Source organism: Staurois parvus, unplaced genomic scaffold (genome assembly GCF_062004578.1).
Source record: "Staurois parvus isolate SC_StPar_1 unplaced genomic scaffold, SC_StPar_1.0 ptg000234l, whole genome shotgun sequence".
In the NCBI taxonomy this organism is placed as follows: domain Eukaryota; kingdom Metazoa; phylum Chordata; class Amphibia; order Anura; family Ranidae; genus Staurois; species Staurois parvus.
Genome location: NW_028318030.1, coordinates 3,360,339 through 3,504,517, shown reverse-complemented (window position 1 = coordinate 3,504,517; position 144,179 = coordinate 3,360,339). Strand labels below are relative to the sequence as shown.

General features: G+C 39.6%; 1 protein-coding gene across 2 annotated transcripts; it reads left to right on the top strand.

Annotated features, from left to right (window-relative positions):
* The first annotated feature begins 26,814 nt into the window (after window positions 1-26,814).
* Window positions 26,815-139,090, top strand: CXCL12 (C-X-C motif chemokine ligand 12). 2 transcript variants are annotated; one of them, XM_089680013.1, is made up of 4 exons: window positions 26,815-27,139; window positions 56,933-57,050; window positions 60,087-60,173; window positions 121,507-139,090. In XM_089680013.1, exons 1-4 carry the CDS (start codon window positions 27,079-27,081, stop codon window positions 121,520-121,522), a joined length of 282 nt encoding a protein of 93 aa, XP_089536139.1. In that variant the 5' UTR covers window positions 26,815-27,078; the 3' UTR covers window positions 121,523-139,090. The 2 variants fall into 2 exon arrangements, with proteins under 2 accessions (XP_089536139.1, XP_089536140.1); XM_089680014.1 differs by lacking the exon at window positions 121,507-139,090 and having other exon boundaries at window positions 26,829-27,139; window positions 60,087-65,622.
* The last annotated feature ends 5,089 nt before the right edge of the window (window positions 139,091-144,179 follow it).

Here is a 144,179-nt window from a genome sequence, read left to right as displayed (position 1 = left end):
CTAGCCCTTTGATCGCCCAGATGTTAACCCTTTCCTGCTCAGTGTCATTAGTGTCACTGGAGATATCAGTGGCAGTTAGTCAGATCCCACTCAGTGTCACTTAGTGTCAGAATGTCCACCGCACTCTATTCACCTCCATTACTAATGCTAGAAATATAAATACTAGAAAAATAAATAAATACAAATTCCAGTATATATACTGCCATTTGTAGACACTATAACTTTCAGGCAAACCAATTAATATACCCCTATTTGGATTTTTTTTAACAAAGACATGTAGCAGAATACATTTTGGTCAAAATTTTTTTATTTTCTGTCTTTTTTCATTTAGAACCTAGTGATGATCAAATACCAACAAAAGAAAGCACTATTTGTGTGAAAAAATTATATAAATTTCATTTGTGTACAGCGTTGCATGATCAAGCAATTGTCAGTTAAAGTAGTGCCGTATAACAAAATGTTGCCTGGTCATGAAGGGGGGTAAATCTTCCGGAGGTTAAGTGGTTAAAAAGTAAATATCCTTCATCTGTACCCTTTACACATGAAAATGGCAAAGCAGGCTGGATCTATACATAACTGAACATATGTACATTCTCTTTAATTTTTCCTATGGTCCTGTGAGCTGCTATGACGGTCTCTCCCATGTTAGCTCTGTTTCCAATTACCAGTCTTAAACAATCCCAACTTAATTGTCCAGAACACATATTGACAATTTTTCTGTATATTAATTAAAAAGTATGATTTTTTTCATGATTTAAAGAAACCTATATAAATAGTAACAGTAAAACCTTTGCAATTAACCACTTGCCCTCCTGAGGATTTACCCCCTTCCTGACCAGGCCATTTTTTGTGTTATGGCGCTGTGTTACTTTAACTGACAATTGCGTGGTCATGCAGTGCTGCACCCACATGAAATATATGTCCTTTTTTTCCCACAAATTGAGAATTCTTATTTGAGAATTAATTTTTCACTTTTTGCTATTGAACATGTCCAGTAAAAAAATTGAAAAAAATCTAATTTCGTCATCAATTTAGGCCAAAATGTATTCTGCTACATCTGCTAAAAAAAATTCCAATACATGTAAATTAAATGGTTTACATGAAAGTTTTAGTGTTTACAAATGGCGGTATAGATACTGGAAATTTTTTTTTACTAGTAATAGCGGCGATCAGTGACTTATAGCAGAACTGCAGGACTGCGGCGGGCATTCTGGGGGGAACTGACTTGGTGTCATTTGACTTCCCCAGTGACACCAATACAGTGATCAGTGCTAAAAAAAAGCACGGACACTGTCCTAATGGCACTGGGCAGGAAGAGGTTACCATGAAGGGCAATCAAATTGCTAACTGTGTGCTGTGTTCAGTTATACTTGCGTCTGTGTGTCTGTGCTTCACTGTAATCACACTGCTTTGGACAGCACAGCCATCTGAAGCAGTGTGCACGAGCTGACATGGAGGAGAACTGTATTGTTTACATACAGTTCTCCTTACCGTCGGAGATGCTCTGCAATCACCAGGGGCCAGTGAGTAATCACTGGCCGAGGAATAGTATTCCATCAATGGTGTCAGTGGAAGGAATAGTGTCTCATCCTTGGAGTCAGTGAGAGGAATAGTGCCCCATCATTGGTTTCAGTGGAAGAAATAGTGTCCCATCCTTGGTGTCAGTGGAAGAAATAGTGCCCCATCATTGGTGTCAGTGGAAGGAATAGTGTACCATCCTTGGTGTCAGTGGGAGGAGTAGTGCCCCATCATTGGTTTCAGTGGAAGGAATAGTGTGTCATCCTTTGAGTCATTGGAAGGAAGTGCCCCATCAACGCTGTCAGTGGGAGGAATTTTGCCTCATTTCAGTGAAAAGAATAGTGCCCCAGGGGCCAGATAAAGATGAGCAGAGGGCCACATCCAGCCGCAGCTTGGAGACCCCTGCTTTACAGCCAGGGGCAGACTGACCATTTGGAAACTCGGGCACTGCCCGAGGGACGGTGTCAGTAGGGGGCCCCATGAGATGCCCCTGGTACCTTTTTCATAGGCTTTTTTGAATTTGGGCAAGGACACAGGGGCCCCATGATCTCCTATTGCCCGGGGGCCCCATGAGTTGTCAGTCTGCCCGTGTATACGGCATATACAGACTGATTTTACTGTTGTGGGTTTAGTAACACTTTAAAATAACATGTTTGCTGTAAAACACACAAACATGGTTGTCATAAGTAGATGTAAAAGATTTCTCTTTGCTTTCACCTACAACCAAATGTATTGTACTTATGGCCACATACAGATATTATTATTCTACAAAAGAAAGCCGTCATCTGGAAACCAGATCTCCATTGTAAATAAAAGATGATAAAATGGGAATGGAAAAATGTATTTCTTCCTCACACAGACAAGCTACTTTTGGACAAAGGGCAGTATGTGGCATCTATCACGGAGTCTGTCACTTCGTACTTAATCTATACTCTTGTGGAATGCCAACATTTTAAGAAAAAAAGAGGAGATTCGAATGTGACATGAAGTTTCTCAGAAATCTATGCCAATTTATTTAGCTAATTTTAGCTCATTAGGATTGTGAATTGAAAAATACATATTGTGGGAAATACGAGGAACTATCGTGGGAAAAACAAGACACATAAGCTGACTTTTAAAGATATTTAAACCCAAGAAAAAATGTTTTCTGCAGATTACCAGTCATTAGATTTGATGGTTATGAACAGTTTCAACAAGTACAGAGCATACCTGTTGAGTTTGAGCCAGAAATCCAGTGTCCTTGTCACTTCCTGTGAATTGAACTGAGAATACTCCTTCCAAGCTATCTTCTGTAAACTAAAACTCTCCTGTTGTTTATGATGATGACAGGAAGACATATTTGGGAAAACAGCAGGTCTGGTGCTAAAATGATTTCCCTCGCTCTGACGTCTGCGGCGATACCGCATGTGTGTGGTGCGGTCACTGTTTACATATGTGTGCGGGACCAACGTGCACAAAGGAGCTTTGCATTTAAATATTTTTTTTTCTTAATTATTACTTATTTTATTTAAAAAAAAAATGCACTCTATCTTTAATTCTTTTTTATCTCTCATATTGCTATGGCAGGTTTTCTTTATGGATAGTGTGGGTCTTAAATGGTCCTCTTTATGTAGCAATCTGGGGTCTATTAGATCCCTTATCTCTCCTCTGGCCTCCAAAGCATCTGATCACAGCAAGATCTGTTTGATCAGATGCTTGCTCAAGCCGGTAAAGGCTTGTCTATATTAGACTGAAACCGGAAGTGACAAAACCTTTGTTGCTTCTGGTTTCTGATATTGCACAGTGGGAGGAACAAGATCGGTTCCTCTCATTGTGTCCCAGGGACCAGAAGCAGATTTGCATCCCACTATTTTCTCAGTTTCATTCAGAAATGCCACCAGATAAATAGATATGCGTGACAGTCTGGCCTGCTAATTGCATAGTACTGAGCTATCATTAGATATCTTGGTACACAGAGACAGTGTACCAAGCCAATCCAAGCGGCTCTGCACCTTGTGATCACTGCGATCAATCATTACTGTGATCAAATGCTTTTTTTTACTTGGTCGACCACTCCCCTTCTTCTTACAGTGGAGGAAGAATATAGATCATAGCAAAAGAATTGGGAAAGAATGAATGAATTAGCAGGAGGAGCTGCAGATCCCATTCATTCAATTTCACAGATTATGAGTTTTTTTTAACCCTTATACCACCCTCTCCCTCTATACATCTGTCCTAAATGCTGTTTCTGTATGTGAACTACATATTAACCCTTCACCTGGGGTGTATGGGGTGTTGTGCAGAGAGGGGTAGCACCTCTGGTGTAAGAGCAGGTCGTTTCCTTTTAGGGCAGCTCATCCACCTTTTGTCCCCACCTGTCACTCAGCTCTCACCTGTGGCTCCTAGTAGCTGTAGCTTGCGTAGCGACCACAACCCGAGCAACAGCTTTGACAGGCTGGCCAAACCAGGTTGAGAGTAGCAGTTGGGTCACCGACCTTCAGTGAGATAGGGTATTGTCTATTCTAAGCATGTGAAGACAGATTTCGGCAGATTAAGCGGATGAAACCTACTAGAATAGGACAATGTTCATGAAGGCGGTCTCCGCAAGCGATGTGGTACGCTAAGAGCACAACAAGAAAAGGCGCCATGGTCAACCACTGCACCCAGCCCATCTCAAACTCTCTCGGCTCTTGTCCTGCCATTGGAGCAAGATGGAATCTGGGAAGAGAGTGAGGCTGAATATGCGCACCTCTCCCTCACTTTAATCCAATTCACGTGCAAGTCTTGACATCCCCCAACTCCCAATAAAGTCCTGTGTCGATGGGCGAGCGACGAAGCAGCAGGTGTGGATACACTGGGAGCTGTAACCGCGGACCTGCACACAGGCGGCTCAGGTCTAATGGTCGTCTTCCTGCTGACTGAAGCACCTGGATTCGGCGTCTACCTGAGTGACTGAGAAGCCCTCTTTAGGACCACACTGCTCACCTCTGTAGTAAGAGGAAGGGGCTAGAAAAGGTGCCCTAAACAATGTTGTTTCACAGAACCCTGGCCAGCTTACCGCAGCCCATTTCATGCGGTCGACACTTCCGAGATATTATGCACTCTTCTGCACTAAAGGTTCTTGGACCCTCACACAGGAAACACCAGGACTGGTTTGATGAAAATTATGATGAGATCAAGGCCCTACTTGCTGAAAAGCACCGCAATCACCGTGCTTAGCAGAACAACCCATCATCAACAGCTAAGAAAAATGCCTTTAACAACCTACAGAGCAAGCTTCGCAAGATGCAGGACTCCTGGTTGAGTGCCAAAGCAGATGAAATTCAGAAGTTTGCTAATAGAAACGATGCCAAATGGTTCTATGAAGCCCTCAGATCCTTGTATGGACCTCAGCCCTCATGGAGCCCCTTCTACTAGACTCAGATGGTGCAACTCTCATTACTGAGAAGACTCTGATCCTACAGCGTTGGGCTGAGTACTTCCAATCTGTACTGAACCGCCCATCTTCCATTAACAACGAGGCAATTGACAGAATAGAAAAGAAGCAATGGATATACGAGCGCTGGGTAACAGAGTAGAAATATAAAATCAGCCGCCAGCAGAAAGGGAGGAAATACCTGAATCCTCTAATGAGAACGAGTATGTACTCGAAACGCGTCAGTGAGACCACCCTGTACAAGGATTATTGACCCACATGCTACCTCATTACCTCTGGATGTAAGTGTCAGTTCTCTTTTTTCATTTTATACCTGCTTACAATTGTAACTCCTTTCTGTTATAATAAATACTACACTATTGGAGTTTTCTTTTTCTCTGGGCTCATTCCTTGAAAATCGTGAGCCCCCCTCCCTTAAGGTGCTCCATGGTAGGAGACTTATACAAAAAGTACATGATCCCCCCGGTGGCTGAAATCCATACTGCAGGATGTATCCAATGTGATGATCATACATTATAATGGAATGAGGAAACCTGCGCTGGTCTGATGATATCTGGTGACTCAACCCCACCTGACGACTTCACCTGTTTGCAGAGTTCCGGTTCCCAGAGTACCATTGGAGTAGGTCTTATTTACTCCAACGCACATAACCATGTGCTATCTGGTTAGTACATTGTATACTCACTTCTCACGAACCACAGAAGTCACGATATTTTAACAGCCATCTAAGGAACCATGATTGCCACATTGCACTTTTAAGACTTTTACTCACCCTTTCACCTATGTCATTTTTATTTGCAATATCAAGCGCTGCATTTCTTATTTTGACTAATTGACAGAATACCCCAGGCGGATATCAACCACAGCCTGGATGCCCCTCCAGCAGAGACTGAAACCCTACAAGCTATCAGCTATCAGCCAGCTGTCCAGTGGCAAGGCCCCAGGATCTGATGCGATCCCAGCGGAAGTTTACAAGGATGGCGGTGCAGTGCTTGTCGACAAACTCACTCTGCTGTTCCAGTCCTTCTGGGATCAAGGATCCTTTCCGCAGGAACTGAAATATGCACCCATCGTACCTCTCTAAAAGAGGAAAGGGAATCGACAAGTCTGTGATAATCATAGAGGAATATCTGTAACGGACCCCCTGACAGCACCTCTATCAGTCCCCTGATAGAGCCTCCCCAGAGTGCGGAGTCTAAGTACCGGAACACTTGTTCACCAGGGCCCCTGATAATGGGGATCGACTTGGAGCATTCCAGGACCACATCGCAGCTACCGGGTATCTCTACCAGAGGTAGAAGAGTCTTCCAGAGGCTCCTGTGGGTTAAGAGTCTGATGTGAGGGATCCCGGGGATCCCTGAGGGATGGATGGATGAGCAAGATCAGAGTCAAACAGGCCGTGTCGATAACTAGCGGGTTGGTGCGGTACAAGACGTAGGCAAGGGATAGTCAGGCCACACGCAGGGTCAATACCAGAAGATCAGATCTATAAGGGAGCATCCAGGAGCAGAGTCAGGCAAGCCAAGGGGTCAGGACAGGAGAAGGCAACAAGGTCAGACAATCCAGATCAGAGTACTCACAACACAGGCAACAGGATACGCAAAGACCATTCGGCAACAAGTGTCTGTGCAGGACTGGTTTAAGTAGCCCGCCCTGCACCTGACAGGCGCAGCCTAGGTCCTAGTACCTGCCCAGTACTGTCATAGACGACGGGTGCGCCTGGGTCCTTATGCCCTGCGCCTGCATGTCTTGACAGACATCTAGGTATGTGTAGACCCATGCGTCGCGATGGTCCCTGACATTGCCCCCCCCATGGGCATCCTCCGGGTGCCCAACTGATCTCTCCTCCGTGGGTGGCTACGATGGAACTCCCGGATGAGTCTAGGGGCATGGACATTTTGGGCTGGTTCCCAAGAGTTCTCCTCTGGATCATAGCCTTTCCACTTAATCAAGAACTGGGTCTGGCCTCCCCTCCTTCGACAATTTAGAATTGCTTCCACTTCAAATTCCTTTTGGTCCTCAACAGTAATGGCTTCAGGGGGTCTGGATTCCCAGTCCGGAAATGGATCTGAGAACAATGGTTTCAGCAATGAAACATGGAACACCGAGTGAATCTTAAAGGTTTCTGGAAGGACAAGCTCATAAGCCACTTTGTTAACCATGCGTTTGACCTGAAAGGGTCCTAAAAATTTTGGTCCTAGCTTCTTTGAGGGACAAAGTAGTTTCAGGTTAGTTGTTGCTAGCCAGACCTTATCCCCTGGTTGCAGCACTAGTTCCCCCCTTCGCTTCTTGTCAAACATCTCTTTGTTATCTTCCTGGGCCTTAGCCATGGCCTCCTGCAGTAGTTTGTTGTTATCAGAAAAAAAAAAACTGACCAGAGAGGAGGAGCCTAACCAAGGCGGTAGGAGAGAGGGCGATGTGAGCGCTCTCCGTAGGATGGCCACCCTCCCTCCCCTAATGTTCCCCGACTAATGCTGCGAAGGCACCCGGCTGAGAACTTACGGGTGAGAGGGGTTCCCGAAGAGAATCTGAGAGGACGGAGCTGCAGGAGTCCGCGACTATGGGGCGGTTGAAACCTCCCTCCCGAGGCTGCTGGGCGTGCAGGTGACACGGGGCGGTCACGTGATCTCCCGCAAGGGAGCTCTGGGAGACAGTGAAGCCGGTTACCTTCCCGATTCAGGGGGAGACGCCGGCTCTCTCACGGATGAGACACGTGGACCTGGCTCAGCGTAGTGGCTCGGTGAGAGGAGAAGGGGAGAGAACTGACAGATCCCCAGAGGAGTTGGAGAAGACACCAGCTTGGGAGAGAGGAGAGTTTGTGTGCCGGATACCAGTGAGAGAGGTAGACGGAGGAGAAAGAAGGAGACCTGGAGAGAACCCCCCCCTCCTTCAATTGAGGGGAAGAGGAATGGTGCCAGAACAGAAGGCAGAGATCCCAAAGGACAATCTCCCAGGAAAAGCAACTAAGAGAGGGTGAGTGAGAGTGGCTGGACTATATATAAAATCTGTTATTATGGACAGTTTATTGATGCAGCAGGAGAAGTATACATAGAGGGGGAACACCAAGCACAGTGAATAAATTAGAACCTCTTCAAAAGACCCATTACAGCATATACCCTAAAGTTTTAAAGAAGAGGGTGTGGACACATATAGAAAACATGAAGAGTAAAAATAGCAAAGGGAGTGGTGCCAAGCATTCCCAATCTGGAACAATTAGAAAATTTACGTCTCAAGGTAATGTGACCCCAGAAAGAACTCAAGGGGTAGGTGAAAAAAGTATAATGGAAAATAGCATGGATAAGAGCGCCAGGTCTCCTGTGGAAATGGATAATAGTAGCCAACAAATAATTGGAGGAATAGATCTAAGAGAAAATGAAGGAGAACTACAATTCCCAAATAAAAAGGAGATGGCAGAAATGTTTGGAAACTTGGAAATATCAATTAAACAGGAGATGGGAATTATTCGGAAAGACTTGGGTCATCTTTTGTCAAGAGTAGAAAAAACAGAAGAAAAAATTAAAAAACATGCTCAAGCCATTCCTGAACTGAGAAATTATATAATGGAGATTAGGCAAGAACAGAAAAAGCCGGGATATAAGTTGGAGATACAAGGTAATATGCATAGGAAAAATAACCTCAGGATAAAGGGAATTCCGGAGCTTGCACAAGAAGAAGATTTAAGAGAGATAATACAAAAAATTCTAATCTCCATCATGGGTAGACCTAGAACTGAGACATTTGTATTGGACAATATATATAGGATGGGAAGGTTTCAGCGAGATCGGGTGGAAGAGAGACCGAGAGATGTAGTGGTACATTTTAATAAAAAAGGAGAGAGAGAAGAAGTATGGAAGAAGATAAAAGGAAGAGCTAGTATTGAGTATGAAGGAAAAAATTTACAAATTTTTGCAGATTTGACACCTGAGACATTATGGAGAAAAAGATCATTGAGACCACTAATAGAACAGATGAAAAAACAGAATATACAATATAGATGGAATAGTTCGATGTGTCTAATCGGATGGAAGAATGGAGTTACTGCATACCTGAGATTTCCTGAAGAATTAAGAGACTTTTTTGATAAACTTAATATTCAAAGAATAGAGATTCCAGGTTGGGAGGAAGAAGGAGGAGGGATGTATGCTGAGGGAAAAGAGGAGTGGCAACAAGTTAGAAGAAGGAATAGAGACCGAATAGATAGGGGAACATCAGGGGAAAGGGAGGGTAAGTGAACCGCACAAGGTTAGAGTTCTACCTCAGGATCAAGATCCAAACGTGGCATTAGGCCCACAAAAGGATTAGATGGCAAAAAATAGGCCTAAGGGGAGAGGGGGAGATGGGGGGGAGGGGGGGAGGTTGGGGGGGGGTTGGAGGGGGGAGGTGGATGTTGGGGAGGGGGGAGGAGAAAGGGGGGGGATATGGTAGGGTAGGGAGGGGAGGAAGGTATAGGGGAAAGTTTTTAAGAACACTCTGCATAGGGAGGAGATGTATACAAGAAATATGGAAGATATAAGATTTATAACATACAATGTAAAGGGGTTGAATAGTCCCGGGAAGAGATTTAAGCTATTTAAAGAATTACAACTTAGAGAAGCCTCGTAGTCTTGCTGCAGGAGACGCACTTGGAGATTAAGTCAAATATAAAATTGAACACCAGAAATTATCCAACATGGTACTATGCGGATTCCCCAATTAAGAGAGCTAAAGGGGTGGCAATTGGGTTTTATAAAAACATAAGGTGGGAGATGGAAGAGAGAGAGACAGATCCTGAGGGGAGATTCTTGTTTTTGAGAGGTAGATTGCAAGAAATGGAATGTACAATAGCAAATATCTATTGCCCAAACAAGAAACCAGAGATATACCTGAAAGGGATATTAATAAAACTGATGGATTTCAAAAAGGGAAGATTGATAGTGGCAGGGGATTTGAATTTAAGCTTGGACCCACAGATGGACACAACCTCTTGTGTGCGGAGAGAGGGAGGTAGGTCTCTGAGGATTTTAAAGAAGGAGATACACGAGTGTCAACTGGTGGACATATGGAGAATAATGCATGGAAAGGAAAGAGACTATACCTTCTTCTCTAATGCACACGAGATTTACTCGAGATTAGATTATATACTGGTAGATCACCAACTTATTGAGAAGGTGGCTAAAGTAGAAATAGAGTCAATGACGCTTTCAGACCACGCCCCGGTTATAATGAAGCTAAGATGGGGGAAAAAGTTAACAAGGGGGGTAGGATGGAGGTTAAATGAGGCTCTTCTACAAGACCAAGAGATTGATAAGAAGATTAGGAAGGAGATGGAAAGATTTTTTCAGGAGAATGAAACAGGTGATGTGTCAGTGGCCACAGTTTGGGAGTCCCATAAGGCATATATTAGAGGTATATTGATTGCGCTAGGGGCAAAAAAGAAAAGGGAGAGGAGTAAGAAATTAATGGGGCTTTTAAAAGAAATATATGACCTAGAACAGATCCATAAAAATAGAACAACAAGTGAGATAAGACAGAAGGTAATAAAAAAGAAGAGAGAGCTGGAGATATTAATGGAAGAAGAGAGGAAGAGAGTATTAAATAAAATAGCGGGAGAGAGGTATAGATGGGGAGATCGACCAGGAAAATATTTAATGAAAGCCCTAAGGAAAAAGAAAAATAGAAATTATATAGAAAAAATAAGAAATACTAAGGGAGAAATGGCGCACTCTACTAAAGAGATCGTAAAGGTGTTCAAGGAATATTATAGTAAGTTGTATAATATTAATTCCCAGGAGGCTGTGAATGAAGGTGAAAATGAGAATAGAGAAAAAAGAAGAATATACTTAAAAAATGCAGGACTACCAAAGGTAGATGAAGATCTATTGAAATCCCTGGAAGTAGAAATCACGCAGGAGGAAATAAAAATAGCATTAAAAAACACTAAGGTGGGGAAAAGTCCGGGCCCAGATGGATATACCGCGAGATATTATAAAAAATATAGTGAATTTCTTATACCCAAATTGAAAGACTATATGAATGCCCTAGGTGGAGAAATGGAGATTAGACAGGAATCCCTACAAGCCCATGTAACACTTATACATAAGGAAGGGAAAGACGCTACTCAATGTTCCAGTTATAGACCAATTGCACTGCTAAATATAGATACGAAGTTATATGCAAAGGTCCTAGCAAATAGAATGAAAGTTCTAATGCCAGAATGGATCCATGGAGATCAGGTGGGCTTTCTATCGGGGAGAGAGGGTAGAGATAATGGAATCAGAACTATGTTATTGATTCAGAAATCTAGGAAGGGGAAAGCCCCGGTGGTGTTGCTATCTATCGATGCTGAAAAGGCTTTCGATAGAGTAAACTGGAGCTTTATGATGGATACCCTAGAAATCATGGGAGTAGGTGGTAGAATGAGGGAGTGGGTAGGAAAATTGTATAGAGCGCCCTCCGCGGTTAGTTTGGTTAATGGGGAAAAATCTGACCCCATAGAAATGTCAAACGGGACAAGGCAGGGATGTCCATTGTCCCCATTGCTATATGTGTTATCATTGGAACCTTTACTGGAAACAATTAGGAAAAACGTAGACATAAAGGGAATACAGATAGGGGAAACTGAACACAAAGTGGCAGCTTTTGCGGATGACTTGTTGTTTTATGTGGGAAATCCTAGGATAACACTCCCGAACTTAATAAAAAGCTTAAAGGAGTATGGGAAATTATCAAATCTAAAAATCAACCCAACAAAAACTGAGATTTTAAATATAAATCTTCCGAATAGTGAGAAAGAAAAGATACAAAAAGAATTCCCTTTCATTTGGAGAGATAAAGAGATAAAATATTTAGGGGTTAAACTTACTGCTTCATATACAAAATTGTATAAATTAAATTATATTGCTCTTCTAAATGAGATCAAAGAGGAAATGAAGAAATTGGGAGGAGGAAACCCCTCTTGGTTAGGACGTATAAACTTGATAAAAATGATAATAGTACCCAAAATTCTGTACAAATTTCAGATGATTCCAATTAGACCCCCAGAGGCCTTTTTTAAAGAAATTAAAAGGATGATAACAAGATTCATATGGAGAAATAAAAAACCTAGAATATCTTATGACCTGATGACTAGAAGTAAAGAGAGAGGGGGATTGGGAGTGCCAGACCTTAAAAGATATTATAACGCTGTAATCTTAACAAGAATTTATGATTGGACACATAATGGTGAAGGGAAAAGATGAGTTAAGATAGAGGATGATTTGAGTGGAGTGGATTTGAGTAGAAGTATATGGGCACCTACACAATATAGAGGTTTAAAAGACACCACGAGTATATATACACTGAATGTATTAAAGGTTTGGGATAATTTACATAAAAGTATGAAATGGGATTTAACTCACAATTAATGTCACTAAGGAATATGGAGTATTTTCCACCAGGTATAGAGGGGAGAATGGGAAAATGGATTAAAAAGGAAGATATCCAACTGAGAGATATTATGGATGGACACAAATTGAAAACACTGAAGGATTTAAAGAAAGGTGGAGGGGAATTTTTTAGTAAGATAGATGAGTGGAAATATCACCAATTAAAACATTTTGTAGAAGGCCTTCCGAAACCTATGAGAGGAAAAAAGGAGTGGAATTTGTTTGAGAGATTGTTGGATTCACGAGGAGATGGGAGACGGGGCACGGCAAAAATTTATAAGATTCTCACTGAATTAGTCATGAAAGTAAAACCAATCTATATAGAGAAATGGGAAAAAGATTTGGGGATAGAAATAGATGAGGATAAACAGAGGAAAATATATAGACTTACACATGAAAATGTCAGTATGAGAGAGGTGGAGGTAAATTATAAATGTTTAGTTAGGTGGCACATCACACCGATTGTTGAACACAAAATAGAGGTAGAAAGAACACAGGAGTGTTGGAGGGGGTGTGGAGGGATTGGTACGTGGTTCCATATGTGGTGGGAGTGTCCAAAGATACAAAGGTACTGGGAGAAAATGGTCAATTTAATAAGGAAAATTTCAGGGATAAAGATAGGACTAGATCCAGAAGTGTGCTTGTTACATAGTACAGATATACCAATGAAAAAATATAAAGATTCGGGTATATGGTACTATATGAATGCAGCAAAGGGCCTAATACCTAAATTCTGGCATAGTCCAGAGGTGCCGGAAAAAAAGGATTGGGTAGAGAGAGTAAATCAGATCAGTAAGATGGAGAAGTTGTATTATAGCCAAGAAGATAAAATGGAGATCTACATTAGGAGATGGAGGCAATGGGAAGAATCTATACATCAAATGAATACATGTGAAGCAATGAAAAGTGATGAATGAAGTTTCTGTGTCTTTTTCTTTCTTTTGATCTTTAGGAAAGGATGATAGAGAGAAATGCAGAGTGGGAGGGTGGAGGCAGGGTGGGAAATAGGGGTAGAGGGAAGGGAAATAAGGGGGGGAAAATAGAAGGAGATAAGAATTTTATAAGATAGATGAGTGTTGAAGAAATGTATTATCTTCTTTATTTATTTTTCCCTGAAGACATCGTTAACAAAATGCTGGAAGGTGACCGGAGCGTTGCAGAGTCCAAAAGGCATAACCAGATACTCAAAGTGGCCGAACCGAGTGCGAAAAGCTGTCTTCCACTCGTCCCCTTCCCGGATGCGTACCAAATTGTATGCCCCACGGAGGTCCAACTTGGTAAAGCAAACCACCGCTCTCAGGCTTTGGAAGAGCTCTGGGACTAGCGGTAAAGGGTAGCGTTTCTTAATCGTAATTCGATTTAATTCCCGATAATCTACACAAGGCCTCAAGGTTTTATCTTTCTTTTCCACAAAGAAAATACCTGCCCCTGCCGGTGAAGTGGAAGGACGGATACATTTCTTCCGGAGGTTCTCCTCTATATATTCCTTCAACACCCCCAATTCCACCTCAGTTAACGGAAAAATGCGGCCAAAGGGAATCTCGGATCCTGGTAATAAATCAATAGGACAGTCATATGGGCGATGTGGGGGCAAGGTGTTGGCCCCACGTTTGCTAAAAACGTCAAGGTAGTCATGATATACTATTGGAACAACCTGTCTCAGACTGGAATCCTCCTCAGCACACAGGAGAAGTTGGGAGGCATGGCAATTTTCCCGACAATATGCCGAAGGAAAACTGAGGGAACCAGTCTCCCAGTTGATCTGGGGGTTGTGGGCTTGTAGCCACGGAAGCCCCAGGATCACTGGGAAAAGGGGTGACGCGATGGCGTCAAAACGTAACAACTCCCGGTGAAAACCCATTATGATGGTAAGCATAGGGGGAGTCTCTTGATCTACTAATCCCGATTTAATCTGGGAACCGTCAGCTAAAAAAAAATTAAGCCCCCATTTCCTGGCCTGTAAAGGAATTTTCTGCTGACGGGCAAAGTCAAGGTCCACAAAACAACTGCAGGCCCCCGAGTTTCTACGATCCTTCCTGGAAGCTGAAAAAAGAGGGGCACCGCTAAGTAACTGGATTGGTTTATATTTCCCATGGAACAAGAAGGAACTGAAGTTCTCGACTTATGTGCTTTCACCGGGCAAGTCCGCACGACATGTCCAGCTTCTCCACAGTAAAAACAGAGGTTCCTGGTATGTCTTCGCTGGCGTACCTCTGGGGTGAGGGTCTGCCGAGCCAACCCCAGCTGCATGGGTTCAGAAGTATCCACGGGAACGGATGGTAGATTATCGGTGGAGGTTACTTGACCTGTGCCCCTGGGAGGTGCCCATGTGACTCCTTGACCCTGGCCTGACCTCTCAGACCGGCGTTCCCGCAACCTGCAATCGATTTGGATTGCCAGGGCGATCAGATCTTCCAAGGACTCTGGGAGGCCAACTCGGGCTAGCTCATCCTTTAGCGCCTCCGAGAGTCCGACCCGGAATTGGTGACTCAGGGCAGCGTCATTCCAACGCGTGTCCCCCATCCATCGCCTGAACTCAGAGGCATATTCTTCTGCTGCTCAGCGACCCTGTCAGAGTGATTAAAGGGTGGATTCGGCCGAAGCCACCCGTTGGGGGTCGTCGTAAAGGATGGTCATAGCTTCAAAAAATGCGTCTACAGACTGTAGCTGGGAAGCCTGACTTTCCCTTAATCTATGGGCCCAGTCCTAGGGTTCATCTTGTAGTAGGGACATAATGAATCCTACTTTGACCGACTCAGTGGTGAATGTACGGGCTGCAGGTCAAAATATAGCAGACATGCGTTTTTAAAAGACCTGAATCCTGCACGATCTCCCCGAAAACGTTCAGGCATGGGAACACGAGGTTCGGCTGGTGAAGGTGCAGCCGCAGCCCTTGTGGGAGATCCAGAGGTTCCCCCAGAGCCGACGGCCGAAGCCTGGCTCTGGGAAGGAGTCTAAGACACAGTCATGGTATCAGTGCTGGTTTAAGTAGACCGCCCTGCACCTGACAGGTGCAGCCTAGGTCCTAGTGCCTGCCCAGTACTGTCATAGACGACGGGTGCGCCTGGGTCCTAGTGCCCTGCGCCTGCATGTCTTGACAGACACCTACGCATGTGTAGACCCATGCGTCTCGATGGTCCCTGACAATATCACTACTTTCCATTGCAGGCAAGATCCTTGCATGATTGTTGCTGAACCACCTGATTGACCACCTGAAAAAGGGGTTATTACCCAAGACACAGTGCGGTTTCCGCAAAGAGTGTAGCACTGTGAACATGATCTTCGACAGCTCCAAGAGAAGTGTCAAAAGTAGAACCATGAATTGTATACCACCTTTGTGGATCTCACCAAGGCTTTTGTCAATCGTGAAGGTCTGTGGCGCATCATTTCGAAGTTTGGATGCCCTGACAGATTCATCCTAATGGTACGTCAGTTCCACGACAGCATGATGGCTCATGTTTTGGACAACAGAGGAGTTTCAAAGGCCTTTCCCGTTACAAACGGTGTCAAGCAAGGTTGTTGCTGGTACCAACCCTGTTCAGCATAATGTTTTCAGCCATGCTGTCAGACTCCTTTCAGAACTACTCCCCTGGAGTTAGCCTGAGATACAGGACCGATGGGAAACTGTTCAACCTGAGAAGACTCCAGGCTGTCATTAAGGTAAAGGAGACTGTGCTACGAGACCTCCTTTTTGCTGATGACTGTGCCCTGAATGCTGGATCAGAGCAGGAAATGCAAGCCAGTGTGGACAAATTTGCAGCAGCATCGGACAACTTCGGCCTCCTCATCAACACAAATAAGACCAAAGTGATGCATCAGCCAGCACCAAAAGCCCAACACCAAGAGCTTACCATCACAGTGAAGAGACAAAAGCTGCAAGCAGTGGACCGATTTACATACCTTGGCAGCACCCTATCCCACGCAGTGACAATTGACATTGAGGTCACCTGCAGATTAGACAAGGCAAGCTCTGCATTTGGCAGACTACTGACCAATGTGTGGGACCGCCATGGAATAAGCCTTGCCACAAAGCTCAAAGTCTACCGAGTAATAGTACAGTAATACTAACTAACCTTGATGTATGCCATTGAGACTTGGACTTTATACAGGAGGCATGCTAGGCAATTTAACCACTTTCACATCACCTGCCTCCGCAGACTTCTGAGGATCTGTTGGCAGGGCAAGGTGCCAGACACAGAAGTCCTCTCTAGAGCAGGCCTGCCATCAGTTCACACCCTGCTGATGAAAGCCCAGACACGCTGGGCAGGCCATGTTGCAAGGATGCCAGACCACCGCATCCTTAAACAGCTCCTGTATGGTGAGCTGTCTCAAGGAAAGTGATCGCATAGGAGACAAAGGAAGCAATATAAAGACACATTAAAAGCTTCCTTCAAGTCCCTGGATATTGACATCACCTCCTGGGAAACCCTGGCACAAGATCGAAGATCGATCGACATGGTGCTCGTTGATCCACCAAGGCTGCCAGACATTTGAGGAGAAAATATAAACCATAGCACAAGAGAAGCGAGCACTCCGCAAAGGCAGAACTGCAAATGCTGCAACAGTGGTGTCAACATATGTTTGCCCAACATTTTGTGTCTGTATAGGCCTTACCAGCCACCTACGGACACACCGTGGACAGCCCATTACCTGTTAGATGTCAACGTCCTCTTCAAACATGGTGGACGAACATCAGTATTAACCCTTCCCCTGCCTTATCCTGTGCATCAGCAAATGGAGCAGCAAGTGGCTAAAGTTAGCACTTCCTCCTGGCAGTACTAGGGTCATTGGTTCGAATCCCAACCACGGCACCACCTGCCTGGAGTTTGCATATTCTCCCTGTGCCTGCATGGGTTTCCTCCAGGTACTCTGGATTCCACCCACACTCCAAAGACATGCTGGTAGGGTAAATGGATCCTGTCTAAATTGGCCCTACTATGTGTATGTATGAATGTAAGTTAGGGACTTTAGCTTGTACGTCACTTGAGGGTTTGGGACTTATGTGAATGTACAATATATATTGTGACAGTGTGACTATCTGTCACCCAGGATTCTCAACTAGGCAGGTTGAGGGGCTCCAGGGTAAAGGTTTGATATGGAGGAAAGTGGCTTTTCACTTTCCTCCTTTGTTTGTAAGGTCCTTTTTGGGAGCTGGAGCCTGGAGATTTCGAAGCGATTTGGGAGGGATGAAATCTCCAATCCTGGGACCAGGTTTTGGGATAGGCCAGGAGACTGATTGCACAGGTGTGTGCAGGCCTTTAGAGAGAGTCAGGACCAGGGTTCTGGGCTCCACCCCGGCAGCTAGGAGTCAGCAGGGCTCCACCCCGGCAGCTAGGAGTCAGGAGGGCTCCACTTGGAAGACAGGAGGTCACTGCTTGGAGTCAGGTGGAAGCCAGACTAGCTGTGTGCTAGTGGCTATAATTTGGGAAGAGTCTGCAGGAGACAGACATTGAACTGTGTACAAGCCAGGAGGCTGAATATTGTTTAATTTGTGTGATGGTGGAAACCCCTGCGTGGGAAACCTTTATGTTACGGGACTTTAATTTAAATAAAAGTGGGCTAAAAAGGCCCTGAAAAATAAGTGAGTTGCTGTGTGCGTTAACAAAGCTCTACCACTTTGAAGCGAGTTCCCACAATATGTAAAGAACTGCGAAAATTGACAGCACTATATAAGTACCTGTAATAAAAAAAACTCCTTCATCTCTACCCTGCCACTGTATGTGACCTGAATATCACTCTTTCACTTCCTCTTCCCTCTGTGTATGATGTGTACAGTAATGTATATTGTGCACCAATACCGTGCTCTGTCTATTTTCCAAAAAGTGATCATTTGAGGGGTTTTTGTACTATCCCGGCATTTTTATTTGCTATGTTTTAGAATAAAAAGTAAGAGAAACAAATTTCTCCTTCAAAATGTTTTATCTTTTTTTCCTTTTTATAGTAGTAAAAACCCCAGTGGTATTACATGCCACCAAAGGAAAGCTTTATCTGTTTAAAAAAAAGGTATAAAATGAATTTGGGTACAGTGTCGCCTAACTGAGAAATTGTCAGTCAAACTATCACAGCACAGAAAACTGAAAATTGGCCTGCCTGGTAATGAGACAGTATAACAGGTTATCAAACAAGTGGCTAATAAATTACGCCCCCCCCATCACTTCTGTGTGTAAATATTAGCTTTAGCAATTTTGCACTGTAAACCAGCTTCTTTTCATCAAAGCTTCTAGAGGAGCCCATAAAGGTGTGCAAATGAACCAATAAATGCATCCATTGTCTTAAAATATACAAAACATTAGTAGACAATATTTAATATTTACCTAGCTAAAAAAATGTGTTGCTTATTCTTGACCATAATAATTAAGAGCACATAACATCCCTTAAAAATTAAAGTATATTGATCTTTCAGAAGAATATCTCTCTTGTACTGTTCATAACTCACCAACCCAAACCTTAACCCCTTCCTGCCCAGCCAACTGGGCTATTATATCTGGGGGAGGCTAGAGGGAGGTTTGTCTTTTCAAGTGAATCCTGTGATTGGCTATCATTACCAGAGACCAGGAGTTGGGCAGTGAGCCTACTTTTAGCACAGAAATCTCTGCTGCCCGTGGATGCATATGTGCAGTGTGTGAGTGGTACAGTCCACCCTGTTTGCACTTAACATATGCATTGTGTGGGCAGCAAGAGGTTAAATAGGTGTGTTGGTCAAGAAAAGTTTACCTTTACCAGAATTTTGGAAGTTGCAGCCACGGGGAGTATGTGTAAATCTGAGCCAACTGTTAGCTGTCACAGGGAAGTGATCCGCTGGCTGGCTGCCACCAAATCACTTCCACACATTCCCATTACTGTGGCAAAGAACCTCACGTGGAATTCTTCATGCCCATTGATGGATTTTGAACAGGCAAGATGGCAAGGCTGCTGGATAAAGGGAAGAAAGACCAATGGAAGTCAGTTTGCTGATCTCCCCTTCCTGTTACTGACCCAAAGGTTCATGTAAAACAGTACTTTCAGGTCCTTGTGTCACATTCTGACATCCATCGTGGCTAGGGAAGAAACTAAAATAGTGCAATCGACACTGCATTAGTTTAATTGGAGGACAGGTATTGAGACCCCGACCCCTGATATCTCAATAAAAAGAATCTGTTATCTAAAATGCATCACATTTTGTCCACATGTGATTAAAAAAAACTTTAGTAAAAAAAACAAAAGTAAAAAAAGTGTAAAAAAGTAAGGGAAAGAAAGAAAGAAAGAAAGAAAGAAAGGGGGTAAAGAGAGAAAAAGGAAGAAAAAGAAAAAGAGAGAGAAAGAAAGAAAGAAGGAAAGAGAAAGAAAGAAGGAAAGAGAGAGAGAGAGAGAGAGAGAGAGAAAAGAGAGAGAGAAAGAGAGAGAATTAGAGAAGGAAGGAAAAAAAGAAAAAGATAGAAAAGATAGAGAAGACAGGGAGGGAGAGAAAAAAGGAAGGACGGAGAGAGAGAGAAAGAAGGAACTAAAGAGAGAAACAGAGAGAAAGAAGGAAGGAAAGGAAGGAGAGAAAGAAAGAGAGAGAGAAAGAGAAGACAGACAGAGAGAGAAAAAGAACAATAAAGAAAGGAGAAAGATATAAAGAGAGAGAGAAGGAAAGAAAGAGAGAAGACACGAGACTGGTGAGGTGTGTGGGCAGTACAGACACAGGAGGAGGGGGCAGGAGAAGGAGAGGCAGAACCAGCTTTCTCTCTCCTCTTCAGTCTGTGGTAGTGGGGGGGGGGGCAGCTGTCAGCACTGGGGACAGTCTATCCTGACAGATCCCTTTCAGCAACTGCAGGGAGGGGGGAACCCGACGGCAGTGCTGCATGAGATGAGGGGTGGCCAGCCACGAAGGGAGCATACAGGAGCCCACGGCAGCAGGAGATGATAGGAGGGGCAGGCGGGTGGCACATAGAGGAATCAGACCGTGCATTTCTTTCCTGCCATCAGCAGCCGACATGCAGGCATTCAGTTGCGGCAGAAGAAATGCACAGTCCGGTTCCTCTATGTGCTTCAAGGACGCCCCTCCTTTTCCATGCGGCACCGACTCACCGAGCAAATGTCCGGTGTGCCCTATGGCCAGTCTGGGACTGCACTGTACAATGCAATGTGTTATTAATTTTTATCACTTTAATTATTTTTCCCATTATGGGTGTGAGTGTGGCCTCATGTCTCAGTTTTGCCAGGGTGCATCACCCTGATGAAGTCACGTGACTAGCGTGACGTAACACACTGGGAGGAACTTCCGGTACGCAGCGACGTCATTTCCGGCATGGGCGCCATCTTGGTGCACCTTTACTACCCATGCAGTACACCCATAGAATGAGGTGAAAAGTGATTATCATATGCAATACATGAGAGTGGGCCTTTCTGGTATTTTGCTTTAATAAACATAATTACACTATGGAGGATCTCTTTGCTTTATTACCATGATCCTATATGGAGAGTGAGCAGTACTACTGATACCAGTGGCTGGAGGAGATCTTAAAGGAGAGGAGTAAGTGCCACCATTGATGATATCCAGTGAGGAGATTGGCCTGTGACGATTAATACCTGTGAGGATCGTGGTGTGATCCTATAAATGAGCTGGCCCGTGTGGTTACTGTAAGGAGGTGAGGGGGTATTTTGGCCACTTGAGGATTTACACCTGTGCTGTGACCATGTTTACACGTTATCACTTGCATGATTTTGAAGTTGGAGCACGATTCTATGTTTTCAGTTTTTGGACTTATTATTTTTTATTGTATATTATTTATTATTTAATATTTTGGTGTGTTTATGATGAACATATTACTTTTTCATTTAATGTGGACATTTATATGTGGTTAAGTGTGTGGCTCTTATCACTGTAATATAGCAATATATCCCTATTATAAGGGATTCACTTATTTGCACCATTGTATTTGTGAGCATTTGATCCCTCAATTGTGGATTGGGGGGACTGTGGATTCATATTTTCACTTATATATAGGATTATTTCCGTTGTCATTTTGTCACTATTTGATTCACTTATAGATCCTGGCAGGATCTGATCACCATATTGTGTATTTATATATTTCTATATATTATATAATGAATATTTATTTAATAGCACTACACTATATTGTATTTTATTTCGGTTACATACACCTTGGTTTTAGGTTTAAGTGTCAGCAGCCTAGGGTTAGGGAGAATCCATATAAGAGCAGGAGGACCTAATACAATCAACTTCATCCTTTATAATTTACAAAACAATAATTAATTGCATGTATGTGCCACAAAATTAACTTTAGCGTATTTTTTACTGAAATTTATGTTTTGTAAACTGTTGTGCTAATATTGTGTGACAAAATAATCAGGACTACCACTATTTTATTCTCTAGAATGTCTGCTTTCAGAAAATATAAAATTTTTTTTGGCTTTTACATAATCTTCAGGCCTAAAACGATATTTCAAATATGTGCAAAAATAGCCGTGGCAGTGAAAGGGTTAAATCCGTCTGGCACCAAATAGTCAGTAATGCCTGCGCACACTTTGTAAAGTATCTGTCTTATACCCCTGAATGAGCAATCTAAAGGATTGCTGGACAGGATTGTGAGAGATTCCCTAAAGGTGCTAAGCAGTTAATGCTTGTTGTATGTGCACTTAGGAGGAAAACAATCCTTAACAGCTGGACCTTATCTGACCCTACCTCTCATCACCAGCTTCAGGAGAAATGAGGCTATGTCTTCAAAATGAAATGCAAGGAGACCGCACTTAATAAAGGGACAAATGAAGACACATAAGAATTCCTTGAACTACAGGAAAGCTTTATGAACACTTTAAGGGCTCGTTCACACTTGCAGCAGCCCTTGTTGACCCTCTGAAAAGCGATTTGTGGAAGATTACTTTACAAAGGGTGGTTGACATGCATCTAGGAGGTGATATGCTGCCTCCACACTGCCTATTATAACTCTGAAAAGCCCATAACACCATGCTTCTACCACATGCATTGTACTCAGTTGCAGGGCAGGTATGGCGGAGTCCCATTCACTTGATTGGCTCATGTTCGGTGGCAGCAATGCCCACCAAATTTGGCAGGGTGTAACATTTTTGTTGTATCTAAGAAGAAAACCGCTCCAGCCACAGCATGTGTATAATCCTGTCTGGCTGCCTTTGCAGCTTAAAGTGTTACTAAACCCAGGACCCTGCATTCACTATATCTGGTCTCCCACAGTAAACATGGAGATGCAATTATTTTAGTAAATATAAACTGCTAAATCCCATTTCTCATCAGCAATGTATAACAGTCTTGTGACTTCTATCAGTGTCCACCAGAGTACATGTTAAAGCTTGTAGGAGGAGTTTTCATTCCGCTCTAGGAGTATGCAGAACCCCTGACCTCTGTCTGGACAGTGCTGATTGGCCTTGATCATATGAACTCTCCCAAAGAGAAAAAAAACTCTCTAGCAATATACACCAAACTGAACATGTGCAGAGTGCCTCCACACAATATGTCTTATTAAGAGATAAGAGAGGGACACTGGAAGAAGAAGAGGATCCTCCCCGATCAGGGAAAACAGGATCAATCAAACAGCGTCTTTACACAATGCAGAGGATTAACCCCTTAGGTTCCACAGTAAATATAACAAGCATGCTTTACTGCATATACAGACTGATTTTACTGTTGTGGGTTTAGTAACACTTTAAGGAAGGTGTTTGGGCAGCGGTATATTTGCAGCTCTATGACCCACCACCCATGTGCAGGGCTGCTGTTAGAAACCACGGGGTCCCATACAGCAAACCTGACAGGGCCCCCCCAAAAAAAGAATTTCAGGTACGAATGAACACAGTGAGTGATCACTACTGATCACTCATGGTCAATACTGATCGCTCATTGTGTTCATTCAGGAAAGGAAAGGAAGGGGCACGTAAATGTAACATATTTACTGGAACCTTCCCCCATTCTCCATCCACAAGGATCCTATTGTCCTAGTGCCTGCAGCTGCCAGCGAGAAGGAAAGGAGGGTAGCTGGCAGCACTGTGCAGGTGGGGGAGCCTGGGCAGCAGGGGGAAAGGTATGATGCACAAGGAGGGTGATAGGTGTGGCAAAGGGGCAATTACTGGAACTGATCCCTGTATGGCTCTCTCTGCAACAGCTGAAAGCTGATGGGAGGGAGAGAAGCCAGTGTTCAGCTGCTGCAGAAAGAGCCATACAGGGGATCAGTTCCATTAATCGCCCCAGCTGTCTGGCCCCCATGCTAGCCTGGGCCCTGTACAGGAGGACTGGTGGTACCCCTTTATCCACGGCCCTGCCCATGAGAACAAGCCCTGAAAGTCGAACTTTACGCAAAGTAAAAGTGCCACTTACTCAACTCTTACTCTGTGTCCTAATACTTTTAAACTTTTTTGTTTTGTTTTGTTTTTATTTGGAGCAGGTACTTTTTTTGATAGGTACCCACTCCCACTTCCTTAATTCTTGCCTGGGCAAGGATGACATGCACTAAGACTAGGTTTAGATCTATGCGACGCTGTCAGTTGCGTTTGCGAGGGCACAGCATCCCACCTCACTCCCAGTGACATGTCTAACTGTTGTTACTGGACAGCTTCACTATAACTACATGCATGGACTCTTCTCAGGGGCCCCTTTATATCTCAATCTCCAGTGACTCCCAGGCTAGGTCCCAATGTATGCTGTGCTGCAGATATGGTCCCAGAATGTGGGGAATGTGCTAATGAATGGGCCAAGCATAACATCCCTTCACTACCAGAATAACTGTCACCCTTGCCAGTCAACCATTCCCTGGCTGGTTGGCTGCCTTTAGCAAATGATGCAAATACAGTTGTCCATACCAAGAGCAAAATCGCTTACACTAGACAGCATCCTACATGCTGGACTCTCTGTACTGCATCTTCTCTAATGCTCTAGTCCCCTGATGTAAGTCCTGCTCTTCGATATGCCATGCATGCACCCCTTTAAGAAACTTCAGGCCAGACAAAGTAAATGTTAATAAGCAATTCCTTTACTGAGGTAGTCAAGGGTAACACAGGAACAGTTGCTTCTTCCAAGGAGCTTCATATACACTCCATTACAGAGTTCTCTATGTGTCATATCTTATTAGGAGCAGTTCACAATGCGGTTTATATTAACAAGAGTCCAAGAAGTGACAGCAATGACTATGGAACTCCAGCTGCATGAGGCCCACAATTGGGCTCCCACTTGGAGGCTTAGTCCAATGGAATAGCAACTACATCTTGCAGGTCCCCCAAGGTTTAAGAAGGCTCAGGCTCTTCAACACCTCAAGCTTTAGAACTCTCCTGGAGCAGCCCCTATTTATACCATATGACCTGCAGGGGGCAGTGAACCTTAGAGAAATGGTGGTAAAAATTGGCCAGCAGTGTTAACCCTTAGCTCTCTAGGTTCACTTATTCAGCAGGTCAACTTGAGACACACTGCAAAGAACATACATTGTAACATATGCTCACAGCAGGAATACACAGGAAAAACATTTAACCCTGTAAACCCCCCCCGTTTATACATATTTGGCTTTATATTTGGATTTAAACATAAAATTTATTCTTGAACCTCAAGAATGTCTCACCACCTCATTACCTGGTACCTGGAAAGATTGTGCTGTAGAGCCTGTCCTATAAAACAACCCCAAGCATATATCGGCATTATTCAAGGGATCAAAGGAAGAATCACCAGCACCTTTGTGACATTTTAACCACTTGCCACCCTGCTGCTGTGTGCCTGATTGCCCCTAGATGTTAACCCCTTCCCAGCCAGTGTCATTAGTACAGTCCCAGTGTACAGTATTAGCACTAATCACTGTATTAGTGTCACTTTCGATGTCAGTGTCAGTTAGTGTACCTCCCAGCCAGCGTCAGGTAGCGCCAGATTGCTTTCTACACTGTCACAGTCCCACTACAAAATTGCTGATCAGAGCCATTAACAGTATGGCATCACAGCTGTGTATATTCCGTTATATATACCATAATTTGTAGATGCTATAACTTACTGGGTTTTTTTTACATTTTAGCCTTTTTATTTGATATGTTTTATAACAGAAAATAGAAAATACTGTTTTTTTCCCCCAAAATGTTTGGTCTTTTTTGTTTATGTAATAAAACATACAAAAAAACTGCAGTGGTTATCAAATACCACGAAAAGTAAAATCTATTTCTGTGAAAAAAATGATATACATTTATTTTGCATTGAGTGTTCCATGACCGTGCAATTGCCAGTTAAAGTAGCACAATGCTGAATAGCAAAGTGGTTAACCAGACAGAAACATCTGTCCCTAGTCACAATGAGCACTCTGAGACAGTTTCACTTTTTTTCTATCCTTTTTTACAGTAACATTAACAAAATGGTTCCACAGATTCATTGACTATTGCAGATATTTTTCAGCCTAAACTTTATACTTTGTTCAGACTCTCTATTGAATGCATCAGCTGTATGGCTGCCCATGTGAAAAAGGCCTGAAGCTGGCCATAATTGAGTTGAAAAATTAACAAAAATGTGAACATAAAATCGAAGCATTCTTTGGATCTAACATTCGATGGCTCAGTCAATGTATTAGAAATTTTCCAAAGAATTACAGTACTTTTTCAACAGTAAATGTTTTCCTCCAATTGATTTCTACTACCTCTAAAGTGTATGTGCTTCTCATTTCATTTTTTTTTCTAATGATTGACCTACAAATAATTGGAAAATCGTTTGTTAAAACAATCATTTGCAACATGTTTGTTCATTTCCTTCTTGAAACAGAAATTGGCTGTCGCAGTGAGCACACTAACCATATGACAATCGAACGATTGGTCTGCTGACTTGATTTTGCATTTGATTTTTTTTTATCCATCAATGGCCAGCTTTAGATTATACAATTTTACTCCAGATTAATTGTCTGTCCTATAGTTTATCCTTCCAACATGATAAAAATGATCTGATGTAATTATACTCTAGATTCACTGTCTGTCCTATAGTCCATCCTTCCAACATGATAAAAATGATCTGATGTAATTATACTCTAGATTCACTGTCTGTCCTATAGTCCATCCTTCCAACATGATAAAAATGATCTGATGTAATTATAAATTCACTGTCTGTCCTATAGTCCATCCTTCCAACATGATAAAAATGATCTGATGTAATTAAACTCTAGATTCACTGTCTGTCCTATAGTCCACCCATCTAACATGATAAAAATGATCTGATGTAATTATACTCTAGATTCACTGTCTGTCCTATACTCCATCTTTCCAAGCATAAAGAATTGACTCAACCTGTCATTCTGCTCCTCTGCAAGTAACACTTCTGTCTGTAAATCTGCTCCATCCCAGGAGGATCCAGCCAGGTAACAGGAGAACCGACAGCTCTATGTCCGCATTGCTAAGTAATGGGGAACAGATGGAAATTGATGCAACTAACACCACAGAACACCCAGGGAAGCCCTGATGCCAGAACAGAAAAAAAATCCAAACATCCCAGGGACAAAATCATATTGCATTAGAAGTGAGAGGGACTCTGATTTCACGTGCTATTAGCAGATAACCTACCTAGGGTGAAACAGAGATCTGCTGATTTCCATCCAACTCTTTAATAGAGGAAGGATGTAATAACATGCCAGAGGTGATAAATCACTGAAGCCTTTCTCCTCCCCCCTGCTCTGTACTTCCAGGCTTCTCCTCTCCGACTCCAGCTCATTCTTCACACTGACTCTGCGAGAGAACCTAGCCAGAGCGGAGCCCAGCTAGAGCCTAGACTAGCCATCCAGGAGCAACATGGACCTGCGGAACCTGGCCATCCTCACCCTCCTGCTGGGGACCATCTGCCTCTCTGACGGTAAGTTCCCCATAAGGATCTGTTTATAAACACGGGGACACCTCCACACACGGGATCTCCGTGCCCTGTGCTGGCTCCTTCCCTTGGTGTATTACTTCTATTAGACATGGTTGTAGAAAGTGTTGTTTTTGGCTTTAGCATTGCCATCTGCTTGGTGTGCTGTGTATGGATGGGGGTGATGGGTGTACTGGGGTGGGTGGGTGAGAAGGGAGATGAGGACATGTGTTCACTTCTGTTCTCCCGGCTCGCTGGGAGTGCGGTGGGTTTTTGTGGTGAAGAGAAGAGCAGACTGTTGAAATGTGGCTTTTGCTGTGCAGGTGTCGGAGGGTTGTGTGGAAAGCATTATACCTGCTTACTTTGTGTTGGTTTCCCCGCTCAGCGATGGATCTGTTTCAGCTGTCCCATGTGTTGTGTGTGTGCTGACATAAGCAGGACTGCTCGGCTGAGCTGCTCCACAAAGTCACCGGCTTCCCTCCACCACCATTTCTTATAGCTCCAGGCTACGTTATTAGGTGCTGCTGGTGGTGAATTCCATCACACCTTTCATCCAGCTGGGGACCCCACTGACTGTGACTGCCATTGCACCTTTCATCCAACTGGGGACCCCACTGACTGTGACCCTTAATTCAACTGGGGACCCCACTGACTGTGACCCTTCATTCAACTGGGACCCCACTAACTGTGGGTGCCATCACACTGAGGGGGCACATCATTTCCCTTCCTGCTTTATAACGATATTTTATCCACCAGAGTTTATGCTATATGTCTTCTAACTGATTTTGTGTCAAATGGGGTTGATTTACTAAAGGAGCAAATAAAATGTTCACTTTGAAAAATGTACTGTCATATAAATTGGAAGTTCATTGGGATCCATGTTTATGAAAATAACTTTTGATAAAAATGTGTTGAAATAGAAAAGAGAATGCAAAGTAAATGATAGTCTATGTATTAAATAAATAATCATGTGCAGGAAAAGTTATACATTTTTTTTTTGCTGGAACATGATTTAAGTGAAAATTGCTTACTAAGACCTGTGAACATTCACTTTAAAAGTGAATTGTCTTTATTCTTGGTTCAAATCAACCACAATCTGTTCATTTGCCATCCATTGTAATTTTTTGCGCCAATTTTTGCACCAACAAAAATAAAAGAACTGCTTGAAAATATTGAAGCAGCCTTTCTCAACCAGGGTTCTGTGGGATCATATTGTTCCTCCAGACGATTCTAGGGGTTCCTTGAGCAATGAGCAACTTCTATCTCCCAAATAAATAGCCAGTGACAACTAGGATTTTTTTTAGCTATCTGTAAGAAGGGATTCTTCCCAAAGACCACAGATGTAAAGAACATTCTGTCCAATGACCACAAATTTAAAGAAGATTCTTCCCAATGACCACAAATGTGAGGAACATTCTTCTAAATAACCATCATGCTAATATAATGTGAGCTGTAGATATAGTAATTATTAGCAAGGGTTCCCTGAGACTCAAACTTATTGTAAGGGTTCCCCATGCTAAAAAGGTTGAGGAAGGCTGCCTTACATAGTGAAGATATGCCATGATTTGGGTACAGGAGTTGACATCGGGGGGTCACCATACATCTTCCAATCTGACTGTACAATTTTAGTATCCAACCTTAGATTTACCAAAACTATATAATATAGTGGACCTAGTTAAACCATCCATTCAGTCTGTATCCAATCAGGCAGGCCCTTGCGCTACCTAGTTGATCCCAAGAAGTTTGTACCATCGAATTGTGTAGTGTATGACCGTTTTCAGCAATATTGTCCAATGTATGCCTCTTGTATATATTTATATAGTGTATTACATTACCTGTAAAACCCAGAATTTAATAGGCAATGTTAAGTCTGGTGCATGCATCTCATATGAGACTGAATGTTTGTCTTTTGCTGATGCTTGATAACATCAGTTATTCGTTTTGTCTGCTTATGTGACCTGATAGGCATACCAAATGTGTGATTCTATAATATGACTAATCCTTGTCCATGAAGACATAACATCTCCTGGATGTACTTTATGTATACTATATATACTGTATATTTATACAGAAGGTTATACTAGGACAGGGCAGCCCAGGCTGGATGGCAGTGGCCAGAGGTCCTGCAATTCCCATCATCACCTTATTCAGTTCAGCATTGTCACTTTTGTCCAGCCAAGACCACCTTTCATCAAGTGCATTCAGATGCCTGACTCCTTGCAGCCCCCAGCCTGTGTTCAGGTACAAAAGGCACACCGTGATTTGTTTGGGGTCTGGAGCAAGCCATCAAGTGACTTTCCATAAGAAAGAAGGGAAGAGAAAAAGCCACAACAGTATTAGCATAGCAGGATAAAGGAAGCAGTAGCCAGGGAGGGTGTGGGAGCCAGGAGAGCAGACCCCCTTCCACTGATTATTCCCCCTATAGTCAGTGTATCAGTGAGCAACATCTGGAGCACAGACTATCGCAGCCACTTCAGCTCAATCAATAGTCGTTTTAAAGGCTATCCTTTAAAAGGTTAACAGATCCTTCGCCCTGATAACCTCTGCAAAGCCACAGACAACATGAAATCTGGAACAGATGAGCTCAGCAATAAATAGTGCCTGGCTTTTTATAACATGATATATATTCAGGTGTGCGATGAGGTGCAGGAGAGGAAGGTCAGAGTAGGAAGCAAGAGCAGCAGCAGCCCAGTCCCTCCCGACAGCATGAGCAGTCTATGGCTACAGCGCTGCATACACAGGAGCTATGTCCTGCCAACCAAACTGTCAGTCCTCAGCTTCAAATATATGACTAGTATATTTCTTATCAATTATCACTAGAACTCATTCTGAATGGACTACTGTGATACTCAACAAAATGAATGGGCCTATAAAAATCTGTATTAAAAAAGAATGCTAAAAAAACCGGTATGATACAAATACAAGGGGTGTGAGCTTGTAATAGTCTGTATGTATTAAAGGGTGCTACAAAGTTGGTATGGTACACAACACAAGGTATGAGCTTAGAATAGTATATATGTAGTATGTACTAGGAAAAGCTGTTCAAAAACAAACTTGTATTATACACAACAAAAGGTATGAGCTTAGAATTGTCTATATGGACTAGGAAAGATTGTTAAAAACTGGTATGGTACACAGCACAAGGTATGAGCTAGAAAGATCAATAAAAACTTGTAGTACACAAGGTATGGGCTTATAAAAAGCATGTAAGTACTAAGAAAGATTATTAAATATAAACAAACTTGTATGATATACAACACTAGGTATGAGCATCGTCTATATGTACTAGGAAAGGTTGTTAAAAAAAACCCACAAAACTGACATGATACATAGAACACTGGTAGTACACAGGGTATGGGCTTATAATAGTCTATATGTACTAGGGAAGATTGTGTAAATAAAAAACAAACTTGTATGCTATACAACACTAGATGTGAGAATCGACTATATGTACCAGGGAAGATTGTTAAAAAAAAAAAAAAAAACCTGTAATGAGCACAAGGTATGAGCTAGAAAGATCACGAAAACTGGTAGTATACAAGGTATGGGCTTATAAAAGCCTGTAAGTACTTTGAAAAATTACTAAAACTTTGGTATGATGCACACTACAAGGTATGAGTTTATAATAGTTTGTATGTATTAGGAAAGATTGTAAAAGAAACAAACAAAAAAAAACTTGCATGATACACAACACAAGGTATGAGCTTATTATAGTCTATAAGTACTAGGAAAAATTGTAAAAAAAAAAAAGCAAAAGAAACCCCCAAAACTTGTATAGTACACATCACGATTATGAGCTTATAACAGCCTATATGTACTAGGAAAGATTGTTTAAAAAAACTTGTATAATACACATCACAATTATGAGCTTATAACAGTCTATATGTCCTAGGAAAGATTGTTAAAAAAATAAAACAGTATGATACACAAATGTGAGCTTATACTAGTCTATATGTAGTAGGACAGATTGTTAAAAAAAAAAAAAACTTCTATGATACATAACACAAGGTATGATCAATATAATAGGCAAAAGTACTAGCTAAAAAAACAAACTGGCATGATACGCAGTGCAGGGTATGAGCTAGAAATACTGCTTAAAACTGGTAGTACACAAGGTATGGACTTATAAAATCCTGTATGCACTAAGAAAGATTACGAAAAACGTTGGTATGATACACAAAATACGTTATGGTTTTTTTGAATAAACTGTATGTAGTAGGATCAATTGCTAAAAGCTGGTAGGATACACAACACATAGTATGAGCTGCTAAGAATCCCTATGTATTAAGAAGGATCTCTAACTCCTTATCAGTATAGAAAGAAAGTAAAAATATTGTTGCCCATTTCAAAAACAAAACAAAAAACAAGCTGAACTTTTCATTTTAAGCAAGAATGCCTTCTGATTCATCTCTGTTTTACACAACTTTTGTCATTAATGAGTTAATAAAGAATACTTTTCGGTAAACGATCATGCAATACCCAGCAGTTACTGATATAAAAACTCTCCATATATAATCATGCAATGATTATATATATATATATATATATATATATATATACACACAGACACACACACAATATATTGGTGACAATGTCAGGGGGTTATAACAAAGTATGTCTGGTGTTGAAGCAATGTACAGAACTTTTCATTGCTTCAAAGGGGAATAATAAACTTTCTGAAAACATGATAAGGATTTGAAGTTTTATTTGTTGTCCTAATAGTACTCTTTTAGTAAATCTGTAACAATCCACAATCACTCCATTTTCGTTTATAATTTATTAATTTCTATTTATTTATACTTCTGCCTTTTATAACAATTCCACAAATATGCCTGTGGTTCTTGTATGAAATCTAACTATTAGGTTTTCTATATGGGTGATATGTAATGGCTTAGCCCCCCCCCCCCCAGATTGTACCCCCAAAGTTTTCAATCAGCTTCAGGACAAATATCTTTGTTTTCTGGAGGTAAGTGCATCTACATTCCCTATATATAGGATATGCCAATTTATTGAGGTTCCATTGCATATGACTGTATGGTCAGAGGGAACACAAATCTACCTAGATACCTGAATAATCGCACACCTTTAGTAAATGATTCCTGAACACTTAGTCCGGGAGAAAAAGCTGCCAGCAGCCATCCCTCTGAATTCTATGGATTACTTTGTAAAGTTACTTAATTTTAATTGGGCAGCACAGTTGCTAAATGGTTAGCACTTCTGCCTGGCAGTACTAGGGTCGTTGGTTCAAATCCCAACCACGGCACCACCTGCCTGGATTTTGCATGTTCTGCCTTTGTCTGTGTGGGTTTCCTCTAGGTACTCCGGTTTCCTCCCACCAGGGGTGGACTGACAATTCATGGGGCCCCCGGGCAATAGGGGATCATGGGGCCCCTGTGTCCTTGCCCATACTCAAAGCACACTCAAAAAAAGCATATAAAAGGTACCAGGGACATTTCATGGGGCCCCCTACTGACCCTGGGCCCTCGGGCAGTGCCCGAGTGCTCAAATGGTCAGTCCGCTCCTGCCTCCCACACTCCAAAGACATGCTGGTAGGTTAATTGGCTTCTGTCTAAATTGGCCGTAGAATGTGTATGTATGAATGTATGTTAGGGACCTTAAATTATACACCCCTTGAGGGTTAGGGACTAATGTGAATGTAAAATATATATGTAAAGCGCTGCGTAAATTGATGGCGCTATATAAGTACCTGTAATAATAAATAAAGTGAGTAAGAAGAAGGGTGACTTGAAGATGAATTTCCTTCGAAATCCAACATTTTCAAGGTACAGGATTAATTTTCTAGGGTCTATTTAGCTGGCACTGCTGCTGTCTTTGTGCCATGGTTGCAGAGTTGTATTGTTCCTCTAAAGCTCTGTATGTTTTCTAATTTTATGCCCCATAAAGAAAATTTTAGTTTTCTCAGCCTTAACTTGTGCCTAAGTTCCAGTTTGATCTAACACCAGATGGTGGCGCTATTGTGATCCTTTGCCAATTCATCCCATGACTCTAGAGAAAATGTAGTTCTATGCCAAGTTATTGTACTGCTTTCATTACATGACTCTGTACATTTATGGGAACACGACTTTGACTGCAAGTACAATCAATGAATTATCGCACAAAGTATGGGAACTAAACAAATTGATAAATGTACATCTTCTAATAATAAAGTCAGTGTGTGACATTAATCCCACATTGATCCAAGCATATGATATCCTATAGGAATGTGTCCCGTCTGTAGCAAAGTTTAAGTTTACTACATACTGGCTCCATAAGTCATATAGGATCTGCTCTGAATTATATTTTTATTGCGCATCGCTGTGTTTGTAATTTTCCAACTTTGTATAGATTTTTTCTCAATCTGCATAGGATGAGAATGAAAGAACTCATGGTGTGCAGGGTCTGGCCTGACTAGATATATAACTGGCCACCCTGCCTGTTATCTCTCAGCCATGAGCCATCTCTGTATACATAGTGTAATCTCTAATAGTTTAGCAGCCCTGTCTGCCAGTCAAACACAAATGGAATTATATTTCCCAGTTAGCTCCAGGTGTAGGGCACGAGGAAAATAAAAAACTAAAACACATCTGGTTTCGCCTAATCTTTTTAATCACTATGGTCAAAAACAAACATCAATTTGACCCCACTATTAGAAAATCAAACAAACCTTCCAGAATTTAAATTTTGGGACAAAATTCTACTGGTATATGGCCAGCTTTACTATTTTTTCCAATTTCACAACTAAACCCTTCATCGTCCCTGTTTGTTTCTCCAAAGTTGCTAGAAGATATGGTGAGATTAGGAAATGTTCATAAATTTGTAGACCCTGGAGGGCAATCCCTGGCTGAGCCAGCTCTAGGCCATGTTGACTGGGATTTTCTGGTTTATCACTATTGTATCCACAAAATAGGCCAGCCAAACAGCACTCCCCTGTAGGTATAAGCATATAAATATGGTATATAAATGTGAAGTGCTGTGTAAAATTGACGGCGCAATATAAGTACCTGAAATAAATAAAATTCAAGCATGCATACTGTAAGTGTTGCATCCATAGACATGAGATGATCACCACCTAATCTGTTTGAAGGCAATCAGATTGGGATACAGTCATGTATCTTGAGCACACAGATTGCAATCTGAGCACATATTCCCTGGCTGATTGATCATGGGGTAAAATTATTCAAGATTTAATTTTCCCAGATAAACATTATTGGTTTCCTAGGACGAAGTGTCAGGAGTTTGTTAAATACATAAAAGTACATGTGGTTTAACTGAACATGAATGTTTATGGCACAATTGCTCCTGCAGAACCACTGCAGGCAGTTGGATCTGATTTTCATCTTATGACTTCTTTGTACAATTCCTTTACTTGTTCTAAAGTGGTTCTAAAGACATGACATTTTTACCTTAATGCATTCCCTGCATTAAAGTGGTTGTAAACCTCAGCCATAAGATATGAACAGAGCATATCCCTTTATAGTGTGTACTTGTCTCTATCCAGATTACTAAGTATCATTTGTGTCTGCTGCCTCATTCCTCTGCTATCAGCATTAGTCCCTTCTGACAAGTTTTCCTGACACCAAGAGAAAAATAGTGACAGGGGAGAGACCTCCAGTAGATTGACAGCCTCAGTTCTGTTCCTGTGTGCTGTATGGAGGGAGGGTGTGTCATGTCCCTCCAATAAGCTCTCAGAGCTCTCTTCACTGAGCTGTGCAGTGTATAATTTAAGCTCTCCGAACCTTTTTTCTGAGCTTTCAGACAAGCCTTATATACTCTGCACTTTGAATGAATGTAAGGGAAAGGCAGCTGTAGATAAACAGGTACAACATATGTTGGAGGATTTGGTTCATCTGTGTGTATCACCTGAGGCCAGCCACTTCACTGAGTATATGTAAGGCTAAACAACCAATTTAAGGTAAAAATGTATCCTCCCCCCCTACTAGTCCTCACTAAATCCAGTGATTTACCCACCTTTAGTGCCTCTCTCCTCTCTCCCTGCATTCACAGAACAGAGAGGCAGCAGCAGGACTCATTGGCTACCACTGCAGTCAATAAAGTATTGTGAGCATGGAGCGGGGCAGTGCCATACTGCATGAGTCTATAGACACCTAGAGCCAGGGGCGGACTGACAACTCATGGGGCCCCCAGGCAATTGGAAATCATGGGGCTCCTGTGTCTTTGCCCACACTCAACCCACACTCAAAAAAGCCTATGAAAGGTACCATGGGCATATAATGGGGCCCCTTACTGACCCGGGGCCTTCGAGTTTCTGAATGGTCAGTCCGCCCCTGCCTAGAGCCCAGCTCGGAAGCAAGCCCACTCGTGCGCCCATAAGAAGCGGCTTTATACAGCGGGGCATTAAGAAAAGAAGGAGCCAAGAGCACCAGCTGTACTCCAGAAGAGGAGATTCGGGGCTGATTTGTGCAATAGCATTAAAATTCGGACCATCTGGGTGCTGACTTTTCTAGTATTTCTCCGCTACAGTATAAGAATACAAGATGATATGAGTTGCACTGCTTAATCAGCTTACCTTAATACTAATACTACTTTAACAGCTTCCGTGCCGCCCTATAGCAGAAATACTGCTACAGGGTGGCACAAGTACGCAAAATCACGTTTATATATACCACCATTCGTGCCCTCGGCTGTCAGTCACCGGGTCCGGTCCCATGATTCCCTGCCGGCATCCGGCGGTCTCCGAGTTTTACCGACGGGAGAGAGATCTGTATGTAAACAATACAGATCTCTCCCTGTCAGCTCCTGCACACTGCTTTGGATGGCTCTGCATAGCAGAGCCATCCAAAGCAGTGTGCTCACAGTGAAACACACACACAGCCCCCATAGTAAAACAGCACACAGCACACAGTTATCCCTTTGATCGGCCCAGATGTTAACCCCTTTTTATTAGCACTGTATTGGTGTCATTGGGGATGTCAGTGACACCAAGTCAGTTCCCCCCAGTGTCAGAATGCCTGCGCAGTCCTGCTATAAGTCACTGATCGCATCCATTACTAGTAAAAAAAAAAATTCAGCATATATACTGCCATTTGTAAACGCTATAACTTTTACGCAAGCCAATTAATTTACATGTATTGGGATTTTTTTCTAGCAAAGACATGTAGCAGAATACATTTTGGCCTAAATTTATGACAAAACCATATTTAAATTTTTTTTTACTGACATGTTTAATAGCAAAAAGTAAAAATTGTTTATAGCGCAAAAAATAAAAAATGCAGAGATGAACAAATACCACCAAAGGAAAGCTCAATTTGTGGGAAAAAAGCACATACATTTCATTTGGGTGCAGCGTTGCATGACTGCACAACTGTCAATTAAAGTAACGCAGTGCCGTATTGCAAAAAATGGCCTGGACAGGAAGGGGGGTAAATCTTCTGGAGGGCAAGTGGTTAATAGCGGTAAAACTCATGCATACATGTAATCTCCACCTGGGAAACCACCTCCTCCATAGGCATTTCACCCCTGTTGAGCTTGTTCACAGGGAGAGAATATTTAGAATAGAGTAGGTCACTACTCTATTCTTGTGAGCAAGCCCATCAGAGGTGAAACGCGTTTGAATGGTATGATTTCCTGTAGGGAGGTTACATGTATGCAGCTGCTGTATTGCTATTGAAATAAAGGATAAGTTGATTATGGACTGGGACTCTCATCTTCTTTCCTGCTCACTTTTAATTAGATTCAGACATCTACAACAGGATACAGTTGTGATAAATGTAATGACATACCATAATCATACTAGCCACCCGCATACATGACAGTGACAGTTGTCTCCTGCAGAACAATGATATGTTAGGTTGGATCAATGGAAGAAGAGCAGCTTGAGTGCTTTTTACAGGCGCTTCCAGAGCTCAACCATCACCGTTTTAGTATGCCCTTAATGGGGCTCAGTTGCTATTTTATTTTACAAGCTTTCCATGGATAAGAACAAACAGGCAAGGGAAAGTGGAGAAGGGCTCAGTTGAACCATCACAGGAGATAAAAGGAGTTCTTGAAGAAAGGGGGTCCTTTGTAGTGCAAACACCCTTCTACCGCCATCAGCTCCCCTGAGCAGGGTTCACTCCTGGCTCTCTACTCTTCAAACAAAAATCAGATACTGTTCTACTAAAGTTTACAAACACCAAAACCTAACATTAGTACTGACAACAAAACAAATACAAATAATAAATAAATACCTAAAATTACAAAGCCCTCTCAAAATCTTTCATGCTGTATTTAGATAGCAAAAAATAAGAAATAAGGAGATGTGCTTATAGGACTACATAATATATATATATACATTCCTATACATTTTCACCCAAAACAATCTGGAACAGAAATGGGTGTCTAGGAATAATTACCAAATTAAAGGTCTGATAACAAATTGGTGCTTTAAATGAATTTAGTAGAGCAGTAGCTGATTTTTGTTTGAAGGGCTGACAGTTTGAAATCAGAATGAACTGTGCTGTAGGGAGCTTGTGAAGTTTGGAAGGTGTTTGCATATCAAAGGTGAGAAGTTTGTTTGGAGTGGGGAGGGGGACCTGTATAATCCCATCACTAGTAGTAAGCATGCACAAAATCAAAATATACAAATATACCTTTAAAAAAAAAAAAGCTAAATTTCAGCTCACCTATCACGGATCTGAGAGCAAATGCATATAAATGGTTATACGGATACATTGTGTTTTATTTTTTTCTACTGGATATAGTAATACAATGGTGTTTTCTTAACTATGGTCCCATCACGCCCTCAGGTGCCAAAAAAGACCTCATGCCCCCCAGCAAAATCACAGGCACTGTTTCATGTTATAACTTGAGCTATTTAGATAGAGGTGTCATGTTCACAATGGTTGCTAATGCTATAATGAAAAGCTTGAATTAAATGAATGAGTATGCATATATTCAAACCTATTGTGAAAACTAACCATCATCTCCTATTACAAAAAAAGCAAAGCAAAAAAAAAAAAAAAAGCATGGAAGCTGCAATGAGTCAAAACTTTCAATGTCTGGATGCTCCTAAGAATTATTCAACATGGTTTTGCAGAGTAAATATTTCATACATTTTTTACATTTTAAGCCATAAAGTTACTCTGAGCATCTGGGTTCACACATCTGCAAAGCCATTAACATGTGTCACTTGGAGGCAGCTTATTCATTTGAATTACATAGTTACATAGTCTGGCTGTAAAGAAGACAAAAGTCCATCCAGTTAAACCATTAAAAAATAGTTAGAATCCTATACCCACAGCTGATCCAGAGGAAATAAAAAAACCCAGCAAAGCATGAACCAATTTGCTCCTGCAGGAGAACAAATTCCTTCCTGATCCTCCGAGAGGCAATCGGATATTCCCTGGATCAACTTTACCTATAAATGTTAGTATCCAGTTATATTGTGTGTATCTAGGAAAGAATCCAGGCCTTTTTGAAGCAATCCACTGAGCTGGCCAGAACCAACTCTTGAGGGAGTCGATTCCACATTTTCACAGCTCTTACTGTGAAGAAACCTTTCTGTGTTTGGAGATTACATTTCTTTACCTCCAGACGTAAAGAGTGCCCCCTTGTCCTCTGTGATGACCTCAGGGTGAATAGCTCTACACCGAGTTCACTATATGAACCACTGATGTATTTATACATGTTGATCATATCTCCCCTTAATCTCCTCTTCTCAAGAGAGAATAAATTCAGTTCCTCTAATCTTTCCTCATAGCTGAGCTCCTCCTTGCCTCTTATCAGTTTGGTTGCCCTTCTCTATACTTTCCCCAGTTCCCTCTTTTTGTGAATTGGTGCCAAAAACTGAACTGCATATTCCAGATGAGGTGTTATTAAAGTACAACAAAAATGGTGCAGAAACTAGTTTTTGTAATGCAGTGCACCGCAATGCACAACAGCGTGTTGCCGACGTAAGTTGTGGCACTCTATAGGGCACTATGAATAGCATGGCAGGGCAGCAAGGCAGGTTTTTGCATGTTGTGCTAGTGATTGCGTTACTTCAAAATTGTTGGCCAGCCAGCGGCTTCATCCAATTAGATGCAGTCACTTTTTGGGTATTCTGACAGCCAGCACCCACGATCAACTTGAGAAGTTTGTCTATTTAGTGTGGATGGGGTAATCAAGTAGTTTCTCTTGTTCAGCCCCTTGCCTTAAAGTGTTTGCTTATTTCAACTGAAAGGGGATTTTGAATGAGAATACCGTGTAAGCATTTGGCTTGCAGTTATGGGATAGCCCTGTTCACTTGAATGGGTCATGTTTGGTGGCGGTCCTACCTGCTAATTGTGGCCTGTTGTTACATTTACTCTGCACTAATCCCATGTCCATGGTGGTTGGGGGGCGGGGGGTTAAACAAAGACCCACCTGCCTATGCCCCCCCGACCGCTTATGTAATTGAGACCTAAAGTAGTTGATAATCTTCCCTAAATTGTCCAAATATTCACTTCAGTTATTCATATAGCAAAAAAGCACGGACATATGATTGGATATTCAAAATGAAAAGGAATTTGCTTTGCCCTTTAACCACTACTACAGGGCGGCGGGCTGCACAAAATCACGTATATAAATGTGATTTTGTATCTCCAGGTAGGGGGCGCACACCCTACGCACGCCCCTGTTGGCAGCTTCAGCTGTCGATCACGGGTCCCAGCTGGTGATTCCCCACCAGCACACGTTGATCGCCGAGTATCATTGATGGGGGGGGGGAGACCTGTATGTAAACAATACAAGATCTCTCCCCTGTCAGCTCCTGCACACTGCTTTGTGTGGCTCTGCATAGCTTTGTATGGCTCTGCATAACAGAACCATACAAAGAAGTGTGCTTACATAGTAAAGTACAGCACACAGTAAAACACACACAGCACACAGTTAACCCTTTGATCACCCAAGATGTTTACCCCTTCCTGCCCAGTGTCATTAGTACAGTGTCAGTGCTTTCTATTAACACTGATCACTGTATTGGTGTCACTGGGGATGTCAGTGACAGATAGCCAGTTCCCCCACAGTGTCAGAATACCTGATGCTATAAGTTGCTGATCACCGCCATTACTAGTATTAAAAAAAAAATTTCCAGTATGTATACCGCCATTTGTAGACGCTATAACTTTCATGTAAACCAATTCATTTACACGTATTGGGATTTTTTTTTAGCAAAGAAATGTAGCAAAATACATTTTGGACTAAATTTATGATGAAATTAGATTTTTAAATTTTTTTTACTATGTTTAATAGCAAAAAGTCAAAAATTGTCGTTCTTCTTTTGTTTATAGCACAAAAAATAAAAAACGCACAGGTGATCAAATACCACCAAAAAAAAGCTCTATTTGTGGGGAAAAAAAGGACATAAATTTCAACACAGAGCTGCATGACTGCACAATTGTCAGTTAAAGTAACGCAGAGCCGTATCACAAAAAATGGCCTGGTCAGGAAGGGGGGTAAATCCTCTGGAGTTTAAGTGGTTAAGGCATTGCCTATTGAAAATATGGGGCACCAAAGTTTTTCGCTGTTTCATGGGTGCACGCAATTCTAAGTTTTGACATGGTATCTATTCACTTGGTGCAACCTTATCATTTATAATTTACCAAACACGTGGATAATTGATTGCATGTATGTGTCCCAAAATTAACTTTAGTGTACTTTTTACTGAAATTTGTGTTTCATAAACTGTTGTGCTAATATTGTGTAACATAAAAAATAAAACAAATTGATAATTGATGTAAATTTATATTAACACAATTATTTGAGTTAAGAATCTAAACTCCTTTGGGTGCCATATACCTTTATATCACATCTTCTGCATGTGAGGCATGTGAGTGTGCTATACAGTATGTGTGAGATATGACTGACTTTAAAGTAGAACTAAAGGCAAAACTTTTTTTTTTCATTTTGGATAGAGTAAGGGAAGGTTTTCGTCAGATTATTTTTTTTTCTTCTCTGCGTCCCATCGATGAGAAATCCCTTCACTTCCTGTCCCATAGCCAAAACAGGAAGTGTGAGGAAATCCCTGCAAATGAAGGAAATCGCTGGGGGACCCAGAACTAGTGTCCCCATTGGAAGATTTCCCCTCTATTACTTTTCTGGAGACAACCCAAAATTTAGGATTTTCTTTTACTTTCAACAATAATGATAAACAGAACAAATAGAGAGTGTGAATCTCCATAACGGGGGCAGAGGTAGCAATAAAAACCTGACAGGTGGTCTAATCCCTCTCTACTCTATATAAATTTAAAAAAAAACCTTTAAAGTGAAACCACATATTATATCTGATTTAGGTGGTTCTAGCACAGTCTGCAGAGCTGAAAAAACAAGAACATATAAAGCTATAAAAATAATGGTAAAATATATACAGGTGCATGACACACTAGGAAGGAGAGCCCTGGCCAAATAAGTCAAATAACAGCAGGCAGATTCCACAGATCATTACACTGCTGACAGGGATCTGTTAGCAAAACATTTAGAAGGACCCTCTGGGAAGACTAATAATAACAATCTATGTTTAAATGTTTACTATAAAACCCTATAATGGAAAGAAAGTTCCTTCATTTTGAACCTTGGTTGATTAATTTATATGGATAGAAAAAATGTGAGGATCGGATCAGCCACTCTCAGATGGGTTAGTTAATAAGAAAGGTTTTAGTAACTATTGAGATCTCTTTGTTCATGTAGTCTATCTTAGGGGCCTATGTATAAAAAATTTACTAGGATTGTCAGCACCATCTAATGGCATTACTGCTGTATTTCTTCCTGAACTACCTAAAATACTGCATTATTGCCACTAGATGGCGATGACAATTGTAGGAAATAAACCCATTAGGAAAATTATTAATGGAGCTAAGGGGAATAATTAACATATTCTCAAAGCACATTTTTTTATATGTAGACCCCTTAAAGAAGGTGTTGGTGTACTAGCTAGCTAACACTAAAACCCTGAAAAAGTGTTAAAATAATGTAAACCCCATCACTAAAATCTCAAGTGTTAAAATATATTTAAATCCCATCATTAAACGCCTGTAGACCCTATTACTAAAATCTAATTTTTAACTTGTTATTGTAATTTCAAAAGTCATTTGCAATATTTTTCAATCTTCTTCTTTCATAATAATATCATAATAATAATAATAATAATAATAATAATAATAATAATAATATAATATCATATCCAAAAAAATAGTTGGTAATACTTGGTAATCATGCCATGAAGGTTCTTGTTCAAGCACGTTGTCAGTGTTCTGTGCCTGTCACCCTGTAACACAACCTTCCAAGACATTTCAACACACATTACTCTGGCATGATTTGCTGTTGTCACTATAGAACTGACATGTAGCCATCTCTTGAGAATTTACACTTAGGCAAGAAGTGCCTGGAAAGAGGCTGCAGGATATCAGCAGCACTGAGATGCAAAAAATACAATGGGAATTAATATTTTATTAGAAAAATAGCAATTGTTTATGATACACAGAGTTTACAATAGCTAAATGGCATTGATTTAAGGGTAAAATCTACTTACAGCCCCCCTTCCCTCCTTGAGGTCTCTGCTGGCAGTAAGTTATGCTTTATTTAGATGTCTTCTGGCCAGTCATGGGACTCATTGGGTGAGTCCTCTTCCTCTTCAGTCCTCTTCTTGAAAGGGGGTGGTCCTAGTTGATGTAGACAGGGACACCAACATGGTCCATGCATAAAAGTAAAAGTACAGCGCCAATCAAACAATTTAAATATCTGATTAAAATTCAATATTCGTGAAATAACAGTCCATATAATCAAACTTCAAGTGAAAATAAACTTGAAAGTATCAGTCCGCCACCAAAAAGTGCTTTTGCTTCCAGTAAAGAAATTAAAAGGTCCGCCACCATCTCCCTGTGGATTCAAAACTCACCAAAACCGATGGCTGCCATTAAAACAGCATAAGCAGCCCTCTGTCATATCAGAAGTTCAGTGTAGACACGCAAATGGCAGATTTGTCAGGACGGGCTGTGACAAAATAAAGCTCACAAGAGCAGATATGCCTCCAATAGTGTAGTATTTATTATAAAATATGAATAAAAACACTCCAAATACATCAAAGTAATGTTGGCTTTTATAGATGCTCGCTGCTGACCTGTGTCCGCACTGTAAACTTCTCCCCAACATGTTTTGTCCCAATGGGACATCATCAAGGGGATTTCCTTTTTGGACTGATGGGGCACCCGAGCAGGCTCTCTCCTGAGCCACTGTTCTGTCTGTCTATTCAGACATAGAGCATGGCTCAGCCCAATCAACCGCTCTCTCCTCATTGGTTGTGATTTACAGTAGCAGAAGCCAATAGCTCCCGCTGCCATCTCAGCCAATGACATGCACAGCACAGGATTGATTGAGCGGCTCAGGTAAGTATTGGGGGGCTGCAGTACACAAAGTTTTTTACCTTCATGCATAGAATGTATGCAGGTAAAAAACCTTGAGCCTTTACAACCACTTTAAGATGTAACCATTCTAAAGTCCTACAAATTGTTTTTCTCTGCATTTGTTTGTAGAGGTAGAGGATACCTGGGAGTATGGTAAACTGTATATCATAGGCACAGCATAATCATAGCTGGAAATTTGAACTAAGACTGGTTTGTGCTGCCATGTCCTGAAATAAAATGGCAGTAATACTTACACTGGTTGGTCAGTGAGTGTCTGCAGAGTGCCCAAAGGAAAACGATTGTTCCATGACCTGACTGGTATTGTAGTGGATAGATTGCCACCAATTATCTCATGTCTATAGGTGTCCTTCAAAAGATCAACTCTTCTGACCATGAGAAAAAGTGGTAGATAACCACTTGGACTATTGCAGGCTTTCTTGGCCTGGAAGCAGCTACATCTTCTCCTGCCATGGTAATTTTATTAGTAAATTCACAATCTGACAATTACAATTAGCTGTTTGCTTCCAGTGGATATGGAAGCTTTCTGAGCTTTAATACTTTTAAATCAATGGCTTTTAAGCAAACTGCTTCTCCAAAAAATAGAGTGTTTTTACAAGTGTTCCTATACTGCGACCATTTAGGTGTAGCATGCTTGCTTGGGGCAGTTAGAGACACATGAAATATGTCCTTTCTGCAAAGATAACCATCACTAATAATACAATAGAGTTATAACAATGTCAGTATTGGGGTCAAAGACATGTGGACCTTTGACCCCCAAGACAGCTACTGACCTGCTGCTGACATTGGAATATTCATACACTAGTAGGAAAGTCAGCGAGTTCATGTCTGCTGTGACCTAATAAAGTAATTGATCTTGAAGAGTTATTTTCCACTTAACTTTCAAAATGTCCCCACTGGAAAGTCTTTTGCTTTCCATGTCATATGTGTTTGTTCACTTTGTAGGGTTAATGGTAGCAGATCTGTTGTAGATAGCAGGAGTTGACATTCCTCTGAAAACTAAAATGTTATGGTTGGCTGCAAATACCTCCATGAGGGTAGAAATTAAAGCTGAAGATTCCTAACCTTCCCCCACCCCAATAGACTTCTATGTACATCAATAAAATTTCAAACTATTCTATGCGTGAGTTACGAGACTCAATTTCACACACCACCTTAGCTTTACTGACATCAAAACAGTTAACAGCAGAGAGTCCAGGGATGACGTGACATCTAAATTGGGTAATTATGGCTAATAGGAGAGTCTACATCCACTGGTACCTAACCAGAATCTGTCTTTTATTTTCAAATTCCTGTTGCTGAAACATAACATAGAGCTACTGTACATCTAAAAAATGTCTCAAAATGCTCTCTAAAGACCACCACTGGGAATAAAAGGGAGACAAAATAATTCTGGTACAAACGGTTTCAATTCACTATTCTGTAGATTCTGTTTCATTGGATATGAGCAAGCAGCTCTCCAGTAGTCTAGATCTGTAGAGATCTGCTAAATTTTAAAATTAAAAAAAAAAAAATCCAGGGGCCCCTGTGTCCTTGCCCACACTCAAAAGAAGCGTATAAAAAGGTTCAAGGGCATTTCATGGGGCCCCCTACTGACCCTGGGCCCTCGGGCAGTGCCCGTGTGCTCGAATGGTCAGTCTGCCCCTGGGCACTACATATGCAATGGGTATGATTTACTAAAGGTGAGATTATGCAGACCAGATTAGACCAGTATTTATTAGTAGGTGAGTTTATATAGACCAGACTTTATTTTTTATGTCACCCTGTTAGCAGGCTTGCTTGCTCTTGCAAGCAAACATTCACACAAAAAATAAAATGTTTTATTACAACTATTGTTCATCAATATCTTCAATATCAAAAAATATAGTAATACAAAGCCTAACAAGCCTTTTTTTACAAAAAAAATAATTTTCATACCCTCATAACTAAAGGAAGTGTTAGAGTCAGACACCCTCTATCCAAGCTAGCTTACATAGCCTTTTTAGTACCTCATTGCTTTACTCTGATATTATTGACAGAAAGATCAAATACTATCCCAAACTAAGGTATTTCTGAATGCAATGCTTCCTGCCTTTATATATGCACATTTGAAGGGTAGTCAGCACATTTTCGTACAGATTCAATGTTTTATTCTTTTTTAAAACCTGTACAGTTTTAAGGTTTTCTATTTTTGTAAACATTCCCAGCTGTAGAAAATCAAGTTACACTTGGCCTATATATAATTTAGAAGGCTATCTGGAAATTCTTTTTATCCTGCTTTGTCAATTTAGACCAGTGGTTCTTAACCTTGTTGGAGGTACTGAACCCCACCAGTTTCATATGCGCATTCACCGAACCCTTCTTAATTGGAAAAATAAAATATGATTTTTAAAATTCAAAACATAGGTATATATTTATACATAGGTGCGCAAAATGAACAAAACCATTAAGAACAAAGAACAAAACCATTAAAACATGATTTTCACACAAAAACAAAAACATAATAATGAATATTTACTGCACGAATCATATGAGTCGGGTGTGGGTCTTCACCTCCGCCGAACCCGCGAGACTGACTCACCGAACCCCTGGGGTTCGATCGAACCCAGGTTAAGAACCACTGATTTAGACCAATGTGTATTGACATTCATTTTTGTCAACAAAGTTATTTTTCCTCTCTGTTTCTCCACAATAGCATTCATCTGTGTTTGATGTAAGGGCAAAAAGTTACCATTTAATGATCATTAACTCCGTGAATAAACGTGCCATCTGTAAATCATATCTATGACTATGATGAGAAAAACGTGTGTAAAGGAACAAGTGTTTTTCTTTAAGCTTCTCATCTAAACAGTAATATTACAATTAGAAAAACTCACTCATTTGTCATACTACCCTGAATCTGAACAGTTTTCAAGCCAAGATGTTAGTTTTTTTCATTAGGTGGATGTAGTGGGAATATTTGAACATTTTTATGCATTCCACATAGTTAAAGTTTTTATTACTTAGTTTACAGAAATGACTGATGCCTAACAAGTAAATCCACATTCTGCTACTGATCATCTGTCCACTTGCTCCCAAATACAAGTTCTGCCTCAGCCAGCGCTCCATCATCCCCTTGATGCATAAACCATGACAAAGGGAGAAGATAGAAGCTACACTCACAAATAAAAGCCACTATTGCACTTTTTATTGCATCCAATACATGGGCAGGGCACTTGAACCTCTGCCTTCTAATCCGTTTCTCTCCAATTATGAGCTTTTTCGTAGAGTGCAACTTGAAACAATGTGACTTTCACTCTCTTTTTTTTTATGATATCTATCAAGGTCAGCCTATCACAGCTACTAGAGTTTTATTTCAGGCAAAAGGAAATACCTACGGGAAAATACTGCCAATTTGGAGAAGACACCTTTCTGATCCATCAATGGCAGTCATAACAATCCCTAAAAAGTAATGTTCTCTTTTTGCTTTTAGCTATTTGAACTTTAGACATTATTAGATGCAGAAAAAAATTACACCAGTATTTCTTTCAATTTCGTGACTGTTTTTGTCATTACCAGCTAATTGGGTAAAACATCCTGCCGCTTAACAACTTTTACTGTAAAGAACCCCTTACTAAATAGATGGAAAAACCTTCTTTCTTCCATATGCATCTGATTTCCACACATTTTTTTTTTGCAGTCCTAATCTATGTTCTGTTGACCTTTGAATATACTGTACTTTCCTTTTTCAAGCTCAGAATATTCAGTTTGTCAAATCTTTCACTGAAAGTAAGATTTTCTATCACTATATTAATGTAGTTGCCTGTATTGAATCCTGTCCATGTCCTTTTTACAATCTGGTCCCATATGTCACATATTATAAGAGCAATGCTTTATTGTAGATTGATGATATATCACACTGAGGTTTATACAATAACCAATAAACAAATACATTAAAAAAATTATGTGAATTTCACTCACAAAAAAAATGCCTACTTGTATATTATAAAGCACATAAGTAATCACTAAGACTGGCCATACACTGATAAATTATTTTTGTTGAGCCTGCATGTTTCTCCATCGATGCTGTACATTGCCAGTGGACGAATCCCCTTGATTGGATTTTGTATTCTGACAGTTGACAGCAGTAGCTGTCAGAATACCTGAACAGGGACTGCATCTGAGCAGGTGATGTTTGCCCAACAAATTTCTACCTAGCTCCTTTGATTAAAAAATTAGACAGGGAGGGAATCAACAGGGACACCCATGAAATAAACCAGAAAGGCCAGTTCATCCAGAAAATTTGCACAGTGGTTGGCTTAAAGAACAGAACACTTTTAAATGAAAATAACGCTTTTACTTCAATCATTTTATCTCAGCAGTTGTTGATAAGGCAGGCTAAGTGATTGCAGTAAAACCTAGCTAATCATCAGTGGGGAATGTAGAAACAGTAATGTCATTAAAATACATCAGAAATATAAAAGATGGCAAAGCCATATGAAAAAAATTACTCCAAGATAAATATTAGTTACCATACATTACAGTAACTCAAAATATGTGTTCACAATAAATATTTTATAGTTTATGTTTGGATTTGGTTTGATGCTATGTCATATTTACCAGATATTCCATAGACATAAGAAGAATAGTACGGTCCTGTCCAAGTCATCTGTAGCCATACCAGACAGATCAATTGTCTGCTGAATGGGCTAAATATTAAATGTTTGTGTGGAATATATCATATATAAATATGCTTCATTGTTTATTTGCAGACTTTAATAAAATATTGCTTTGAATCCAGAGACGGGTTTCATCACTACTGCCCAGCCCTCAAATACATAAATAAAGGGTTTAGGATATTGTAAATTAGGCAACATATTTAAATCTATACTGGATCAATCCAAAGACTCTCTCAGACATATTGCTCCAATCATTCATTCCTCTTCTGTTTATATCTTCTAGAAAATCCTGTTTGGCCTTACTGAACATTCATATTCTTCTGCCAAAAAAACAAATAGGAAAAAACAAATATGAAACTTGAGACAGTAAATAGACAGTCAAAATATGAATAGTTCCATATAGATAAAATATAAATGTATAAATGTTAAAATCCAATCCGGCTTGTGGAAAAATCCGGTAAATGATTGCGCTTACCACAAAAACATACAAACAGAGCGTTGTATGTATAAGATGGACATCAAGGCCTGGTCAGCAACTAGAACAGCATCCGGTCACCAAATGGAGACTTCCAGGAATGGTGGAAACCCCCCACGGTCATCTCCGGTTTTACCAGCAAGTCCAACGAAGTCCTCTCCACGTACTGTTCATCTGGATCACACCACCTTGGTAACGCTCATAAATAATGAGCCAGAGCAAAATGGGCAATGATAGTGAAGTATGTTTTAATGGGTGAACAGTAAAATATAAAGTATAGAACTCACATAATGGGAAAAACACAGCTCAGGTCAAACGAAGAATTTCCCTGGTGATCTGTGGTTCCCTGGTAATCTAATCTCATTAGATTGCCTGCTGGTAAAACCGGAGATGACCGTGGGGGGTTTCCACCATTCCTGGAAGTCTCATTTGGTGACCGGATGCTGTTCTAGTTGCTGACCAGGCCTTGATGTCCATCTTATACATACAACGCTCTGTTTGTATGTTTTTGTGGTAAGCGCAATCATTTACCGGATTTTTCCACAAGCCGGATTGGATTTTAACATTTATACATTTATATTTTATCTATATGGAACTATTCATATTTTGACTGTCTATTTACTGTCTCATCCATCTTTATATTGATGGTTGATATACCATTTAGCGCTGCATACCATTTGTATATTTTGTTTTTTTTTTTGGTGTTGAGGATTGCCTTGTGTGCTAGCTGCTGTCTTGTGATTTGCGCTCACTCACCCTGTTTCAGTTTTTCAAATATGAAACTTGTACCAGCGATTTGCTAGTATAAAGGACTATTAGTCTGTGGGGAATTTTAGATTTGATTGACTACAAACTCCTGCACGTATACATTTGTTGTAACATTGGAATGAATATGTCGTTGGTGGTAATACTATGTTTCCAAACACACATTGCACGTAAACCCATGTATAAGAAACCTATAAAACATTTTGTGGACTTAGTTAAATTCTGTTTGCGCTTTCTGTTTCTTTAAAGGCTGTAGAAAATTGTAAAGACAAAATACACTAAAATTTAAATTCTCTTATTGCTATTCCTTTTTTTAGTTACTTTTACACAATTAAATGCTATAGCGTAACATTTTATATTTATTATTGTTAAACCATCTTGAAGTAAGTGGGTTATAAAGTCAGCCCTGCTGTACTGGTAAAGCCAAACAAAAACTGCCAGGTTGGAATCTGTCACCAGATTCTTTATTGTTTTTGTGGCTATAAGTCAGTGTTACAGTTCACAGTCTATGCAAAGTTCACTGAGATGCATTGTACCATTGGATTTATAGGTCAAGCGAAAAAAAAAAAATTCCTAGAGGTCTGATCATTCACACATGCGCAGTCTGGGCATGTTAAATTGTTCAAGTTACCTAAATGTAGTATATTGTGTTGATATTTTTTGGAAAATATTTTTTTTTGTTTTCCATATGTTATTTCAAACAAAGAAATCTACACTACTGTCCTACAGAAATTATGTTATCTTACTGACAGAAATGTACAACTTGAAATACTTTTCTATTTATGGGAGGTCTGACTAACAGACAGTTCCCAAGCTTAATGGCTGCCAGGCCCTCCTAATAACTCCTTTAAAGTGTGTTTTAGTCCAAGAACAAAAATTGAATATGTTGCAGTTGACTGGTTCTTAGAAGTGGTGGCTGCCATGGTGTTCTTTCTTTTCCATGCTTATTTTTCTTTATTTTCTCAAGGTGGTCATAGTGTCAGATTTGTATATATCAAAGTGGGCTTTTAACATTAGGCTGGCTATGCATGGATCAGTTTTTTTTTTCAGTCAGCCAGCAGGCTGATCAAAATAAACTGCACTGATTCCTCCATCCACACAAGTGAGGTCAATAGAGGAATCGTTCCTGCTGTGTTATTGTATTCTGACATTCTTAATCAAATCACAAATTTCAGTCAAAAATTTCCAACAAGCCTATTCATGACAGACAGGAATGGCCATGGATGGATCAAAATTCTGCTTATCCCTGCTGAACCTGCCATCTTTTGCTCCATCTGTGTCCAGCTTTGATACCTGCAGGGGTTCTAATGGCAGAAAGTTTTTTTTACTTTAATTCTTTCTATGCATTAAGGTAAAAAAACCTTCTGCATGCAGCCCCCCCCCTATACTTACCTGAGCTTAATCTCAATCCAGCACAGAGCTGAGGCTCTTTCGGCTCTCTCCCTCCTCATTTACTTACAGACAACAGCAGGAGCCATTGGTTCCGACTGCTGTCATGCTGTCAATCACAGCCAGTGAGGAGAGAGTGGAGTCGGGGCCTAGCCACACTCTGTGCGCCTATGGACACAGATTGCTATCACTTTCAATTCATATGCAAAAAAAATAAGGATTTTGAGTTTAGTGATCGCTATTCAAAAAGTAAATCAGAAAAGATATTGTGGTTAATTTGCAAAAAGAATAGAGACTGTTCAGTTAGCAAAGTGAATGCTCAGTTTGGAAATGTCCTTTATAATACTAGTTTTAAACAAAATAAGAATGTAGAGGTTGGAGGAGTGAAAAGAACCCTCCTTACCATGTTCAATATTATTTACACATGCTGACATTTCTCCTAGTTGGCAAATTACAGCCTTACAGCTCCCCACTGAAGTTAACGTTCTCATTGACTACTTGGCAGCTCAGTTTACAAAGCAGCTGCAATCAGTTTTAATGAAGACTGTTGTGCAGTCTTGTGTGTTCTGGCACTCACTAATGGCACATTAAGACATCATTTCAGGACATTCCAGCCTGACATTTTTACCTTAGTAGAATAGGGATGATATATGTGAGAAGGATGGACACAAAGGCAAAGGAGTGTGGCTAGTTATTGATATGGATTAGGGGGATATAATATGATAGGTCTTCAAAGATGAACAGTCTGTGTTAGTTTCTAAGTTATTATTGAAAAGGACATTGTGATGTTGTTAATGAGGCACAAAAGACAGCCCTGGGTGAAAAAAGGAAACTTTAAATAATGTGTGAAAAATTGTACATGTACAAAGCCATAACACATAATCTGTCATCAGAAATATGCCAATCACCACCACTGGGCACCTACTAATACCTCTACATACACTTATGACGGACCTCGACAAGCTTCAGGCATATGCTGTACATCATATGTACATATACATCAATAGAAAAAAAAGTAGAAGAACAGATTAGTATATTAAGTTATATCAAAATAATATGACACATATCACTTATTAGGAAAATATTGCAAAATTTGCATCAATATACTATTTTGTAAACCTTCTGAGTGCCAAGATGTATATGATCTCATCCATGTTCCCATGTGCAGTTTTTAGGGTACATACTTAGCATTTTCCTTACATTGACGCGTTTACGTTGACCACATAGCACTCACAGCTGTTAAAGTAGAACCCCCATAAAGTTCATACAACGGTTCACTCACTCGGCAATTCAGCCACTCATAACCGTCTTGTATTCTTTTCATTAGGTACAAGGCATTTTGTGATCGGAGGAGGTGAGATTATAGGATTCATGCTGACCTCCTCCATTCACAGAATGACTTGTCTTGCGTGAAAAGAATAGAAGACATTTTATGTATGGCTTCCACACATAAGACAAACTTCGTTAGTGCTAAAATACTTTTACTGTACAATTGTCCAAAAATAGTTTTTGCATGGAGTTCAGCTTTTAGCTTTAGACTGTGTTCTATTGCTGTGAATAAATACTGCAGTTATTTGTATGTACTCTTTTAATCCTAAGGGCAATTCACACTGTAGGTTGAAACAAACAACACCAATGCAAAACAGGACTTTTTTCAATGGTTTATCACAACATTTGCCAGAAGTGAAAATTGTTAGTAAGGCAGCAAATAGATATTGTATATCTGCTTTGTGTATACAAGCTTGCTGAGAATATCATATGAGTTCTTGCAAGTATACAGAGAAGTTGGCTCCAAGAATAAAAATGAACTGCTCTAAATAGAGTTGTATTTAAACTGAAAGTTATGTTTATATAAATTGCCATTGAAACTGATAGGTCAGGATCCCATTTGGAATTGCTTTACACTTGGAAGACTTTTTACTACTGGAAATATTTGAATCTCAGCTGCTGGTAACATTTCAGAATATGGATGTACAAAAGCAATACCCAAGTTCCTTTTCTGAAACAGATCTCTGATATGAAATGTGTTGCCATGGCAAATTTCATAACATAAATGTAGATAAGGTAAAGAAAGTCTTATAATAAGATAAAGAAAATCTATAATGTATAGATTTATTTTAGTGAAATCTTAGTGAAATGTATTAAGAATAAAACAGGGCACAGGCCTATGCAGTCAGCTGGATTCTGGAGAAATTTTCACTGCAGGGATGCCCCGTCTTCTTCCTGTCTTTTAATGTCTGGCACTGTGTGAGTTAATAGCGTTGGGCTGAACTGCTGTGAAAAGTTGCACTGGGGAGCCATCCCATCCTTCTCCATTGAGAAACCTTCTTTATTGCTTTCACTGCTTGTGTGACAATATCTGAATGGAGGAGAAAATCTGGTGACTCATCTGACTCTACCCCATTTAGAGATCCTGTTACAGGCAGTGTATACAATGAAAGATCTTTTCTTAATGGATAAGGAAGGAGGCAGAGCAGGCCCCCAACACAACTTTTTCACAGCAGCTCAGCCTGGAGCCTGAAGCTATTATCCCTGGCAATGCCAGAAGTTCAGGAACAGGAAGAGGACAGGGTATCTCTGCTTTGAGGAATTCTACAAATTCCAGCTAACTGCGGAACTTGGGAAATACTCCATTGCTGATAAGTAATGTGTCTAAAGCTGTACAGAAAAAAATGTATCTAAACCTCAGCTTTAAACCACTTTTTTGAAAATAAAAATAATAAAATTGCACTGACAATGAAGTGACTTAATCAGGACATATCACCAAAGTAAATTATCCAATGGACCATAAGGTCTCATCAAAAGATGCTGAACAGACTCATAATATGAATCTGGTAAAAGGAGAGGAAGCAAAGCCGTTTGGATTCACTAATGTGGAATGTGGATAGTGGGAGAACCAGGAAGCAGAAATAGACACTAGCGTCCCAAGCAGATAATAAAAGGGTCCAAAACTCACATTCTTGCTGTGGTGGCCTGATGAATGTAATGGCCTCAATATTGAGGCTTTCCTGCTGTGGTCTTCAGACACATGGAGTGCCTGTGGGCACCATTATTACAGATCTGTGCTGCCTATTTAAGGCAATTTATAACTTACCTCTTCACTCTGAAGGAAGGCCAAGGCTTAGAAACATGTCATGTTTAGTGGAGTTACCATGGCTGAGGTGGAAAGGTGGGTGTATGACATCACAATCTCTGACTTGGCCAATCAGAGGAAGCTTTGTAGTCATTCATAGGATACAAAGCTCCCTGTGAAAGGCTGAGTATCATTCAGTTTTGTTCTGGGTGTGGGAAGGCAAGTTCCTATCCCACTTCCCGTGACACAGCACTGTGTATTATATGTAGCTGAGGCTGCTCTGCATACACCAAAAAAAGCTATAGGACCTCTTCTGTCATTAAGCTTTGTGCTTTTGCTAGCTACATTTGGGGTTCCATTAATAATTAACTCTCAATTTTCAACATTTGTTTGCGCATTCCCAGAACTCACGTGGAAATGCACCTTTATGTATAAAGTTTGCTTTTGTTTTATGCCTAGTCTGTCAAAAAAGAGTTGACCAATTTTCTAGCAAGTAACCTTTCAATTCCCTCACATGGTTTTGTTTCCTTCACTTCCAAAGTACATTCCTTTGTAGCCTGAGGTTAAAAACTATTAAAGCAGGGCATAATGCAGTTGGGTGCTTTCTTATCTCTTCCCTCATCTTGTCTAATTACAATCACTGCCTACATAAAGCAATTAAGTCATGTTCCACCCTAATCTTGCTGGTATTTTCTTTATCCAGGTAGTCCCCAAGGTCTTATATCCTATACTATCTACAGCTTGTGCAGGCAAATCTGTGTGTTGGTGGGGGAGGGTGTTGTTTTGTGTGTTGTATGTTGCATTACCTTTCCCAGAATAGCAGTAGTAAATTCTTGTACCATTTTAGACATTGAATAACATTCAATACCTTTTATTGGCTTAAACCTGAGGATAAATTCAAGTAAGATATTAAAGTCACAAAATAGTACAGCTTTGTATTTATTAGAACATCCTTAGGTGTATTTGTTTAAATGTAAGTAGTGTAATTGTCTAAATTTGTTTTGATATGAGTCAGGAGGAGAGAGCAGAGTGATATAGAGATGGGCTTGTCAGTCTAGTCTGCTTCTTAGATTATAATTTGAGTACAGCAAAGTAGTCTGCAAATAGAAATGATGTTCTTCAGAATGCTTACTAGGCACCAATTTATGTTATTGTAGAGGTTAGCAGGGAAATCATGTACCTATGATCAGAGAAAAACTGTGGTGTGGTACTATGTGTGTTTTTTTACAACATAAACTTCAGTTTGTATTCTTCTTCTTATAATAATAGTAGTAGTAGTAGTAGTAGTAGTAGTAGTAGTAGTAGTAGTATTGCTATTCCCCAGCTATGCCTTGGTAGTGTGTGTAGTTGCCTTGCAGATTTGCGATCATTGAGCAATCCAGCCAAAAGCATGTACATTATCTACAACACCTTAGGACCAATTGTGACTTTTCTCACCAACCAAAATGTAGCAAATGCATTTCATGGGAAAAGACAGTCTGCTCTATGGTTGAAGGAAAGGATTAAAATGTTCACACATCTGCTTACACCCTGTGTTTTCTTCACATACAAAATGTTCACACATCTGCTTACACCCTGTGTTTTCTTAACATACCATCACGTTAGAATACATTAAAGTGTACCTAGAGACAAAACGTTTTTGTTTATTTTTGGATAGAGCAGGTAAAGTTTAGAACCTCTATAGGGTTCCCTACTGTCCATTACCATACCCTCTCAAAAACCAATAAAGCTATAATTAAATCAGGAATAGGGAAGGAAACCTTCAATGGGGACAGTTTTTCTACTGACAATTGTATATATGAGATTTCCCTCATTTAATTATTGATTATTTATTTAGAAAAGATTTTCACTCACTGTCTTTTGGGTCTAGAGGACAGGAAGTGAAGAGACATCCCTAATGGGGCACAGATAACCGAAAAAACCCTGATAAAGAGTTTTTTTCCTTTATCCAAAACTAAAAAAATATTTTCTGGCTTTAGATGTACCGTATTTTAACCTATATTTATTTTTCTTAAATTTGCCTCAGTTAGGTACCTTAGCTTGTAAGCTCCTTGAGGGCAGTGACTGATGTGAATGTAAAAAATATGTATGGAAAGCGCTGCGTAAATTGACGATGCTACATAAGTACTTGTACTAATAATAATATTAATAATAAATCTGATATTGGTTCTTTGAAAAAAAAACAGACCAAAGGAAATGGAACATTTCCAAAACTATTAAATGTTATAAAAAAGTTACAAGGGGTTGCTGTAAAAGCTTTACATTTTGACATGATCTTTAGAGTATCTATGGTGTTGTCTACCATAAAAGCACACCTCCTGTGAGTTACACACTAGACAGAGAAAATCTGCTGCTGTTTTTATTGTATAGTCTTAGGCAGACCATACATTAGTCATTTTCTTTTTGTTCAACCAGTGCGTTGAACGAAAAAAAAATTATCTGATTTCCACATCCACACAGTTGATGTGGATGGGGGAATCTATCACGTTGAGTTATTGTATTCTGACAGTGAGGAGACTTCCCCACCATCAGAACACACTGATTAGTGCTGCTGTAGCTAGTGGCACAGATTGATCTGGAAAAACCAGACAAGGTGGTTGTACAGAAGTCGATCTACCAGTCAAATTCTGTACAACCCACCTACCCATAAGTGTATCAAAATGTGTCCACTCTTTGCTGAACTGACTGACTTTTGTTCCATTGTAAGGCCATGTTTTTAGGATAATTGGGTATTTTTTTAAACATCTTCATTTTTTACACATATTTTTCTTAAGTATTTGTATCTCACATATCAACGTAATTATTATGCTACAATCAGAGCCTTCTTACAGAGTCAAGCAAACGTAGTTTTGTGTTTATCTAATATAGTATTAGAATTCCCTTGATTCAACAAACTTTCTTTCAGGTCCTCTGTTTTTAGTTTTTTTCCATGTAATTGCTTAACGACATGATAAGCTCAGAGAAAGAAAATATGAGCAGTTTCTACCAGGAGGTTGCTATAAAGAATGCAGTGTTGACTAATTGTTGTTTAATGTCTGCGCTCCATGTGGGGATCCCATTCCTAATGTTTGTCCTTTGATCTTACAGAGAAACCAGTCAGCTTGACTTACCGATGTCCCTGCAGATACTTTGAAACCAACGTGGCCAAGAGCAATATCAAACACCTGAAGATCCTCTCCACCACCAACTGCTCACTGCAGATTGTGTAAGTATAAACAAACAACGCACATACTTTAAAAAGGAAAAATAAAGGCATGTCTGAAATGTCCCTTAGAAGTAAACGCAAAGCAAAATATAAAAAAGAACTAATTTTTTTGGTTGTGTATTAATTCAAAAATCATTAAGGAGAAGAAGTTATGACTGGGCTTACACAAGAAGCTAACCGTTAAGTCATAAAATATTGTAATTGTGTAGACTTATGAACAATTTCCTTTTCAGCTTCTCTTAGTTTGCTTGAATCTAGCTCTGCAAAATGTTTTTGAACTTGATGCCTGTCTGTACCCAAGCCTTTAACCTCCCTGGCGGTATGATCATGTCAGGAATTTTGTGCTGAAAGCGGTACCATTTTTTTGCATGGAAATATGTAGTTTTTAATTGTAGGCTGTAATTTTTAGGAATAACTCACTGAAATCTATCCGAAAAAGAGTCTATTAAACATTCCGGATATGATAAAACTTGAAACACGAAATCATAAATTATAATTTAATAAATAATCATAAAAAATAATAATATAATAATAATACATTTAATTCAATAATATAATCAAACCAAAAACACTGAAATTTGAAATACAGAGGCAAATTCGCACATCGCTGAGCAAAGTCGCAAAATCGTTTTCAGTGTCTGATGACGAATTTCCCCACAAATCATTATCACTCAATTCTGCAAGTGGCTCTGATTTACTATCGCTGTTCTAAAACCGCTTTTGACGTAAAGGGATGCTTTTTGGCCGCCATGGACTTTTCTAAGTTTCCAGGCAGAAAGAACAGTCAAAATGCAGGCAGGGCACAGGACAAAGCAGTAGGGACAAAATGTATGTGAAATGCAGTGAAAAAGCAATGACAGCAAAAATGTCATTTTTTAAAAATTTCAAATTTCCCGCCGGTTCCGCCGCCCGAACGTTCCGACGTCACGGGGACCGGAACACGGAAGCCAGATGCCGGCATCCGCCGGAGGAGATGGACGGGGACGCTGCAGGGGACCCATCGTGGGAGCGAAGGACAAGGTAAGTGCTGCAGGGACCCCCAGAGAACGCTGCATGGTAAGCCCGAGTGTAGCTCGGGGTTACCGTTCTTGGTATAGAAATTCTACCCCGAGCTACACTCGGGAAAACCGCCAAGGAGGTTAAGAACACAATATAATGATAAATAACAAGGACTGGTAGGGATTGAGTTGCTAAAGTAGTAGAATGTTTGGTGAGTTCACTAAAGCTGCATGCACTTCAATCATCCAATCCTGTGCAAGTAAAATGGCTGTTTCATTTCTTTCTTTTTTTTAATTCCCTTTTACATAGTTGAGCACTGGTTCACTGGGCTTGGTTAAATCTCCACACCTTTCAAACCTCGTACACATGATGAGAATATTGGACGAATGATCACCTGTTTTTTTTTTTGCATGCTAGCGAAAACGAAGAGGTTACTAAAGTTACGAAAACTCTCTAACAGAATACACCTTCAGAAGTGATGTATTGTATTGTAATGTATTCTTTTTTTTCTGAGCATGCATGGTGTTGCTCTTCCATTTTTTTTCCGGAAAAATAATGTACTGAATAATCAAAAATTGTATGATCAGGTATCATGCAAAATAATTTTTGTGTTTGTCTGTTTGAATCAGATCATATGATCCCTTAAGCAGTATTTTTTGGCCAATTTTCTGATCATGTGTACTAGGTTTTAGTGAGTCGACTCTGTAGTGTAAAACAGGCATGTTAATTGGAAATTAAACAATGGGCCACATTGAGTGAAATGACTCCGCAAGAGGCCCCATTAAGGTTCTGATGGCCACATCTATTGAATTCCACAAAAGCTGACAACACTTGAAATACTAACATTATAGTAATACAACTTACAACAGCCTTTATACAGTGTAGAGCAGTTGGGGCCACATTCAGCTATATTTATTATTCATTTAATACACTAATATAGCGCTATCAATTTATGCAACTCTTTACAAAAATATTTTGCACATTCACATCAGTTCCTAACCTTCAGTACAATCTAAGGTTCCTAATTCACATTCATACATACGCATACTAGGGCCAAATTAGACAGGAGCCAATTAACCTACCAGCATGTCTTTCGAGTGTGGGAGGAAATCAGGGTGCCCAGAGGAAACCCAAGTGCAAGTGCAAGGGACACTTGCTGCATACCAGTTTAACATACTCAATATAAAGAACTGTAAGCAATTATAAGGTAATTATAAGGCTCATTTAAGTGACACTGTTATGCAGACTCGGAAGTTACATGAGGTTGGGCAGTACAACTGTTAGACATCAAGTAACAGCTGACCCCTGAATTTTACGTTAAAGGTTCAAACTCAAATTAAGACAAATTAAGTGATATTAAGGGAGAAAGATAAATTATTAATAATCTTAGGGCTTTTTTACACCTGAGGTATTTTCTTGAGGCTTGTTGCTCTTTGCAACCAAATCAGATTAAATGTTATTTCAAATATCTATATATGTCAGAGTGATATTTTGTAATGCAGCTTAAAATTATTTCCCATACTGAAATGTTAGGTTCTAGTGAATGCAGGAATTCTAAATGATCTTATGGCATATCTGAAAATGTGGCAAAAGCTCAAAGATTGAGATTTTGACAACATTGCAGAGATCCAGAAATTTATCCAGTTTCACGTAGAATTTCATGTTTGTTCTCTTTGTTCCAAATTAAATATTTATTTTGCGATTTCGTTCAAATTTTACATTTAGCAATAAATGTTTTAGCAAATTTACTCTATTTAGTTCACATGCATATTAGTTTGTTTTGAACAAAACAGAATGTTTTAGAGCTGTATTTTTATATGACCTGCCTTCACATAATCTCAGCTCTAGTCAATGTTCAAGTGATCAATATTTTTTTTTTGTTATATTTCTAATGTAGGATGCTACAAGGTCCTGAATGTTAGAGGTCTCTTTAAAGCATAGCATTTACAAGTTTGGTCCCCATTGATAATGGATGTTTATCTGCCTTCTGTACTAGTTTTTCCCTAAAACTTTTACCCTAACCTTGTTGCTCCATAGGGCTCGTCTGAAGCATAATGGAAAACAAATTTGCTTGGACCCCAAGATTAAATGGATCCAGGAGTACCTGGAGAAAGCTTTGAACAAGTAAGCAGGAGACAGCAGATGTACAGCTTCCACCTCGACATGAAATGTGTTAAGACACATCATCCATGGGCACCTACACACCTGTAACCAGGAATCTTGTAATGTATCTTGTGCTGAGCCTCATTACCCTTATGCTGCCAAGGGCCTGAGGGTTCTCCTTCACATTGCCGGGACATCCTTAATAAGCAGAACCTGACACAGTCAGAGTCTTAGAGGTGCCTTCAAAACAATCAAAACCATAGGGGAAACCCATTCAGCTATACATTGCAAGGTTCAGACATTTGTGCTGTGAGCTTTAATTTCAAATTTGTAAGTTTGGAAGGGTAGACATTATCAAAAGTTAAAAATGTCTTTCGAGCTCTGAACCTTTCAAAATCCATGCATTCATCATTTTTGCTCTTGCTTTTTCTGCCTCTACATATAAATATATATTTACATATATATATATATATAAAAATATATTTAATATAGCCTTTGTTACTTTTTGAGCTGTGATGGAAGGAGGTTGGAATATGCCTTGCAGTTAATGACATATCTATAATAGGGACTAAGTCACAGCTTTCATTAAATGTAGGTAAGGGTGCTGCGTTTGTGTAGGTGGAGTGTGGGCAGATAATCAGCTTTCCTGAAAAAAAAACACTTTACCTTTTACAGGTACTATTGTTTGGTATAACAGCAGGCACATGGTACTGTCAAGATAGGCATAGAGATATATATATGGCTTTTTTAGTATGTAATAAACCTAAAGCCTTAAAAATATGTTAACACTGTTTAATATGTTATCATGTAACAGTACAAAGTGATTATAGTTTCAGAAACCAAACTTTTTTTGCTACTTTTTTCAAAGTGAAAGGGGTTTTGCAGCTGCCTCCATGTTTAATTTTGAGGTTCGCAGAAATGTAGTCACCATCTGTTCCCACTCTCCACAGATTGCACAAAGAAAACCCCTTTCCAGCTGCCTCCGGGGTTTTGTGAATATTTTTTTAACCTGCATCAAAACATTGGGTTTGTTTTTATGCCAAAACTGAACAAGCAAGTGCCATAATACAAACATAGGAAGAAATACCATTGCTTTGTAGTCATTGGAGTGTTCTGTTAACAGACCGGAAAGGCCCGCTCAAGAATTGGAGATGTTTAAGTGTAATGTCTCTCACAGCACTTCCATTCTCTTTCATTTCTCTCAAACCATATTATTATTACAAGACAAGATGCAGCAGCAGATGATTGGAATTTAAAACTGAAGGATCTATCCAATTGTAATGATCAAGTTGTAGATAGAGCTTTTGCGTTGATGCAGCCCCCTGGCATGTTCTGTGTCTTAGTTTCGACTTCTGTTGCTGTCCACCTGGGAATTTTGGTTGTTTCTGACATGTTTCTGCAACTCCCATTATATTTCCATAAAGTAAAATAGGTTCCCTCAAAATTGGCAAAAGTAGGTGTGCAGACTCAGAAGTGACGTACAATTCAACAATACAGTCCTCATGAGATGCAAGTAGGCTAATTAACTGTCAAGCATCTGCCAAAAACTGGAATATCTGTTTCAGGTAGACTGAACCTTGATCTAAATGTCTAATAGTGTAATTATGGATTTGCTAAACATATAAAACAGGGCTAGGATTCAATATTTTCCTAGCTTCTTCGTAAACACCTGTCCTGGTACATTTCTAATACAAAGAAACATACTTTTAACATTCAACTACAGATTCCTATTGCTTTTAAATTAAAAAGGCAGTGTTGTCAGACTACTTTCACAGGTCTGATAAAAAGTAAAGAATAACAAAGCAATGCAAAGGTCAGTGGTTATGACAATATTTATAGCAACCTAATATACTTCATCTTGGAGCAGTCTGAACAATGAAAATTTACTTCTCTTTGGTTGCTGCAACTGTAGATTGCACATTGGTTTTTGCCTTATTAAATAAACTGAGAAATTATAAGGTCTTATGGAGGTCCCATTTTACACTGATGATGGCAATGTTGAGAGAATCAGAAATGTTTTCCCTTGAAATATTAGAAGAAAACATACCTCTGTCTCATCTTACATTCAAAAAGAAGTGTTGGTGCAGAGGATATGCTCCATGGAGCATCATTGTTTTTAGATGAAGATCCTGTGATATTGCTGTATGACAGAAACCACAGGAACTATGAGTGGGCATAGATAGTGAAACCTCTTCCACATAAGTTTACTCTCTTAAAAAAAAAAAAATGCTTGATTCACAGACAAATACATGCCACCTATGAGCACTAGTGGACTTTCCAATAAGACAAAGGACAATGCAAACCATGTTAAAACATAAAGCAACCAATCAGATGTCTTCTTTCATGGATGTATCTACATTTAGCTGAAATGTTCTGGACTTTTTTGATATCTTAATCCATATCTTAATGTGGTTTTACTTGACCATTTTTCTTGCACTGCCTCATTAACTAACCCCATATAGCACTTGTATTTTTGCAAGAAAAAGAAAGACTACAGTCACACAAGTGTCCCTTAAGCTTTAAAAAATGACTTGTGCAACTTTAGACTTTTGGTAACCCTATTGAATAGATTGCAAATTCTCCTGTCCTTTACATTATGGGACTCAATTTCACTTCAAATACATAATCAAGTTCAAGCCAAATTGCTATTTTCATTTCTGGTGAACCCAATTGGTTATTTAATGTAAATATGTACTAATGTGATATGTTCTCATTAATAGACCACTGTGTACTGCTCTCCTTCTGACAGCTTCCTGTGATATTTTACCGTTACTCACCAATATAAGGCAGCATTTAAACTTGCCTCCCAAAAGTAATATTATTGTATAGCAAATACAAAAATGTTTGCACCCACCTTAAAATCTTCTCAACCCAAGCTGCTGTATAAATATTTGAATGATATTAAAAAAACACTTTATATGCAATATACAGAAAGTATGTTGCATATAAAATAATTTTTGTTGTATGTCTAATCTGGCCCATGTGGCTGTAATACAAGAGGATCAGATTCACATAAGAACAGCTTGTCGTTTTCTTGTGTGAAGGAAATCTGTAACTAACACCTGCATACAGCCTGGTAAGGGGTATTCATAGTAACTCTGCTTAACAGACCAACATAAAACGAGGTCAGCAGTAATGAAGCAAAAACATCTGGTTGGATTCTCTCAACTTAGGCACTACTCCCTTTACCCTCCTGACTCCCAAATGAATAAATTGTGAGGAGTCCTGTGGAATCATACAACTATTATCACACACTGAGTGCCTGGGCTGTTTTTTGTCTCTCCTCTGCCCCCTGACCTCACTACAGGATATGGCTGCTCCTGTGTGCAAGGCCTTGCTTTAATTACAGACACTCAAAGAGGTGCATAAATTAGCTGCCCCAGCAGTACTTCTGAGATTTGCCTGCAAGGAACCAGAAGAGTTATGACCTCTTAACACATTAATTGCCAAGTAATGTGCAGTTAGACATTCTGACACAGTAAGAGGCTAGATCCAAACCCACAAAATGTACCATTACAATGCTCTAATAGTACATGTTGTGGGTTCCTAAACTATACTCCAGTTCAGAGTAGTTGTTGCTTCATTCACCTCTATAATTTAATTTTTTTCTTTTTTTATAATAGTGACATGGTTTTTACATGATTTTCATTGAACTGGATTAATATGGGCTAAATAGAGCTTAAAATAGGTATAATATTAGGCAATACACTATGAAGCAAGCATCTCCAACAGGTGTTTTATTACAGTCATATATGAAGCCTCCAAGATGTATTTTGCAGCAGTGGGAATAATGGAGTACACACTGGCAGTCATGTCTGACATGCTTTCTTCAAATGACTCTAATTTTACACTTTACTATAAGTATGCCAATCCAAATGTATCTTTCACTATTTACTTATCTCTGTGAACACAAGTTTGTTGATCTGTGGGATAGTTCTTGATACACTTTGAAAGAAAGTGTATGCTTGATACTAGACCATACTAACCTTGTACTGTGAAGTCTTCATACATATACTATACAACTTACAATGACAAAAATAATATAATAGGTTGCGTTATCAAATACGTTTTTTTTATATTCACATGACCTGTGAATCGGTCTCTTAAGAAAAATATATGAGTACATAACTGGGTGTTTGAAGAAAACACCGGCTCACAGGGCTAAAGGGTCAATTCACTAAACTGAGCTTTAAAGTGGAGTTAGTTGTTAATTGCTAGTAATTAATTGTTAATATTCAAAGCAAACTCATCCATCCATCCATGTCATCCATGCTTTATTTTGTTGAGAAATCACTTTGAAAAACACTACCCCCCTAGCATTTCTGGGATGTATGACATCATTTTGGCCTAGGCCATGGGACAGGAAGATGAAGTTTAAAACAAGAAAATATAATATATTTCTAAGTATTTACTAATGATAGCAGCTAAAGAATAAAAATAGTTGACTGAGAGAGTTTGAACCCGCTTTAAGTATGTTGATCATTTTATCCTATGATCATTTTCCTAATTCACGAACAAAGCTATCAATAGGTGTGGTATTTTAATTTTATTTTGCATAAAACAATAATAACTGTATTTTATGGCTACAGTTTCTCCAACAGAAATAAAGAATAAGAACTTTGCAATAGTATTTGTGAATTTACTATTATGTACAGAAATCCATGAATTTACATGCTTGTAGGAGATACTACAAGTATGCATTATTAATGCATTATCTATGCATTAAACCTTTTATCAAGGTGAAAAGAATTGTCATAAAACTGAAAAACCAGACATTAAAAAAAAATCATGCGTGCATTATGCTTTAGTGAATTGACCCTGAAGAAAGTGAAGAAAACTGCTTTTTAGTAATTCTCCCTTTATGCCTTTTATCCCCGGAAAGGGATGGGTTGTGCATTTGAGGTTAGGAGTAATATATATGAACAATGCTGGTTTAAAGTTCTGCGCGTGTTATTCATTTTAAAATGGAAAGAATGTAAATTCATGTAAACCAAAACCTGAAATGTTTTGTAAACTTCCATCAGCAATTAGTGTGATCGGAACAAGAAATTCATCAGCTGTTTGTACGTTGGCCAGTACTGTTCCAGAAACATAGCCACCCTTTTATATCTCTGTGAGCTCAACACGTCTATACAGTTCAGTGTGGGAGGCACATTTCACACTGTAATAGATGATTGGGGAAATACAGTCTAAACAATATGACATCAACTGTATTTTATTGAAGGAATGCTCATTTTATGTATCATATAACATGAAAAGTTGTGCTTTAACTCTGAGATTGCTGACTAGAACAGTGAATGGACCCTACGAAACCTTTTTCTTTTGTAAATAGCTATAATCTTTTAATCAGAGTATTCAACCAATGTTATATAATATGTTATATATTTTTGTATTTGTATAAAACTGAAGAAAAACACATTATTCCTTTTTTGATACTTTGTCTGCAATAAAATGCTATTTTTTATTTTTACTCTTGCCTCATGCTTTATAAATGACATCTGCCTTGTTAACCTTAAAACTTCCTTTCTTTCATTAGTTTTAATGTTGTTCCTGTCTTTTCTCTCCAGGCTTCTATGCTTATTTAACAGAAAAAAAACGTAGCTTTACTAATTCACACAAATATGAGCTATGACCCCAGCTAATTTGCTGAATGGTTTTGAAATATTTTTCATGGTACTTTTTTTTTAAAGGCACTTCACTGACTTTAATAAAACAGAATATATAACAGTTTTTCTGAAGTTTGTAAATTATAACCAAATGGTCTGTTTATTTTCCAGTGGTGAAGGGTTAGAACCACTGTAACATTTTTACTGCTTTCTGTACCCCAGTTAAAAAGTTTCCCATCACTTCCAGTATCCTCACCAAGTCAGAAAGTAAGTACTCTTCATTACAGAGTAACTAGATGTATAGATATAGTAAATTGGACTTCCAAGATAGCAGGATATTAACAGTGGACATATTTCTTAAAATCAACCCTTTTGTTATAGACAATAAGTAAAACAATATATACAGCTTGTGTGGTCCAGTAGTTAAAAGCACCCTACAACTCCAGGCTTACAACTCATATATCACCATACCGGAAAATATATCTCAAGGTGTCATATATTTTCATTTTATTACACATATCATTATTACAGAATGTTAGCATGATGCCAACTGCCATGGTGTTAGACCCCATGAGCCATAACTCATTTACACATTTTGTTAAAAGGAGCTCAGTTTCTTCAGGTAAATGAGGTAGGCAATTAGTCTATATAAGTAATATAAGATACAGACCTATATACATATCCACACAAAGCTACTGTCACATTCTCTGATTGAACTTACAAAATCAATCATGACTAACCAGTCATACCATAGGCATGGAAGAACCTCCCAGGCAGGAAAGACCATTGCTCATTTCCTCTGTCTGCACATTATCCATTCCACTGGGCTTGCATGTGGTGGTTGGGAATGAGTGGGGGGCAGGTCACCTCTAAAACACACCAGTGTGCTTATGCATACATCATACATCACATCATAGGGAGCCATGCTTTGTGGAGGTAGTCAGATTTTTCCTCCAATTATGAACTAATACAGGCATAGCTATATGAATCAACCCTATTGAGTATAAGATTTTTCTGAATGGGGGGGGGGACTTTTAAATATATAAAATTCTGAATACCTGGGAAATTTACCCTAAATTATGACTAACAGTACCAGCAGGATGTGGTAGTGTACAACCTTTATGAACTTCTACAGATTTCCCATGGTGTTTCCTGATTGGGAGGTGCTTCCATTGCATATGGGATCACTGTTTACTGGTTTTGTAAGTACAATCAGAAAATGTGAAAGTAGATTTATGTGCATATGTATCTATGCCTGTAATATATATATATGTATATATATATATATGTATATATAAACACATATACATACACCCCTCATGCTTCTGATGAAATTGAGCTCCTTTCATTGCAACAGTGTTAGTGTTATGGTTTATAGCAGGGCTTGAAAAAGCCCCTCGCCAAATGCGAGGAGAAATTCTCTAGCGGTGAGCACAGATGATGGAGCGGCTGCGCTCCAAGCCTCATTGTGAAGGCGAGTTCCGGTTTCCAAGTTCCGGCTTCTTCGGCACCGCCGCTGAGGGGGACAGGTGCAGGAGAGGTCCACTCTCCTCTGCTGAGAGGAGACATCTTCTCCACTGCCGCGGGGGACTCAAGGAGTAAGTACTGTATACATGCCATATCACTATAATGGAGTGCAGAGGAGCTGGGATATACATTACTCAGTAATGTATATCCCAGCTCCCCTGTACTCCATTATAGTGATATGACATGTATACAGTAATGATTACTGTATACATGTCATATCCCTATAATGGAGTACAGGGGAGCTGGGATATACATACTGTATACATGAGTAATGTATATCCCAGCTCCCCTGTACTCCATTATAGTGATATGACATATATACAGTAATGTATATCCCAGCTCCCCTGTACTCCATTATAGGGATATGACATGTATACAGTAATGATTACTGTATACATGTCATATCACTATAATGGAGTACAGGGGAGCTGGGATATACATTTCTGTATACAGTTTTATATTTTGGACTCTTTATTCTAAAGAAAAATTAATTTCATAAGCTTTAAGGGGGCGTGGTTGGGGTTGGACCTGGGAAAGGTTGGGTGGGGCAACTGGTGGAGAGTAAGGTTTGTGCCTGGCTAGTAGGTCTAGACTTGAAATTGTAAGCCCTTGCTTATAGAATCCCTCACCATGGTTTTTATGTATTGTGTTAACATTTTTTAATAACAATATATGTCATAACATAAAATATTGTGACATCTTGAGATATGTTTCCCAATAAGGTGATATGTGGTGTGAGCCTGGAATCGTAGGGTGTCTTTTATCATTGTATTGGATCAGACAAGATGCATGTTTTCTAACCTATTGTCTATAATAAAAGGATGGATTTAAAGAAATATACTACTCTTAATTGATTGGTACCTTGAAGGTCCCTTCTTTTATATCTATATACTGTATCTTGTAATTTTTTTTAGTTTGAGGGGGGGAACGGTGTTAATGTCATTTAAATCTCCATTAAAGTGGAACTGAACTGTGAAAGCTTACCCAAAAAGACAGGCATAGGGCAAAAGATTAGTCACCTGCATTGCTTGTGGTCTTCCTGCAGGTGACCTTGTCCTAAAATGGACTTAGCGTAATTTGTTCTCAGTGTGGAGGCGGCCACCTTGGTAGAAGCTTCCTCGTGACAGACCCCCCCAGTGGAGAAATCCCCAAAGCTCCTGAAAATAGCAGTCAGAGGAATCTTAACCTGGAGATATACAACTATCACATCATTTCACATACTAGAAAGTGTACTGCCATTTTTCTGGATGAATTGCAGGCAAAAGGTACAGGATACCTCGTAGGCAAAATTAACATTTCAAAATGCTTTATAGCATGTAATAGCAAATCTTCACTTTTGGAGTTAAGTTCCACTTTAAGGACACAGTCAGCAAAAAGTATTATTTTTGAACAGACAGGAATAGAACCTGGGCTTTTAATTGCCAACCATGTCTCTGTCGTGGGCACTTCCTATGTTGTCATTGGGGCCATTGGGTGATGCATACAGCACCAAAAGACTGACAGAGGTTCCAACCCTTCTCCACTACTACACAACACCTGTTAGGATTTACTGCATATACATACCCATAACACACAAAAGTGAGAACATTTTTGGAATGATATGCAGTAAGATTTCTGGACTAAAGACTGAATCTCATTAAAGTCAGAAAAAAACAAGGATTTTGCATGCAAAACACATCCTTTTTTGCCATAAATTCATCCCCAGTTAAAGTGGTTGCAAACCCTTATATATACCCAGTGAAGTGACTAGTCTTAGTTGATACACAGAGATGAAACAAATCCTCCTTCATAAGCTGTACCTGTTTATCTGCAGCCCTCACTTTTCTACAGCTGCAGAATTTATTCACCTTGTGTGAGATTTCAGAAAGCAGGGGGCAGAGAGTTGAAATTACACTCTGCAGATCTCAGTGAGAGCTGATTGGAGGGAAGGGACACACCTCCTTAACACAACACACAGGAACAGAACTGAGGCTGTCAATCACAGGGTGTGTGCTTGAAGCCCTTCCCTATCACCTTTTTATCTCTTAGTGTCAGAATTACTTGTCAGAAGTGATTTGTGCTCATAGCAGAGGAAGGAGGTAGCAGATAGAAATGACACTTAGTTCTCTGGACTGATCCAAGTACACAATATAGAGGGATATACTTTGCTCATATTTCATGTCTAAGGTTCACAACCACTTTAAGTCTACACTTTCAAAACTATTAGACTTTTTATAGGATATTACAAGCAGTATTGATGGTATGCAATATAACCCATCAATTGCAAGCATAGTTAATCACTGCCAACCAAGCATATAAAAAATTATATTTTATTCTGAGAGAAAAAAATACATCTTTTTCTGATTACACTCAAATATGTTGAAAATGGTTGGTTGGTTTGGGTTACTATTCCTTTTCTTGCAATGACTTGATAAATTGATCTTTAACGCGAACCTGTCATTTGTCGAAAAAAAAATCAGAATGGAGAATTTCTGGAATAGATGAGTTCATATACTTATCTCTTTGGTGACTGGTCTCCATTCCAACATCCAGCATTCAACACTTCTTGAAGAGTCATGTGCCTGTCGTCTTCATTCTCCATCTTTTACATCACTGCTGTGTTCTTTATTGACAAAGGGGTTGGAGAATAGAACCACAGAGCACATCAGATGACATAAGCAGCCAACTCCAAACAACTGGAGAGCTATGGAATGGATTAAAAAAACAGCTCTTTTATTGCAGAGAACCTCCATTTTTTTCTAGGTGACTGACAGGGTGGCATTAAATTGTAAGTGTAGGCAATAAATACCCTTTAATTCCATCAGAATTCATTAAAAAGTACCTTGGGCTGTCATTGCACATCAGTAAAATCTACTACATTGCACAGTGGTGTGAATCTAACAAATGGAGCTTGGTGATTGGAGGAGAGCCCAGAAATTATCTCAGCAGTAAACTGCTATTCCTTCACTATCCAATCACAATCTTGACCAAGCTGTATTGCTTTGACTGCAGTGAAGAAATGGTCAGGGCACGAGTAGTGCCTGGTAGGGATGTCTGGATTTGAAAACGCGCTAAACAGAACTAGAAACACGTTAACAGGTAAGACAGTTCACAAATCTGTTTTTCAACTGTGTATTAAACAGCTTGCCTACACTTCATTTTTAAAACTGAGAAAACAGACAAACCTGATCCAGTTTTAAAATATTGTTCCAAATTGCTATATTAATTATTACAAGAAGGCTCCTGTGATTCCTATGTGCATTAGCAGCTTTTAGAAATTAAGTTGAAGAGTGTACAGAGTGCAGCTGCTAGGGCCAAATTGAGACCATGTGACTATTTCCACGTGTGCCATGCTTTAGGATATGTATCTTTATGTACAGCACCCAAATTATTAACATCCAATTAAATAGTTCTTTATGAACAGTGCAAAATTAGGTAAATTGCTCAAATAAAATTATCCAGTTAAAAGTATGTTGTCTTAAAGTACCAATAATTTAATAAATGTACCAAACTGAGACCATCAGGTCAAAATTCCTTCATATAAATTTCCACAATTATTTAATTCCTTAATGCAGCGTGCCCAAAATAAAAGATATGAAATATGGGATGCCTGAAAGGGTCAGTGTTAGCCATTTAAGTATTGTAGCTTTTCAAAAACACTTAAGGGATGATATATATATATATATATATATATATATATATATATATATATAAAAATTCCATGGCTGTTCATCTATCAAAACTGCAAACTGAATGTGATCCATTTAAGAAAAAGTGTGAATGGGGAAAATACCACAATGATGCCAATGGATAGAGCAGATTTGCAAGGATACTCAGTGCCATCTATCAACAATAATGCAGTATTTTCTCCATTCGCATAACATTCAATCTGCATAGAATATAGCCTGAAAACATTCAATTTTCATTCATACAGAACAAATGTATGCAAACAGCTATGTAAATGTATTGATTGATGTTTCTGCTGTGTGATTACTTGCACTTTACAAAAAAATTTTTATTACTTTTTGCCTAGAGTTCAACTATACATTACCAGATATATTAATAAATAATAGTAGAACTATAATAGTAGTACACAATTTCCCACCAATAAACTAAGCAAAGTAATAATAAATATATGTTAAAACCCCACCAAAATACTTTTTTATGACCCTTTTTAGTTAGCTTGTATGATTTTTAAATGTGATACAAGATATGATGCTAGAAAGCACTTTTTGCAGCATTTCACTTGGAAATCGCTATGCCATTTTTAAATATTGGACTACAGTCTACCACAGGGGTGTCCAACCTGCAGCCCACGGGCTGCATCCTGCCCAAGATGACTATGAATGCAGCTAAACAGAAAATCGTAAACTTACCTAAAAAATGTTTCTTTGGGGAGTTTTTTCTGAAAATGAATTTACAGCGAACACATGCGGCTGGAGAAATATTTGACAGTGTCTCTTTACTGGACTTTTATATGTTTTACCTTCCTAGAAAAAAATCTCCCACTCTTCACGATCACACCTTATTCATGTCATAAGTTTTAGACAGCACCTATATTTGTGAGCAACTGTTTTTAAGGATGAAGCATATGAAGGGCAAAATTAGATTCAAAATATCTGATAAGCCACTTGAAAATTCATTGCGCATAATACTGCATCCATCGAACCAGATATTGATATTATTCTTGTTACACAGGATTTATATAGCGCCAACAGTTTGCGCAGCTCTTTAGAACATAAGGGCAGACAGTACAGTTACAATACAATTCAATACAGGAGGAATCAGAGGGTCCTACTAGTTGGAGCTTACAGTCTAAAAGGGGGGAGCAAGTGATACGAAAGGTAATAACTGTGGGGAATGAGCTGATGGAGAACAAAAGGGGAAATACAGTAGTCAGGTGGAGACGGGATAAACTTCTCTGAAGAGAAGGGTTTGCAGGGATTGCCTAAAAGTGGACAGAGTAGGAGATAGTCAGATTGGGTTAGGGAGTTCCATAGAAAGGGTGAGGCTTGGGAAAAGACGTGGAGGTGAGTATGGGAGGAGGTGAAAAGGGAGCTAGAGAGCAGGAGGTCTTGGGAGTAATGAAGAGAATAATTTGGTTGGTATTTAGAGACTAGGTTAGTGATGTAGCTGGGGGACCGAGTTGTGGATGGCTTTGTAAGTTGTTGTTAGTATTTTGAATTTATGAGGTGGTATCAAAAAGTTTTGAGACTAGCTTTGTAACACGCCAACAGATGGCACCACAGGGCTGCACACACAGACACAGGGAGCACGTACCTTCATAAGTCAGTGTGCCAAAGGACATTGTCCTGTGTACATTGGGTGCTGTGCAACTGATGCTATTCTAACCACATGCATTACCGTGTCTGCTATTTCATCACGGACAGCAACTTCAAACAAAGAGCAAACATGAAATTCTGCGTGAAACCCATACACCCAAATTTTGTCACTGGTAATGATCCTCAATATGAAGGCCAGGTCATCCACAGCACACTAACGGAGTTCTTGGGAGACTTGAATGCGGTGTTTCTTCTGCTCCTGGGTCAACAACCTGGGGACAAACTTGGCAGCGACACAGCGCATATTCAAATCATACGTGAGGATTGCCTGGACTGTTCCGTATGACACAAACAATGGCAGCAATGTCGTCTCTGACGATTATCATGCACAAGTTGCTGAATGGTTTTGACATTTTTTGGGGTTGAGCTCATTGGAGGTCTTCCTGATCTTTCATTATCTTCTAGTGCTTTTCTTCCACTCTTGAAGTGTGTGTGCCACTCAAAACACCTCGAACGACTCATTGCAGCATTGCCGTATACTTGCCGAATCATGTCAAATGCCTCTGTGGCAGATTTGTCCAGTTTCACCTAGAATTTCATGTTTGCTCTTTGTTCTAACTTGCTGTTCATGATGAAATAGCAGATGTGGTAATGCACGTGGTCAGAACAGCACCAGTTGCACAGCTCCCAATGTACACAGGACAATGTATTTTTGCACACTGACTTATGAAGGTCGGTGCTCCTTGTGCATGTGTGTGCAGCCTTGTGCTGCTATATTTTGACATGTTAATAAACTAGCCTCAAAACTTTTTTATACCACCTCAAAATTTGTTGGGCAGCCAGTGAAGGGATTGGCAGAGAGGGGTAGCAGACACTGAATAGTTGGTAAGGTGGATGTCTGGCAGCAGCGTTAATGATGGACAGAAGGGGGGATAGCCTATGTAAAGGTAATCCAATGAGGATTGCAGTAGTCGAGGCAAGAGGTGACCAGAGAGTGAATTGGCAGCTTTGTGGAGTCATTGGTTAGGAAGGGTGATTTTTGGAGATGTTGCGGAGATTCAAGCGGGGCACTTTTGACAGTGACTGGATGTGGGGCTGAAAGGAGAGTTCAGTTACGCCAGGCACCCTGACATGGGGTGGGGGGGGGGTGTTGATGGTTGTGCCATTAATCTTGATGGAGAAGTCAGTTAGTTTATCAAAAACAGTGTCAAATATCGCACTTCTTTTATGTTGTTCTCTTTTGGGTGAAGTTTTATTACTCAGATAGGTGCATTATCTATATCAGTGATAATTACCTTGTTATCTGTCTGACTATTTCTGCTCATCAGCTATCTTTAGTTTTAGTGTATTTTATGTGTGGCCCAAGGCAATTCCTCTTCTTCTGATGTGGCCCAGGAAAGTTAAAAGGTTGGACGCCCCTGGTCTACCCCTGGGGCTTTACTAAACTGAAATTAGGTCCCTTACCAAAATGTATAATTCATTATATATTGTATCATTTACTTTTAAATACGTCTATTCTTTACTTCTATAAAATTCTCCACAGCACACAATGTATCTTTATTTTGGCAGTTTATAAGTGAACAAGATGCTGTGATTTTACTCCATCTAAGTTACAATTCCAATAGTTAAAAACCATGCAGGTACAAATGTACTGCAGGCTATGTGGAGCAGTTATGTTAAAAAAATGAACTATGCCACAGCAACAAATATATAACATGATATACCTAAGGAAAAACAAAATTAAAAAATAATTTAAGCTGATTTGTGTAATGCCAATGTTTGCATTTAAAGAAATGTGAAGTGCTAGCCCCCTACCCAATAAATGGTGTGAACCTCTCTAATGTGCAAAATACTCTTCAAAATAAATAAATATGTGCTTATATATACCAATCCAAAGACAGACCATCAAAGACAGGACCTGAATGCAATTTAACCAATCAAGAAAAAAAGAAGTGCCAAACTTACTATAAGTCCTGAAATAAACAAAATGAATCCTCCTCGCAGTAATAGTACAATATAACTAAACAATAGGTGAAAGAACGAATGCATTAATGAATTCCATTAAAATAGCAATGAACACATAAAATTCTCAGTTGTGGCAGAACTCTGCAATAGCAAATTAAACATACATGGTTGTATGAATTACTAGTTTGCATAATTTGCAACACCAGCTAAATGGCTAAGTACACAGTTGAAATGTGTAGATTTTAATAATTTTACTTACCAAAAAAGAAATGTAATTCTGTTCATCTAGTCTTGTATCTAACTCACTTCCACAACAAAGCCATCTAGGGCGACACCACCATTTTCTGTTTCAGCTTGAAAACTTCCTGTTTTCTTCCTGCTGTTTAGACAATGGGGGTTAATTTACTAATGGCAGATAGGCTTTTAACTTGCAAGGGATCTTTCCCTTAGTTTAATGAAGGTAACAAATTCTGCTGATTTCCATTGTCTAAATGTAAAAACGAAAATACTGGTATTTTTATTATGTCCCTTGTGAACGGTTGACTTTTCTTTGCATAGTAAATTCTTACTACATTCACTAAGCTAAGGGAAGCTTCCCCAAGAACATTAACCCAAATGAACCACAAGGCTGGCTGAATAAACATGTGAAATTATGCCAGTTAAAACAGTGCACACGTATGTATTTCATTTCATGTATGTGGCTGTTTGCTTTGCTTTGCAATTTCATACATAGCTAGTAAAGCTCAGGACGGAAAATTTTTTTAATTGATTGTCCATCCAGGCTTTTTTTTGTACATAATATCACAAGAAAAACACCTGCAGACCATAAATTAAAAAAATTGGTTGGTAGCATGGCCACAAAACATTCTGCCTTTCAAATGTATTTATTCAACTAAGGTTTACCATAGGAATAATATATTTTATATCTAGTATTTTATATACAGTATAGCTATGTAAACTCATGTTTTGCCATACTTTTGACTAATGTTCTAATGCCATGCTTTTTATCTGTATTACCACTTCTATTAAATTAACATCCTCACTTGACTCACGGTAAAAAATATATATTTATAGAACTATTTAAAGAAATAAATTGCATACCAAAAAAATATAAATTTTAGAAAAATCACACTTGGTGTCACCATTGTCCGACTAATGTTCTAACACAATGCTCTGTGTTACTGCTACTTGTAAATTAACAGCACAGTAAGCAATGAACGCACTGAACCATCATACTAGTAAACTGTATCTAGTCTGTGACTCACTGAACCACAGGCAGATGTATACCTGTACAGCCTGCTCTTCTTTTCCTATAATGGGCTCCAGGACCTCAAAGGATGGATGTAAGATAGGGAATTTTTAGTGAGTGAAAGCTTCAAGGGAGAAGGCTGATCTTCAGTTGATGGTATAAGTTGTTTCCAGTGCCAATATCAGCAGTGTGAGTATTAGCATATCTTGTACAAGTTCTTCTTCAGGTAAGTTATCATCGAACTCCAAAGAATGGAAGCACTTATTTCACTGATATCAATGAGAGGGTTACATTATCCCACTAGAGTGGATACTAGTGGGAAAGGGGTAAGAGGCACAACAATGACCACCACTCTTCCACTGAACACTAATATAATGGAAATTTTCAGTAACCATTAATGTAATGGGGCCACCATTCTAATACGTAGTGAGTGTTGAATTTCTTTGGTATATTGGTGCTCATTGCAAATGCCACCCAATATGGGGGATTCTACACCGACCATCAATACAATGGGAACATTTTCACCAACCACCACAATTTAACAAGAGGATTCTACACTGTCCACCAATTTACAAGAGCCATTTGCACTCTCCACCAATGTAATGGGGATTCTACACTGACCACCAATGTGTCTGAGGCATTTGCACTGCCCATCAATAGACTGACCGCTCTTGTAACAAGGTAATTTTAGTTGGCCATACACTAGAAGAATGTTGTTAAAAATGTTTTGTTTCAAGAACTTTTCTTCAATTTACAAATTGTTAGTGGGGTCAAATCAACATTCATTTTCGACCGCAGTGATGAGAAAATTCAAAGGAGCAGAATGGAAATTTTTTTCTCGACCTAACAAATTTCTAACAGCATATATGGTTTTCATTCGGGAAAGTCCAATCACTCCAATTGTGAATGTTAAAAGCAAATTATATTTTGGAGTAATTTCTAACACATGAATACAGTGAGAATTTTCATGCTCGTATGAATTTTTATATGCGAACATTTGTTAAAAAATTTACTAACTTAAGGCCAGCTTTATACTGACCACCTATGTATCACACTTACATTGAATGTTAGTGTCACAAGGGCATTTACATTAACTACCAGTTTACAATATGGTTCAGGCAGGGGAAAGCTGAAACTTGCATGTGGGAAACTGATGTTGTTTCATTATGAATGGGTTGCATATTGGGGAGGGGAGGGGCTGGTAGAATCCTATTATGAGGGGCTTTACATTGGGGATGCTGGTGGCTTAATATGAGGGTGCTTTACATTAGGAGGGGGCTAGCGATAACTTAACATGAATGCGATAATGGTGTCTGAATATGAGCGGACTTAACATGAGCTGGCCTGTACTGTGGTGTTACAACATTTAATGTTGTTAGGTAATGTAAAATGCTTTTGCAGCATCATATGGCTTTAATTAATGATATAATATGCTACTGCAGTTTGATATAATTTCCTGTGTGATATAATGTGTGGTTCTGGTCTGATTCTGGTTCACGCAATTTGCCTTCACAGTGTGCACCATTTACATAGTTTGCTGTAATAGCATGATATCGTATAATACAGATGCTGGATGATATAATTTGCTACTTTAGTGAACTGTAGAATGCTTATGTTTCATAATGCATTAGGCTTGACTTACTAAGATAGAGGAGCGATTTTATCTCTATTTATTATTTTATCTTGTATTATTTTTTTCTTGCAACTATTCAATTTACAACCTAAATATCATTTAGACGTGCTATTATTTGTTTTTGGATAAAATGATCATTTAAATTGTACATAAAGCCAAAACATTTTTTTGTTTTGGATAGAGAGGAATAGGGTTAACCAAGTTTTTTTTTTGCTGTCTGAGTCTCATTGGGGAGACTGCCTTTGCTTCCTGTTCTGATGACACAATAGGATGTTGGCTAGGTGAAGTGTTGTGTGGTGGCCAGTAAGCACATAGAGTCCTGGTTTTCCAGAAACGATATATTGTCAAAACAGTTCAACAGTACAACCAGTCACGGTAGAGAGAATCACCCAAACATGGCTACTTACAACAGAACAGTGTAGAGACAGTGGTCTGTAGACTATTGCCAACAGTGTCTGCCACAAGGAGCGGAGTGTGGCCTGGCTGATCCAAACCAAAGGGCAAGCTTGCTAAAAAGATACACGTAGTCCCTTCTCTCTCCCTACTCCACCAGAACCTTCCCTACCGCTAGTGCTGTCCCTGACAGACAGGTAACCTGTCCCTACACTAGGCACTCACATAAAGTGCACCAAAACCCGGGGTCAGAGTCTTAAATAGACTCTGCTTGACTCAAACTGGCTGTCAGAGTGTCAGTCCATGGATGAAGATCCAACTGAATTACTGCCATGTGTGACCGAGGAAGTCATAGAGAAGCTCAGTTTCCTTCAACTTCCTCTCTGCATTGCTGCTGGGGTCGAGTGCCACCTGCAGTGGAAAATATAGATTGCACCTCCCTATAAGGATGTAGCGCAAAATTTCCCTAAAGTGAATGTAATTCCCATTTTAACCATGTGTGGACACTGGATGTGCTACTTATGCCCCAAAAAAGTAATTATTGTACACAGTGTGGTTAGTACATCCTGTCCTTCTGCCCTTACTCCCTCTTTCCTCTTGCCAGCAATGCCTAGTTGTTATGATAGCCAGGAGAAACTGTATGAATAGCAGCTGTGACTGTCAACAAATGAACCATAAATGCAGCTCACACATGGGAGAATTAAAAGTGACATCTGATGTCAGTTGAAGCAACCTGACAAGTAAAAAATAAAAAACAAAATTATTAACATGTTCCTCTTTCACCCCATATGAATTAGATTTTGTCACCCCATATGAATTAGTTTTTGTCACCCCATATTATTTAGTTTAACCTAAACAGCCTTTATTAACCACTTGCCCTCCTGAGGATTACTTTAACTGATAATTGCACGGTCATGCAACGCTGCACCCAAATTAAATTTACAGACTTTTTTTCCCACAAATTGAGCTTTCTTTCGGTGGTATTTGATTGCCTGTGCTTTTTATATTTTTTGCGCTATAAAAAAAGTGACAATTTTGAAAAAAAACAATTTTTTTACTTTTTGCTATTAACCACTTGCCCTCCGGAGGCTTTACCCCCTTAATGACCAGGCCTCTTTTTGCTACTCGGCGCTGCATTAATTCAACTGATAATTGCGCGGTCATGCAATGCTGCTTCCAAACAAAATTTACGTCCTTTTTTTCACACAAATAGAGCTTTCTTTCGGTGGTATTTGATCACCTGTGTGCTTTTTATTTTTCACGCTATAAACAAAAAATTTTGAAGAAAAACAATATTTTTTACTTTCAGCTATAAAAAATATATAGTAAACTCAAAGTTAGTTATAAATTTAGGCCAAATTTGTTTTCTGCTATGTTTTTGGTAAAAAAAATCCCAATAAGTGTATATTGATTGCTTTGTGTGAAAGTTTTAGCGTCTACAACTATGGTATAGATACTGCAATTTACGCCATTTTTTTTCTATACAGCGCTGCGCTAGTTTAACGAACAATTGCGCGGTCATGCACTACGGTACATAAATGAAATTTACATCCTTTTTTTCCCCACAAATTGAGCTTTCTTGCGGTGGTATTTGATCGCCTGTGCGTTTTTTATTTTTTGCGCTATAAAAAAAAAGGCTGACAATTTTGAGGAAAAAAAATAATATTTTGGACTTTTTGCTATAAAATAAAAATCAAATTTAGTCATAAATTTCTGTCAAAATGCATTCTGCGACATGTCTTTGCTACAAAAAACCCCAATACGTGTAAATTAATTGGTTTACGTGAAAGTTATAGCATTTACAAATGGCGGGAAAGATACTGGGATTTTAAATTTTTTTTTATACAAAAAATGAAGGTGATCAGCGACTTATGGCGGCGATCAGTGACTTATGGCGGTGATCAGCGACTTATGGTGGGACTGCGGCGGACATTCTGACACTGGGGGGGAACTGACTTGGGGTCAATGACATCCCCAGTAACACCAATACAGTGATCAGTGCAAAAAAAAACACTGACACTGTACTAATGGCACTGGGGTGGAAGGGGTTAACTTTATTATTCAGTGAAAGGGTTAACTGTGTGAGGGGAGTGTTTTGCTAGGGGGCGGGGGTGTGTACTGCGGGGAACACAGCTGATCGGGACAGATAAACTCTTCTGTCCCGATCAGCATGTCAGGAGCTGTCAGGGAACTGCAGCTGTGCTCTCTGTCACTGATTGCCGCTAATCGCCGGGACATAGCCGGTAACGACCGGCTGTGACCCGGGGACTGACATCCGCGGCCATGATCGGCGGGACAGGTAGGGCGGCAACGCGCCTCGCGCGTGCCCCCTACCTGTTTTAAAAACACACGTTTTAAAACGTGGTTTTGCCCAGCCGTGCCGCCCTGCCGCCGTATTTCTACAGTGGCTGGGCGGCATGTGGTTAAACATGTCCAGTAAAAAAAATAAAATTTCGGCATAAATTTAGGCCAAAATGTATTCTGCTACATGTCTTTGCTAAAAAAATCCCAATACATGTGAATTAATTGATTTACATTAAGTTATAGCGTTTACAAATGGCGGTATAGATACCGGAATTTTTTCTTTTTCTACTAATAATGGCGGCGATCAGCGACTTATAGCGGGACTACAGCAGACATTCTGACACTGGGAGGAAATGACTTGGTGTCACTGACATCCCCAGTGTCTGTGCGCTTCACTGTAATCACACTGCTCTGAATAACTCTGCAGTGCACAGACATCTATAGCAGTGTTCCTGAGCTGACAGGGAGGAGAACTGTTAGTAAACAAAACAGTCCTGCTCCCGGACAGAGATGCTCGGTTCGTGGGACCCGATGATTGACTGCCGTGGCCGCAAATCGTGGTGTGGATAGCGTGCGTGCCCCCTATCCAGAAATGCAAAATCATGTATACATACATGATTTTGCGCACCCCTGCTGCCCTGTAGCAGTATATCTGCTATAGGGCGGCAGGAAAGTGGATAAAAAGAGAACTACGGGAGTTTAAGAAAAAAAAGTACTCACCTAGATGACTGCATCATTGATCAATGTTGCAGCTGTCCCCCACTGGCTCTACACTGAGAACTGAGTGATCAAAGACCACTAATTGCTCATTTATAGGGTCTGCTCTGAACACGGAATGGCGACTCTCAGTCACAGATCTGTGCTCTGCCTCCCAACGGTCACTGGAGCGTCGGACTGTGGAGGCGGCTGTAGTGGCTGGCACAGTCTTTCAGCAGCATGCTGAGAGACTGAGCCAGCTGCTGGTCAAGCACCTGGGTGGATCTTGACATTATTGTCAGGATCCCTGCAGGGCCTGGGCTGGCTATGTGATATCTGTGGGCTTTAGCTCGCTCTCAGCTGAATCTGGGTTACAGATTGCAGACCTAAGTGCACTTCTGTGACCCACAGGAAAAGTATGGCCAAAAAAGATTTGGTCATACCTCTCCTTTAATGTCTTAGTCCCCTTTTCCTCTTAACTGTTATTTTCCTGCTGGATTGATTTTTCTTTTTTTTTAGCCATTATTATTTTAACTTTTTTTGTTTTTGGTTTTGTTTTGTTACTGCTGGTAAAAATTGAAAAAAGCTTATACAGCTTCTATCAATTAAACTTGATCTGTAATTGGAGGATGCTTGGATGACTAAAAGGTCCATAGCAGAAATGTAAACAGTTCCATAGAAGAGATAAACAAATTGCTATGTCTGCAGGTGGTACTATAGGTGTGAAAGCTAAAGTGGCTTCATCATTCTCACTGCAACATTTGCTCCCATTGGAAGATATACCCTCATCTCCCATTCTGGTGACAATGGACAGCAGGACAAATAGAGTTTTGAGTTTTTCTGGGAGGAGACAAATAGCAATAAAAATTTGACAGGGGGTCTAGTACTTCCCTATTCTATCCAAAATAAACTGTGCCTTTACATACAATAACTGTTGAATACCTTCTTTTCTCATTTTAATTAAATTTCAATTTAACTCAGTAGGCTATAAATATAAAGCAGGTGTTATTTACCATTACAATAGTTATTTTAGCCATGTGACTTGCTGCTTTAAATAAATTGGCACCATAACAAATATTAACTCTTATAGATTACAGTTGCATCTTGATCTTCACTCTGTTTTCTTCAATTGGAGCTGGAAGAGGATGAAGCTTGAGTGGGGTGGCAGGCAGGCTGCACACACAGACCAAGACAAGCTTAGTAAATGTAAAACAATAATGGAACATTTATACAACCCTGTGTAGCGCTACCCCCCCCCCCCCAGAAGCCACTTGATAATTGGGGTTCTCTGTTCTTCACTTTGACTCCAAAAACAACCTCAGCCCTCTGACTTATCTCACTGAATGAAAGTCACTGCAAGCACTTATAAGAACATGAATATATATACTTTGGCCATAAATTAGAGCCAGGAAATAGACACAAGACTGTTTAGTGGTAAATGAACAATAAGCAGTGCATATAAACATTAATTGCAGATTGAATAAAAATGCTGTAACTGGTTGGAGTGCACTGTAAAAGGATGGGTAGGATATGGTGCAATATCCACTGAGATATACCTCTTAACATAAGCAATAGGTAAAGGTTTCTGTGTAGCAGCTGTAAAGGGACAGTCTTTAGTCCTAAATTCTTCAGCTGGCTAGCGTTGGGGCACATAAGGATATCACCAGTCAAGCCTGCAGGCAAAAATAGGGTTATTAGATGGCTGTATGGCGAGTTCCCAAAGGTCTCAGTCTCTCTAGCAGCAGATAGTAAATACCCACAACAGCAGCTCATCAGTCCCAGCAATATTGCTGCTTGCCATACGGTCACACACAGTGGTTAGTCCACTCTCTGCTCTGCACTAAGTTGACCCTACACATGGGACAGTGATGTGCACTCCCTTGTCTCCCTCATAGCAAGAGGAAACTGTCCAGTACAGATATAGGCATTATGAGACTAAGACACTGTAAGATAAAAGCAAGGGACACAACATATGCAAGTATTGCTTGTAGAATTACTGCAGCTATTAGCCTTTCTAAAGCCAATGTTAAAGTTCAAAGGCACACAGCTAGATACCCAGTTTCAATGCATATATTAAATCTGTTTTATCTGCCAAGTCTTAATCTCTGCCCATTCAATCCTGAGATTTACTTGGCCCTGCCCAGGGGCGGACTGACAACTCATGGGGCCCCCGGGCAATAGGGGATCATGGGGCCCCTGTGTCCTTGCCCAAACTCAAAAAAGCCTATGAAAAAGGTACCAGGTGCATCTCATGGGGCCCCCTGCTGACCCCGGGCCCTCGGGCAGTGCCCGAGTTTCCAAATGATCAGTCCGCCCCTGGTCCTGCCAGAATGTACAGCTAGGTGGATGACCTGACTTTTTTCTGCTGCAGTTAACCAAGAAAGTTAGGTCACTTCCTGCCCCTAGCCTGTTAAAGGACAGTGAATGAATAGTAGTAGTTCAACCCTCTGTTCATACTGCTCTCACCTCCTGTTAGGACATTCATTGTCAACACATGTGCACGTTGCACACCTGATTGGCTACTAGTGTTGCCCCTCCCTCTCCCTTTCTAAGTGCTATTATACAAGGTATTAAAAGATATGTATGCCAAGTCAAATTCAGATACTTACACTACCAACATATAAAAGCATTTTTAAGATAAATAACTGCATTCATTTTTGTTTTTATATGGCCAGCTTTAAAGTTCATTGATATCCATGAAAATGAATGAGATTGGCCAATTTTTGGATGTAGTCGGTGGGAGCTTTATGAAAGGTATAAAAAAGAAAAAAAGCAACAGAAAAGAGAACAAGAAAACCAGTAATCTCTATATGCCATGATGTAGAAAGAGTGAAAAGTTGCAGAAAGGAATAAAAAATGTTAAACACTGTGATACCGTACTAACTGCTTGGTGCTTGATAATGCTAAGTGTTTATGAAATTTTGAAATGTTGGTCCAAATTTTTATTACAAGTAAGCTAAATATAAAGAAACAGAATAAAGTGATTTTCCAGAGTGTAATTCCTAAATATGGTATCATCATTAGCTTTGATGACATTGCAATTTTAGTGCCTGTGCTGACTCAGTAAGTAAGTTGTATCCAAAAATTCTTAACCCTGTGGGAAAAGAAAGCCGAGAAGAATCCATCTAGACTCTTACGAAGAACAAAGGTTTTGCCAAGTTAAAGACAGAAGTGAAGAACTGACTGAACTTCCTTTTAAAAATACTTGCCAACAGGAACATCTCATTGCAGTTTGATGGCCTCTAATCAGAAGATGAAGAATTTGTTGCACAAATGATAAACATACAAATATCTCTGCCAGTGTCTGCAGTTTAGTGGAAAATCATCTAACATACAGAGGCCAGGAATTGTACTCATTTGTCAGGCTGTGATCTGATACAAGAACATTCACAGATGTGTTGTAATAATGTAGCGTGAAAATTCTGACAGCAGCAGATCAAAGTTTAGTGGAATAATTGAACTGTCTATTACTTGATTTATTTCAGTTCTCACTCATTTGTAAGAATTTACAGTGTATCTAAACCCAAAAACAAAATATAACATTTTGTAGCTTACTAGTCTTTAGATGATTTGGCTGCATTTTAAGCTTTTTTCTCTTTATTTTCACCTTGGAATCCTGTGAATAACACAGAATCTGTCTTTGATTAATAAACTATCTATGAATGGAGCTACGGCTTCCACCCAAATTAGACTTCAAACATGTCTGTCTTTGTTGATCTCCATTACAAGGGAGCTGATATGATTAGTAGTTTACATAACAAAGATAACATTGCTTTTGCTTCCTGTTAAGTTCAAAGGAAGTGAAAAGGACACAGCAATTATGGCAGGACCAACATGTATTTTCTATATGTGCTCAAAATGTTCTTAACCTAAAAAAATGCAATTAAAAATGCGAGCAATGTGACTACCAAAGTTTAGAACTGGTAAACTGCAATATACAGTATATCGCATATTTGGTTTGGGGTTTAAGTAAAAGTTAAAGACCAACTCCAGCCCAAACTGCTGTTTTTTTCTTTCAAATAATGCACGGAAGGGAAAGAACCTCTGTAGTTCTTTCTGATTTTTATTGTTTGTAGCACTTACCCCTGTAGGAGCCGTTTGATGTGTTGGGCCCCCCGTTCCTGTGCCTATGACTCTGTAAACAGCACTGCACCCACTGAAACTGGTTCAGTGGGGAATATTTGCTGCAGACATCTTTATATATACTCCAAGGCTCAATGTGCTTAGACACCTGGAAAGACACAGCAATTGGTTAAGTAACAGCAGTAGTATATGTCAACAAGGTAAAGAAAAAAAGAAATATACTTTAATGGTTATACTGCATTGGTTAGTGTAATGGGGAAATATACTGCAATGATTAAGCAATAGGGGTAATATGCTGCAGAAACAATGAATGCTATTGAACATAACCCCCCTGAACCCTGTGTAGAGCAACTATAACTACCACAATAACAGTTTAGCAGTAAATAATATACTACACCATTTCTTCTGCTGGCCAGCTTATGGGACCTAACTGTTTTGGTGGAGGACTCAGGACAGTGCCTCTTCAAGAACTGATGCAGAAACTGCCACTGTGTTTCTTGCATAACTCTGTCCCACGTTTATCAAAGGGTAGTGCAGGGTTGGTCGCCCAGCCTGTGTCAGCAGGGGATCCCCTTCTGCTCACTGGTAAAGTGTATCCATGTCAGTGTCTTCAATGTCTGGTTCCTAAATCAGACAGCAGGCTCGACCATCATCCAGGGCATCCTCCAATGTCCCAGAATGGCTGCCACTGTGCCTCTCTTTCACTCAGGTGCAGCAGTCCTTTTTACAACCCTAGTTTCTCTACAAGATGTCCCTACTTTCTCTCCTCAGCCTGGGAAAGTAGCAGAGAACAACCTCTTCCTATTTGCCCCAGTACCCTGTGGGATTTGCAGTCTCCTCTTTTCAAATCATTAAGGTAGCTCCATCTGTCAGAACTACACCTCCCACAATCCTGCATCATTGCAGTCCACATCCTATGTACATTTTTATACAGTAGAGCAGGGGTCTCCAAACCTTTAAAACAAAGGGCCAGTTTATGGTCCTTCAGCCTTTAAGAGGTCCGGAGTGTTCCCAGTGGGGGTAGAAAATGTTTCTGGCCTAGCATCAGTAAGAATAAACATGGCCTCAAGGATGGTGGTCAGTAAGACGAAAAGTAGTGTCCATCATTGGTATTAATGGGAGGAATAGTACCACATAAGTGTTATCAATAGTGCCCCACTGTTGGTGACAGTGGGAGGAATACTGCTTCATATTATTGGGAAGAATAGTGCCCAAAAGGCCAGATAAAGGCTAGCAAAGGGCCATATCTGGCCCTTGGGCCACAGTTTGGAGACTCCGGTAGTAGACGGTAAGCTTGACACTGGCTGCACAGTTCCACAATAACAGTAGTCTCCCCCCTAAACTGTGCCTTTAAAAGTCTCCTGTGTGACACAGACACTGAATTAATTTCCTGTCAGAGCTGCAGAATAGGCTTAATGTAGTTTCTGTATTCATTTGCCCGATTTGCCACCACTTTCTGTCCCAAAGCTGCTAATTCATAGGAAGTGAGATGAAACCACAGACAAAAATGGCATTAAAGACAACCTCACTAATGCAATAAAATAATAATAATTAGAACTTCAGATTTTTATTGCTGTCTATATTTTGCTTCACGTTCTTCCCAAACAAACCACAGGTACTGTATGATAGAACATCTGGGGTGCTAGAACATTATCAAGAGAGTAAGTAAGGGTAAACCCCAAACTGGGAAACACACAACTATAAAAACTTCATATTTCCCAATGCACCACACATGTTTGATTCTGGTGTTGTATATCAACAGTAATTTTGATGCAGCTAACAATTTTAATTGCTTTCTATACCATATTTACATTACTGTAGTAAATCCATTTTGTAGATTTGTGAATGTTATTTCTCTAGTAGCCGTCTACTATTTACTATAATAACTAAGATCAGCCATTGCTGAAGCAGAATCTCAGCCAAGGGAAGAATGAATTGCTTTAACCACTTGCCCTCCTAAGGATTTACCCCCCTTCCTGACCAGACTATTGTTTTGCGTTACGGCCCTGCGTTACTTTAACTGACAATTGTGCGGTCATGCAACGCTGCACCCAAACTAAATTTACGTCTTTTTTTCCCACGAATTGAGCTTTCTTTTGGTAGTATTTGATTGCCTGTGCATTTTTTATTTTTTGCGTTATAAAAAAAAAGACCAACAATTTTGAGAAAAAAAACAATATTTTTGACTTTTTGCTATTAAACATGTCCAGTAAAAAAATAAAAAGAATCAACTTTCATCCTAAATTTAGGCCAAAATGTATTCTGCTACATGTCTTTGCTAAAAAAAAAATCCCAATACGTATATATTAATTGATTTACATGAAAGTTATAGCATTTACAAGTGGCAGTATAGATACTGGAATTTTTTATTTTTGCTAGCAATGGCGGTGATCAGCAATTTATAGCGGGACTGCGGCGGGCATTCTGACAAGGGGGGAACTGACTTAGTGTCACAGGCATCCCCAGTGATGCCAATATAGTGATCAGAGCTAAAAAAAAAAAGAACTGACACTGTACTAATGGCAAGCTCTGTGTGTGTGCTTCACTGTAATCACACTGTAATCACACTGCTTTGGATGGCTGTGCTGAGCACAGCCATCCAAAGCAGTGTGCACGAGCTGACAGGGAGGAGAACTGTATTGTTTAAACACAGTTCTCCTCCCCATCGAAGATGCTCTGCAATCACCGAGTAATTACGCATCCATGCCGCCCTGTAGCAGTATATCTGCTATAGGGAGGTCAGGAAGCGGGTAAAGTGGTTCTAAAGGTTAATTTTCTTTTCTTTAAATTAACAAACATGTCATACTTACCTGTTCTGTGCAATGGTTTTGAACAGAGCAGCCCCAGTTCTCTTCTTCTTGGGTTCCTCACCAGTGCTTGTGACCCCTCCCCCTCACCAAGCTGCTTGCAGTAGGGGCACTCGGGCCTGTTCGCTGCCGAGCCAGCTCTGTATGTCTATGGGAAACACAGAACATGGCTCATTCCCATTCTGGCTCTCTCATCACTGGCTGTGATTGACAACAGTGGAAGGCAATTGCTCCCACAGCTGTGTCTCAGCCAATGAGGAGAGAGAGACCCAGGAGAGCTGAGACTCTTGTGCACAGCGTTGGATGGAGTTCAGGTTCAGGTAAGTATAAGGGGGGGGTTGCTCAATAAAGGTTTTTTACCTTCACCCTTTACAACTACTTTAAATATTTGTTATACCTGACTTGTAACTTGTTCTGAGAGAATGGAATGATGATACTCATTGAGAAGCACCACAAGCTTGCATATGTAATCGTCAAATATGTCAGTTTTAATTAACTTTACATTTTATCTAGGTGCAAACTATTTACAGAAACTTGCTTTTTTAAACATTAATGCTCATTGATAATACAATTTGCAAAAAGCTAATTGCTTTCACATGTATTTCTAAAAAATGACAGGATTACAGTTTCACTGCAGTATCCATATTTTCATCCACCATGTTCAGGAATCAACCATATTTCTTCAGGATTATTCCAGGATTGCCTAAATAGGCAACCTGCAGTTTATTGTACATGAGCTTTGTAGGCTAGCTATTTTATCCTATTGGATTTAATGTAATTTTGTTGCATTTACAAACCTAGCTATTAGTCCAGTATGACATTCACTCAATATATTTTAATGCCCATAAAGCATATTGCCAATACAGTGGGTGTGTTTGCTCAAATATTTGCTGTCATCTTGATAGATCAACTTGTGTACAACCATGGTGCCCATAAATGGATTGAAATTCAGCTGGTCACTGCTGAACTGGCCAAAGTTCGATCCATGTATGGCTGGCTTAAGTCTTAATGGGGGAATTTACACTACTATTTATCAACAGCAGGCATCCTGATTTGCAATAGATTTGTTCATTCAAAGTGATTTCCATATCTAACAGATATAAAAGGTCGTGGCATATGTTACTGTCCTTATCATTCCAGCACAACAGAAGTGAAGAGTTTAGAGCTACATAGCACATTTTGGTTAGATAAAGAAAAAAAAGCAGCAAGACAGTATATGTGCTGCTTATTAGACTTATCAACACTGTTATACCTTCTACACTAGTCCCCTACATATACTGCCCACTATCATACCCTCTGCACTCATCCCCTGCATATACAGCCCACTTCTATACCCTCTGCATTTATCCCCTGCATATACTGCCCACTATCCTACCCTCTGCACTCATCCCTTTCATATACTGCCCACTATCCTACCCTCTGCACTCATCTCCTGCATATACTGCCCACTATCCTACCCTCCACACTCATACCTTGCATATACTGCCCACTATCCTACCCTCCGCCCTTATCCCCTGCATATACTGCTCACTATCATACCCTCTGCACTTATCCCCTGCATATACAGCCCACTGCTATACCCTCTGCATTTATCCCATGCATATACTGCCCACTATCCTACCCTCTGCACTTATCCCCTGCATATACTGCCCACTATCCTACCCTCTGCACTTATCCTCTGCATATACTGCCCATTATCCTACCCTCTGCACTCATCCCCTGCAAATACTTCCCACTATCCTACCCTCTGCATTTATCCCACGCATATACTGCCCACTATCCTACCCTCTGCACTTATCCCATGCATATACTGCCCACTCTCCTACCCTCTGCACTCATCTCCTGCATATACTGCCCACTATACTACCCTCTGCACTCATCCCCTGCATATACTTCCCACTATCCTACCCTCCGCACTTATCCCTTGCATAAGTATATACTGCCCACTGCTATACCCTCTGCATTTATCCCATGCATATATTTCCCACTATCCTACCCTCTGCACTCATCCCTTGCATATACTGCCCACTATTCTACCCTCTGCATTTATCCCACACATATACTGCCCACTATCCTACCCTCTGCACTCATCCTCTGCATATACTGCCTACTATCCTACCTTCTGCACTTATCCCCTGCATATACTGCCCACCGCTATACCCCTTGCAGAGGGTAGGATAGTAGGCAGTCTATGCATGGGATAAATGCAGAGGGTATAGGGGTGGGCAGTATATGCAGGGGATGAGTGCAGAGGGTAGGATAGTGGGCAGTCCATGCATGGGATAAATGCACTCATCCCCTGCATTTACTGCTCATTATCCTACCCTCTGCACACATCCCCTGCATATATTGCCCACTATCATGCCCTGTGCACTTATCCAATCCATATACTGCCCTCTATGCTACCCTCTGCACTTATACCTTGCATATACTGCCCACCGCTATACCTGCTGAATTTATCCCATGCATAGACTGGCCACTATCCTATCCTCTGCACTCATCCCCTGCATACAATATACTGCCCACTGTTATACACTCTGCACTCATCCCCTGCATACAGTATACTGCCCACTGTTATACCCTCTGCACTCATCCCCTGCATACAGTATACTGCCCACTGTTATACACTCTGCACTCATCCCCTGCATACAGTATACTGCCCACTGTTATACCCTCTGCACTCATCCCCTGCATACAGTATACTGCCCACTGTTATACCCTCTGCACTCATCCCCTGCATACAGTATACTGCCCAATGTTATACACTCTGCACTCATCCCCTGCATACAGTATACTGCCCACTGTTATACCCTCTGCACTCATCCCCTGCATACAGTATACTGCCCACTGTTATACACTCTGCACTCATCCCCTGCATACAGTATACTGCCCACTGTTATACCCTCTGCACTCATCCCCTACATACAGTATACTGCCCACTGTTATATCCTCTGCACTCATCCCCTGCATACAGTATACTGCCCACTGTTATACACTCTGCACTTATCCCCTACACAACTTGTCCATGATTATACCCTCCATTTCAGAGAAAGACGGTGCTTGGGAGCAGTGCTGATAATACATGTTAGGCTGGTGGCCCTGAGTGGAGATATGCACCATTCATACATCAGTTAGCTGCTGGGCATTATTGTAAGGTCCGGACACAGACACTTCAGTCAGAGTAAATAGTGGACAAGTATAATTACCCTTAAGGCAAGCAGGCCTGCTGGTGCTAAGTTTCCCCCAGGACCTAAAACACAAAACCATATACTTTGGCTGTAGAATGTTGCGAGCAAACCTAAGGTAGATGAGAGTAGACGTACAGCACAGTGATGGGTAAAACAAATTGTAAGCCACTCAGGAGAAATCAGGGGTAGTAGCTGGCAGTGGGCATGATCTGTGGACATAGCAAAGGACAGGGCTGGAAACAGACAGAAGAAGTATACATTAAACAATGCGAATTTCAGGGCAGGTGGCAAGCAACAGAGGTACCTAATAAACATATAATACAAGAAAACTCCTGCGCTGACACTAGTAAGGTAGAAATATATAAATAATACTATTATTTATTATTGCAGGTACTTGTATAGCGCCGGCAATTTATGCAGTGCTTTACATATATATTGTACATTCACATCAGTGCCTAACCCTTAAGGAGCTTACAGTCTAATGTCCCTAACTCACATTCATACATATAGATATATGGGCCACTTTAGACAGGAGCCAATTAACCTACCAGCATGTCTTTGGAGTGTAGGAGGAAACTGGATTACCCAGAGGAAACCCATGCAGGCATGGAGAATGTGCAAACTCCATGCAGGTAGCGCCATGGTTGGGATTTGAACTGACAACCCTAGTGCTGCCAGGCAAAAGCACTAACAACTTCACCAGTCATTAATACAGCACAGTGGCACAGTTAGCACTTCCACCTGGCAGTACTCGTGTCATTCGTTCGAATCCCAACCACGGCACCACCTGCCTGGAGTTTGCATGTTTTACCTGTGCCTGTGTGGGTTTTCTCTGACACTCCAAAGACATGCTGGTCGGTTAATTGTATTCTGTGTAAATTGGCCCTACTATGTGTATGAATGTAAGTTAGGGACTTTAGATTGTATGCCCCTTAAAGGTTAGGGACTGATGTGAATGTACAATATATATGTAAAAGCACTGCGTAAAATGACGGTGCTATATAAGTACCTCAAATAAATAAATAATAAATGTGCTCCAAATGACATTCAGCAGCCAAAAGGGGACAAAAAAATTTCAGTTAGTGAAAAAAAAAAATATACAACGAATCAAAAAATCTAAATCAGCAGTGCTCAAATGTTACAGTCCATTGAGTCAAATGTGACACTCATCTGCTGCTGCCACCTTGAATGCAATTCCACATCAGCAACTATAAAATAATCAAAGATGGTGTTGAGGTACCGAATATTCTATAAATCAATATATCACAAGATATTCAATAAACAAAAAAATACAAATACTTCAATAAAATGTACAACATAATTATGTGAAATATGTGACAATCCAAATTGGTAGTGTTTTAGTGAAGCAAAAGAAAGCAGTTTTACTCCTTTTCAAGTGAAAGTACATCAGACTTGTGAAACCAAAATCCAGTGCTGCACAGCAAACATTAGACAACACCATGCTCCACCTCCATGCTGCTTGTGCCCTCTCCTTCAATTATGAACTCATATAGATTATAGGTCAGATATGCAAGCTCCTTACGTCTGGGGTCACTCATAAGCTCAGGGTCAGGGTCCCTTCAAACAAATCGTCCCTTTTCCACTTCAGTCAGATGTAATTGCATTCTCCTTTAGAGCTGATTCACATGTGCGGTGTGTTGGGAATGCAACAGCATGTACTATATAGTTTTGTGTGTTAATATCACTTAACCAGTAGATGGCACTGTACACTAAGGTTACCAGTTGTGCATATGTGTAAAACCTGTTGGTTCTCTCTCTTCCTATTTCTCTCTTCCTCTCTTCAAAAACCAAGATGTCTGCTGAAATGTGTTCTGTATGTTTGCAACTTAAGCCACACAAGTAAAACAGAGTTCTGCCTCATCACAAGCTACCAGTGTCTTCTCTAACACATAACCAACACTGATTAAAGCTCAGGTTTCACAGCTAATTTATACAGTAGCTGTTCACAGGTTCACGTCAAGTTTACATCAGGTTCAGGACAGGATTAGCTCAGGATCTACTCCTGTTTACACATGTCAGGTTTAGAAACGGTTCCCATAGAAATCAATAGCCTGTAATCCGCTCCTGAACCTGAAGCCACTTCTCAGAAATCGGCCAGGACTCTTTTTCAATCTGCACTGCCAGTGCACCGGACATATGTGAACAGGCACCATAGGAAGCATATTATTTCACATGTCATCCGGATTGGATGTGGTTCAAACCACATCCAATCCACATATATGTGAACGGGCACTTAAGAGACTGCACTGCCAACTTGCCAGATATTAAAATAATCCATAAGACATTGAAAACAATCAACGGGGATACCGCATATTCAGTTGGACTCCAGTAAGGAGTCCTTACTAGCAGTAGTGGAGAGGAGTCTTGAGTCTAGATTCTTGAGTTTGCAGCACCTTAGAGTCCCAAATTCTGAAAAGGTGGGGTGGCTGGGAGCTGCAGAAGATACCTGAATACAGACATGTAGGCTGGTTGCAGTTGACTTTTGTTTATTAACAGCAGTGATTATGTTCGAGAGTGTAGTAAAATAGCGGAGAACTTGAAGAAGGCACACACAGGAAGCTGCTTATGGCAAGCCTCACTACCTTTAGCAAGCAATCCTTACTGATATATTATCTAAAAGCAGTTATAAAGAGTTTTCATTTAAAGTAATGCTGTACATACTTTATATTTTACTGAAATGTGAAAAATATATGCAATATAAATCTAATTCTTTTCTTTAGAACACAGACTAAGAAACATATACCATAGAAGTTCTAAATTTAAACCCGTTGTAATTGCAAAAATATATATTTTAACAGTATTGTTTAGTCACTGCCTTTTATGATCACATTTACTTGTTTATGAGCAAAAGTAAAACTTTTAACAACATAAAATGACATCTGTTTGCCACATGCTGAGCTGTAAGGGTGGCTCATCTACAGAGTCATACAGCTCCCTCTGCATTCTGGGTACTAATGTGTTAATGAAAGCTGGCAAATAGAACTTCTCAGCTGTGGCTATTTCCCTTTTTTAGGAAAGCAGACCAGCAAAAAATAACAAGGAAAATAATAAAAGTCTCAAAAGTGGACAATAGAAATAGATATATAGCAATTAATAGTTTCCTCATAATTAGGTAATAGATTGCCAAACACGTGTGACTATATAAAACAAAGTTGATTTTAAGGTTGCATTTTCTAGGGTTTTGGAAATCATTGATTTGCCATAATATTCCTCACATTCTTTTTTGTTATTTGGTGCCCATTTTTACACAAGTAAGAAACTTTGTATAAAGTTACCGTCAGGATTACATCATAATGAAATGTCAAAAGCAGAGATATGCATTAACCGCTGTTAGGAGCAGTCACAAAATTGTACAAATCTTACTAATAGTTACTGCGGTTTCATTTATTAAAGTATGCCTGGCACAGGCATAGGACAGAAACAAGCATTCAGGGACCAAAAGTTAGAGGGAAGTAAAGCTTATTTTTATTCATGTTCCAGGTCAATGACTTTAGACACTAAAATTAGGATTCTGGTACACAACATTGCAAACTTATTTACAGATGAAATAAAGGGTTGTTTTTTTTTTATTTTGTACTTTTTAGGGGTATGTCATCCTTAAAAATTAAAGGGGAGGGCAATGGAATGAGCAGCTGAAAAAGTAAACATTGATTTACAAAAAGGAGCATTACATGTTAATGTATTGGGAACACTGTAATGCTTAAGGTGATTTGGGCCTGTAAAAGTGATCTAACCCTTTAACCACTTGCCCTCCAAAGGATTTGCCCCCTTTCCTGACCAGGCTATTTTTTGCATTACGGTGCTGTGTTACTTTAACTGACAATTGCATGGTCATACAACGCTGTACCCAAATGAAATTTACGTTCTTTTTTTCTCACAAATAGAGCTTTCTTTTGGTGATATTTGATCGCCTGCGTGGTTTTAATTGTTTGCGCTATCAACAAAATAAGACCGACAATTTAAAAAAAAAATGTTTTTTACTTTTTGCTATTAAACATGTCAAGTAAAAAAAATAAAAAAATCAAATTTTGTCATAAATTTAGGGCAAAATTTATTCTGCTACATGTCTTTGCTAAAAAAAAATCCCAATATGTGCACATTAATTGGTTTATGTGAAAGTTATAGCATTTACAAATGGCGGTATATATACATTGAAATTGTTTTTCACTAGTCAGCGACTTATAGAGGGACTGCTGCAGGCATTCTGACACTAAGGGGAACTGACTTGGTGTCACTGACATCCCCAGTGGCAACACTACAGTGATCAGTGCTAATAAAAGCACTAACACTGTACTAATGACACTGGGCAGGAAGGGGTTAACATCTTGGGCAATCAAAGGATTAACTGCTGCCCTGTAGCAGTATTTCTGCTATAGGGTGGTGGGAAAGCAGTTAATGTAACACTAAAAATAAACAACAAAAAAAACGAAATGAAAAAGTAAGGAATGGTAATAAAATAGAAATAAACAGAAGAAAAAGACATGGTGAAGATGACTTGCTGACGTTCAAACTGAGCATTGGAATGAGGAAGAAAGGGGATATCAGTGACTTTGAACATGGCATGGCTGTTGGTGCCAGACAAGCTGGTCTGAGTATTTCAAAAACTGCTGATCTAGTGGGATTTTAATGCACAACCATCTCTAAGGTTTACAGAGAATGGTCCAAAAAAGAGAAAATATCCAGTGAGTGGCAGTTGTGTGGAAGAAAATGCCTTGTTGATGTCAGAGGTCAGAGGAAATTGGACAGACTGGTTCAAGATAATAGAAAGGCAACAGTAACTCAAATAACCACTCGTTACAACTAAGGTATGCAGAATACCATCTCTGAATGCAGAACACGTCGAACCTTGAAGCAGATGGGCTGCAGCAGCAGAAGACCACACTGGTGTACCCATTTTCTGATGGCTACTTCCAGCAGGATAATGCACCATGTCACAAAGTTCAAATCAACTCAAACTGAACTTTCTTGAACATGACAATGAGTTCACTGTACACTAATGGCCTCCACAGTCACCAGATCTCAATCCAATAGAGGACCTTTGGGATGAAGGTTTCTTTACAGTAAGAGCTGTGAAAATGTGGAATAGACTCCCTCAATAGTTGGTTCTGGCCAGCTTAGTGGATTGCTTTAAAAAAGACCTGGATTCTTTCCTAGATACACAGAATATAACTGGATACTAACATTTATAGGTAAAGTTGATCCAAGGAATATCTGATTGCCTCTCGAGGAATCAGGAAGGACTTTTTTCTCCTGCAGGAGCAAATTGGATAATGCTTTGCTGGGTTTTTTTGCCTTCCTCTGGATCCACTTTGGGTATAGGATACAACTTTTTTTTTAATGGTTGAACTGGATGGACTTTTGTCTTTTTTCAGCCAGGTTAACTATGTAACTATGTCGTGGAATGGGAGATTTGCATCATAGATGGTGCAGCTGACAAATCTGCAACTGCATGATGCTATCATGTTAATATGGACTAAAATGTCTGAGGAATGCTTCCAACACCTTGTTGGCACCTTGTTGAATCTATGCCATGCAGAATTAAGGCAGTTCTGAAGGCAAAAGGGGGTCCAACCCAGTACTAGAAAGGTGTACCTAATAAAGCGGTCGGTGAGTGTAGTCGAAGGGAGAAGGTGAAGGAGGAGTTAAGGCTTATTAGGGTAAACCAAGGGTTAACAAGGGGTAAAAAAAGATGTTTTAATAAAAAAAAAATAAACTTTTTTTTTAACTTTCCAGGTTGCTTTAAAGCAGAGCTCTAGGCTCCCTCAAAAAAAATTTGTATAAATACTGTAGCTGCTGACATTTAATATAAGGACACTTATCTGTCCAGTGATTTAGCAATGTACTCACCAGAGCTGATTCTTCAATTTGCTTTAGGTGCAGGTGCCGACATCTTAAGCAAGGGAAAACAGCAGTAAAGCCTCGCGGCTTCACAGTTGGTTTTCTACTGCGCATGCGCAAAGTGCGCTCCGCTTTGTGAATGGTCCTGCAGTCTTCTGGGACTTTTGAAGTGTCCCAAAAAGCTGCAGGGGAAGGAGGGGGTCAAACTTTTGGCTCAGATTTCCATCTGACCGGAAGTGGGCGCGTGTACCTGTCAAAATCAGGGACCTGCTGCAAATAGACTCCCTTAGGAACTAGTTCTACCCAGTTCAGTTGATTAAAAAATACTGAATACATTTAAAATTAAACTGAATATAACTGGCAATTACCATTTGCAAATATTAACCCCGGATATTGTTGATCCAGAGAATGTTCAGTTGCTTTAGGGGCAATTTTTTTTACTATTGTTCACAGTTCAGCTATGATTATAAACTGCTTGAACAAAATCTACTGCCCTATGTTATTTTCACATAAATTGTCTTGTGCAGACCCATAACACACCTGAACACATGAATGTTTACCTTGGACCAGCAAAGCTATATTCACTTCAAATACCTAATACATTTCAGGATATTACCTTTAAACTGATCATGTGTTTCTAACAGCCACACATTTGTCTGACCAATGTATACATAAGATATTCCCTTAACAATCACCATTATAACATGACTACATTCCTTCTCATGCATACACTTTGCCAAACAAATTATACTCAACAACTGCATGAAACTGCTACATATGCACGTATCTGGTTATCTGTTACTGCTTTAGTTTAGGCTATTTACATTTTGTGTTTAGCTAAATTCCCAAGTTCTAACTGATATTTTAGAGCTGCTATGTTTAGATGTCGAAAGTGTTGAAAGAAGAAATAGTCAGAGCAGGAAGCTGTCCTTAGCATTCTAATTCAAGCAGGAGGTGGAAGTATGTTTTGGGTGGGTGAAGAGGGACAGAAAAAGTCCAGCTGGGGAAAGAAGGCACCTCTGTACATTAATTGTATATTTTAGTCTGTTCTCTTTTCTGTTTTGATTTAGAACAGGGGTCTCCAAACTTTCTAAATAAAGGGCCAGTTTACTGTTCTTCAGACTTTAGGGGGACCAGAGAGAGGCCAATGGGAGTAGAAAATATCCTGGCATCAGTGGGGTTAAACAATGCCCCATCATTGGTGTCAGTGGGAGAAAAAGTGCCCCATTGTTAGTGCCACAAGAGCTGGATGAAGACAAGCAAAGGCCCATTTCTGTTCCCTGGGCCGCAGTTTGGAGACCCCTGATTTAGAAGGCTGAAGAACCTGGGAGACACGAAGGTTGCTGGGCAGGAAAAAAAGAGGAGAATTTTAGGTGAATGAGTGTTTAAGTACGAAAACACTAACTAGCAGCATTTAGTATTTCAAAGAGGTTTGAATATGCTCCAGAATAGAATTTGTAAAATTAGACGCATACATTAATGTTCATTATTAGGAAACTGAATGTTAACAAAGAGTTGTGACTCAACCAGTTGCCAGTAATACAATTAATAGAACTAATATACAGAAGATCAGCTTTTCTCAACCTTTTGAACCCAGAGCAAGCCTTTAAATAATTCTAAGGTGTCAGGGAACCCCTGGTAAGATTAGTCCATCAGGGGTCATTGGGAGAATGCTCCTTACATTGGTGGGGGTAAGTGGCAAGAACGCCCTTACAGGGTAACCAGAATAGCATCCTTGCAGTTATATCGCTGGCTCTGCCAAGTGGCATTAGACCTGGAGCTATGCAGACACCATTAGATGAGAGGTCAGTTAGCGACAGCTCAGGGAACCCCTAGCCACCTCTGGAGGAACCCGAGGGCTCCACGGAACCCTGGTTGAGAATGTCTGCAGTAGGCGTTCAATCAAGTGGTTTGTTTAGATCTATTTTTAATCCCCTTAGAATAAATATATTAAGGTGTTAAAGACATTGATTTTGGATGATTTAGATAAACTTGAAACTAAAAAGAGTTATGATCATCTAGATATACAAAAAGAAAAAAAAAAGAAATCCATCTGGCCAGCTGATAAAGAACAGGTTGGTGTTTAGCTGAATATAAACGGATCAAACCTCAGCTGGTTCAGCAGGGACTGGTTGAGATTCTAACCGTGTATGGGCAAGCTGAATGTACCCAAGTTGATTGATCGATCAACTTGGGTACAACCAGCCTGTCGGATTTTACGTGTAATTATTGCTAGTGGCTATTATAGCTGTGTTTTTCTGGCGGGGACAACTTCTCCCAGCACCCCTGTCAGGAGAATACAATGGCTCCGTGGGAGGAATTCCCCATCAAAACTGACTGTGTTTATGGGGAATCAAGTGATTTTCTTTCCTGCAACCCGTGGCTGCAGAAAAGGAAAATCGCTCCATTTATGGTTAGCTTTAGAGAAAGAAGCCTACCAGAAAGAAAAGAGAAGGCTATTATCTGACAGGGATACATATCCCTATCACTATGGGATCTTGTACAGATCCCATACAAGAATATAAGAAGGAACTACAAAAGTTTGTAAAAGTAGCTCAAAAAGGTATATAGGACAAAAGCAAGAAAAATATCTTACCTCTTCTGTGTGCAAGATATCTGTCAATTACTATCTAACTAAAGGCCATAAGGATTGTTTGAATCCCCCTGGTAGACCTATAGTAAATGGAATAGATAGACTATTTAACAGGCATATTGAGGGAGTATGTGGATGTTCTTTTGCAACTACTAGCTCAATTGATTGACACCTACCTGAGAGATACTAAACATTTGCAGATACAGTATTATATAGTTCATAAAATACACAGAGGTTTGTTTCTTAGTTATGGTGAATGTGAGCTCCCTCTATGGTATTATAAGCCAAAGGGAAACCATACAAACAGCAATATGGGCAATATGACAAAAAAAGACTTAATTGTGATAAAAAACATTTCCAGTATTGAAGCTCTGAGGTTCTGTTTGGAACTTTTTTTTATAAAATAGAATACAGCAGTCGCAATGGGTGCTAAATTTGCCCAAATATTTTTATGGCCTAGTGTAAGCAGGGCATTGTCTTAAATATTAAACCACAAAAAAGTGGTATTGTTTAAGAGGCATACTGTATATCCATAGGAAACGTTCTAAATTTTCACAATAACAGCAATCAAAATATTCAACTCACCTGGAATTATCACCAAATAAGTATCCAGCTTCTTGATCTTAAATTTATATAGAACATTAAACTCACCCTAAATCCTAATTTTAAAAGACAGATTGCAATAGTTACATTTTGATGACTTATTGTCACCACCCTATATGGTTAAAGAACATCCCAAGGGGACAATTCACTTGTAAGATGTTGAAATGCATGAAGGTAGCGGAGTTTAAATCACAATCTCATATTTAGGAAAATAAGGGGTATAGTAAGAGATTTATTGAGGTGGTGATAAACAAAGTCCAAGAGATGGATACAAAAATTCAGGATCAGGATTCTTATTAATCAACTGTGGTGTTAGATTACAATAAACAATTTAAAAAAGTAGAACAGATCATTCAGAAACACTGGATTATACTGGAATTGGATAGACAATTTGGCCAATTTGGCATTGGATCAACAATAAACTGTCCTCTGAAGACTTGCCAAAAACTTGCATCTAGCAGATGTATAGGGATAGAGGTGATTCTTACTATATCCTACATCATAATTATATATTATAATAAAATAACAATAATAGGAGTGTTCAATTGAGTTAATATATATATATATATATTATATATTTGAGTCTTAGATTAAGGTATATTATATGAGACATGGCTATTATTACTAGCATATTTTGATAAATTGATATATATATATATATATATATATATATATATATATAAAATCATATTCCATTAGCAGCTAAAATGGCTTCTGCTGCTAAAAAGGCTTTCAAATAATGTTTTTGTAAGTTGTTAAAGACTGCTGAGTAATGATGAATGTTTGATAAAGTGTCTCGATAAGTTGTTAGACAGATACAAGCTGAAGTGTAATTGATAAGCATAAAGGTGGGCAGCCAGTCACAAAGAACCCTATAAAAATGTGGACTGTAATGAATCTAATCAGAGCATCTGATGGGCAGGGCATGGGTGCTCTCATACAATTGTATTATTGCTAATAAATATATGATTCGGAGCTCTTGTCTGCAAGGTTATTTATTTCAGGTCTAAAGCCATGAAAACCTTAAACACAGACTTCTCCCTTACAGTTCCTGGGGTGTGGAGGTACTCACACTGTGTGGAGGTCCTGCAACTATGGATAGAACTGCTTTCAGGCCTTCCACAGGGTTCTTTTCCAGACTGACCATAGACAGTGGACTTCAGGGCAGTGTTACTCCCTCTTTCAGCTTTCCTCCTAACTCCATCCTGAAGGCAGAACCCCCATTCTCTGGGCCCCCCTCCCAGGCTACACAGCTGCACCTGAACCATCCATCTTTCACCAAACTCTCCTGTTGACCAGACCCTCTCAGATAAATGGGCCACTCTGCCACACTGCCAGGGCTCCTGCCTGGGATTGGTCAGACTTCCATGAATATGCAGACCAGCTCCTCCTTGCAGGGGCGGACTGACCATTTGGAAACTTGGCACTGCCTGAGGGCCCGGGGTCAGTAGGGGGCACCATGACATGCCCCTGGTACCTTTTTCATAGGCTTTTTTGAGTTTGGGCAAGGACACAGGGGCCCCATGATCCCCTATTGCCCGGGGGCACCATGAGTTGTCAGCCCGCCCCTGCCTCCTTGCCACCACCTACTGACTTCTAGAAGCTTTTATAATGTGTTTGTGTGTGTGTGGGGGTAGGGGGGATATTAGAATACTGACCTGTTGAACCCTCCAGCCTTACTTAAATTAAACTCTCTAACTATACATAGGCTCCTAGGAAGCATCTATCTACACTTAACCAAGTATGTACACTAGAGGGCACTACATCAGCAGTACTTATTCTTAGATTTTTGGGGGGTCATCCATTAAGGGCTAAATTTACCTTAGTGTCTGTCATGAGATTTCTGAAGTAAGGATGGAAGTCCATGCACACCATTGTAAATGAGCGCGGAAGTCCATGCATACTAGTTCATTGATCTCTGAAGTCCTTGCTCAACATTTTACAGAGCAGTTGTCGGGGTAATTGTAAATTAGAACAATATCTCTACTGTTCAAAAAGTAGTGCCTCTTGAATTATATTTATGATTCTGATGAGGAAAGTAAGACAGAGATCATTTTGACCGAAAGGGACTTCAATAGTTAGGCAAAGACAGGCGGAGTTGGTTGTACCTAATGCCAAAGTCTCTCCGGGGCTGTGGTGATTTTCAGTATCACATATGCTGTCTTACTTTGTGTACTAGGCTTATGTGCACTAAACTTAATAGTGCTTTTAACATATTCATTACTGGTTCAAACAGTGCTACCACTCTTGTCCCCTTACCTTAGGGTAATATGCTAAAGCAAAGAAATTAAAAGTTTGTATCCAGGCATCTGTCACATTCCCTTGAAGAATTGGCTCTGGTGAGGACATCACTGGATTCCTGGACAGGTAAATGTCCTTATATTAAAATTCAGCAGCTACAGTATTTGTAGCTGCTTACTTTGAATATTTTGTGTAGAGCCTGGAGCTCTGCTTTAATAAGTTGTGTGATGCACTGAGGAGTGTGAGTTTATTGGGTTACGACTATTTATGAGGATCACATTATTCCTTATATCCTAAGTGAACATTTTCATAGGTCATAATTTGTCATTGGATTCACATAAACACATAAATTCAACTATGGGTGAAGTAGATTTTTTTTGTTGTTGCTATTTTAGAACACTACACCGATTCAACCACTTTTTATCTGTGATTTGTCATATTGAGTCCTAGATGCTTTTTTGGGGGTGTGAGGAGAAAAACACTAAGGATCTTTATCTTTTAGAGTTATTATATAGTACAAGTTTGCAAAAAACTGCACTACCGATTTCATGAGAGTGAGAGAAAAGGATGGACAATGGGAAAAGAAATAAAGGAGCAGTATGTATTATTAAATACAGCTGCATAGAAGGCAGATGAGGAGCAGTGAGAAATTGTATGTGAGTAATGGTTTGTAGGAAGGAAGGAAGAACTGGAGTAAAATACCAGATGCTAGCAGAAGCAAGAAACAGAATTATTTTGCAACCAGGGAAAGGGGAGGGGGGGATAAGAAGTGAAACTGTGGAGGAGGAAAGCATGTGCTGTAGGCATCGCCTCCTTTGGGCTTTGATGCCATGTTTTAAATGCCCATATTTTAAAAGGATGCAGCGGGTTTTGCTGACAATATAGGTTGTGGGTGTGGCAGGGGTGGACTGACAACTTATGGGGCCCCCGGGTAATAGGGGATCATGGGGCCCCCGTGTCCTTGCCCAAACTAAAAAAAAACTATGAAAAAGGTACCAGGGGCATCTCATGGGGCCCCCTACTGACTCCGGGCCCTCGGGCAGTGCCCGAGTTTCCAAATGGTCAGTCCGCCCCTGGGGTGTGGCCAAATTTTGCTAACAGAGGAAGAAGCATGACACACAAATGCTACAATCCTTATATCCATAAAATACTGTATGCTTTAATTGCTCTATCACAAGCACGGGTCTCACAGATATTTATAAACCTTTTCCATTACAAATACTTTTGTGTACACTGAGCATAGAGTGTCAGGAGTACATGATGCACAGAGTACAAGGGTCAGGACTGCATAACACACAGAGTACAGGGGTTAACAATGCGTAGTACACAAAGTGCAGGATTCAGGAGTACATAACACAAAGAGTGCACCAGTAAGGACTACATAATGCACGGTGTGCAGGCGTCAGGAGTATGTAACGCATTATGTGCAGGAATCAGGCATATGTAATGCACAGAATGCAGGAGTCAGTGTGTAATTAAAGTGCAGGGATAAGATGTTGTAATTCACCATGTTCAGGGGCCAGAAGTGTATAATGCACAGAGTACAGGTGTCGGGAGTGTGTAACACACAGAGTGCGGTGGTCAGGAGTATGTATTGCACAAATTGCCAGGATTGGAAGTTTGTAATGCCAAGAGTACAGAGGCCAGGAGTATGTAAAACACAGAGTGCAGGGGTCAGCGATGTACGTAATTTCCCCCACAAGCAATACTCTTCCTCACTCTATCCTCTCTGTAAAAATCCTCCCTCCTAAAAAATTCAGCATTAATCTGCATATTTGCTCCATCCCCACAAACACAAATTTCCTCTGTAAGCCAAAATTTTCCAAAATCAAAATTGCAGAACTTCCTCCTAGTACAAATCCCCCCTCTGCTGAAATGACATCTCCAAACGCAAGACTTGTTCCTGAAAAATATCTCCTCTCAGCACAAGTCTTCATCCTCACCCCCCAAATCTCTTCACCCTGCACAATCTATCTTTCCAGTAGAAGTCTTTATTCCCTCTAAAAAATCTCTCCTGCCAATAAAAGTCTTCAAACCCCCCCCCCCCCCTTCCAATCTAATTTCCAGAGTGGTTTTTGCCTTTTTTTTTTTTTTACACACTTTTCAAAAAATCATTTTAGGCCTGAAGGTTAGCTAAAACCCCCAAACATTATATAGCAGACATCCTGGAGAATAAAATATCCACTTCAATACCAGACACGTTCACCCCCTTCCTACCCACACCAGATTTCAGTGCTGTCATACTTTGAATGACAATTACACTGTAGCTAAATGAAATCTTCATAATTTTTTGAGACAGATAGAGCTTCCTTTTGGAGGTATATAATCACTACTTTGTTTTTTTTTTTTTGCTAAATAAAGTTTAAAAGACCAAAATATTTAGAAAACATTTTTTCTTAGTTTCTGTTATAAAATTTTGCAAGTAGTTTTTTCTGCATTGATGTGTGCTGATAAGGTTGCACTGATAGGCACTGATGAGGAGGCACTGATGAGGCAGCACTGATGGGCACTCATAAGCTGCATTGATGGGCAATAATAGGTACTGATTAGGAGGCACTGATGAGGTTGCACTGATGAGGCAGCACTAATGGGCATTCATAAGCTGCATTGATGGTCAGTGATAGGTACTGATGAGGAGGCACTAATGAGGCAGCACTGATGGGCACTTATAAGCTACACTGATGGGCACTGAAAAGATGCTCTGATGGGGCTGCATCAATAATCAGGGCACTGATGAGGCTGCACTGATGATCAGGGCACTGTGTATCAGTATAAATACTGTACTCACTGTGCCCCTCACAGATCGTCTCTCCTTTCCTCACATGCTACCTCTGTGTTAGGAAGTGAGAGCCGATAACTGACAAAGGAATTCAGTCTGTTTACACTGTGACAGCTGTGATTTGGCACAGCTGATCACATGGTAAAGAACTGCTGTGATTGTCCCTTTAGCTCGATCTGTGAACCGCTGTGGCCAAGGCACACAGTGGTCAAAGAACGCTCTGGATGCGTGCCCCAGGGAGCACATGGGAGTTGCACAACTCCCTTTGGGGAGCATTAAGAGCACTCTTTGTGGACTCCAAGAACTAGAGAACCATGCTGTAGCCATTTATCGGCTATAGCGCTGTTTTAAAGTGGATGTTTGTAGTTCCAATTTTTTCTGTTACTCGATATTTGTGAATTTTTCAGCCAAAAATATACTTTATTTTAAGTCACAATCGCGTGCGTGCACCCCTATATTTTCCATGGGCAATGCTTTAAAAGCCCCTTCAGGCTATTACTTTAGAGCTAACCATAAATATTGGACCTAAAATGATTGCTTTCACTCTGACACGAGTGGAGATAGGTAACAGGTGTAGCTCAAGCAATTTTTGTATGTAGGCCCACCTGGCGAGTGTACCTACATTCATGTGTGTATGTACACCTGGGGCAAGCTTTATTTTTTGACAGATTTTTCCACTATAACAATATTCATATGACAAAACAAAGTCCCCTGAGTGGGACAGCAGAGCCCAGGAAGCTCTGGTGGGGTAGGTCGTATGCGTGGGGGAGGGGAGGTAAAACCCTTCGCCACCGCCGATGTGATGTATGACATACAAAGATGGCAGTAAAAGGGTTAAGGGCATACACATTTGGGGAATTTCTCATCATCAAATAATATCAATACTTGAAATGGTGAAAAGCACACTATTTGGAACAAACTTTTGTGAGAGCACTTTGCCAAGCGTTAATGATTGTCACAGTCTTAAAGGATAAGTTCACCTTTAGTACCATGTTACACCTGTATTTAGGGTGCAACACATAATATGTTACTATCAACACCTGTCCACACCACCTGATGACCCCCATGATAGTGGGTGGGGGATTCTTTCCCCTCACCTTTTGTCACAATTTAAAAACAGGGCGACTGTGTAGATCTTTGCCCACACAGCTGCATTGTTCAGTCACAGAGTTCTGTGAATGAATAAATTACAAATACAGTGGCAGATGGCTTGTAGTTCTAATTAAACTGCAAGGGCACTGGTGAGCATCCTCATGGTTCATTGATTTTTTCCTGCTCTTCAGAAACTTTCTGCCCATATGGGAGGTTGTACTGAGAGTCTGCAGGAGCCTGATATTGCACCTACAATATATTGCTTGCAAGTGCAATGCTCTACAGGCTCCTGAAAAAAAAATTATAAATGCAAATTTTTTTACCTGTAAAAACATAAATTTTTTTTTTCCATAAACATTTTATAGATGTTTTATAACAAGATACAAGTGCAAGGTACATTCACTGGTCATTTAAGTAGTAAGGGAAAGTAAAAGATAAAAAAAAGGATAGGCCTAGAAAAAAAAAGGGCGGGGGGGATTGGTGCACCATATCCCTCTCCACCCCCCCGTAACCTCCCCTCCCCCAGAGTGACTTAAAAAGCTCAGCTGAGCCACCACTCAAGGGCATGGAACATATTGATAGAGTACTTGGCACAGCAAAGTAATCTACTTCAGGTAACTCTTGTATTGCTTGGTCCTTTTAAAATGAGACCAGCAAAACCAAACAATTGTAAACTTTTGCAGCCGGTCTTGGGAGATACGGATCAGCTTCTTCTCTTCTATTGATTCTAGCAAACCATTTCCTGACCGACGGCCTACGTGTGGACTGCTGATGAACCAGAATGCATAGTCTAGCTGCACCGACCAAATGCATAGCTAAGGGTTTCCTATAGGCTGCTTTTGAAAGGGACATATGATGCAGTAAATATTGTTCAGGTGTGAAATCCAAGGTATAAGTGGTATAAGAGTTCCTCACATGCCCACCAAATGTGGAGCATTGTGTCTACGTCTCTGCACCTCCAGCATGTGTTTGGTAACGTAGATGAGAATTTATGCAGGGGAGCAGGAGTCTTGTACCAGCGTGTTCAGATTATATATAGCAGTTCTCTTGAATGGCCACATTTAGGGAGCCTTTGTGAGCATACTCGTTTATGACACTCCAGTCCTCGTCTGTTAGGGTATGTTGAAGATCTTTTTCCCATGCTTGTCTGGCAGGGTCCAGAGGCAAAGGAGTGGCCTGAACCAGCAGAGAGTACAGTGTAGAGACCAGGTTTCACTAGGGAGTACTTTTAAGGCATAGCGTCTCAAACTGTTTAAGGGGTCCAGACCATTGCACAGCAGGTATCCATTGAGATAGGAAATGCCTATTGTAGATATGTTCAAAATGGAAAACGGCTCGTTTGGGAAGCTGCAGATAGCTGATCATAGGTGAGGGGCTTATGTTTGGTGAAAAAATTAACATTTATTATTTTTTAAAGGTGAATTTAGCCTTTTTTATTATTATTATTATTATTATACAGTATTTATATAGTGCCAAAGGTTTGCTCAGCGCTGTACATTATAGTGGGGGACAGAACATGAGAAAATACAGTAACAAAACAATACACGAGGGGTTCGAGGACCCTGCTCTTTCGAGCTTACAATCTAGGAGGGAGGGGAAAGTGGTACAGGAGGAAGTGGCTGTGGGGGATGGAGTGGTAGGAGGAGTGGAGGAGATCGGCTGTTAGATGAGGGTGGAGTAGGCTGCCCTGAAGAGATGGGTTTTCAGGGTGTGTCTAAAGGTGAGGAGGGTAGGTGACAGTCTGATGGATTGGGGTAGTGAGTTCCAGAGGATGGGGGGAAAGTCCTGGAGAAGTCCTGCAGTCGGGTGTGGGAAGTGGAGACCAGGGAGCTAGAATGTAGGAGGTCTTGTGAGGAGCGAAGATTACGGGTTGGGTGGTATTTGGGTATCAGGTCGGTGAGGTAGTTTGGGGCAGCCTTGTGAATGGCTTTGTATGTCAGTGTTAGTAGTTTGAATTTAATGCGTAGAGCGATCGGGAGCCAGTGAAGGGATTGGCAGAGGGGGGTGGCAGAAGAAGAGCAGTTGATAAGGTGGATGAGTCTGGCTGCTGAGTTCAGGATAGACTGAAGCGGGGATAGCCTGTGTTGGGGTAGGCCGGTGAGAAGGGAGTTGCAGTAGTCCAAACGTGAAATAATGAGGGAGTGAACGAGTTGTTTAGTAGTGTCTGGGGTTAGGAACGTACGTATTTTGGAGATGTTGCGGAGGTGGAGTCTGCATGAGTTTGCCAACGATTGGACATGGGGTTGGAAGGACAGGTTTGAGTCCAGAGTGACACCTAGGACTTTGGCATTAAGAAAGGCTACACTTCATGTATACTCGATTAAAATACACTAGTGTGTGAGCAGGGTGCAGCGTGGTGTGTCAGCGGCGAAATTCACACAGAGGCCAAGGTAAGGTGATCTATGTATTGCAGAAAGTTCCAACAAGGTACAGCTAGGCCCAGCTACCCAGAGCCACTTACAAAACTGTATAAGCAGTCTGTTGACTTTGATTAATTCCGACATCTTCTGTAACTGAGGAGCAGGAATGCGGCCTGGCTAGTTCTCACCCATAAGGGAAGGCTTCCTATAGCGGAGGATAGGTGTAGTCCCTGCACTGTCCCTACTCATTTGGAACTTCTCCCCAACTCTAGTCACTTTCAACAAAAGACAGGTAACCTGTCCCTACAATAACTACTTGCAAGAATGCTTGCCAGTCTTGGGAGTCAGTGCCTTAAATTAGCACCGCCCCCACTAAAGATGGCTGAGGAGGAAGTTAGGGCAGAAGTGTCCAATCAAACATCTGCTTCCCCAATGATGGCAGGAAGTTGTACAAGATCAAGTTCCTCTCACCTTCCTTCCTTTTCTGTATTGCTGCTGTGATCCAGCATCACCTACAGGTGGGAGGACAGACTGCACGAGTGGCCAAACTCCATCTGTTGAAAATGTAAGCTTTTTAAATTTGATGTGAAATGCGGTCTATATAAATGTACTTAGATTCATCATATTGCACAATTTTTTTCTAAATTTAATGGTGAATCAATGGTGTATTTATAATTTAAAAGTGTATAAAATGGTTTTACCAAACAAAGCAAACAGAATTTTCTTGGTTTTTAGTGAAATGATTGATAGAATACTATATCACACAGCCCAATGTCTAGGTGAAAAACTATAGCTGTCTGGTGTTTTTTTCACCTATAGCAGTTCCGGTTCCCTTTAAGCAAACAGGCCTACTAGTACCTGGTTACCTCCATGCCTTAGAACACGATGCTATAGTTGCTGGCTAGATGGCACCAGAACTGAGCAACTAAAACAAGGAAAAGTACCTGTAGCCCTGAAACTGGTCAGGCAGTAAACAATGGCTGGTAGCAGAATCCTGGGACAGCTCAATGTCAGGGCATTTAGTGAGCAAGCCTAGTTCAAAAACAGTTCGAAGGTCAGGGCTGCTAGCAAGCAAGTGTAGTCCAAATAACAATCCGAGGTCAACTTCAGGAAGCAATCCAAAGAGTAATCTGAGTACAGTGCAAAGGTTGTCAAAATAGGAATCCAAGATAACAGCACCGTTGGGTAAGGCAAGGAACCAGAAAGGGAGCCAGGAAGCTAACACTATCACAAGCAAAGAGGCACAGACTGGTGAGGTTTAAATCAGGTGCCTCCTGTGCGGAATAACTATCCAGGCAGGGGGCATGTGGCCAGACTCATTAGCCAGCAGCTGATGGGAGCAGCTAGGAGTCTAAGAAGACTTATTACCCTGCAACCAAACCTCAGCTTAGAGAAGCTGGAAGGCTGTCTAACAATGTCAAAATGACCTATAAGAGATGCTACCTAAGTAGCCAATAAGGTTTTGGGTTAACTGATTGATTTGGTACTTGTAGACAAGCTGTATTATTTTTGAGTCTATAAATATGGCATCATCAAAGCTAAACACTAGCAAAATGGTGATGTACTATTAAAATATATTGGTTTGAAAATCAATATTCAATTGCAATATTTTTTCATGTTATTTTTCATTGACTAAGCTCCAAAGAAATGAACAGAAGCCATTACATTAAGGCAGTGTGGCTTTATTTAGGGAAAATTGCTAAATATCTTAGTGGTGGTGCAACAAATTCAGAAATAAGGAAATTCAGATTGAAGTATGAGATAATGAGATAATGGAGAATTGTCCTAACCAGGAGGAAGCAGAAAGAAGGGGACTACCCAAAATGATGACAGGAGAATCAAAAGACTGTCTTTTGTTAGCAGATGGAGAATATTAGGTGACATGAAAGAACTTCTCCAAACTAGTGGTGTGTCAGTAAGTGAAAGAATAATTTGAATGTGGTTATTTCATGCTAGACTGAATGCAGGAATACCAAGGAAGAAGCCATATTTGAAACTTCCATGTGTTTTTTTGGACAAAGATCATCTATGTTGAATAGTTAAAGATTGGGATAAGGCAGTGTTTCTCAACTCCAGTCCTCATGGACCCCCAACAGGTCATGTTTTCAGGATTTCCATTATTTTGCACAGGTGATTTGATCAGTTTCACTGCCTTAGTAATTACCACAGCTGTTTCATCTGAGGGAAATCCTGAAAACATGACCTGTTGGGGGTCCATGAGGACTGGAGTTGAGAAACACTGGGATAAGGTAATCTGAATAAAAATATTGTTTGAGAGTGAGGGTGTGAAAATGTGTCCATCAACGGGTCACTGAGAAATTGCTTGCAACAATAAAGTAGGGCAGTGTTTCTCAAATAAAGCAGTGTTTCTCAACTCCAGTCCTCATGGACCCCCAACAGGTCATGTTTTCAGGATTTCCATTATTTTGCACAGGTGATTTGATCAGTTTCACTGCCTTAGTAATTACCACAGCTGTTTCATCTGAGGGAAATCCTGAAAACATGACCTGTTGGGGGTCCATGAGGACTGGAGTTGAGAAACACTGGGATAAGGTAATCTGAATAAAAATATTGTTTGAGAGTGAGGGTGTGAAAATGTGTCCATCAACGGGTCACTGAGAAATTGCTTGCAACAATAAAGTAGGGCAGTGTTTCTCAAATAAGGCAGTGTTTCTCAACTCCAGTCCTCATGGACCCCCAACAGGTCATGTTTTCAGGATTTCCATTATTTTGCACAGGTGATTTGATCAGTTTCACTGCCTTAGTAATTACCACAGCTGTTTCATCTGAGGGAAATCCTGAAAACATGACCTGTTGGGGGTCCATGAGGACTGGAGTTGAGAAACACTGGGATAAGGTAATCTGAATAAAAATATTGTTTGAGAGTGAGGGTGTGAAATGTGTCCATCAACGGGTCACTGAGAAATTGCTTGCAACAATAAAGTATCCCGGGGTTATGATCTGGAGTATGCATGTGTATTCATGCTATTGGCCATATGCGGCCTTTTAGAAGAAACACTGGTAGCTAAAAATTACACAATAATGTAAGACATTACAACCAAAACCTCTTCCTTCTGCAGCTCCCAACACAGTGACTGAGCTGTCACATATAATCACAGTGGTTACACAACCAGAAAGTCTCTCCCTCCCCCACCTTAAAACCCAGTAAAGGGGCCACAGTGGGTAGTCATTAAAGAAAAACAGTAATGATTTTGATAATTTTTCCTTATGTTTAGTCTTTGCACTGATGTTTTATTGATATAATCTTTCTGTATGTGACACTTTTTTTTTTTTTTACAAATGAGCATTTAATAGAGAGTAGAACTGTGCCAAGGGTTTTGAAGAGTATACTAATTTTTCTAGATTTAGAAAAAAATTAAACATTAAAAAAAACCCAGAAAATAAAATATAAAAATATTTAAAAATGCCTACTGCTGCTGTATGGCTGCTGCACAGAAAAGAACCCCAGAGGAAATGCAGTGAATGAATCATGTTAAATTCCTCAATCTAAATACCAGTTTAGTTTTGTCAACAAAGGGGGTGACAATGTTAGGCACATTTTTTTTGTTTAAGGTACTGAGGATTACCCTGTATGTTAGCTGCTCACCCTGTCTGTTTGCGCTCACTTACCTTACCCTTTACATTTTTTTTGTAGTTTGTATTACAATTTTTTAATTTTTTTTCAAAAGTGGAGATAACAAAACAGGTGCCAACACAGGGGCTATATGATAATAGTAACATTATATGCAGGAGAATCAAACGGAGGGCAGTCCAATGTGCAACAGAAGTTTATACAGGGTGGTCCTACCGTACTGTAGGTCCCCCTGCAAAGGTGTTCAGCAATGTAGTCTCTTGATTGATGGTACCAGCTAGGGAAAGGGAGTGGGGTGAAAAAAGAGCAAGTAGGGGAAAAGACAGTTTGTCCTCAGAGCTCATTACAAAAGGAATAGCAGGCGCATGGTGTAGCAGTCCATATATGTTTGATGAGTTCCAAATGCGCAGGGGTGAAGGTAGTCCAGTAGGGAAAGCTGCGTAGGAGGGAGGCATAACTCTGCAGAAGGGAAACAAAGAAACACAGCGCCTCTAAGTGTGTACTGTGCAGGTATTTGAAACATAAGTAGTAACTCACATCTTAGAATTTAAAAACGGGCTCATGGGTAAGAGGGTGAGACGTCTGTAGCCAGATGTTGTTGTGTGTCTGATCTAGAGAGGAGATCGATTGAGTCCGTCGGCAGGTGGTGCTGTGCATGTGCAACATGGATGGTAAGCCTGGTGGATCTCCAAGGTGTTTGCCAGCAGATGGTGCTGTGCATATGCAGCATGGATGGTGGAGCCTGGCAGAGTCTCCAAGATGTCCTTGATCAGCACATGTGGCATCTGACGTCATCAAAATGCGACGCATTTCTTAGCATGTGCAGGACGAGATTCTTCTGGGATTCTTCTTTACCTCATGCAGCATTCTGCGCTGTGCTCTTGCAGTCATTTTTACAGGACGCCCACGCCTAGGGAGAGTAGCAACAGTGCTAAACTTTCTCCATTTGTAGACAGTCTTACTGTGGACACATGAACATCAAGGCTTTTGGGGATACTTTTGTAACCCTTTCCAGCTTCATGCAAGTCAACAATTCTTGATCGTAGGTCTTCTGAGAGCTCTTTTCTGCGAGCTCTTTTCTGCGAGGCATGTTTCACATCAGACAGTGCTTCTTGAAACCAGTAAACCCAAAACAGGTGTGTGTTTTTTAAGGGCAGGACAGCTGTCAGCAACACATCCAATATCATCACACTGATTGGAGTCAAGGTTGGCTCACTCCTGGCTCCAATTAGCTCTGGGAGAAGTCATTAAGCTAGGGCCTCACATACTTTTTCCTCCCTGCACTGTGAATGTTTACATGTTATGTGCAATTAAACCATGGCAACATCTAATGTTTGTGTAGTATGTTCAGCAGACTGTGTTCTTCTATTGTTGTGACTTAGATGACGTTCAGAGCACATTTTATGCAAAACTCCACGTAATCCCAAGGGGTTCACATACTTTTTCTTGCAACTATATTGGAAATTATACCCCTTTGATGTGGGCCCTGTATACATAGACACTCAAAGGGAGAGGGTTTCCCAAGAGTTAAAGTCTCTGTGTATGAGTTTGGAGATGACCCTAGATAACCGATTGGCGAGGATCTTAGTAAAAATCTTGTAATCAGAGTTCAATTCCATATATTTCTGAAAATATAATTTGTTCCAGAATAATCGTCATTTTCCAACAATTTCTGAAGGGAGGTAAACAACCAGTCCATTGTAATTCCCCCTATTGATACACTTTGAGTCTGATGAATCTGATCCATTAGTCCCTCAAACGCTGTCCCACAGTAATTAGTCATGACTGAACTTATAAGAACCACATTTAACAGCTCAGGAAAATATAACAAAGACAATAGAAATTAAATGTTTTAAAGTTATACTCTGATTTCCAGACCACCGAAGAGGTTGGTGATTGAAACACCTGGTCAACTATAACTAAAAGCCTAGAATCAGCAGATACAACATTTCACATCCTGTTCAATCACAAATGTACAACGTTTCACTTACCTACATCTATTACCACATTGTAGCATTCATTTGTTTAGTTGTCACATGAAAATCATTTTTCAGCTAGGCATATTCCAACCATCGTTTTTATAGTAGTAGAGTAGAAAAAGCATAAGCGATATAGTAAAAGACAAAGATAACTTGAATGGATTTCATTCACAATATAAAAATGTCTCTTCTGCAACATAATTTTGCCAAAGCAACAGATCAAAGATATATTATACAGCAACTGTAAGTAGAGAACATTATTCTATGAAAAGACAGATCTTATATCCACACTGATGCAATGTGGAAAAGAATAGATATCTATATGTCATAAGCTTCCAAAATAGAAAAGCAACAAATCCTTTAGGTCTACTAGTATTTATTAATTTCAGTCATCAATTTCTGTTTTTATAAAACAAGGATTTATAAAATTACTAATTTATTTTAATACATAAATAGACATTGCTTGTTTGAGGCTGCAGAGATGGAGATTGATGGCTGTGTCCTCAATCTCTTTGCTCAGTCTCACAGTGGAACATTAGCGATCTGTTTAGACCGCTGATATTTCACCAAAGCCCCACAATGGGGCTCCTAAAAATATTGTGAAAAAATTATTAAAAATAATATTGTAAAAACAATAAATAAATTATAAAAAATAATAACAAAAATAAAACAAAAATAAAAAACTACTGACATCAGTGGCGGGACTATCAGGGTCTCAAAGGTCGCACTTGCAACCGGGCTCTGGTATTCTGCCACCTGGCTTGGAGCGAAGGGCCCTGGCCAGGGATATGTGTGTGTTCCTATAAGACAAGTGTTGTTGAAAAATGTCTTGTGGAACTACATAGTTATGATGTCATTTCCTGTTCCTGTTTGTGTGTGTGTGTTCCTGCTTCCCAATACACCTAGAAGGACTCATGTGTCCAACACAGTCTGACTGATAAGAGTCATATGTAGAAGCTTTGTAGAATAACCAAGGCACATATGTTGGTACAGCTATTACATGCCTCAACATATTATTTCAAATAGCAGTGTGGGCTGTAAAGAGGTGCCACAGAGTTATAACCAATGCATCACACGGGACAGCTATCATGAAGTCCTGTACTTTGTGCTGTTTATTACAGTCCATCCAGTTCAGCCATTAAAAAAAGAAGTTATAATCCTATACCCACATTTGATCCAGAGGAAGGCAAAATAACCCAGCAAAGCATGATCCAATTTGTATTCTTTGCAAAGTGAAGCTTTACCTCATTTTCTAAGCTCTGGAGCAACTGCACTTGCAGAATGCAACTGCACTTTGCAAAGTGCAGAGTCTATTTACCAATATAAATCAACCCCTGTATGTTCACAACTACATTAAGTTAAGCACCACTCCATCGCTATTATTATACAGGATTTATATAGTGCCAATAGTTTGCTCAGCGCTTTACAATATAAAGGGAGACAATACAGCAACAATACAGTTCAATACAAGAGGGTTAGGAGGGCCCTGCCCCTTGGAGCTTACAATCTAAGAACTATAATCTAAGAATTACCTACTGGCCCATTCACTCACTGACAAAGTTTCCCATATTAAAGAAAACAGCATGGATGGGATGGGGACTCTTCACTCTAAAAGTTTATTGGTAAGAGATTTAAAGAATCCTTTACCAGCTCACTGAGCAAGTTGGCTACCATGAAGGGCCAAAGGGCAGCAAATATCTGATCTGAGTGACCTGATTCTAGGTTTTTATAAACCAACTGACTCATCCGTACCTGAAAGTTTTCCTTCATAAATTGAAATCTGTGATTTGAAAATAGTAAGTTTGTCACATTTTTAAGAATTTAGGTTACAGATGAATGTAAAACAATGTTTTTCTGACCAAATATCTCTCTTTATTGATCACCCAAATGCTTACTTTTTTGCCCCTATGCTGCACCTAATTTCTACAGAATTTTGATTAGTGTATCTTCAGGTCTGACTGCTTCAATGTAACTACCACCTTAAACCTGATGCGGGCGCTACTGGTCACCTGGGGCCATTTTTATCACTGGCACCTCTCAAGCTTTCTTCTATCACCCCCAGGAGACCTTTTGCATGCCGTCCACCAAGAAGAAGAGTAAGGGTAATGCTCAAAAATCCCTACGACTTATCTACTAATAGCACACGATATAAGCAGTATGACACAAGATATCGCAGATCGAGTATCTCCTGCTGGTTCTATACAAGAACATGCATCTCACTCTCCAACTCAAGATAATGAGGATGTGCAACAACTTACTTAGGGGGACTTGGAATCTTGCTTTGAGACTGTGTATTCAAAATTAGCAACTAAGTTCCAACTAGAACTCCACAAAAGCACGAGTGTTCTTTCTCAGGAAATAGCTGCATTAAGCTCTAGAACGGATCATCTGGAGACTAAACATGATGAGCTCAATCTGGCGTACGGCGAACTCTCCAGAGATCATGATCATATGATTACGGCCTATTCTCAGCTCCAAGCTCAAGTGGAAGATCTTGACAACTGTAATCGCAGACACAATCTTCGTATTCGTGGTATGCCAGAGACGGTGACTGACCTTTCACAGGCCATGGCCACCTTATTCAGATCTCTACTTCCAGATCCTGATGCTAACTCTCTAGTCTGTGATCGTATCCACAGAGCATTGCATCCAAAACCCCTAATGATAAACCACCTTGTGACATTATCTTATGTATGAAGGACTTTCAGACTAAAGAAGATATCTGTAAAGCTCCTCGTAACACTCCTACTATCACTTTTGAGGGCTCAATGCTTCAAATTTTTCCAGATGTCTCTCCTGCTACTCTGGACAGATGTAGAAAAATTAAAGAAATCACCACTACCCTCCTTTCAGCTCGCATTCGATACAAGTGGGGTTTTCCATTTAAGCTTATCGTCCCTCACAATGGCAGCACCTACATTGCTACTTCTCTCTCTGAAGACAGAGAAATTCTGACTAAATTGGGCTTAGTTGATCTTCCTTCGCCCCAACGTTTACCATCTACTCCTTGTGTGTCTCCTATTTCGCATACTCCATCTGCAAGACAGGATAGAAGGAGGGTCCGACAGGATCCAGGATAAAAGGATTTTGCTCACTTATGCTCTCATTGTTATAGCTCCTGATTCTGAAAGTTCATTGCTGTCATAGGTTGATGTTTTATGTGATACATTTGCTTTTTCAATCACAGGTGGACTGGTTCAGTTTAACAAAGGCCTTTAGCCTTTTTATCGTCGCCCGTTCATTTATGGTTTTGTTACTCTTGGACACGTGTCCCCACCCTGCTACCTGACATGTCTGGTGGTGTCGCGGCCCGATTGAGGGGTGGTGGCTCCGCTCTCCGTGTCTTATGGAGACAGGATTTGGGCCTAATTGGCCCTTTGTTGCCTACCATTTTTGTTTTTTCAGGTACGGCTTTTCGCCTACTTGATCCAACCTTTTTTGTTATGTCATTCACTAAGAGAGCTCTTAAAACCTTATCTCTATTGTATCTTGTCTCTCTTTTGCTTCTCCTTTTAGTACATGATTTTGATTTTTTTAGTGCTGTCTTGGGGACATCTTGACGCCTTTTTTGGGTCTGGATTTCCCTCAATGCGGTACTACAATCTACTACCTTGTCAGATGTGAGTATGCAAGTATTGAACGCTAACCAGATTTCTCTAGGAAATGTCTTTTCATTTTGCATTTGTCTGTTGATCGTGTTAATCTCTTTTGTAAAATGATAATTCCATGTATCTCTCATAATGTTCAGGGTTTCAAATCACCAAATAAGCGCAAAACAGCCTTTCTCCAATTTAAATGTTTAGAGGCTAAATTTATACTATTGCAGGAAACACATTTTGCAGCTGCAAACCATCCTACATACTTTCACAAATCCTATAAACAGGGATTTTATACTTTGCACTCTTCTAAGAGTAGGGGTATAGCTATTTTTTTGCATAACTCATTTCCCTTTGAGGTCCAACATGTGTACTGTGATCCAGATAGTAGATTTCTCATCTTTAAAGGCACCCTTTCGGGTCGCGATCTTACGTTCGCCAATATGTATGCACCAAATTTAGCACAAGCCTCCTTTTTCAAAATTTTTTGGTGTTCTTGACAAATTTATGTCCCCCCATCTACTGATGGGTGGTGATTTTAATTTGGTAGCAAACCCACTTTTGGAACATAACTCTTTATCGCAATCTTCCCAGGCCTTCCCAAAACCTCTTACCAGAAAGTTGGATGCTCTCCAGTTGGTGGACACTTGGAGGGCACATAACACGGGAGCCAGGGATTATTCTTTTTATTCTCACCCACATGACTCTTATGCTAGACTAGACTACATTTATTGTACTCCTATCTTACTAGCAAATTCTAAGAATGCTTTATTCATTTGAGCCCCTGGTCAGATCATAATATTGTTGCAGTAACTATCACTTTTATAGGATTGGCACCTACCCCCTACTCTTGGAGACTTAATGACTCAATGTTAACTGATATCAATTCTCGCCAGGAAGTGATTACTTCTATTCAGGAATATTTTCAAACTAACTCCACTCCACTCTCCAGCCACTCTATGGGTGGCACATAAGGCGGTCCTACGTGGCCGTCTTATTTCTATGGCCTCAGCCAGAAATAAAAGACGATGGCAACAAATTTTACAATTGACTCGAGAGTTAGCAACACATTATAGAAGTCATATTGGTGACCCATCCCTTCTTAATAAACAGCTATTGTGTCAAAAATGTTTAGAACTGAATACCCTACTCTCTCAAAAAACAGAAAAATCACTTTGCTGGTCAAAAGCCTCTTTCTTGTTGCATAGTAATTCGGCATCTACGATGTTTGCAAGGAAACTGAATCACTCTCTACGTCCTCCAGACATTTATAAATTACGTACTAACTCTGGCACTATCTCATCTCTTCCACAGGAGGTGTTGGGCATTTCTGAAAATTCTGCTAGCTATTACAAACATTTTGCTCCCATACTGGCTCCCTATTTGATTACTTTATTTAATACTGTTTTGCAGGGTGGTAAATTTCCTGAGGAGATGTTGTTGGCCAATATGTCTTTAATACCCAAACCTCAAAAAGATCATCATTTACCCCAAAACTACAGACCTATTTCTGTAATGAACAAGGATCTGAAATTATTTAGTCATATTTTGGCGGACAGGCTTGCCCCAATTATCTCCTCTTTGGTTTCTCTGGACCAATCAGGATTTATTTCAGACAGGTTTATTACTGATAATATACGCCTCACTTTAAATGTTATACAAGATGCCAATTTACATTCTAAAGAGGTTTTATTGATGAGTCTGGATATTAACAAGGCCTTTGACAGTGTTCTTTGGTCTTATTTGTTTTCCTTGCTACAAAGGATGGGCTTCAGCGATGAGTTTTTATCTGGTATTCATGCTCTTTATGATTCCCCTAAAACCAGAATAAGGCTTCCTGGCTGTAACTCCGACTTCTTTACACTGGATAGAGGCACCCGTCAAGGTTGTCCTCTTTCCCCCCCTTCTATTTGCGCTGATGTTGGAACCCTTAGCTATAGCAATTAGGTCACATCTGGATACTTCTGGCTATCCATTGTTAGTTTCAAACTTTAAGATATGCATGTATGCTGATGATGTTATGCTCTTTCTTACCAACCCATTAACCTCATTGCCAAATTTATGTGCTTTTTTGAATGATTTTGCTATAGTGTCGGGTCTTACTGTTAATTTTGCTAAATCGGTGATTATGCCTGTTAATGTTCCTGATTCCCTAAGTGCATCTCTCCGTAGCTCCTTCCCATTTTGTTGGGTTACTGACCGGATTTCCTATTTGGGTATCAATCTCACTCCTAAATACTCAGATATGTTTGCTGCTAACTATCCTCCATGAGTATCACGTCTTTCCACTTTACTAAAAATTTGGCATGGTTACCCTATTTCTTTTCTGGGTAGAGTCACGGCGGTCAAAATGAATATTCTACCCAAGTTACTCTATGTTTTTAGAGCACTCCCAGTCCCAGTCTCGAAAACATTTTTGGATCACTTTCAGCGGACTATTAGCACCTTCATTTGGAGTAATAGGCGCCCACATTTTGCCTCCTCTGTTTTATACCACTCCCAACGGACAGGTGGTCTTGGCCTTCTTAATTTTTGGTTATACTATCTCTCGGCCCGTTTTGCACAATTATCTCAATGGGCAACTGTTAACTCCCAGATCCCATAGATTAAATTTGAATCTCAGTCAATACGCCCTTATTATTTATTGGGCATATTGTGGTCTAAGATTTCCCCCCCGATTGCTCACTTTTCATAACTCTATAGTAACCCACTCATTGATGCTTTGGTCCAAATGTAAACTGGAATTTAATTTAGTCTCATCTGTCCCTTCAGGTGTCTCATTCTTTGGAGATCCAACATTTATCACTGCTTTCTCTGCTCCTCAGGCTTTTTGCTGGTGGAATGACCGATCTTTTATTAGATTATCAGATTTTCAGAGGGGAGGATCTTTTATCACCTTTGATATGTTACGTGAGCTCTTTGATGTTCCTCTCGGGGAATACCATCCTTATTGACAGATCAGCCATTTTTTTAACTCACATTTTGGCCTTACACCCTCTTCCCCGATTTCATTTTTTTAACGTGTCTGTCGTGACTCTCCTAGGGGTAAGGGTCTTATCTCTGACTTCTATCACCAATTTTTGCTCTGTTACTCTTCTACGCCCCTCTTGTATAGACAAAAATTGGAAGAGGATAGTGGTGTTTCTTTTTTAGAGGAGGATTGGGATTCTATGGTGGATAACATCTGTAAGTGTTCTAGATCTATTTCTGTACGTGAGACGGCCCTTAAGGTTCTCACAAGATGGTATTATACTCCATCTAGATTGCATGTGCTGTTCCCACAGACATCTCCCTTATGTTTCAGGGGTTGTGGCCATACAGGCACCTTGGTACATATTCTTTGGGACTGCCCAACCGTCTCTTCGGTTTGGCGTAAGATATCTGAGGTGGCTACCTCACTGGCGGGCTCTCCACTTACTTTGTCCTTACAGATTTGTCTTGTGGGTGCTCCTATCCCTGGGATCTTTAATGCTGCTATGAGATTGATACATACCATTTGTATCGCTACTTCATGGGCTATTGCTTTGAACTGGAAGTCCGATTCTGTACCCCTGCCATCTGTTTTGCACAGAGTTGATGCTGTGATGCTTATGGAGCGGATTTACTATATTTTGTTGGATAAAATGCATTTGTTTGATAAAAAATGGGAATCATGGAAGACTTATAGACATATACTACACGACTGATTCTACATCATGTGAAGGTTGATTGATATATACTGTTGACAGTTGTATCTCTCAACCTATTCTGTCATTTCATTTTCATGTACTTATAAATGCTTTTAATTTTCTCTATCTAAATTTTCCTACATTGCTATACTTGTCAGTATCGTACTTTTATGTAAGTGCTTTATCTTTGTTTTGTGTACTGTCTGCACATACTGTATTTTGCTGTTTATCCTTGCAAATATAACAAAGGTTTGTAAAAAATTTCTCTCTTTATCAACAGGAAACGGAAACATTAACTTTTCAGTTCAGATGTTGGCACAGAAAATGCATAATGAATCTGGCTTTCCAGTGGTGATCACTACTAGCGACTCATCCACAGTATTCTGAATGCAAAATGTACTCCAAACCATAATGTGTTTCTTCTGTGTAGAAAAAGAAACATTATGCTTGTTATAGTTATGGCACTGATGGCAAAATGGACAGCTGCAGTGGTGTGTTCTTCACCAATGACACTTACACCTTCTACTGAGGTTTATCATAGGAGGACAAATCAGGCAGGTATCACATCAATTCCAATGGATACTAACAAGTGAGAAATGTAATTGACTTGGTTTTTATCATGGTTCCCCCTGCTCTCTACCCACTGAAATTAAGATATGCAGTAGAAAGGTTACCTTTGCCTGCTGCTTATAAACAGTGTTATTTTTAGTTAATTATTTTACTTTTAGGATTATGGACATTTCTAATTATATTGCTACAATGTCACAGGAACTACAAACTAGTTGAGTACTGTCCATGAAACTTTTTTTTACATTTTCAAGGCACGCTTTCAGAGTATAAAACAAAAAGCAGTGCTAATCAAAAAGTCATAAAAATCCAAATTATATTATAGTGAATAAATAATGTAAAAAATAAATGTTCTCAATTATAACATTAAAAAAAGTTTATATAAATGTGTCAAACACACAAATGTGTCCATATAAAAGGATACCAAAGTTGAAAATGTCCTTCCTTAGAACTCCTCCATCCAGACAAGAATCAATCCACAAGGTGAGAGTGAAAGGTTAACATTTGACACTTGGTGCAATATAGTGCATCAATACCGAGAAGAATTCCGCCACCTTGTAACACAGTTAAAAGTGCCTCTTACCAGATCAGATGGACTATCAAGTTATAAATGGTCATAATATGCACAGCTCACCATATCCAGGAATGATTCCACTGCAGCTGACCACTGCACTCAATAGCCAATGTTATTAGTGGATAAAAATAATAAACATTCATCTATAAAATCTTTTTTATCTAAAAGTGATAGTCATATCCACATAAAGGCAGAAGTTGAATGATAGTAATTAAAAAACTCTCTTACATAGAATCAATATAGCAGTCTGATACCTCCAGCATACAAAACGACAAGTCAGGCCGGCAAACAGCTTTCAGAGTAGTCCACCCTTTGTGTATCAGTACTACTTTGACCAAGAAGAAGGGGGCAGACCTCCCTTTTCGCGCAAATAAAAGTAAAATGGACAGTACCCAATGGTGTTGTTGCAAATGCACTACAATGACCGTAAGTGGCCACAGACTACTATCACAAAGGATCAAAATGTCAATAGGAATTATAAAGTCACACACTGGAATTGAACTGTTGTTCCCTAAATGGAAAGTTAAATCTGCACACAACATGCTCATATACTTAAAATTATTTTGTTAAATGTTTTAGAGTATATTCAGATAATCCCAAAACAGGTTTATTCTAAGATAGTTTTAAATTTGCCTTAAAAACACCAGCAGACAACAGCTTTTAATTTATGTTCTCTACAAATATTAGGAAATAGCCTTCAAATATGGACAATAAATGGGTAAAATCTAATTTCTTAGAGAATTTTGTCTAATCGCTATTGTTTTCCCCAGATAAGCTGATGCCAAGGTGACTGCAGTGCTCTTCCCTTGGTCATCTTCATAGACTTATACACAGATGGTAGCATCAAGCCAACAACTAGGGCAAAGAAGAAGCCCAGTAGGAAGTTACTAGCATAAAGCCACCATTCATGTTTAGGCATACACTAAATGGCACAGATGTCCAACAGTTGTTCCTGTATTTTCAATGTCCCCTAGTGTCTATGGCCAGTTTTAGTCTTTAAGTTTTCAAAGAGTCCCACGCTTCACACTGCTTTGTGTCTGGGCATTGGTGAAAATTATTCTACTATGTGAATTTGGTGTTGCATTGTAACATTATTGTGGACTCTAACAGTTGGCAGAAACATGTTGCTTTATACAATGAATTGCTCTGTCTCTATGCACTCACTCACTAATAACATTTCCCCTTTAAACAATTCCTGTAATAGTTATATGTATGCAAGTAATACATTTCTTATTATTTATGATTAAATTTCAAAAGATTACTTCATGAAAAAGATCTATTAAATCTGGCTGAGTGATTTTTACAGGATATTTTTAGCTACTGAAATGTCAAATGCTGCAGCAAGCCACTTTTGTATAAAAAAAAAAAAAAAAAAAAAGATGCACCCCATGAAAACTATTAACTTTTTCAGCAATCGAGCAAACATTAGCTCTTGACTCAAATAGTGCCTGAAGATAGAGGCAATATAATTAAACAAATGACACATACATTTGACATGTGTATTAGTTTTCATGATCTAAATGAACAAAAACACAGATTTGTCATATGCCTGGCAGAGAAAAAAAATCTCCAAATGTTTTGAAATCAATCATTCCACAATAAAAAAAAAAAATAATCTACAAGTGGTATAAATGTCAAACAACTGCTAATATGTCTAGGACTGACCGTTTTATGCTAAAATAAATCTCCAAAACCCCCAAAATCTCTTCGAGTAACTCTTGCAACAGCACAGGTCAAAGTGCATACATCTACAAAAGAAAACAATAGCACCAATTTAACTTGCATGAGAGGTGAATAAAAAAAAAACCCTTTTCTGTCCCAAAAAAATTTGCAAGATTAACCACTTGAGCTCCAGAGGATTTACCCCCCTTAATGACCAGGCCTCTTTTTGCTACTCGGCGCTGCACTAATTTAACTAATAACTGCGCGGTCATGCAATGCTGCACCCAAACAAAATGTACGTCCTTTTTTTCACACAAATAGAGCTTTCTTTCGGTGGTATTTGATCATCTGTGCGCTTTTTATTTTTCACGCTATAAACAAAAAAAGGCCAAAAAGTTTGAAGAAAAACAATATTTTTTACTTTCAGCTATAAAAAATATATAGTAAACTCAAAGTTGGTTATAAATTTAGGCCAAAATGTATTCTGCTACATGTTTTTGGTAAAAAAAAATCCCAATGGGTGTATATTGATTGCTTTGTGTGGAAGTTATAGCGTCTACAAACTATGGTATAAATACTGCAACTTACGCCATTTTTCTGCTATACAGCGCTGCGCTAGTTTAATGGACAATTGCGCGGTCATGCAATACAGTACATAAATGAAATTTACATCCTTTTTTCCCCACAAATTGAGCTTTCTTTTGGTGGTATTTGATCGCCTGTGCGGTTATTTTTTGCGCTATAAAAAAAAAGTCTGACAATTTTGAGGAAAAAAAAACAATATTTTGGACTTTTTGCTATAAAACATGTCCAGTAAAAAAAAATGCAAAAATCAAATTTAGTCATAAATTTCTGCCAAAATGCATTCTGCAACATGTCTTTTCTAAAAAAAAAAACCAATACGTGTAAATTAATTGGTTATAGTGTTTACAAATGGCGGGAAAGATACTGGGATTTTTAGGTTTTTTTTTATACTAATAATGGCGGCGATCAGTGAATTATGGCGGCTATCAGTGACTTATGGCAGCGACCAGCGACTTATGGTGGGACTGTGGGACTGCGGCGGACATTCTGACATTGGGGGGTACTGACTTGGGGTCACTGACATCCCCAAAAAACACTAATACAGTGATCAGTGAAAAAAGAAAAACACTGACACTATACTAATGGCACTGGGGAGGAAGGGGTTAACTTTATTTTGCAGGGAAGGGTTATCTGAGTGAGGGGGAGTGTTTTACTAGGAGGCGGAGGTGTGTGCTGCACGGGACACCGCTGATCGAGAGAGAGAAACTCTTCTGTCTCGATCAGCTCGTCTTCGAGTTGACAAGGAAGTGACAGACAGCACAGCTACTGCAGCTGTGCTCTCTGTCACTGTTTACCGCCGATCGCCGGGAAACAGCCGCTAAGGACCGGCTGTGACCCGGCGACTAACATCCGCGGTGGTGATCGGCGGGACAGATAGGGCGGCGGCGCGCCTCGCGCACGCCTCCTATCTGTTTACAAAACACACATTTTAAAATGTGGTTTTGCCTGCCAGTGCCACCCTGCCGTCGTATTTCTACAGTGGCAGGGCGGCAAGTGGTTAAAACTTGTTATTGAACATATGGCAAAGACCAGACTTTCAGGAACAATGGGTTGAAGACTGATCAGAAATAAAATTGTTTGTTGACAGTAACAGTAGACAAGTCAACAAAAGTATTTCAGGAGAAGAACCTCAATATAAATGTGAAGCATGGTGGGAGAAATATTATGGTTTAGGCTTGCTTTGCTTCTTCAGGCCCTGTGTAGTACAGTCATCGGGTCAACTATACATTAGGGTTTATTTACTAAAGCTGGTTCACTCAGAAGCTGTGCATGGTAGCCAATCAGTTTCAAACCTCAGCTTGTTCTGTTAAGCTTAAGCAATAAAACCTGGAAGCCGATTGGTTTCTGTTTTGTGCAGAAGTGCACAAGATTCTGAGTGAACCAGCTTTAGTAAATAAATCCCATTCTGTATATACACATATATAAAGGGGTTAGATAAAAAAATGGACACAAATTTGGCACAATTTGCCCTCTTTAAAGCTCAGTAAGCTCTGACATGACTCCGTATTACTAGCAGCGCATGCATTGAATGATGAAAGTGAGGCCTTACACCTGTTAGCTAGGTGTCTCATCATATAGCGGAAGCAAATGGCTGAAGAATAATCAGTTACAGCAAACTTTTTTTTTAACTTTGGGATAAAGGTTTTACATGAATAAATAAAAGCTGATCATTTTAATCACCACTGCCAGTGGTAAATTGATTATCTCATCCATGTAAACTGATACATTCTGCCAGAGAACTTGAGCTTCTAAAAAACAGCAAACTTGCTAGCTGAATCACCAGATGAAACTAAAAGAAAGAAAGTCGAAAAAAGGAAAATAATAAAATACAGCCATCACATCTAACAATTAGTAAGCTGCAATATAATAAATGTTTGCTTTTGGGTTTAATACTGCTTGAAGTCCTAATAGCTGCCTGCCACATTGTGGGCTTATTATTTATATCTGATAGGTTTATGGCTCTGTAGTGAAGAACAAAAAGACAGAGCGCACCAGCCTTGGGCATTACCTGAGTAAAGAGTTAATGGATTTATTGATTTAGGAGATATATTCACAAACATAGTAGTAAAACAAGCATGTAAAGTCCAAGTTGAACCACATGATAAGGAGACATGTGCGTATCCCATCAGAAGGGGAGATACTCAGAGTGAACCTGACACGTTTTGAAAGGGGATCCCTTCTTCATCAGCAGGTTTATGGCTCTGCCAGAGGATACACTCCACACTCAAGTCTGTGAGAGAGGAGAGAGGCACAGAGAGAACCTCCCCTCTGCTGCCCATTCACAGAAGCCTTTTTATTTTGTGAATAGATTCACACAATACAAAGGCTTCTATGATTGGGTAGGAGGAAGGGGAGGAGCTGGCATAGCGGATGCATCAACTGTACACTTGAAGGGGCTGAGATCTGCTGAGCACAGCATCATAGCTCTGGAAGCTATGCTGCTGGAGCACAATAAACCTGTCAGATATAAATAATAGATATATTCCCAGGAGGTGTAAAGCACTTTGTTGGACCTAACTCATGTAGTGCTTTCACTTTTTACAAAGTTGCTGAATTCCTGAAATTTAGCTTTAAGCTAAGTCCAGATTCACGTCTTTGTGTTGTTGTAATGCATGGTAAAACCTAGATTTTATGGCAGGAACATTTGTATATAAAAAAATTGTTCCCGTGCAGCTTTTAAACACACTAGCACACCCCTCTATCAGCTGCTGGTACTCGTGTGAATCCCATACACATAATCATATGATATGTGAACACAAACTGTGCAGCTCTTTGTGTAACATTAACTAAAAAAAATGTACATACTTATAATGAAATAAACTCTTTGTATATCAAAACAAATTAGTGCCCAGACTATAGCATAGTGCTCGTATTCCAATGTGTCGTAATTCCAAGTATAACGTAATCATCAAACAAGTATAAAGTTCATAACGTGCACATAATAAAATAATCCAGGTTAAAGACATTCACTCCAAACTGTATTCTGTACAGATGCCGGTTTATTGAAATTTCTAAGGAAGTCAGAAAGAGAAATATTTGCACACCCTATGCATTGGGTTGCATTGCACAACATAGGCCCGAAGCAGTAAAAATCCAAAATCTATTGTATCCAATATGCTCAGTTACGCTGCATTTGTATATGTTGAGTGAAAATGGAACATGCTGCCTTTAAGTGCAGCAAAACATTACAGCACATCACAGCATGCTTCAATGTCCGTTAAGGGAAAAAATCATGTATTTTGGCTCTGGCTCATCAAGGCAATGTTTTAAAAGATACACATTATTGCATATTATGTGTTAACCACTTACTCTCCAGAAGATTTACCCACCTTCCTGACCAGGCCATTTTTTGGGATACGGTGCTGCGTTACTTTAACTGACAATTGCATGGTCATGCAATGCTGTACATAAATAAAATTTATGTAATTTTTTCCCCCACAAATACAGATTTCTTTCAGTGGTATTTTATTACTTCTGCGTTTTTATTTTGTGCACTATACACAAAAAAAGCAGATAATTTTGAAAAAAACCCTATATTTTTGACTTGCTATAAAACATATCCAATAAAAAAAATGTACAAGATCAAATTTCTTCTTAATTGTTTTACGTGAAAGTTATAGCAACTACCAATGGCGGTATATATACTGTAATTGTTATTTTTTTTTATACTAGTAATGGCGGTGATCAGTGACTTACGACTTATAGAGGGACTGTGGGACTGTGGCCGGCATTCTGACACTGGGGGGAACTGACTAACTGCCACTGACATCCCCATTGACACTAATACAGTGATCAGTTTTTTACTGTGTGCTGTGTTTTACTAGGGAGGCATGCTGTTTTGTATCTCTGTGCTATGCATGCTGACAGGAGAGAGACTTGTGTTGTTTCTCCCCTGTCAGCTTTCCCAAATGCTCACCGAGTGCAGGCCTGGACCCGGTGATTGACATCTCTAGCCGCCAATGGCGGCACAGGTAGGGCGGCACACGTGCTCCCCCTACCCGGAAATGCAAATCACGTGTAAATACGTGATTTTGTGCAGCTCTACCTCCATGTAGCAGTACTTTTACCTTTGGGGCGGAGGGCAACTGGTTAAAGAAAAAGTGTCAAACATGACAATACTCATCAACTCATGTGCATTATTAATCTAAGAAGTATTTCAGTCTTTTCCCAAAATGCAAGTAGAATGCACTTCAAAGCATCAACAAAAGGTTCAAAGACCATTGACACAAGCCACAAAATTGTTACCTGTGCTCTCGCCTATCTCCTTCTGGCTTCTGAATAACAATATCAAGCAACCTGTGCCATAGACATGAAGAGAGGAAAGAAGACAGTCTAAAAATCAACTTCTAAGTAACCTAATTTTGTATGATCTTTAAATTATATACAATTTACCAACTTAAAAATTGTACTCCCTTTAACAATACACAATGCAAAGATTGTGCCTGACTGCCCTCTTTTTTGCTTGTGTACAATAGAGACACAAATTAATCAAATACCTGGTATTAAAAGTAAAAATATACCATTAAACATTTGTGCAGCTAGGGTGAACCTAACATTATCTGCGACAGTGTTTTAAACTATTTAAACCTAAAATGTAAGTTCAAACAGTGCAAACTGCATAAGACATGGTTGAAATACATACTTGTGAACTGTTTTACCTGTCAAATCATACATAATTCTGTTTAGCTAGTTTTATTCTGAATACCAGTGTCAGACATAATACAAAGTCCTGACTTTTCACCACTGCAATCTATTCAGCACCAATTGGTCAAAGCAAGGTTTAGCAGGCATGAACAAACTTGGCTGATTTTGTGTCGCCCAAATTTCCATAACATTGGCTAATTTTTCAGCCAAATTTTGCCTATAGGAAAAAAATATCCTAACTTCTAGGTGTTTGTTTGGAGCTGGTCTTGGGCTGACTGCAAGTTCCTCTAAATACTTTAAAATGTGAGGAAATCCAATCTGCATTTCCCCTCATGAACAAACAATGCAGAAGGCCAGCTTCTAGATCTTCAAACCTTTGTTAGGACAGACAGTTTTCAAATATAGTTTACAACTGATAATGCTATCTGCCAGTATAGTATAGACATGGTAAACTTCCCAGCATTTTTTGCATAGCAGAGGCAAACTTCAGTGTTGTAATTAAAAAAAAAGCGTAAGACGCAAGTGTTGTTATTTTTTTGTTTTAGGTTATGTTAGTGAATAGAAACACGTAAAAAAAATTAATTGTGGCTGTAGCAGTGGAAGTACAGTTTCTGGGATGAGTGTATGGGAGTTCAAGGGCTTTGAATGGCTTCTGGTGCCTGTTTATGTTCTGAGCATTCTTTTGTTCATTTATGGGTGTAGTTTGTTGCTGTTTTAAAAACCATAAAAATGGTACCTTTAGCCCAGGTTCACTAGTGTGGGTGTGACTTGTCATGCGATTTGACAGCCGCACCCTATTGTCCATAATGAAATCATTCAAATTGGTGCTTCTTCGACTCCATTGGAGTCACACCAATTTTGAAAGTAGTTCCTGCACTTGTTGTTTTTGCAATTTTAGGTGTGACTTGCATAGACATCTGGATATGAAGCTGCACAGATGTCTTCCAAGGAGCACCTGAAGTCAAATAACATGCGACTTTGAAATCATGAGACTTCACTTGCATTTAAACTTGTATCCAGTGTGAACCCGGGCTAAAATTGTTAGATAGCGATTTATTTCATGGTTATTTTTGTGTTGCTTAATGAATAACAGTAAAATATACCAAAAAATAAGGAATACATAATCAAAATGCATACTATTTCTTTCAAATGTTCAGGTTGCTCTCTGGCCTTCTTTTTTTCCTAACAAACACGAACAGAAAAAACAAATGTTTTGGGGTATTTACTAGATGTGATAAAAAAAGTTGCATTTTTTTATGTTTTTGGCATTTTTCCTTTTGTTAGTTGTGGTGTTGAAGAAAATAGGGAAAATAGAGTGAATATAAGAGCTTTTGCACTTTTAGCACTTAGCACATGCTTGTGTTTCTGGCTCTTTAGTAGTCTTTTTTTCTTTTTTTTTTTGTCCATTTTGTTGATTTTTTTCATGCTTTCGCGTGTTTTGTTATTATTTGAGATTAGACAACAAGAAAAACTAAACAGAAATAGCAATGTTTGCATTTTAACAGTAGGTGCATGCTTTTTTTCTGTTTCTTTAACATCTTCAAGTTTAATGAGGGTCCCTTATATCTGCTTTCATTTGCACTTCAAATTTGTGTTTTAAACTAATTGCACACGGAATCACATGCATTTTCGTAAATCTTGCATACTTTTAAGGTGTAATTCAAGCTTTCTAGCAGGTCTGCCATTAAAATCATGTCTGCGCAGTAAATAGAAACATATGAATATTTATGGACGGCATACTCTTAGAAAATCTGTACAGATACTCTGGAACCAGGTACAACAAAATAGGTGTTAAAAGCAAAGTATAAAGCTTACTGGACAATGTCTGTTTCTTACAACACTAAATATTCCAGAATTATACACATTACATAATGTTCCACAATCAGTGAAGGCGTTTAACATAAGTTGTCAATAACTTGTTTAACAAGTTAATTCATTGCAATGCTGAAGTTATGAAATTTTATTCCAGGGAATAAAAACTGTGATTAACAAAATATTGTTGCCAAATAAAAAAAATTATAGTGTTTGGCTAGATTGGGTTAAAAAAACGGCGAATGATAGGGGCCCTGCTAAATTTTGTCCTGAAATTCTAACCCTCCTCTACTGAGGTATGGTTGTATTATTGTTGGCCTCTCTTGCAATGAAATAAAGGAAAGTCTAACAATGACTTTACAAGCTGTTACCAAAGCACCAATGAATACTGTGATTTTGTATTTTCAGCTTTACACCAGAAATGCACAATTTTAAAAAGGATTTTTCTTAACGGAGCTTGAAAATGAAAATTCTCCTCTTTATTACCCCTACCTCTCAGAATTTCTTCCACAGTGAACACCGAGGAAAGACTAAAAGGATGCATAGTTTGCATGTCTATATGATATCTCAGTACCTTGACTGTAGTAGGCAATTGGGAATGCATGCTGAGCTTCTGATTTCATTCTGAGCTTAAAAGTACCACCTGAGACAGCGTTCTAACACAGACCAGCGAGAAGAATCAACCTGGGTATTTAAAGTGTATAACCAACCAATTTTTTTTTTTTTAAGTTTTGGATAGCATGGGAAAATTTTATAAATGCTGACATTTTAATTCTGTCCAGGGCTCTATCAGAGAAAGATCCCTTCACTTACTGTCCAGGTGATGGATTACCAGGTGGTGTTTTGTGGATTTCCATATCCAATATATATATACACAGAGTATTTTTATGTAGTTTTTTACCACAACGGCATACTTACCAATACATTATAGCCTGATGAGAGGACATCTTAAGCTCAATATAAAGATAAGTCCAAAAGGGACACTCAATGGGGTTGGTTTATTAAAGGCAAATAGACTGCGCACTTTAAACTTTAGCTTAGTAAATGATCAGTAGCTCTGCTGACTTCCATCATCCAATCACGTGCAAGCAAAAATGTTGCTGCTTTTTTTCCCTTACATGTGATTGGGTATTCTTTGCAAAGTGGAGCTTTACATCATTTACGAAACTCTGGATCCAACCCCATTATGTCTTCTAGTCTTTGTCCCCCCCCCCCACCTCCAGACACTGAGCATGGTTAATGGTTTAATAAAAATTCTGTGAATTAACCACTGTTCTTTCCATATTATCTCTCAAAAATAAAAGGTGCCATCAGGGTCTATTGCCATTAACACTGCGGGATGTAGACATTTTGCCTCTTTTTCCTGCATAATCTGCCACTTTTTAAATCTAGACATTTGTGGTCACAAAGTCATTCATGCTGGATGAAGAATTGTATAGAAAAGCACACTTAAATATCTTAATTCAATATCCATGAAGGGGAGGAAACAATGTTTGCAGAATTGTATTATTTTGTCAATTATATGCTTTAAACATCTACACTGTTAGCACATGTTAGTGGTCCTTCTAGTCCTGATTACATACATGCTGTATATGACAAGCCTTTCCTTTTCAAACCCCCCTGAGCTCTTCTTGGCAGAATTCAGCATATATTACACAATGATCATTCTTATACAAATCAATACCAGGTCAGGGGTTTTCAAAGCCAAATCTAAAGCTTTTTTTCCCATCATTTTAAAAGCAAGCAGTAAAGGTTCTCATAATGAGGGGGAAAATGCATTGTGTAGAATAAAAATATACTTTCACAGAAGTATTTACTTTGGCCTTAGAACACCCTTAACAATTATTACTGGCTGCAAAATTAAAGACAGCATCCCAATCTCTGACAGATAGCTTCAGATCAATTCATAAAAGACTTTGGTATTATTTAGCAACAACACCACACTATATACTGTTTGCCAAAAAATACTGAACAGAATTTATAAAACGATTTCTTAACTATATTTAATTGAACCACTACTACTATATTTTCACTCCCTTTACTGTTAAAATGAGAACACACAGCCAATGGTATGCAGATGGAAAATAATGTAAACATTAAATGATACCCTTTAATTTGTAATTATATCCTTCTAACATCTATAGGTAAAGTGTATCTAAATGCCAATATTTTTTTCTCAGCTTTGAATATGAGTGTTAAGGGATTAGAATATCGGTTATTTTTTTAAACTTTCTGTGGTTTTGTTAGGTAGATTCACCCTATCTGTTATGATGACCATTGTCACTAGAACTGAGAATGACAGGAAATCCAAAAATGGCAGTTGGTACAGAACAGGAGGTGAGGGGAAATCTTCTAATGGGGATAGTGGCAACTGTCAAGGATAGGATTTACCTAATTTTGTAGAGATCTCCTCTTACTTCCAGTTGTACTGACAGGACAGGAAAGTCCTCTCTATTAGTATACAGTTGGCAATAAAACTGACAGAGGGGGTTAATATTCCACACTCTATCCAAAGTAGAAAAAAATATTTTAGCTTTCAATATACTAATGTACTTTAAAGGATAAGTTCACCTTTGGGGGCATGTTACATGTTCCACCCGTTTTTAGGGTGGAACATGTAACATGTTCCCAATGCTGCCCAATCACGCCCCCCTCCCACGCAAAGTTCTGTGAATGAATGAACTACAAGTCCTGACAGTCTTAGTGCTGTGAAGCACCATGGTAGGTCTCTGATTCTTCCTGTCAGTATATTTGCTTTCCCGTACATCCTGGCAAGCAGATATGCTGACAGGTCTGCAGGAGATCTGCATGGCACCAGTGATCTGGTGATCAGGAGCCTTCCTACAACCAAAAACAATAAATGCAAGATTTTTTACCTGCGATTTATTTTTCAAAAGGTGAACTTATCCTTTAAGTTCTTTGTGGAATTAAAGGGTAGAGAGGTGTACAGATACCTGTTCAAATTAATCACCACTAATGTCTCATCATTTTACCAGTCATTTTTTTTTACTAATCATCAGATATGCAGCTTTCTATATTGTACAGACCTTGAACCCCAACTATGCCAAATCTCTGAATGTTACAAAAACTGCCAATTTTATAGACAGATTTACAATTATTGAGTCCCTAGATAAATAATATTGTGCAGCCCCCCCCCCCCCCCCCCCCGCATCAGTTAACTAATTGGCCATTAGGACGATAAAAAACACAGGTACTCCAATATTTATGAAGGAATAGCTCAAGTAGACAATTTACTCATTTTGCATTAGTCAAACTTTCTAGCAGCTTGCTTCTAGATGTATAGATTCACTGTAAGTACACACACAGTATTAATTAAATGCAACACAAAAATACATTATTTGGGGTAACAACGAGGACACAGTTATATTGCAGTGACAGGCAGGGCAGCATGCTGGAACCTTTTAATATAACACTGGGGTGGACTTACTAAACGCAAATAAAATGTGCACTCTGCAAGTGTATTTGCTCCAGTAAAATTAGAGGAATCTCTCTTGACTTCCATTAGTCAAATGTGCAAGCAAAAATGCTGTTAATTAATTTTCTTTGCATGAGATTGGGTACTCTTTGTAAAGTGACATTTCATCTCATTTACTAAGCTCTTGAGCAACTGCATTTGCAAAGTGCACATTCTATTTACCTTTAGGAAATCCACTGCAATGTGTTACAGTCAGCTAGATAATGTGTTACAGGCTGTGTGATGCCCCTGACTACCCCACCACCTCAGTCCATTGCCCACCTTGTCTTTACAGAAATCCAACTCTGAAAAGGAAGGGAGTTGTAATCAATGGTGTAGAAAACAGAAATGCCAGACAAAGCGAGAAACATATTATTCCTTAACAGCATTATATTTGCTATAAAGAGCTTTAAGTTTTTTTTTTTCACAAGCAGTTATAAAGTTAAGAAACAACTTCTTAAATCACTATGTTATTATTAACCTAATTTTGTTAGTCAGTATAGAGTCCAGCTATCACTATTTTTATGATAAAGTCCTAATTTTGTACTGTGAAAGGGAAGGTGGAAGGAAGTGGATGTTTTTGCTACAACTTTAATGAATTTGGACTTGGCATAGAATAAAAAGGGTCTAAGAAAGAGCTTATAAATCCTATTTTGTTTTCTTCATTTTTATATTGTAAGATATGGAGGGGTTTGGAATGTTACAGCTGATTTAAAAAAAATCAAATAACATGAATAAAAGCAACAAAAGAAAACCACTCACATATTACTAGCAAATGGCACATAACAATCCATAATGCATGCTTTCATTTTACATTGCTTAGAATAACCGCACTGGAGGCAGTACAAGTGTTAAAAGGTCTTGCATAAAATTTAGTTAGTAAGACAAGTAAGGAAATACACATCCTAAACCAGCTCTGGGTAAATTAGCAATATTTACGTAGGTGGGTGCTAGACCTCAAAATAGGGGTTCCGTCAAAACGTCCTCACATACCAACAAATAGAAAAAATAGACTGCACACTAAAAAGCTAATACTTACATATTGCCTATACTGTTTGCTTGAATATGCACTCACTGGCCACTTAGGTACACCTTGCTAGTACTACGTTGGGTCCCTTTTTGGCTTCAGAACTGCCTTAATTCTTTGTGGCATAGATTCAGTGAGGTGTTAGAAACATTCCCCTGAGTTACTGTTACCTTTCTATCATCTCAAACCAGTTTGCCCATTTTCCTCTGACCTCTGACATCAACGAGGTATTTTCGTCCACTGGATGTTTTCTCTTTTTGGGACCATCCTCTGTAAACCCTAGAGGTGGTTGTGTGTGAAAATCCTCATAGATCAGCAGTTTTTGAAGTACTCAGACCAGCCTGTCTGGAACCCACAACTATGCAGTATTCAATGTCACTTAAATCCCCTTTCTTCTCCAATCTGATGCTCGGTTTGAACTTCAGCAAGCCGTCTTCACTACGCTACATGCCTAAAAGCATTGAGTTGCAGCCATGTGATTGGCTGATTATCAATTTTTGTTACCAAGCAATTGAACAGGTGTACCTAATAAAGTTACAGCTGAGTGTACACTGTAGTATAAACATACATTGAGGATCTCACCACCTAGACCACTGTGCTAGACAAACAGCAAGTTATCTCATATTACAGTAGAGGTTTCTCACCCAGTGGCATGATGAGGAGATCATGTACAAACACAGAAACAAATAGTAAGAAAGTAGCCAAATGGGAACCAGACAGCTCGAGGCAGGTGGAGGTGGAAGTAACTCATCTCATTTGAGGGTAAAAACCACTTTCTCAAGTCAGAGTCCACCACTTTTTCTTCTATAAGATTTAGCCAGCAATACATGAGTCTTAAGTAGGTTTGACAAAAACAAGCAAAAAAGTGAAAAAAATGTATTAGAGAAGTGGGCACATGTTTATTACTTTAATAGCCTTATGCAGCTGAAAAATACTAACCTTTTGGGATTGCCATGCCAGCTATATCATGTATGCTTTTTATATATTTTAAAACATTAGTAAATGCTTAGTAAATCATTGTATCCTACAAATTGTAACCCCAGATTTTATAATAACACTGCACTCCCTCCACTTGCTAAGAAACTATAAACTAAAATTCTAAAACAGTCACTTTACTAATGTCATCCCCCAGCGCTGTCTTTAACATCTGCTGGTTTTCAATGCACAGTCAGATTGTCAAGATCCACTGTCATCTGGTGTGTGTGAGCTATGAATAAAAAACATATTTCAATGAGTGCTATACATCAAAATCACGGATTTCATATAAACAACCTCCAGAAAAAAAAGACATAAAATACAGAGACAGAAGAATATGCTACACATGTATTGAGCTTACTTATACTGGGCAGCAATGTGAATACTGACTTGCCAAGGTGATTTTACACTGTGTGGTGCCCAAATCCAAGGGATGGAAACTATAACATTTTCACATTAAAATCTTTAGGACTACAAACTTTGTTAAGTTCTGCTTTTATATATTTCCTCACCTGTACTTCTCAAGCACTTGGGACCGTGTTGTACACAACAGTCCTTACAGTGTTGAAAGTATAAATTGGTGTCCATGATTTAAAAAAAAATAATATATAACTCCTACCCCCAAGGCTACCCATAGATTGGGAGTTTTCTTTCTGTCTTCTTCAAACATCTGCTGCTCTGGATTCAGAGCTCTGACCCACATAGTGCAATGCACTGTAGATGTTTCTCCAATAATGAGTACATAGATAACAAATATGTCAAACTTCATAACTGTGTGCTCACATTAAACAGCAATACACATTACCAATAAGACTCAAATGAAACCACTTAATCTTTACAGCTCATCAATTTAAAGTGAATCATATAGATGGTCCCAAAATTATACCTCTTATGCCAGCACGTGCAGGGATACCTAATATGCGTTGCTCAGTCATTGCTCTCATGTGACCTTGGGGCTTTTAAAAGTATGATTCTTAAAAAAGGCATTCTTACAAATATAAAAAATATGAAAAAAACTGTTAAATTTAACCATAAAGGAAACAATGAATGGGAGAATTGCAAGGTAAATAGGATCTTTGTGGTTTTATTCTAACCATAAATGAAGTAACATTCTCCCACAATTTGAACAATCCAAAACATGGCCATTTTGCAGACAATTATAAAAATATGCATATTAGTTTTTTTAAGATAGAAAGACTTTAGTTAAATATCAGTAATGGCCCATTCATTTTTTCATTCTTCTGATAGAAATTTAACAGTTCATCATATTTTCCATTCTGAATATTAAAGTATCAAATCATTATTCTAATGACCAGAATATCTTTGCAACTTAGTCCAACATTGTAAAAAAAAGTACTTGCAAACCCTTTGTAGAACTACTGATATCCTATTAACTTTTAATGAACCAAAGGCAATTTCCTTAGATGCTTTTTTTTTACAGATGTTTGTGAGTATGTTTGCACACCCACCTTTTTACAAAATATGTAACAAATACACAATATTAACATGGAATCCCAGCTTAACCCTAACTGTCCCTTCCCCTTCCTAATGCCTATGCCTACTAACCTGTGTAAGAAAGAGTTAAATATTTACCTATTTTCAGGATGTTCTGGTCTGGTTATATGATCCTGCTGCCCTGTGTCAGCCAGTGCAGCTGCAGTGGAGAAGAGGGAATGCCGATAACAGATGGACTATTGAAGCCTATGGGTGATGTCATCACTCCAGGTTTTACTAGCCATTGTTGGAGTGCTCTGTGTTCTCCCCTGTAGACACCATTGGCATTGAGATTACATGAGCAGACCAGAGCAGGCTTAAAGTAGGTAAGTATATACATTTTTCTTACATGGGTAAATAAGCACAGGTGTTAGAAGGGGGGAGGGGACAGTTTTAAGAGTAGTTAGGCTTAAGCTGGAATTCCACTCTAATTAGTTTCTTAACTGTCCAATAACAGGCTGGGATAGGTGAGGTCACTAGGTTGACTGTACTGTCTAATAAGACTGTGTAAATTTTAGGACTAGCTTGACAGGATTTTCTTTTGATGGTAAAATTGCTCTTGTACATGTATGAATTTCAAATGCGTTCCTAGCTGTTTGGCTGGAGTGTGACTTTAAATAACCTGCTGACTGATTCATAATTCACATTGAATGTATTGCATTTCCCATAGTAAAAGTAAACCTGTCCTGTGACACACTGCGTAGTCTATGCATGTACACTAATGTGTGTGCATAGACATGTGAGATTGCAGTTAGGCATTGCTCTTTATACTATACTGGTGCAAAGAAATCCCAGGCAAGGGATAATTGTGCCTGCTCTGTTTTTTAATTCTTTCATGTATTAGATTTCCCACATAATGTGAACAAAATCCCAGGCAACATGAAGGCAGCTCACATTTATGCACGTCTGTTCTGCATATTTTCTGTTTTTTGTAACCTGTCTTAAAACTATTTACCATTTACTACAAATATATATTTTTATATTTTTCTGCACAGTTATACATGTGTATTAACATTATGCCAATAAAAAAGCATTTTGTAACCTATAAAGCTATGGTCATCTCTGTCTGAAAGGCTCAATTCATTTAATTGTTTAAAGTAAGTTAAAAAAAAGCACCAATGTGCATGGTAATATATATATATATATATATATATATATTGTGCAAGAAAAGCATGTACTGCAATATATTGTATGCAAGCCAAACATCCCTATTATTTATTTATTTATTACAGGTACTTATATAGAACCTTCAAGTTATGCAGAGCTTTACATACATTATATATTGTACATTCACATCAGTCCCTGCCATCAAGGAGCTTACAATCTAAGGTCCCTAACTCCCATTCATACATACTGTACACATACTAGGGCCAATTTAGACAGGATCTAATTAACCTTCCAGCATTTCTTTGCAGTGTGGGAGGAAACCAGAGTACCCATAAAAAACCCACACAGTCGCAGGGAGAACAGGGCTCAGTGCAGAAACTTAAAGGTGACCTTTCAATATATTTAAAATACTAAAATGTCACAACATACATCAACAGTAACATAATAGTATTATAATACACACATACACACGAGGAGTCTGCAAAAAGTTTCCGCACTTTTTTAAACTCTATTCATTAAAGAATTCAAAAACAATGTGACAACTCTTATACTAAACTGCAAGGTCAGACAGACTAGTCACATGGCATTCTCAGACATGACCAATTACTTCTCCTCCCGCCCTCACCATTTCCAACGAAAATATAAAAGTACGGATCCCTCGTGTGTGTGTATATATATATATATATATATATATATATATATATATAAATTTTTCTTTTTTTGACCTTTTACAATTACTAAAAAGGCGTAGAACTTCCGGAAATCTACTTTGGCTGTGCTGAGATGACTTAATTAGTCTTCTGAAATAGGAGGAAACATTTCCTCAGTATCCTTTCCAGACATTTGTGAACACCGCCAAAATTGCTCTGGCACTAGAATTTACATGTTTGTGTAATCTCTGTGCCAACATCTCAGTCCAAGATGTTATTTCAGACCCTAGATAATACCAGAAAAAAGATGCGCACACGTGGAAGGAGCACCAGACCAAAAGATAAAAGAGCCCAAATTAATTTATTGATATTGTGCTAAAAGACAGCCAACACATTTTGGGGGTCAAATGAACTCCCTCTTCATCAGGGCTACAACAAAGCATAATATAATGTAAATATAATTGTGCCTGATAAAATCATGAACCTAATAACCATAACACATCATGGATAACATATATGTGTGTATACATACTTGCATCCAAAAATACCCGCATATGTACACATGCAAAGAAATTAAGAAGTGAATAGATATCAGATAGTAAGTGATGAGGTGTAATGGGTTCATTTTTTAAATTAATATTATCAGATTCTACACAGTTAATAGATGCCATTACAGCATTATACCTATAACTGAAATAATACACATGAAAACAAACAATTCAAAATTAAACAAAGTTTGTAATTAATGCACAAATGTCTAAAAAGAAAAGGAACTCACGGGTTAAAAGAACTATAAAAAAATAACAAAACCCTAATAAAACTATAACAAATTGTTATTTATACAGACACACACACAATATACAGTACATAAAGTACAGCTTTCACATGACCCAGATCATTCCCAGCTTGTCTGCAGGAAAACATAAGCAGGAGGAGCTTCTAGTCCTCTGCTGCTGGTCACAAGTTAAAAAAACCCAAAAAAACAGCCTTTGGAATAAAGAGTAAAATAAATAAATATTTTAATTAAACTTCTTTAAATTTGCATAGAAACATATATTTGAAATCAAATCTTTATTATTTTGTAGAAATAACATGATGTGGACAAATTTCTGTCAGTCACAGGCTGTGTCTTAGAATAAGAAGGAGGTGAAATCACCATTAATCTATATGTAATATCCTGTTCCCATTGTGTTTAGCTGGTTAGTGGGAATGGAGGAAGAGGGAGGGAGTATGCTCTCATTTACCACTGTGTACACGCCCACATGTTTGACTCCAATGGTCACATGGTCTGATCAGCTGTGATAGGGAGGAAATGCTCAGGATAGAAACTGAAAACTGAACATGTGCAGAGTTGCCACTACAGCTGCAACATCCCCAGTTGAATTGGGGACATGAACAGAAGGCTGAGATAGAGAGCAGAAGGATCAACCAGGTTATTTGCAGATTACAGAAAACAAATCTCATAGTGACTGGGTGAGTATGACGAGCATCTAATACAGCATTTATTCATAGTTTTTTTTTATGATGTTAGTTTAGTGACACGTAAAGCTTTTTACCTCTGTAGTGCTGGCCAAAACTGTATCTCCAATATTACACTCTATCAAAGGTTTCTTTTTTCCCCGTTTCTAAATGTAAAATAATGCACCTGGGGAAAATTAAACCCTTGATAGAGTACAATGTTGGAGGGTTGGAGGTAAAGTTTTGGCCAGCACTACAGAGAAAAGAGATTTGAGGTACTGATTGCAAGAAGAGTAAACACCTGTGACCAGGTAGTGGGAAACGTGAATAAAATTCTAGGATGCATCACTAGAAGGGTGATCAGTAGGAGAAAGGAGGTCCTGAGTCCCCTATATAGATCTTTATTTAAACCTCATTTAGAGTACTGTGTCCAGATCTGGAGACCTCACTTACAAAAAGTTATTAATATGAACAAGTCCAGAGACAGGCAACAAAAATGGTGAAAAGATCTGAGAGATAAAACGGACACAGCTGATCCCGTGATGTGGTAAAAGGCCAATCACAGCGGCCTTTTACCACGTGATCAGCTGTGTCCAATGACACGCTGATCACCGGGAAATGCAATTGCCGGTTCTCGGCTGCACTTTCCTCACGCTGTCAGAGCGGGAGGAAAGTACTGCCGAGAACCGGCAGGTGTCAGAGCAGGGATCGGCACCGATCATCAGGGCACTGATGATCAGTGCCCTGATGATCGGTGCCCAACAGTGCCACCCACCAGTTCCGCCCACCTGTGCCCAGCAGTGCACCCACCTGTACCACCCAGCAGTGCCACACACCTATGCCACCAGCAGTGCCACACACCTGTGCCACCCAGCAGTGCCACACACCTGTGCCACCCAGCAGTGCCACACACCTGTGCCCACCCACCTGTGCCTACCACTGCCACCCACTTGTGCCCACCAGTGAGTGCTCAGCCAGTCAGCTGCCAGTCAGTGCCCAGCGGTTGTGTCAGTCAGTGCCCAGCAGTTGCGCAAGTTAATGCCTATCAGTGCTGCCTATCCGTGCCACCTCATTAGTGCTGCCTACCAGTGCCGCCTATCCGTGCCATCTCATTAGTGCTGCCTATCAGTGCCCATCAGTGCTGCCTATCAGTGCTCGTCAGTGCCGCCTACTAGTGCCCATCAGTGCCACCTCATCAACGCACATCAGTGAAGGAGAAAAATTACCTGTTTGAAAAATTTTATAATAGAAACAAAGAAACTTTTTTTTTTTACAAATTTTTTGCACTTTTTTTGTTTATAGCGCAAACAGCAAAGTGCCCAGCAATGATTAAATACCACCAAAAGAAAGCTCTATTTGTGAAAGTACGACAGCGCTGAAAGCTGAAAATTGGCCTCGTAAAGAAGGGGGTATAAGTGCCCGGTAGGCAAGTGGTTAACACTGTTAAGGCACTTTTGAGCATTTTGTTATGCTAAAAAGCTCCCTTCTTGAATACATAGGTGATGGGCTTTTTTTCTCGCTCAAACTCCCCTGCTATTAAACTCAGGAAAACGCCTACAGTGTGCATGGACACATAGGCTAACATAGAGGGAAGTTTAGAGGCAGAGAAAAAGAAAATCCAAATGCCTGTAAGGCTCCATGCACATTGGCTTAAAAAAACACTGCTTCTAGAGGAGTTCAGTGTTTTGTCTGTGGACGTAGCTCAAAGTTATCCTAAATACAGTACACCAAGGGGGTGATAAGGCTCAGTATTTTCAATATTATTTATTATAGGTTCTGTGAGGGATTAGCCCAGTAGTGGGTTGTGCTTGACCCCCTGGATGGGTCACGGCACCGTGAAAGAGGCTCAGCACAACAGGATCTTGGTGAATAAAGTTGTTCTTTTTTTTACAAGTCTGGTGATCACACGGTGCATAAATTCAAAAACAGCAAAACAAATAAAAACATAAAATAAAGCCTTGCCACACTGGGCATCTAACGGCCCACACAGGTTCCTATCTGCCTGTCTGGAGACAGCCTATCGCTGCTCAGACACAGTGTTCATACAGTCCAAAATCACACAGATTTACTCTCACCGCAGTATAGTTTGGTTGCTCCCAGTCTGTCCTGCACAGCAAACTGGTTCCAGGTTGGGGCATCCTCTCTAAGCAGCCTGGGAGTTTTATAGAGCCCAGAGCCCTTAACTCACTACAGCTGAGCTAATGAAATCATCAGTGACCTAAACAGGCTCACTACAAAGCACAACAGGAGAAACAGTCAGTGTATAACATGAACCTGGGACAAATATACCTCCCATCTTGGACACATCCCTTAGTTCTTCCTGCCTTCCTGTCACATACCCCCCCTCTTGTTTCAACCTTGGGATTAGAACACAGGTTGCTAAGCATGTGTGCACTCGGGACAGGGCATCTGCATTCCCCATTCTAGCACCGGGGCGGTGCTGTATGCTGAAACTAAATTCTTGAAGGGCCAGAAACCACCTATTCACTCTCCTATTGGTCTCTTTGTTCTGGGCCATTCACTTTAAGGGAGCATGATCTGTTACTAGTTCTACCTAGGAGATAGTAGCGGAGAGAATCTAGAGCCCACTTTATTGCTAAGCATTTTTTCTCAATAGTGGCATAATTCTCTTCATGGGACTTTAATTTCCGGCTGAGGTAAATGACGGGGTGTTCTTCCTTTTTGAAAACCTGAGACAACACAGCTCCTAACCAAACATCTGATGTATCAGTCTGGACCACAAAATCCCTTGAAAAATCAGAAAAGTACAACACGGGCTGTCTACATAAGGCCCGTTTTAAGGCTTCAAAAGCTGCTTCTAATTCAGGGGTCCATTTGACCATGACAGACACCTTCCTTTTTGTCAAATTTGTCAGGGGAGCAGCCTTTGAAGCAAAATGAGGAATAAACCGCCGGTAATAAC

Coding starts and splice junctions, on each gene's coding strand:
- CXCL12 (XM_089680013.1), top strand. CDS start 27,079: ATGGACCTGCGGAACCTGGCCATCCTCACCCTCCTGCTGGGGACCATC. Junction 27,140..56,932: donor GACCATCTGCCTCTCTGACG/GTAAGTTCCCCA, acceptor TTGATCTTACAG/AGAAACCAGTCAGCTTGACT. Junction 57,051..60,086: donor AACTGCTCACTGCAGATTGT/GTAAGTATAAAC, acceptor GTTGCTCCATAG/GGCTCGTCTGAAGCATAATG.